Source organism: Hemiscyllium ocellatum, chromosome 31, assembly GCF_020745735.1.
Source record: "Hemiscyllium ocellatum isolate sHemOce1 chromosome 31, sHemOce1.pat.X.cur, whole genome shotgun sequence".
Taxonomy (NCBI): Eukaryota; Metazoa; Chordata; class Chondrichthyes; order Orectolobiformes; family Hemiscylliidae; genus Hemiscyllium; species Hemiscyllium ocellatum.
This window is the reverse complement of record NC_083431.1, coordinates 4,014,898-4,147,687: the sequence shown is the minus strand read 5'-3', so window position 1 is coordinate 4,147,687 and position 132,790 is coordinate 4,014,898. Positions and strand designations below refer to the sequence as shown.

Below are 132,790 nucleotides of genomic sequence, written 5' to 3'. Positions count from 1 at the left end.
ATCACCGACTAGCCATCACTAACTAGCCATCATTAACTAACCATGACCAACCCAACCATCACTAACTAGCCATTGTTAACTAACCATCACCAACCCAACCATCACCAACTAGCCATCACTAACTAACCATCAGTAACTAGCCATCACCAACCCAACCATCACTAACTAACCATCAGGGGATGTGTGGAGGTTGTTCCCCGATGTGGAAGATTTGTAGCTCAGGTGCTCGTTGTTGTGGTTCTGTTCGCCGAGCTGGGAGTTTTTGTTGCAAATGTTTCGTCCCCTGTCCAGGTGACATCCTCAGTGCTTGGGAGCCTCCTGTGAAGCACTTCTGTGATGTTTCCTCCGGCATTTATACTGGTTTGTCTCTGCCACTTCCGGTTGTCAGTTGCTGTCCGCTGCAGTGGCCGGTATATTGGGTCCAGGTCGATGTGTTTGATAGAATCAATCGATGAGTGCCATGTCTCTAGGAATTTTCTGGCTGTTCTCTGTTTGGCTTGTCCTATAATAGTAGCATTGTCCCAGTCGAATTCATGTTGCTTGTCATCTGCGTGTGTGGCTACTAAGGATAGCTGGTCGTGTTGTTTCGTGGCTAGTTGGTGTTCATGGATGCGGATCGTTAGCTGTCTTCCTTCCTTAGGTCAGTATTCTGGCCGTGCACTGACTACTGCCTTACAGTACTGCCACGACATGCCTGAGACAGTGCCTTCAGAAAGAGCTCGAAAAACATAGACACTGTTAACCTCAACGTTCCCTAGAATTCCATTACATTTACATCTGACTCACCCTTAATATTACAAAGTAATCCATGTTTTTTAGAACAATTTCACATCAACAATTTTAATATTACCACCACACTTTTAATTTCTGTACTTTCACATCTCGTGACAAAGCCCTTGTGAGTGTAACAGCACCACGACCCTCATCAGGGTTAACAATTTACAAATTAAAATATCAGTGTCCACACACTCGGCCTGGGCATCGAATCCAAACACAGTACAATTCTAAACAGCTTCAGCATGATCACTTTGAGATGATGACAAATTTAGTCATTGAGCACAGAAACACACCCATATTCCCAAACTAAACTAGTCCCACCTGACCCTGCTCCTGGTCCATATCTCTCCAATCCTTTCCTCTCCGTGTACTTATACATTTAAAATGTATATTTAAATGTTATTACTGTACTCACATCCACTACTTCCCCAAGACATTCCTCTCCCACACAAACTGCTCTCTGTGAAAAACAAATTGCCTTCCCCATGTCTTTTGTGAATCTTTCTAATCAATGGCAAAATTGCAGAAAAATTATGAAATCAAATGTTTAAATTTGCTCCAAATTAAATGAATAAACAAAAATGTAACAAGATCTTATGGAAGAAACCTACATTTGGAATGGGAAATCCTTCAAACATAGATACGACCAAAAACCAAAGCTGCGTGGGGGAACACTGGGGTTTTGGACAATTTCAGCAAAGCCTCCTGACTCTTCAACTTCATCTGACAGTTTTATTTGGTGATTGGATTATTGGCGGACAATTGGACTGAATGTTTCCTGTGAGTTTGGACTTTTTAAAGAATTATTTAACAAATGGATGGAAAAAACTGAAACAAAACTCAGTTTTCTCATTTTACCCTGAAAGGTTTTCTGCTGACATTCGAGATCAAACTCCAATCGCTTGGGAACTCCAGGGTGATCCTTAAAGTTGAGGATCCAACGGATCACAATTCCTGGGATAATGGGAAATTATAATCCAGGGATCAACAGGAAGGAATTCCTGGAGTGGATATCTGCACAGAATCTGAATCTACTCCCTGTGGGAGTCAGTCTCATAATCACCCCCACTCGCTGTGGGAGTGAGACCCACAGTCCCTTCACCCACTCCCCCCCATTCCCTGCGGAAGATGTTTTTCCCGAATTCCGGAGTGGTTTTATTCGGGAGTGTTTCTCCCGCTGAGATCCTGATAACTCAGTCACTCAATTAACTCAGAAAAAGCAAAACACTGCAGCTGCTGGAACTCTGCAACAAACAGAGAGGGTGCTGGAGAATCTCAGCAGGTCAGGCAGCACCGTGCAGAGAGAGAGAGACAGAGAGAGAGAGAGAGACAGACAGACAGAGGCAGAGAGACAGACAGACAGAGAGAGAGAGAGAGAGAGAGAAACAGTCAGACACAGAGAGACAGACAGACAGACAGAGAGAGAGACAGAGAGACAGACAGACAGAACAGAGAGACAGACAGACAGAGACACAGAGAGAGAGAGACAGACAGACAGAGAGAGAGAGAGAGAGAGAGACAGACAGACAGACAGAGAGAAACAGACAGACAGACAGAGAGATAATGTTTTGATTCTGGTAGGACTTTTCTTCCAGGAGTGATGATGACCCGATGGGAAACCCTTCGAGATTGCATGGTTAATAACTTGTTGTCCTGTTTTTAATACATTGCTGCAAACATCAACATCATTGAGGTGTCAGTGTTTAATGGGAGCACCACAGGCCCAGTGTAAACCTCCAGTCATCAGCACCCGACCTCTGGGCAACTTGACCCAATCTGGACAGTAAGTGTGAGAGGTCATGGTTCCAGACTCGGCAGGGAGGGGGGATTTGCCAACAGCTGCTCTGTTTATTCCTTCACTGACCAGTATCCCATGGCTTTCCCTGTCACACAGACTCCACCCAGACATTTTTGGAGAATCCTGATGGTGTGGAAGCAGGCCATTCAGCCCATACTGACCCTCTGAAGAGCATCCCACCCAGACCCAACTCCCTCTCCCAACCATATCATTGTAACGTTGCAATCCCCATGGCCAATCCACCCTAACCTGCACATCCTTGGACTGTGGGAGGGAACCGGAGCAAACCCACGCAGACACGGAGAGAATGTGCAAATTCCACACAGACATCGACCTGAGGCTGGAATTGAACCTGGGTCCCTGGTGCTGGGAGGCAGCAGTGCTAACCACTGAGCCACCGTGCCATCCTGTGTAGCATCTAGAGGATGGTGAGTGTTGGCAGAGAAATCAGCTCATTGTGGGCATTGGGTGCCTCCTGGTCACCAGGCTCCCACACCCACTGCATTAAACTTTCCCCACGTACACCCATTCATGCTGCGCCCCCCCCCCCCCACACCAACCCCCTCATTACAGACCAATATGGCGGTCTCTGTCACTAACATACCCCCATTCCCCAGATGCTGTCTGGCCCACAAACTCATCCACCAGGAGCTCCCCCCTACCCACACTGTCACCACCTCCCCTACCCCACCCAGCTCTGCTGATGCCTCCCGTTTCCCACTCCAGCCTTGATGTTCCTCCATCCCCCCACCCCCTGCCCAGCACTGACTGTGCTGGGGGCACTAGGACACATCCAGTTTCTAACAGGACCACTTGGTTGAATTGGTAGTGCAGTGTGGTTTGCTGGTGCTAACTGTGGGTGTGGGATTGAGGTCTCAGTGGGTGGTGTCTCTGTGAATCCCTGACAGACCCGTCCTGTCCTGCAGCCTGTCTCTGTGTTTATACTAACAAGCCCCTCAATACCATTCAAAGTTTGGGAGAAGATTTGTAGCTCGGAGTGCTCGTTGTTGTGGTTCTGTTCGCCGAGCTGGGAGTTTGTGTTGCAGACGTTTCGTCTCCTCTCTAGGTGACATGCTCAGTGCTTGGGAGCCTCCTGTGAAGCCCTTCTGTGATCTTTCCTCTGGCATTTATAGTGGTTTGAATCTGCCGCTTCCGGTTGTCAGTTCCAGCTGTCCGCTGCAGTGGTCGGTATATTGGGTCCAGGTCGATGTGCTTATTGATTGAATCTGTGGATGAGTGCCATGCCTCTAGGAATTCCCTGGCTGTTTTCTGTTTGGCTTGCCCTATAATAGTAGTGTTGTCCCAATCGAACTCATGTTGCTTGTCATCTGCGTGTGTGGCTACTAAGGATAGCTGGTCGTGTCGTTTCGTGGCTAGTTGGTGTTCATGGATGCGGATCATTAGCTGACTTCCTGTTTGTCCTATGTAGTGTTTTGTGCAGTCCTTGCATGGGATTTTGTACACTACATTGGTTTTGTTCATGCTGGGTAAATGGTCCTTCGTTCAGGTGAGTTGTTGTCTGAGTGGCTGTTGGTTTGTGTGCTGTTATGAGTCCTGCGACCCTATATACCAGCCACTGCAGCGGACAGCTGGAACTGACAACCGGAACCGGCAGAGACAAACCACTATAAATGCCGGAGGAAACATCACAGAAGCGCTTCACAGGAGGCTCCCAAGCACTGAGGATGTCACCTAGACAGGGGACAAAACGTTTGCAACACAAATTCCCAGCTCGGCGAACAGAACCACAACAACCCTCAATACCATCCTGACAGCTGTTAGCTTGGTGCACTAGAAAGTGCCAACAGGAATGGCCTGGCAGACAGAGCAAGGCCCAGACACTGTGAGTGTGCAGGGAGGTGCTGAGTGAGTGATTGCTCAGAGAGAGAGAGAGAGAGAGAGCAGCCTTCAGACTTAGCCTGCTCCAGGCTGTCTGTTCCTGCACAGAGTGCCCGCGCTGTAGCCTCTCAATGCTCAGGGAACCCCGCAATGCAGACCCATGACTTCCTGAGTGTCCCACACGTGCACACAAGAGGTGCCAGCACAATCCTGAAGGGTTGGCAATTATCAGATACCCCTGTCTATGGGCGTCATGGGGATTGTTCCCACAGAGTGGAGTGCTCAGTATAGTTCTCTTGTTATTTTCACAGACATCTCACCAACCCCCACAGAGCTCAGACCCTGATTGGATTTCACACGATCTCTCCTACACTGGGAATAAAATGGAGTGAGCTAATCTGTCTCCAATTTCTTGAGATATTAGAGGAAGGATACAGATATAGAAGGGTAGTGTAGACAGACAGAGAGAGTGAGAATGTGAGACCAGGAATGGGAGGAAAATGGAATGGTGAAGGAGGAAATCAACATGTTTCACTCTCTCAGCGGAACATGACCGACCCCTCAGTGAGGATCATTGTGTGTGGGACTGTACCCCAGTGAGGGTCACTGTGTGTGGGACTGTACCCCAGTGAGGATCATTGTGTGTGGGACTGTACCCTAGTGAGGGTCATTGTGTGTGGGACTGTACCCCAGTGAGGATCATTGTGTGTGGGACTGTACCCCAGTGAGGGTCAGTGTGTGTGGGACTATAACCCAGTGAGGGTCAGTGTGTGTGGGACTGTACCCCAGTGAGGGTCAGTGTGTGTGGGACTGTACCCCAGTGAGGGTCAGTATTTTCAGAGTGAATGCACCAGGCAATTGTGATGATTAATTACAGAGACGCTTTGCTGGAGAGAGTTATTTTATTGTGAGCATCACAGGAGAACATTCTGAGACACAGTTTCCCTCACTCCGTTTCAGAGGGATGACACAGCTCCTGAACCGAGTCATCATCCTTCCCCGTTCGATGGCTCTCTCCCCAGGTAGCGAGCCCTCCCTGAGTGTTGTTGTAAACGAGCTGCTGTGGATTCCATCCGGGAGACCCCTCCCCTCAGAGCCTCAGAGAGGGGCCCTGAACTCCGGCTGGAGTAGGTAAGCCCACTCCTCGTTGTATGGGTGAACGAGTTTGGTTGGCTGCTCCTTGCTGTCCACCATGGGCTTCCTCTCATTGGCCCATTTGGCCAGCCCCCCCTCCAGGTTATAAACCTTGGGTGAGCCACGTCCCTCCTGCTCACGACCTTGTGTTAAAGAATGCTGCAGTTTCTCAGCCATTTCCGACCCATGGTATCCCGCTGTGCAATAACACACCACTGTCTTATCCATCGAACCTGGAAGAAAGACTACGGTCAGAGCCTGAAACCAGGAGAACGACGAGATGCAGAGCATTACACAAGGTCTTGGGGATGAGGAAGGTGCCAGTGCAATGGAGTTAGGAGTAGTTGGTTAACTGTGATGGGCTGGGGTGATGGAGTTCTCTCGAACATCTTCCCTTATTTCCATCTTCCGTGATATTGAGAGGGAGATGAGCAATCCCTCTGGGGCCCTGGGTTTGAGTGTTGGTACCAGGAGTGAAAGGCAGGGGCATGTTTACTGACCCCTGGTTAGACCACAGCCAGAGGGTTGTGTCCAGTTGCTGATAACCACAGATTAACTCACCAGCCCTGCCTGACTGGGCCAGATTCTCCAGGAATAGGAATTTAACATCCAGGGTCCAGCTGTGACAACACCCAGAGAGTAATCCCAGCAACATTGAAGAATATATCATTCCATTTGAAAATGGGGAGTTCGAGGCCATTTGGCCCACAGTCCAAATGGGTAATGAGTGTGTTGGCTTTCTGATTGGTGTAGAAAGGCAGGGGATCATAAGCAGGTTTCTGATTGGTATAGGAAGGCAGGGGATCATAAGCAGGTTTCTGATTGGTGTAGAAAGGCAGGGGATCGTAAGCAGGGACACGGTCCATATTGTGTGATAGGGACTCTGGGAATAGATTGGATCTCATTGGTGACCCTTGGGGAGGGATGTGAGGGTCTTTGAGGAGACTGACCAGAATAGGGTCAAGGGAGGAGGGAGGGTACAAGGTGAGAGGTCAGGCTGGAGGATGAAGGAGATTGAAAGGGGATCGGATCAAGACGAACAAGATTATGATGCATCTAGACAATATAGAGCATGAAAACAACTTCCCAATGGATAGTTGTACAAGGATTTGGATGACAGGTTTAAGATTTTGAGTTAAGAAGTTGAGGAAGAGGCTCTCTTTACTGCAGACACTGTGTGTACTCTAACCATCTCCCAGGCTGGAGGCCTGTCCACACAGCCGAGAACCTGAGGGGTGAGGAGCCCAGGGATGGGAGTTAGACTGCCCCCTACCTGCCAGGCCCAGCTCCTTGGTCAGATGATCCATGTCATTGGTGTCTGGGTCAATGCGAATGGCTCCCTGTAAGTGGCTGACCTCATATTCAGCCGTACTCCGGACATCCTGAAACAACACGGAGACCGGGATCTGTCTGTTTCTCCACAGGGAATACAGCAGCTCCCCCACCTTCCCCCACCTCTGCCTCCCCTCACCGTGCCTCCGGCCCAGGTCCCTTAGCCCAGTGAGCTTCATCGGGAATTCTGCAGCATCATACAAGAGTCAGTGAAGGCCCCAGGGAGTATTGCTGAATGAGGATCACAGCAGCAAGAGGCCACTCAGCCCCTTGAGCCTGGCCCACCATTCAATTAGATCATCAATCTCCTCCCTTTCCCTCAAATTCTCCCCATTCCGAATCTCCTGCCCCCAACAAAACTCTTCGAGGAGAAAGTGAGGACTGCAGATGCTGGAGATCAGGGCTGAAAATGTGTTGCTGGAAAAGCGCAGCAGGTCAGGCAGCATCCAAGGAGAAGGGCTTATGCCCGAAACGTCGATTCTCCTGCTCCTTGGATGCTGCCTGACCTGCTGCGCTTTTCCAGCAACACATTTTCAGCCCCAACAAAACTCTGTCCATCTGCAGACCTTGGGAGCTCCGTCAGCCACATCTGGGAAGAGGATTCCACATTCCCATTCCCCTGGGTTTGAGGAGCTGTGAACAAGCCAGCTTGGATTGTACATATTCCCCTGACCTCCCACTGTTCAGCTCTCCTGCTGCTGCTTCTGAAAGGGTTAATGTTGGAGATGGAGCTGGATCTGCCCAATATGATGATGCCCTGCAGTCTTGGTTCAGACAGAGGGCACGAGTGTGACATCCCAGTGCTGGTCAGGTGTGTCATCCCTGGCTCCTGCTAGGAATGAAGTTTTCCTTTAACTCATTCCTGGGATCTGGGCATCCCTGCTCACTTATTCCCCTTTTCTAATTGTCCCTGGAGAAGTTAGTGGTCAGTACCTTCCTGAACTGCTGCTGTCATTTTGAAGAATGTATAGCTGGGCACTGAGCACACGTTTTTCCAAGCGACACACAGTGAGATCCCATTGAAACCTAGTCTTCATGTTATTCTGAAAATCTTCATTTAACCCTGAGAATCTAAAACTCAAAACTAGCCAATGGGCCTGGTACCTATTGATATAATTGCAATAAACTAGGTACACCCAGCTGTTAAGTATAAAGGTACAAACAAGGGCTGCAGATGCTGGAAACCAGAATCTGGATTAGAGTGGTGCTGGAAGAGCACAGCAGGTCAGGCAGCATCCGAGGAGCAGGAAAATTGACGTTTCGGGCAAAAGCTTCTAGTCTACACCCTGTTGTTAACACAAGTGCGTGTTGTTCAGTCATACCAGAGCCACACCTTCTCTCACCATAAACTGAGCAGGCCCTTCGGCCCCGTACAGAGTAGAGGAAAGTGATAGCCCTCTCCCCAGGTATTACCCGCCAAGGGTTAGTTCCACACACGTACAACAGACATTTTCGGCCTGTCCAGCTGAAACGGGTTCTCTCGGTCGATCTATCAAACCCCTGTATGATGAAGAGACAGTAGGAGGCCCACTTGTCACTAGGGGTCAGAGAGAAACGACTCCCAGGAGTTATTCCACTCTTTGACCTGGGGATTGTGTGCCTATCCACATTAATTCCATGAGCCTGGGAGAAACCTGAGGGAACACACGCTATGATTCTGTCAATCATTTCTCTCCTTGTCCTAAGTTGGCTGGGGACTGGATTGTAATGGACAGTGATACCAAAAGCAGGGACTCAATACCTGTACTGTCTGAGGCGACCACAAAGAATTCTCTTTCTCAACCTCTGCCCTCACCTGAGGCATGGTGACCCTCAGGTTAAACCACCATCAGTCATCTCTCTCTCTCTCTTTCTCTCTCTCTCTCACACTCACACACATACTCTCTCTCCCCAATGAGAAATTAGCCTGAGAGTCCACTATAGGGTGACTTGACCTTTGCCTTTGACCACCCACCATGACCCTCGGAGAAGGTGTCCAATGACGGTGACAGGTCTAACCCATCGATGAGTGACTCCAGGAAGCGTGAATGAAAGTATAACAAAGTGAGGAAGTGTAGATGCTGGAAATCTGAAACAAAACCAGAAATTACTGAAGAGACTGAACAGGATTGGCAAATTCCTGCTTCGTATCCTGTGTTCTGACAAAGGGTCACACTGGACTCAAAATATTTTGCGGTACGGTGACTCAGTGGTTAACATTGCTGCCTCACTGCACCAGGGTTCCAGGTTCGATTCCAGCCTCGGCGATTGTCTGTGTGGAGTCTGCACATTCTCCCTGGGTCTGCATGGGTTTCCTCCGGGTGCTCTGGTTTCCTCCCACAGTCCAAAGATGTGCAGATTGGCCATGCTAAACTGCCTGTAGTGTTAGGTTCATTAGTCAGAATGAAATGGGCCAGGATGGGTTACTCTTTGGAGGGTTGGTGTGGGCTTGTTAGCTGAAGGGCCTGTTTCCACAATGTAGGGAATCTAATCTAATTAACTTCTGTCTCTCTGCATGGATGCCGCCAGACAGACCTGCCAAGTTTCTCCAGCAATTTTTGTTTTTGAATTAAAGTAGGCCGGAAGCAGGGGCCTTTCCTGAATCAGCTGGCCAGGGGAATGGCTCACAGTGTGGGGGGAAGCAGTGAGCGTTCAACTAAGGCAGTGAGGGGAAATGGGGAACTGAGGGAGTGGAAGATGGGAATCCTTTAACCCTCCTGCCCTGGCCTGGAATTTCCTGCAGGAATTCAGACAGCTCCAACCTAATCTTGTTCAAACTATGACCTGAAGGGAAAGCTGATAGATCCACAGTGCGTTTATTCCTGCCTGACCAACAGCCCGTTCAAAGTTCCTGTGGTCAGAATTACATTCCAGAACGTTCTCTAGGATTGACGTTCCTCCTCTCCACCTTCTAGCTGCCCTTTACAAAGCCCTCCCTCAGGACAGTCCCTCCCAGTATTCCCGGGGTACTCCATTCCTTCCCCACTCTCCTCATGTCAAACACCCAGAACAGAGACCCTCACACAGGGGGCAACAGGAGGTTCACACCACCGTCCACCCCATCTCCGCTGCCCTCTGTGATTCCTCCCGTAGTTGAATAGTTGCCCAGAGTGGCACACTCAGCCAGGCCTCACTCACCAGCAGCAGCACCCCCTGCTGGTTCTCCTTCGCCAGCTGCTCCAGCTGACCGGGACGGACATTCCCCACCGTGGGGAACCGGTGTCGGATCCACTCAGTCACTGGCTCCATCTCCCAGGCACCGGTTCGATACCCACCACCCTCTCACCCCGGGGACAGACTGGGAAACTCTGGGACAGGAGGGCAAACCACCCCCCACAGCCTGCTACAGCCTGAGAGTCAGCACAGCCAATCCCTGCTGCCTGGTTAACCAGTAACTGCCTGGTTAACCAGTAACGGCCTGGTTAGTCATTAACTCTGAGCTCAATCCCTGTGGAGTCTCCCTACACCCATGGGGCCCTGGTCTGACCTGCTCACACTGACTGGGACTCGCTCAGTTCCTGGGAAATGGGAGACACTGGCTGGGGGAGGGGGGTCTCTGAGGGGGGTGTCCCACCACCAACCCCCTCCCTCCAGCTGAGGGTCCAGGGGACACTGTGCACCAGGACAGGGCTCAGGTCAATAGGAGGCTCATCAGCCCCGAGAGTCTGAAAGGGCTGGGAGTCCATGATGGGGAGGCGCTGAAATGCAGGTGATGCTGCAGAGAATCGGGGCACAGCAAGATCCCACCAATGGGTGAGGCACTGACAGTCTTGGACCCAATGAGACACAGCGTAGCACTGACGGAGTACTGCAATGGTGGAGAGTCAGTGCTGAGGGAGTACCGCACTGTCAGAGGGTCAGTGCTGAGGGAGCGCTGTACTGTCGGATGGTCAGTGCTGAGGGAGTGGGCACTGTCGGATGGTCAGTGCTGAGGGAGTGCGGCACTGTCGGAGGGTCAGTGCTGAGGGAGTGCGGCACTGTCGGAGGGTCAGTGCTGAGGGAGTGCGGCACTGTCGGAGGGTCAGTGCTGAGGGAGCACTGCACTGTCAGAGGGTCAGTGCTGAGGGAGTGCCGCACTGTCGGAGGGTCAATGCTGAGGGAGTGCCGCACTGTCGGAGGGTCAGTGCTGAGGGAGTGCGGCACTGTCCGTGGGTCAGTGCTGAGGGAGTGCTGCAATGCCGTGGGGTCAATGCAGAAGGAGTGGGCACTGTTTGGAGGGTCAGTGCTGAGGTAGTGCTGTACTGTCGGGGGGTCAGTGCTAAGGGAGAGTGCACTGTCGGAGAGTTAGTGCTGAGGGAGTGCCGCACTGTCAGAGGGTCAGTGCTGAGGGAGTGCCGCACTGTCAGAGGGTCAGTGCTGAGGGAGTGCCGCACTGTCAGAGGATCAGTGCTGAGGGAGTGCCGCACTGTCGGACGGTCAGTGCTGAGGAAGCCCCACACTGTCAGAGGGTCAGTGCTGAGGAAGTGCCGCACTGTCAGAGGGTCAGTGCTGAGGGAGAGCCGCACTGTTGGAGGGTCAGTGCTGAGGTAAATATAGAAGATTCCATGACCGTTAGGTGATGCAGAGCTCAGCTTGCTCGCCTTGCTGCGCTGGGACAATATTAATCTCCCACCAAAATCACAAAAACCGGGTATTCTGTCATCATCACATCGCTTTTCTGGGATGTTGCTCTGTGAAAGTCCAGTTTCAAAATGATCAGATCGCAGGCAGTGTGGGCTGTTTGGCGGATGTGACCATTGTTTACTGATTGTGGTATGATTTCATTTTTGAACTATCATTATCTGATTTTTACACACTACATTTTGACTAAAATAGTTTTTAAAAAGTTAAGAATGCTACCTTAAGATGACCGCAGATATTGCTGAAGTGTGGAAAGTGAAGGAATTCATTTTAGAATAAATTTAATAACTCAGTCAGGCATCAATAAACATTCATCTCATGTTTTAAATTCTCCTTACACCAGAAGGGAAAATATTGAATATGAACATGCTGCCTTGAACTATCCAGCTTGTAATGACAGTACAGCCAGACTTCAATAACACAACTGAACCATATTTCAGTTGCAGTTTGGCAGAACAGAAGTAGAGAGAAAGAATGAGAATCATCGAATCCTTCAAGTGTGGGAACGTGCCATTTGGCACAACATGTGTACACTGACGTACTGAACAACATTCCACTCACACCTCCTACCCAATCCACCCGAACCTGCACATCTTCGGAGGAAACCCATGGTGTAGGGGGGTGCGGAGTGGGGTGTGCAGGGTGGGAGGTGGGTGGGGGAGGCAGGGTGGGGGAGGCAGAGTGGGGGGTGCGGGGTGGGTGGAGTAGGGTGGGGAGTGTGGGGTAGGGGGTGCGAGGTGGGGGATGCAGGGTGGGGGAGGCAGGGTGGGGGTGTGGGTTGGGGGTCACAGTGGGGGTTGTGGGGTGTGGTGTGCAGGGTGGGGGTTGCGGGGTCGGGGGTGCAGGGTGGGAGGGTGTGGCGTGGGTGGTGCAGGGTGGGGGAGGCAGGGTGGGGTGTGTGGGGTGGGGGTGCAAGTTGGGGGTGCATGAGGGAAGGGTGGGGGAGGTGCATCCTTTTCCTTGGTGACGTTGCCCTCGATCTCTCCACCACGCCCACTCCAGTGACAGGCTCCACCCACAATCCCAGCTCCAGCCCCATACTGGGTCCTTGCTCCCACCCCTGCCGAGTTGTCACCATCCCCCCAGACCTCCCCCTCACTGAGGACGAACGGTCAGTCCTCAGCAAAGGCCTCACCTTCATTCCCTTGAGCTCCTGGATCAACAAATTCATCTCGTGTTGCATCATCAAACATTTCTTCTGCCACCTCCATCAAGACCCCCACCCAGCCTCCGAGGACCCTCCTCCTGCCATTAGTGGATGGGATTACTCAACACCCCATCCATCTGGACACCCTGTGCTGGTCTGTTACCCAACCTTGATCTCTTCATTTCCAACTGCTGCTGTGAATAGACCGCCTAAACCTGTCGATCTGCCTTACCCACTCCAACCTCTCACCCTTGCAATGCGCAGCCCTTCAGTCTCTCCGCTCCAACCCTAACATCATCATCAAACCAACAGACAAGGGGGCGCAGTGGTAGTTTGGTGCACCGACCTCTACACTGATGAAGCCAGGTGCCAACTCGCAGACCCCTCCTCCCACTGCCCCCTTACTCCGACCTCATCTCTCATCACTGAACCATCATCTCCCAGACCATCCATAGCCTCATCACCTCTGGGAATCTCCAACCTCATAGTCCGAGAACTCTGTACTGCCTGATTCTACCTCCCACCTAAGATTCACAAACCTGACTGCCCTGGTTGACCCATTGTCTGAGCCTGCTCCTACCCCACCGATCTCATCTCTGCAACCATTTACACCGTTCTGTCCCTTTAGTCCAGGAACTCCCCACCTACGTTCTGGACACCACCCACGCTCTTCACCACCTCCAAGACTTCCGTTTCCCTGGCCCCCAACGCCTTATCTCCACCACGGACATCCAGTCCCTGTACACATCTATCAGCCAGAAGAAGGCCTCCAAGCCCTCTGTTTTGTCCTCTCATGCCGACTCAACCAATACCCTTCCACTGAAACTATCATTCGCCTGCTGAACTGGTCCTCCCCCTCAATAACGTCTCCTTCCAACCTCCCTATTCCTCCAAACCAAAAGGGTAACCATGGGTATCTGCATGGGCCTCAGTTATGCCTGTTTCTTCATTGGGTACATGGAACAGTCCATCATCCACAGCCACACTGGCACCATTCTCCAGCTTTTCCTCCATTACGTCGGTGACTATATCAGCACTACATTGTACTCCCACGAGGAAGTTGAACAGTCAACATTACCATCACCTTCCACTCCGACCTTAAGTCCAGCTGGACCATATCGGACACCTTCCTTCCCTCCTGGACCTCTCCATCTCCATTTCTGGCAACTGACTCAACACTGGCATTGTTTACAAACCCACCGACTCCCACAGCTACTTGGATTACACCTCCTCCCACCCATCTCCCGCAAAAATGCTATCCCATATTCCCAAATCCTCCACCCCCGCCATATCTGCTCCCAGGAGGATCAGTTCCACCACAGAACACACCAGATGGCCTCCTTCTTTAGAGACCGCAATTTCCCTTCCCACGTGGTCAACGACGCCATCCAGCTCATCTCCTCCACTTCCCGCACATCAGCCTTGAACCCTACCCCTCCAATCGCAACAAGGACAGATCCCCAGCACCCCCCCTCCCCGGCCCTCACCTTCCACCCTGCCAACCTCTGTACACAGCCCTCCCCACCGCTTTCAGAATCCTGCAGAGACCACTCCCTCCATGACTCCCCACTCACCCCCTCCCCAAATATCCACCCTCCACTCCCAGCACCTTCCCTTGCCACCGCAAGAGGTGTAAAACCTGCCCCCACATCTCTGTCCAAGGGCCCAAAGGATCCTTCCACATCTGACAGATTTATCTGCACTTCCACACGCCTCATCTACTGTGTGCATTGCTCTCTGTGTGGTCTCCTCTACATTGGGGAGACAGGACGCCAACTTGTGGAACGTTTCAGAGAACGTCTCCGGGACACATGCACAAAGAAACCCCACCGTCCTGTGGCCAAACACTTCAACCCCCTCCTCCCACTCCACGAAGGACATCTGGGCCTCTCCATCACCGCTCCCTAACCACCCAACGCCTGAAGGAACATAAAACATAGAACATAGAACAGTACAGCGCAGAACAGGCCCTTCGGTCCTCAGTGTTACACCGAGCTGTGAACTAATCTAAGCTCATCCCCCTACACTATCCCATCATCATCCGTGTGTTTAAATCTCCCTAATGTGGCTGAGTTAACTACATTGGCAGGTAGGGTATTCCACACCCATACCACTCTGAGTAAAGAACCTGCCTCTGACATCTGTCTTAAATCTATCACCCCTCAATTTGTAGCTATGTCCCCTTGTACACACTGACATCATCATCCTAGGAAAATGACTCTCTCTATCTACCCCATCTAATCCTCTGATCATCTTGTATGTCTATCAAATCTCCTCCTAGCCTTCTTTACTCCAATGAGAACAGACCCAAGTCTCTCAGCCTTTCCTCATAAGATCTTCCCTCTAGACCAGGCAACATCCTGGTAAATCTTCTCTGCACCTTTTCCAAAGTTTCCACATCATTCCTGTAATGGGGCGACCAGAACTGTATACAATATTCCAAGTGAGGCCGCACTAGCATTTTGTATAGTTGCAGCATGACATCACAGCTCCGGAACTCAATCCCTCTACCAATAAAACCTAACACATTGTATGCCTTCTTAACAGCACTATCAACCTGGGTGGCAACTTTCAGGGAGTTATGTACATGGACATCAAGATCCCTCTGCACATCCACACTACCAAGAATCTTTCCAGTGACCCAGTACTCTGCCTTCCTGTTATTCTTTCCAAAATGAATTACCTCACATTTAGCTGCATTGAACTCCATTTGCCACCTCTCAGCCCAATTCTGCAGTTTATCTAAGTCCTCCTGCAACCTGTAACATTCTTCCAAACTGTCCACCACTCCACCAACTTTAGTGTCATCTGCAAACTTACTAATCCATCCACCTATGCCTGACTCCAAGTCATTTACAAAAATGACAAACAGCAATGGCCCCAAAACAGATCCTTGTGGCACACCACTAGTGACCGGACTCCAGGCTGAATATTTTCCATTAACCATCACTCGCTGCCTTCTTACAGAAAGCCAGTTTCTAATCCAAACTGCTAAAACTCCCTCAATCCCATGTCTCTGCATTTTCTCCAATAGCCTACCACGTGGAACCTTATCAAAGGCTTTACTGAAGTCCATGTACACGTCAACTGCCCTCCCCCAATCCTGATGAAGGGTTTATGCTCGAAACATCGGTTCACCTGCTCCTTGGATGCTGCCTGACCTGCTGTGCTTTTCCAGCACCACACTCTCAACTCTGATCTCCAGCATCTGCAGTCCTCACTTTCTCCTAAAGTTGTATGTAGCTGCAACATAACTTGCCAACTTTTATCCTCAGTGCCCTGACCAATTGAAGCAAGCCTATCATATGTCTTCCTTCCTCCTTTACCCACTTGGGTTCCCACTGTCAGGGAGCAATGGATTTGAGCTTCAGGATCCCCCGGACTATCAATGCAGGGTCCTGCCATTTACTGGATACTTTGCTCTTGCGTTTGATCTCCCAAAATACCTCCCCCTCACACTTGGCCAGTTTAGACTCCCTTTCTCATTTTTCCACCCAGATTTCCACCTGGTTTATATCCTGCTGTATCCTTTGACAATCTTACTCACTATCCACAACTGCACCCATTTTTGTGCCATCTGCAGACTTACTAACAGAACATTTATGTTTTCATCCAAATCATTTATGTATTTGACAAACAGCAGAGGTCCCAGCATTGATTCTTGTGGAGCACCACTGGACACAGACCTCCAGACAGGCACCATCACCCCCCCCCCCCCCCCCCCCCCCCCCCCCCCCCACCTCCACAACTACCCTCTGGTTTCTATGGCCAAACCAACTTGTATTCAACTTCCCAGCTCACAGTGGATCCCATGTGACTTAATCTTTTGGACCGACCTATTATGAGGGACCTTGTCAAACGCTTTAATAATGTCAATCCACTACCGTCAGCAATCATCTTCATCACTGCCTCAAAAACCTCAATCACATCTGTGAGACGAGATGTCCCCTGCACAAAGCCGTGCTGACTGTCCCTAATGCAAGTAAATCCTGTCCCTAAGGATCTTCTCCAATAATTGCCTTACTACTGACATGTGCCTGTCCATCCTTTCATTTCCTGGATTATTCCTGTTGTCCTATGTTATGGACCAGGCCTGAACCCCCTCAAAACATTTCAACAAAGTAGTCTGGACCCTAACTTTGTGAGTTGTTTTAAGCAGGTGTAACACTGACATTCAAGGAGAGATTCATCTGATCAAACCACTTAGTTTTAAACAAAATAATTTATTTCCAAGATTACCCAATGATACACCAAACAGAACAGATTATAGAATAACCTAACCTATCTGAAAACGCAACAGATTATTCCAACTTAATGATGATGTTACAAATACTTGTAACAATCCCCATAAACACCCTTTGGCACAAAAGATAAATTCCAACCCAGGGTCTTACAGCAGCGAAGTTAGAGTGAGGGAGAATCAGCCTGGGACCTGCTTCCTTTGGGACAGCAGCTGTTTCCCCACTACTGCTAAACCCCAACCAAACCAGAGAAAAACTGGGCTCCCTCTCCTTTCATTGTGTAAGTATTCTATTTAAACCTGAATGCCTTCTGCCTGAGGCAGTATCTGTTAGATATAATCAAATTGACCCTAAAAAACTTACACCCTAGACTTTTTGGAGTCTGTGTTATTTACAACATCTCTGAAAATAAAACCCAAGGGCAGCATAACTTTGTTAAAGGAGCAGCATTGTTACACTTCCTGCCTTAAAAAAAACATCAATATTCAAAGTTGGCTTCATTTAAAAAAAACCATAATCCTAAATTGTTAATACACTACAGCACCCATATACATTACAGTGACAATAATCATGTAAACATGCACCACTATGTTCTGTTTCAGTCTGTTGTACTCCTGTCCCTGATCGCTAATGTTTCTCATTCGTATCTCAACAATGTGTCAGTAATCACGTTTTCTCACCCTGCCACATGCACAATGTTCAAACTGAATGGCTGTAACACCAAGCTCCATCTAAACAGGCTGGAAATATATCCTTAAATTTCTCTACAAACCTCAATGGGTGATGATCGGTGTATATGATAAACACTGAAATGTTGCAACACCAAGCTCAAAGTCGCCTTCTCAACCATTGAGTATTTCAGCTGATGAATGTTCAGCTTCCTGGAGCAATGCCCAATAGGTCTTTTTATCTTCTCGTTGTCTTCCTGCAAGAACACTGCACCGACACCCACATCACTGGCATCGATAGATACCTTGAATAGTTTTGTGTAATTAGGCCTGGCAAATACTGGGGCAGTGGGTAACACAGCTTTCAGGCTGTCAACTGCCTCTGACAATCTGCTGTTCAACTTCTTGCTTTTCTTTAGCAACTCAGTGAGTGGAGCCGCACTGCTAACATTTGGTATGAATTCTCAATAAAATCCACTCAATCCCAGGAACTGTAGTACTGCTCTCATTGTCGATGGTGTGAGAAACTCCCCAATTACCTTTTATTTGTTACATCCTGTGGGATCATTAGTCTGTGTCCGATAACATGGTCCAGGAAGGTGATTTGGGCTTTGGCAAATCCACTTTTAGCCAGGTTTATCACCAAACCTGCCTTCCAAAGTCAACCAAACAAGTCTGACAAATGTTGCAAATATTCCCTCCATGTGTGACTAAAAATCACCAGGTTATCGATATAAACTACACAATTGGGTAATCCGGCAATGATCTTACTGGTTACTCTCTGAAATGGGGTTGGTGCATTCTTCATACCAAATGGCATGACTTTAAACCGATAGAGTCCATTCGGCGTTATGAAAGCCAGAACTGCTTTTGCTCTTTCTGACAAAGGTAGCTGCCAGTAGCCTCTGAGCAAGTCCAAGTTAGAAATATAAGTTACTTGTCCCAGCTTGTTAACACAGTCTTCCAAGTGCAGAATTGGATATGTATCAGTTTTTGTAACTGCACTGACTTTGCGATAGTCCACACATAACTGTTGGGTACCATGTGGCTTTGGCACCATGACTATGGGTGAGCTCCAGTCACTGTAACTTACTTCAGTTATGTCATCTTGGAGCATGCATTCAATCTCCTTTTGAACCCGTGCACCTTTAGAGGGTTATGTCTATAAGGATGATGCTTAATTGGAACAGCATCTCCTATATCTACATCATGCATAATTAGGTTAGTACTGCCCAGCTTATTTCCACATACCTCCCCATGTGACAGTAATAACTCTTTCAGGGCATTTCAATTTTCCTCCAGAAGGTAACTCAATAATTCATCCAAACTTTTGACAACTTCCTCATTGTCCAATTTAATTTGAGGAACGTCCAATTGAGAATCTGAACGTGGTTCTTCACTCTGTGCTATAATCAATAACACAATCCCCTTTGGCTTCCCTTCCCTGTCAAAATACCTTTTGAGCATTTTCACATGACACACACTGCAGGATTTCTTTCTGTCTAGAGTTCCTATCAAATAGTTCACCTCACTCAATTTCCGTTTGACTTGATAAGGTCCACTAAACCTTGTTGTGGTTCTGTTGCCAAGCTGGGAATTTGTGTTGCAGACGTTTCGTCCCCTGTCTAAGTGACATCCTCAGTGCTTGGGAGCCTCCTGTGAAGCGCTTCTGTGATGTTTCCTCCGGCATTTATACTGGTTTGAATCTGCCGCTTCCGGTTGTCAGTTCCAGCTGTCCGCTGCAGTGGCCGGTATATTGGGTCCAGGTCGATGTGCTTATTGATTGAATCTGTGGATGAGTGCCATGCCTCTAGGAATTCCCTGGCTGTTCTCTGTTTGGCTTGTCCTATAATAGTAGCGTTGTCCCAGTCGAATTCATGTTGCTTGTCATCTGTGTGTGTGGCTACTAAGGATAGCTGGTCGTGTCGTTTTGTGGCTAGTTGGTGGTCATGGATGCGGATCGTTAGCTGTCTTCCTGTTTGTTCTATGTAGTGTTTTGTGCAGTCCTTGCATGGGATTTTGTACACAACTATTATAGGACAAGCCAAACAGAGAACAGCCAGGGAATTCCTAGAGACATGGCACTTATCCACAGATTCTATCAACAAACACATCGACCTGGACCCAATATACCAGCCACTGCAGCGGACAGCTGGAACTGACAACCGGAAGCGGCAGAGACAAACCACTATAAATGCTGGAGGAAACATCACAGAAGTGCTTCACAGGAGGGTCCCAAGCACTGAGGATGTCACCTAGACAGGGGACGAAACGTCTGCAACACAAACTCCCAGCTCGGCGAACAGAACCACAACAACGAGCACCCGAGCTACAAATCTTCTCCCAAACTTTGTCCACTAAACCTTGCTTTTAAAGGTTCACCTGTCACTGGAAGTAACAATAACACCTTATCCCCAATTGCAAAATTGTGAATTTTTGACTTCTTGTCTGCTTCCTGTTTCATTGTTTGCTGTGATACTTTTAAATGCTGTCCTGCCAACCTGCCCGCTCTACTCAATCATTCCCAAAAATTGACACATAGTCCAAATATGTTACCTTGGAATTCTGACTTTCCAATTTCTCCTTAATCAATTTTACTGGTCCTCTCACTTCATGTCCAAAAACAAATTCGAATGGACTGTATTTGGTATTTGGAATGTGTTCCTGGAAAAGCTCAGCAGGTCAGGCAGCATCCGAGGAGCAGGAAATATCAACGTTTCGGGCTTAAGCCCTTCATCAGGGATTAAGCTTGCGAGCCGGGGCTGAGAGGTAAATGGGAGGGGGGAGGGGGTGGGGGAAGGTAACTGGGAATGCAATCAGTAGATGAAGGTGGGGGAGAAGGGGATAGTCCTGATGAAGGGCTTATTTCCGAAACGGTGATTCTCCTGCTCCTATAAACCCTCAACATGGTCTTTAATGTCTGATGCCACCTTTCTAGCCCCCGTTGTGATTCTGGATGGTATGCAGAAGGTTTGAATTGCTTTATTCCTAAACTGTCCATAACTTCCTTGAATAATTTTGATGTGAAGTTTGACCCTTGATCTGACTGTATATCTGTCAGTAGTCGATATTAGTGAAAAGTTTGAGTAATTCCTCTGTATTCCTTTTAGCTGTGCTATTGTGTAGTGGAACGGCCTCTGGAAATCTAGTTGACACAACCATTATTGTTAACAAATACTGATTCCTACTTTTTGTTTTAGATAGGATCCTACACAATCAATTAAGACTCTTGTAAAAGGTTCCTCAAATGCAGGAAAGGCATTAAAAGTGCAGGTTTTATCACTGCCTGTGGTTTGCCAATTACCTGACACATCTGGCAAAATTCAGCTCCATCTTTGTGCAGTCCAGGCCAGTACAAATATTTTTGTATTTTAGCCTGAGTTTTCCTAACCCCTAAACGACCCCTAGTGGTAACTCATGTGCTACCCGTAACACTTCCATTCTATAACCCACTGGCAATATGACTTAGAATTGAACATTGAACATAGAACAGTAGAGGCCCTTCGGCCATCGATGTTGTGCTGGCCTTTTATCCTACTCTAAGATCAGACTAACCCACATACCCTACATTGTACTGTCACCCATGTGCTTATCCAAGAGTCACTTAAATATCCCCAATGTCTCTGACTCTACTCCCACTGCTGGCAGTGCATTCCACACACCCCCCACTCTCTGTGTAAAGAACCTACCGCTGACATCTCCCCTAAACCTTCCTTCAATCACCTTAAAATTATACCCCCTGTGATAGCCACTTCCACCATGGGGAAAAGTCTTTGTCTATCCACACTCTCTCTGCCTCTCACCATCTTGAACACCTCTATCAAGTCACCTCTCATCCTTCCTCACTCCAATGAGTAAAGCCCTAGCTCCCTCGACCTTTCTTCCTAAGACATGCCCTCCAGTCCAGGCAGCTCCTGGTAAACCTCCTCTGCACCCTCTCTAAAGCTTCCACATTTTTCCTATGATGAGGTGACCAGAACAGGACACAATATTCCAAGATTGGTCTAATCAGGGCTCTATAGAGCTGCAGCATAACCTCGCGGCTCTTAAACTCAATCCCCCTGCTAATTAAAGCCCACACACCATACGCTTTCTTAACAGTCCTATCAACTTGGGTGGCAACTTTGAGGGATCTATGGACATGATCCCCAAGATTCCTTGTTCCTCCACACTGCCAAGAATCCTGCCTTTAACCCTGTATTCCGCATTCAAAGTGAATCACTTCACACTTTTCCAGGTTGAACTCCACCTGCCACTTCTCAGCCCAGCTCTGCATCCTGTCAATTTGTCATTGCAACCTACAACAGCCCTCCACACTATCCACCACTCCACCAACCTTCCTGTCATCAGCAAACTTACTAACCCACCCTTCCACTTCCTCATCCAAGTCATTTATACAAATCACAAGGAGCAGACGTCCCAGAACCAATCCCTGCGGAACACCCACTGGTCACTGAGCTCCAGGCTGAATACTTTCCATCTACTACCACCCTCTGTCTTCTATGGGCCAGCCAATTCTATATCCAGACAGACAGGCTTCCCTGTATCCCATGCTTCCTTACTTTCTGAATGAGCCTACTGTGGGGAACCTTATCAAATGCCTTGCTGAAATCCATGGACACTATATCCACTGCTCTACCTCCATCAATGGGTTTTGTCACATTCTCAAAGAATTCAATAAAGTCTGTGAGGCATAGCCTGCCCCTGACAAATCCATGTCGACTATCTCTAATCAAATTATGGATTTCCAAGTAATCATGAATCCTGTCTCTCAGAATCCTCTCCAATACTGTGCTCAAAACTGATGAAAGACTGACTGGTCAGTAATTCCAAGGATTATTCCTATTCCTTTTTTTGAACAAGGGAACATTTGCCACCCTCTAATCATCTGACTTGATGAATTTCTGCCCATTTCTCATCTTTCTGAATATGTGATGGTCTCCATTTCCTCATTAAGACACCATTTTTAAGGTAATAATATTCAGGGATACATTTGGATTTTTTTTGTGTATGCCTTTTGATACACTTGCTTTAAGTTTCCATCTTGTGAGGCAGCACAGTGGCTCAGTGGTTAGCACTGCTGACTCACAGCACCAGGGACACAGGTTCGATTCCAGCCTCAGGCTACTGTCTGTGTGGAGTTTGCACGTTCTCCCCGTGTCTGCGTGGGTTTCCTCCGGGTGCTCCGGTTTCCTCCCACAGTCCAAAGATGTGAAGGTCAGGGTGAATTGGCCATGCTAAATTGCTCGTAGTGTTAGGTGCATTAGTCAGAGGGAAATGGGTCTGGATGGTTTACTCTTCGGAGGGTCAGTGTGGACTTGTTGGGCTGAAGGGCCGTTTCCATACTGTAGGGAATCTAATCTTTCTGCTGTAACCCGGTTAATTTATCTGAGCTAAAGATGTCTGCTGTGTCATCTATCTGCTCCTACTTTATCTCAACTATCTGATCAAACAGGGTCTCTGCCAATTCCACTCCAACATTCTTATCTATACTGTTTGAGCTCCCCTGTTTCAGCTGGTGACTTTGTAACCTCATTACCACACAGTCAGGAAAAGATTCCAGGATATGTTTCCTGTAATAGTTCAGTTGCCTGAGTGGCCATTGGCTTTTCAACCACAGCAGGCAGCACTCCAACCTGTGAACCAGCCACATCATTAACAAGGACACGTTGTATTCCTGGAGCTGAGAGATTGTCTAGTACTCCTCCCATGACTTCTCTACTCTTCACTGGACACTCTAACCTCACACTACATCATTGAGCAATCCTTGTCTCATTGTAAATTCCCATTTCTAGTCCCTTTTCTGGCAATAGTCCTTCAGAGGTACATATCTCCTCATCTTTTAACATCAAAGTTTGAGAGGATCCTGTGTCTCTTAATATCCAAACCTCTCTATCTGCTGCTCCCGGCTTATGTGAGTAAACTTTACCTTTGCAGGTTATTGGTTTAAGAAGATCTGGCACTTCCTCCTTGACCGACCTCTGACCAGTGTGTACATTCTGGTGCAGCTTTCTAACCTCCACTGTTGCTTTTCACTCCAACAAACTTCACTGGCTTATCCTGTTTTCCTACATCTGGCTTCTCCTAACCCAACAACACTGTGATTTCATGTGGCCTACTTTATTGCAGTGAAAAACATTGGAGCTTTTTAACTTCTCTATCCCCTTCAAGGGTTCCCTTTTTGCCCTGTGGTAGGTTCTCCTCCCGAGCTACACTGAGATTCACCTTTCTCTCTCCACGTGAGGATTTCTCTATTCCCCAGTTTCTATCCCTCACAGATTGAAATTGATTTTGGAAGCCAAACTGTGTTTATGGATCAACTCGTAACCATCAGCCATTTCAGCTGCTTATCCCTGCCATTTTAACTCTCTGCTCTTCCACATAAATTCTCACTACTTCAGAAGTTATTTTTTGAACTCCTCCAAAATAATTGTCTCTCTAAGAGCATCATAGGTTTGTTATATTTTTAAAGCTCTTATCCACCAATCAAAATTACTTTGATCCTTTCAAACTCAGTGCAGGTTTGACCAGGGTCCTTCCTTAGATTCCTGGCATGTTGCCTGTAGGTATCTGGCACATGCTGATACGCCCTTAAGATGGCTTCCTTCACACCCCTCACACGCCCAGATACCGCCCCCTGATAGTGATGTGAATATCTCACTAACTCCACCTACAAGTTTTGTATGGATTAACAAAACCCACATGGTCACTGTCCACTGCATTTGTTTAGCCACTTTTTCAAATGAGATGAAACAGGCTTCCACTTTCTTCTCATCTCTCCTGGAAGACCCTGGGTTGGATTGTACCTTTTGTGCCGAGGGATGTTTATGGGGATTGTTGCAAGTATTTGGAACAGCATCATTAAAGGATGGTCTGTTGGGTTTTTGGTAGGCAATGCTCCCTTTTGATGACCATGGGTTTGCTCATCCTCACTGCCTCGCTCACTCAGCTTACCTTCGGCCTTCAGCTCCAGCCTTTTAAGTTGACCTTCCTGTCGAAGGAACAATTACCAAAGTTCAAACTCTCTTTTTCTCTCTTTACTGGTTTTAATTGTAACTCAAGGTTTGTGCGAAGATTTGTAGCTCGGGTGCTCGTTGTTGTGGTTCTGCTCGCCGAGCTGGAAGTTTTTGTTGCAAACGTTTCGTCCCCTGGCTAGGAGACATCATCAGTGCTCTGGAGCCTCCTGCAAAGCGCTTCTTTGATGTTTCTCCTTTAATTGTAACTCCTGGTCTTTTGCCTCTAACTCAAGCTGCTTCATTTGCAATTGAACTTTATTCATCTCGAAAGACACTGATGGCATTTCCAGCAAATGTAAATGCTGAGTTATTGCTGTCATTATCTCTCCTATCCTTACGGAAGGAGGCAGCTCCAACCCCATCTTATCTGCTAATTCCTGCAGCTTGGTCTTAACCACCTTTTGTAAAATCCCCAAGGTCACCCCCAGAAAACTCTTGATGACTGAAAGAGTCATTGCTATCCCAAGCACCATTCAAATCAACCGAATTCAACACCTGGAATAAAAGACACTAACACCTACCAGTTGCTGCCTTAGAGTTCAACAACTTAGATTACTTACAGTGTGGAAAAAGGCCCTTCGGCCCAACAAGTCCACGCTGACCCGCCGAAGCGCAACCCACCCATACCCCTACATTTACCCATTACCTAACACTATGGGCAATTTCCCATGGCCAATTCACCTGCACATCTTTAGACTGTGGGAGGAGACCAGAGCACCTGGAGGAAACCCACACAGACACGGGGAGAACGTGCAAACTCCACACAGTCAGTCACCTGAGGCGGGAATTGAACCTGGGTCTCTGGCGCTGTGAGGCAGCAGTGCTAACCACTGTGCCACCGTGCCACCCACAAACTCTAAACCCCAATTTGGAACTGCAGAACACATCCTGCAAAGATCCCCCTGTCTGGTATGGACCAGGCTAGACCCCTCAAAACATCTCAGGGAAGTAGCCTGGACTCTAACTTTGCTCAGTGTTTTCAGCAGGTGTGAAGTGGATATTCCAGGAGGGATGCAGCTGGTCAAACCACTTAGTTTTAAACAAAACAGAATTTGTTTACAAGATTACCGAATGAAACACAAACACAAGAGAACAGAATATAGAACAACTTAACCTCTCCGAAAACCCAACAGACCATCCTTTAATGATGCTGTTCCAAATACTTGCAACAATCCCCATAAACATCCCTCGGCACAAAAGGTACAATCCAACCCAGGGTCTTCCAGGAGAGATGTCAGAGAGGGGGAGGATCAGCATGGAGCTGCTTCTCTGGGTCCAGCAGCTTCACAACTGACCGGTGGCTAAACCCAAACCAAACCCAAACCAGAGAAAAGCTGATCTGGGAGAACTGGTCATTCCCCTTTCATTGGACCAGTGTTGTTTTCTATTGGAAAGCCTTCTACCCAAGGCAGTATCTGTCAGCTATTATCAAACTGGCCCTAAAACCCTTCAAACCTACACTGCTTGGAATTGCTGCTATTACAACTTCTCTGAAAGAAAGGCAAGGACAACATAACCTTGTTATAGGAGCAGCATCGTCACACCTTCTTACACAAAAAAACCAATATTGGCTATTCTGGAGTCTTCTGGGATCTCTCCCGTGGCTAAAGAGGATACAAAGCTCTCTCTCAATGCCAAGAAATCTCCTCCCTTCCACCACAGTATCCTGGAATCGATCCCTGAACAGTTCACTATAATAGATTCCTGGGATAATGCCATCAAGCCCACCTTGTTGGTGATGGTCACAGCCTGGCATTTGTGTGGCGTGAATGTTACTTTGTCACTTGCCAGCCCAAGGCTGGATATTGTGCAGATCTTGTTGCATTTGAACATGGACTGTTTCAGTATCTGAGGAGTTAGGAACAGTGCTGATCATTGTGTGATCATCAGCAAACATCCCCACTTCTGACCTTCTGATGGAGGGAAGGCCATTGATTCAGTTGGCAGACTCTCCCAGTATCTCATATGTCTGTAAATATAATGCTGAAAACATCAAATGCTGAAGATCACAGCAGGTCAGGTAACATCCATGGAGAGACAGCAAGCTAACGTTTCCAGTCTAGATGATGCCTCATCACATCCTGTGTCAATATAACCGTGTATAAGGAAGAAATGTTCTCCCGTTCAGACCAACCTTCATCGGTGACTATGTATGTACTTAAAGATCTCTTATAATTTAAATGTATTTTTGAAATTTAAAAGTGCAGGAAAATAGACGACCTGTTTGAGACAGAAACATCCATCTGCCTATTGTCCATTGGCCGACAGACCTCAGATGATGATCTTTCCCCCCTGAGCAATGGCAGCAGCTGTCTCAGGCTTCAGTGCGACCCTCAGCACGTACTCAAGGACCTTGGAAGGTGACAGGCTGCAACTCTCAGTCATGGTTAACTCTTTACTCTGGAAAAAAAACAGGTTTCAGGCAAACTAAAGAGGGTCTCTCACAGAGTGGATGGTCCTCCAGGTTCAGGCTCCGAGTATGTACTGGGGAAGAGGCCGTAGAGAGTGGAGTCCTGTGTCACTCAGCAGCGTGGGATAAGCCTCATCACAAACCTTGGCATCATACTCCAGGCTTCCCACATAACGGCACATTCCAGACGGAGGGGGTGTGTGTGTGAGGGAGGTGTGTGTGTGTGTGTGAGATGTGTGTGTGTGAGGGAGTTGTATATGTGTGAGGGGTGTGTATGTGTGTGTGAGGGAGGTGTATGTGTGTGAGGGAGGTGTATGTGTATGTGAGGAGGTGTGTGTGAGGGAGGTGTGTGTGTGTGTGTGAGGGGTGTATGTGTGTGTGAGGGAGGTGTGTGTGTGTGTGTGAGGGAGGTGTGTGTGTGAGGGAGGTGTATGTGTGTGAGGGAGGTGTCCTGTGTGTGAGGGAGGTGTGTATGTGTGAAGGGGTTGTCCTGTGTGTGAGGGAGGCGTGTGTGAGGGAGGTGTGTATGTGTGAAGGGGGTGTCCTGTGTGTGAGGGAGGCGTGTGTGAGGGAGGTGTGTGTGTATGTGAGGAGGTGTGTGTGTTTGAGGGAGGTGTCCTGTGTGTGAGGGAGGTGTGTATGTGTGAAGGGGGTGTCCTGTGTTTGAAGGAGGTGTCCTGTGTGTGAGGGAGGTGTCCTGTATCTGAGGAAGGTGTCCCATGTGTGAGGAAGGTGTCCCGTGTGTGAATGGGGTGTCCCGTGTTGGAAGGCAGTGTCGTGTGTGTGAAGGAGGTGTCCTGTGTGTGAGGGAGTTGCCATCATGTGATGTTCTTTTTTTATTATGTGACTATCTGACTGGTAGAATAATCCCGTGGGGTTTATACCTGGAAGTGTGAGTGAGTGAGAGGTGGGGGAGCAGGTGTTTATGTACAGATGATGTGTAGAGAGATCTCTGTGTATTGCAGCGTATTCAGACTATTCCACTATTCCAACGAGCCACCACACACTGCAGCACAGGCGAACTTCGGAAAACAGAGGAGAACCACCTATACAACATATTCAAGAAGAACGGATACTCAAAAAACACAGTCCGCAGATTCCTCAAGAACAAACCACGACAAGCAGACCAAACACTGCCAGAAGCCCTAACCACCTTTCCATACATCAAAGAAGTTTCAGAAATGACAGCCAGACTACCACGATCCCTCGGAATCCTAGTAGCACACAAACCCAACAACACTCTCAAACAAAAACTAACAAACTTAAAAGACTCAGTACAACCCATGGACAAAACCAACATCGTCTACAAAATTCCATGCAAGGACTGCCACAAACACTGCATAGGACAAACAGGAAGAAAGTTAGCCACCAGGATACATGAACACCAGCTAGCCACAAAAAGACACGACCCTCTCTCCCTTGTAGCCCTACACACGAATGAATAAAACCACCATTTCGACTGGGACAACACATCTATCCTGGGACAGGCTAAGCAAAGGCATGCCAGAGAATTCCTAGAGGCCTGACACTCCAACCACAACGCCATAAACAAACACATAGATCTAGATACCATCTATCAACCCCTCAGAAAACAAACAGGAAATGACATCACCACAAACCCCAGGAACCCCAGCCAGGTGAAAGATATAAATAGAAAGCAGGAGATAACAGCTTCGCTTCACTTGGAGGTCACCACTGATGATGTTACCTAGCCAGGTAATGAAATGTCTGGATATCAAACCTACAGCTCAGCGAGCAAACCTACACCTGAAGTATTCAGACTGACTCGCAAGTTTCCTTTTATTCATTCACGGGATGTGGGATTCTCTGGCTGGGCCTGTATTTATACACATCCCTAATTACCCAGAGGGCAGTTAAGAGTCAACCACATAGCTGTGGCTCTGAGTGACATGTCGGCCAGACCAGGTAAGGATGACAGATTCCTTCCCTAAAGGACATTAGTGAGCCAGATGAATTTTTCTCGACAATCAGTTATGGATTCATGGTTGACATAATTAGGTTGTTAACTCCAGGTTTTTTGTCAGAATTCCAATCCCACCATCTGTGGAATTTGAACCCAGGTCCTGAGGTTACCAGCCTGGGATTCTGGGTTACTAGTTCCGGGAGACGATATTACTGCCACCCAGGTAGTGGACCACAGATTTACTGAGACCTGTCCCCTTAAAGATACATGACCACATACAGTCATTGGGAACCAGGGGGATTTTAATTGAAAAGATTCAGCCAAAGAGGCAGGGAGGAGGTGGGGATTGAGATGAGTTGTTGTTATCTGGGTAGTGCCGGTACCTCAGTCTGCCTGTCTCTCAGTGTCTGCCCCACACCATGCCTGTCTCTCAGTGTGCCTGTACCTCAGCCTGCCTGTCACTCAGTGTCTGCCCCACACCATGCTTGTCTCACAGTGTGCCTGTACCCCAGTCTGCCTGTCTCTCAGTGTGAAGACAGTTTCAAAACAGAGTTCGAGAAATCTGTATCATAGAAACGGAGCCGGAAGGGGAGAGGGAGAATAGTGAGGTCGCTCTTTCAAAGAGCTAGGAGATGAGTGATGGGCTGAATGGGGTCATCCAGTACTATCTGATTCGCCGATACTAATGTGGACAATCTCACCAATCTCATCACCTTTGTTTCCCATTTTATAATGCAGCTTTTTGCCCTGTTACTGACACTAATAGCTAGTCTTCCCTGTCCCAGGATTTTGTTTCTCCTCAGCTGTTGGCTCTTGAATACAAGGAACTCGTCAAAACCCACCCCTCGTTTCCGCAGGAAGGAATACATTTCCCTCTGAGGAAGCTGCAGACTGAGCTCAGGGTGTGGGTAACCCAGAGAGTGCTGTGCTGATCAGTAACCTGACTGAGAGATTCCACAAGTGAGCCCAGAGAGTGGTCCAGATCCCCAGGACTGAACAGCAACCCCCCCTGGGAATGGCTACGGGACCCCTACTCACCCTGGTTAGTCTTTACGCTCTGGTCTGGACCTCTCACGGTCAGCAACTTCATCCGAATGGAACTAACGTTTGTTCATCAGCAAGGTAATCACTTCACCTCTGTTTGTGTTATTCGACTTCTTGCCATAACTGCACTCTCTTCTCTCAACATACCGTGATTCCCAGAAACTCTTCACTCTATTTGCTTTATGCATTTTGATTTACCTTTGGTATCTCTGCTTTTATCTCTTTATCATGAATGGACTTGATCTGTTTGTCTCTTTGTCCCGCTGTGCCTCTCTTTGTCTGTCTCTCTGTGTCTCTGCTTCTCTTATTCAGTCTCTCTTTGTGTCTGTCCCACACCATGCCTGTCTCTCAGTGTGCCTGTACCCCAGTCTGTCTGTCTCTTTGTGTCTGTCCCACACCATGCCTGTCTCTCAGTGTGCCTGTACCCCAGTCTGCCTGTCTCTCAGTGTCTGTCCCACACCGTGCCTGTCTCTCCATGTGCCTGTACCCCAGTCTGCCTGTCTCCCAGTGTCTGTCCCATACCGTGCCTGTCTCTCAGTCTGCCTGTACCCCAGTTTGCCTGTCTCTCAGTATTTGTCCCACACCATGCCTGTCCTTTCGCTTTCCTGTTTCTTACTGTGCCTTTCCATCAGCCCATCCCTCAGGGAGAGAGCTTGGCTCTCTCTGCCATTTCTCCAGCTGTAGGCAGTGAGCAGCCTTTGTCGAGTTGTCTGGGGTGGTTTGTTGTCCTCAGTTCCTGAGGGAGTTGTGTTTGTGACTCACACAGAACAGGAGTGTTTTGTGTTGAAGGTGTAATCTAAAGGCAGACATGTTCTCTCTCTCTCTCTCTCTCCCTCTGTTAAAACTGATGGCCAGCTGGGCCAAACTGAGCCCCTGAGACAGCAGGAGTGGGAGAGGTGAATTATGAAAAAACTTTAAAAATTGCTATCACGATAAGACCATTGATCCAGAAACCTAGGTCATTTTCTGGAGAGCTGGGCTCAAATCCCACAATGGCAGATGGTGGAATTGGAATTTAATAAACATTTGGAATGAAGAGTCTCATGGCGACCATGAATCCATTGTTGATTGTCAGAAAACCCCATCTGGCTCATTATTGTCCTTTTGGGAAGGAATCTGCCATCCTTACCTGGTCTGGCCTACATGTGACTCCAGACCCACAGCAATGTGGTTGACTCTTAACTGACCTCCTGGGCAATTAGGGATGGGCAATAAATGCTGGGCCCAGCCAGTGATGCCCACGTAGAATCATACAGCACGGAAACAGATCCTTTGGAACAACTCGTGCCAAATGCCGCCTTCACTATCCCATTTACCTGCGACTCTACTTTCAAGGAGCTATGAACCTGCACTCCAAGATCTTTTGCTCACTGCACTCCCCAGGATTCTACCATTAAGTGTATAAATCCTGCTAAGATTTACAGCATCTCATATTTATTTAAACTAAACTCCATCTGTCACTCCTCAGCCCATTGGCTCATCTGATCAAGATCCCGTTGTAATCTGAGGTAACCTTCTTCGCTGTTCACTACACCTCCAATTTTTGTATCATCCAAAACATTTTTTTTTCCATTCAGTCACAGGAGGTGAGCAGCACTGGCTCAGCCCAGAGGTCAACCCCATTGCTGTGGGTCTGGAGTCACGTGTAGGCCAGATCAGATTAGGATGGCAGACTCCTTCACCAAAGGGCATTAGAGACCCAGGTGGATTTTTCCAACGATTGACAACAGATTTGTGGTCATCATTAGACTCTTAATTCCATATATTTATTGAACTCAAACTTCACATCTGCTGTGGTGGGATTTGAACCCAGGCCCCCAGAACATTATCTGGGTCTCTGGAATAATAGTCCAGTGATAATGCCACTAGGCCATCACCTCTCAATGATAATAACGACAAAAGGTAGAGGACCCAGCACCGATCCTTGTGGTATTCCACTGGTCACAGGCCTCCAGTCTGAAAAACAATCCTCCACCACCACCCTCTGTCTTCTACCTTTGAGCCAGTTCTGTATCCAAATGGCTAGTTCTCCCTGTATTTCATGAGATCTAACCTTACTAATCAGTCTCCCATGGGGAACCTTGTCGAATGCCTTACTGAAGTCCATATAGATCACATCTACCGCTCTGCCCTCATCAATCTTCTTTGTGACTTCTTCAAAAAACTCAATCAAGTTTGTGAGACATGATTTCCCACACACAAAGCCATGGTGACTATCCCTAATCAGTCCTTGCCTTTCCAACAATGTACATCCTGTCCCTCAGGATTCCCTCCAGCAACTTGCCCAACACCGAGGTCAGGCTCACCGGTCTATAGTTCCCTGGCTTGTCCTTACCACCCTTCTTAAACAGTGGCACCACGTTAGCCAACTTCCAGTCTTCCGGCACCTCACCTGTGACTATCGATGATATGAATACTTCAGCAAGAGGCCCAGCAATTACACCAAACTCATCCTATAGGTGCCCAGCAATGGCTTTTAGGAATGGTATTTGTTAGGTCTGGAGGGTGTGGTGAGCAGACAGGGATAGTGGGTGAGCAGAGAGGGACATGGGGTGGAGAGGGACAGGGTTTGAGGTGGAGGCTAGAGAGGGAGAAGGGAAAATGGGGGGGGGGGGGGTAGGAAGGGCGATGGACAGGGAATGGGAAGGGAGGTGGAAGGGGATATGAAAGGAGATGGAGTGGGATGGGGAACAGGTAAGGATGGAGTGGGAGGTGGAGGGGGATGGAGAGGGGCGAAGGGGTTTGGGAAGGGGAATGGAGAGATACAGGAAGATGAGGAGTGGCAGGGGATGGGTGATGAAGGGGGACAGGGAGATGGAGAGAAATGGGAATAGAGAGATGGAGGAAGGTGGGGTGGAGAATGGGAGAGGGATGGGTGGTGGAGGGGGAGATGGAGGGGGGAAGGAGATATGGAGGGGTTGAGGATGGAGAGAGATGGGAATGGGGAGATGGAGGAAGATGGGGAGGGGGATGGGGATGTTCAGGGAGATGGGATGAAGAGGTTGGGGAGGGCATGTGCCCTGGAGTTAGGTATGGACCAAATGGTCTATTTCTGAAACTTGATTGGTTAAACATGTGAGTTTAATGTAACACCCAGTGTGATCCTGAGGCCAACACAGAGAGTGAGGAGCAGCCTGCTGCTCCCCCTGTAGGCCATTGGAACATGAACTCATCTTCCATCCAGTGTTAGAATGGGATATGGTTATCATGTGGACCACATGGACAAGGGGATTGGATAGCTATATTAGATCTAGCCCAATACCATCAGGGACACCATTGATTTAGGTGGGGCCAACTGGTGGCCAAAATGAGTATTGCAAGAGCCAGGTCCTGAGAAACTGATGATAAAACATGGGACAAAGAATTGGCCATTCAGCCCATCCAGTCAGCTCCAGCACGCAATGAGATCACGGCTATTCTGGTCATTCTCAACTCCACTTTACTGCCTTTTCCCTGTTATCCTGGATACCCTTTCTGATTAAAAATACAGCCTCTCCTACCGTCTAACCTACTGCGAATCCTCTTACAAGGATGCCTTCCTTGAAGAAGCTCTCTTCCTCCCTCTACAAGGATTTCAGTGAGTCCCTCTCTCACTGCACCCCCCAGGTCATCTCCTCTGCACAGAAGCCTGCTTGGCTCTCTCTCTCTTATTCCTGATGAAGGGCTTATGCTCGAAACGTCGAATTCTCTATTCCTGAGATGCTGCCTGGCCTGCTGTGCTTTGACCAGCAACACATTTGCAACCGTCTGCAGTAAACAATTTCAGATTCACTCCTGCCTGAGAGGAGATGTATCTCCTCAGTGCTGTCATCTCTGCTAGCACAGTTTCATTACACAAACATCCCGATCACATGGGCTTTTCTTTATTGGGGTCTGTCCATCATTTGAGCAACAACTATCTCCTCGAATTCCAGGCCACGGAACTGAATGCAGTGTATATGGAATCCAGTATGTTTGAATTACAACATAACTGGAATATAGTGTATATGGAATGCAGTGTATATGACTTGCGATGTATACGGAATCCAGCATATAGATCATTCTGGTATATCACGGGTTTCGTCAACACCATTTGGCTATAATGTGATTGGCAAATTGGGGACATTGTTGGGACAATATGAACTTTCCACTGAACGAGTATAGCAACTTTCTGTCGGGAAATTCTACAGCGCAATTGTCTACAGGGTGAGGTTATAGAGGAACACAGCTGTCACAATATAGCAGAACAACTTGTATATGAAAGGCAGTCTATCTGAAATGCAATGTATATTGGATACAGTGTGTATGGGGGTGCAGTGTGTATGGGGGTGCAGTGTGTATGGGGGTGCAGTGTATATGGAATGCGACAGACATGGGATACAGTGTATATGGGATGCAGTGCATATGGAATGCAGTGTATATACAATGCAGTGTATGTAGGATGCAATGTATACGGGACGCAGTGTATTTGGGATGCATATCAATGTAGTGTATATGAGATGTAGTGTATGTGGAATGTAGTTTATATGGTATGCAGTGTATATGGAATGTAGTGTATATGGGATGCAGTGTATATAGAATGCAGTGTATGTGGAGTGCAGAGTTCATGGAATGCAGTGTGTTTAGAATGCAATGTATATGGAATGCAGTGGATATAGTATAGAGTGTATATGGGATGCAGGGTTTATGGGGAGCAGTGTATATGGGGTGCACTGTAAATGGGATGCAGTGAATTTGGAATGCAGTGTTTATGGAATGCAGTGTACAGTATTTGGAATGCAGTCTATAAAGGATATAGTATATCTGGAGTGCAGTGTGTACGGGGTGCAGTGTGTACGGGGTGCAGTGTGTACGGGGTGCAGTGTATATGGGCTGCAGTATACTCCCCACCTTTGTTCTGGACATCATCCACGCCCTTCATCTCCTCCAAGAATGTCGTTTCCCTGGTCCCCAATGCCTCACCTTCAGCCTGGACATCCAGTCCCTGTACACATCCATCTACCACAATGAAGGCCTCCAAGCCCTCTGTTTCTTTCCCCCCTGGCATCGCCACCTATACCCTTCCACTGACATCGCCATCCACCTGGTGGAACAGGTCCTACCCCTCAACAACATCTTGTTCCACTCCTCCCTATTCCTCCAAACCAAAGGGGTAGCCATGGGCATCCGCATGGGCCTCAGTTATGCCTGTCTTTTCATTGGGTACATGGAACAGTCCATCATCCACAGCCACACTGGCACCATTCTCCAGCTTTTCCTCTGCTATGTTGATGACGGTATTGACAACCACCTCGTGCTCCCAAGAGGAGGTTGAACAGTTTATCAACTTCACCAACACCTTCCACCCCAATCTTAAGTTCACCTGGACAATCTTGGACACCTCCCTTCCCTTCCTGGACCTCTCCATCTCCATCTCCATCTCCAGTGATCGACTAACCACAGACATCAACTACAAATGCACGGACTCCCATTGCTACCTACCCCATCACCAGGGATATATTTCCCTCCTCGCCCCTATCTGTGTTCCAGAGACCATTCCCTGCATGACTCCCTGGTCCGATCCACACCCCTACCCCCGCCCCTACCCCCGCAACCAACCCACTCTTCCCTCCTGGCACCTTCCCCTGCCACCACAGGAATTGCAAAATCTGCACCCACACCTCCTCCCTCAGATTAGATTAGACTTACAGTGTGGAAACAGGCCCTTTGGCCCAACAAGTCCACACCGACCTCCATCCAAGGCCCCCAAGGAGCCTTCCACATCAGACAGAGATTTTCCTGCACCTCCAAACGTCTCAACTACTGTGTCTGTTACATGTGACGCGATCTCCTCTACATTGGGGAGACAGGATGCCAACTCGCAGAGCGTTTCAGAGAGCATCTCTGGGACACCCGCACCCATCAACCCCACTGCCCTGTGGCCGAACACTTCAACTCCCCCTCCTACTCCCCCAAGGACATAAAGGTCCTGGGCCTCCTCCATCTCCAAACCATAACCACCGGATGCCTCCTCTTCCACCTTGGGACCCTGCAACCACACAGGATCAATGTACATTTCACCAGTTCCCTCATTTCCCCTCTTCTCTACCTTATCCCAGATTAGATTCCCTACAGTGTGGAAACAGGACCTTCAGCCCAACAAGTCCACACTGACCCTCTGACTAGTAACCCACTCAGATCTATTTCCCTCTGACTGATGCACCTAACACTATATGGGTAATTTATCATGGCCAATTCACCTGGCCTGCAAATCTTTGGACTGTGGGAGGAAACCGGAGCACCCGGAGGAAACCCACGCAGACCCAGGGACAATGTGCAAACTCCACACAGAGAGTCACCCAAGGCTGGATTCGAACCTGGGACCCTGGTGCTGTGAGGCAGCAGTGCTAACCACTGAACTACTGTGCCACCTGTTCCAACCTTCCAACTCAGCACCGCCCTCTTGACCTGTCCATCGTCTTTCCCACCTATCCACTCCACCCTCCTCTCCGACCTATCACCATTACCCCCACCTCTGTCTACCTATTGCACTCTCAGCTACATTCATTGCAGTCCACCCCCTCCCACACCCTCAACTCACAGCCTCATTCTTTAAGAAGCGCTTATGCCTGAAACATCGATTCTCCTGCTCCTCGGATGCTGCCTGACCTGCTGCGCTTTTCTAGCACCACACTCTCAACTCTGATCTCCAGCATCTGCACTCCTCACTCTCTCCTCTTGTACGTGGGATGCAGTGTATATGGAATGCAGTATATTTGGGACACAGTGCATATGGGTTGCAGTGTATTTGGAATGCAGTATAAATGGACTGCAGTGTATATAGGATTTAGCATATATGGAATGCTGTGTATATGGGGTACAATGTGTATGAGATGCAGGGTGTATGGGATGCAGTGTATTTGGGATGCAGTGTATTTGGGATGCAGTATATATGGAATGCAGTGAATATTGGATGCAGCATATATGGGGTGCAGTGTATATGGGGTGCAGTGTATATGGGGTGCAGTGTATATGGGGTGCAGTGTATGTGGAGTGCAGTGTATGTGGAGTGCAGTGTATGTGGAGTGCAGTGTATGTGGGATACAGTATATATGGAATGCAGTGAACAGTATGATGAGTCAATGTATATGGGATACAGTATATGTCAGATACAGTGTATATAGAATGCAATGTACAGTATACGGGATGCAGTATATATGGAGTAGAGAGTATATGGAATGCAGTGTATATGGGATGTAGTATATTTGGAATGCAGTGTATATGGGATTCAGTGAATACAGGATGCAGTGCATTTGAGATGCAGTGTATTTGGAATGCAGTGTAATTGGGTTTCAGTGTATATGGGATACAGTGTATATGGAGTGCAGTGTATATGGGGTCCAAAGTGTATATGGTATGCAATGTACATTGGGTGCAGTCTCTATGGGGTGCAGTCTCTATGGGGTACAGTCTCTATGGGGTGCAGTGTGTATGGGGTGCAGTGTGTATTGGATACAGTCTCTATGGGGTGCAGTGTACATAGGGTGCAGTGTATATGGTGTGCAGTGTACATGAGGTGCAGTGTACATGAGGTGCAGTGTGTACGGGGTGCAGTGTACATGAGGTGCAGTGCGTACGGGGGTGCAGTGCGTACGGGGGTGCAGTGCGTACGGTGTGCAGTGTACATGAGGTGCAGTGTGTACGGGGGTGCAGTGTGTACGGGGGTGCAGTGTGTATGGGATGAGCCTGATTCTGGGAGATGTCCTAAAGCTGCACAGGATGCTCCAACATTAACAGCAGTTTCCCTGATACTCTCCTTGTGTTATAGAGATCCTCCATCACTGAGCTGCTGTCCAGGCTGGAGGCAGCAGGGCAATGAGTGCTCCATCGGTAAGTGTCTTTTACAACTCACGGCAAATGTTGAAATGTTAAAGTAAAGCAGTGTCTTGTCTCGAGGCTGGAACTGATGATCATATTCACTCTCTGAGCTGTGACCTCTCTGCTGTCAGGGACTGACATGACACTGTTATCTGATGTTGGAAAGAGTCCAGTAATGTGATTGGTTGGGTAAGAATTTTGTTTAGAATGGTGTGACCTGATTGGTTGAGCCAGGAGTATGGAAGGGGTTTTATTGGTCAGCTAGCTGACTGGGTATGATTGGTGGGAGTTGGGATAACACTGCATGGGTTAGTGGTTACATCTAACCAAGTTACTGATTATTCATCTCAACTAATGGTGGTCAAAATTTATGCCACCAGGGCACGTAGCTCAGGTTTCCAATAGAATGACAATTATTACCAACAACTACACTTGGTCTATAACCTGGTGTTATGTGGTTTTTAACTTTGTAACTCCCCTCCTCGTTTGGGATTTGATTCACTCACGGGAGCTGGTGTCACGGGCTGCACCAACATTTCTTGCCCACTCCTAATACCCCTGGGGAGGGTAAGGGTGAGCTAGTTCCTGAAACTGCTGTGGTCCCTGGGCGGGATGGGTCACACAGCCGTGGGGGGGGGGGGTTGGGGTGGTGTGTGATATAAATTCAGGATGTGCTGGAGAAGCTGTATCTGTCTCTGTGAGCAGGCAGGAACAGAGGGAACGTTTTGGATCCAGTATGACTGTTCATGAAGTTAATGGAGCTTGTACTCCTGAACACGCGAGAGTATGGGAAGATGTTTCTTGCTTAAAGTCATAGAGTCACACAGCGCGGAAACAGACCCTTCGGTTCAACTTGTCCACGCCGACCAAGTTTCCCAAACTAAACTGACTGCATTTGGATCATATCCCTCTAAACCTTTCCTGTCTGTGTACCCATCCAAAATGCTTTCCAATGTTGCAATTGTACCAGCCTCCACCACTTCCTCTGGCAGCTCATTCCATACACATACCACCCTCTGTGTGAAAAAGTTGTCTCTCAGGTCCCTTTTATATCTTTCCCCTCACCTTAAACGTATGTCCTCTAGTTTTGAACTCCCCCACCCTTTACTACAGCCCTCATGATTTATAAACCTCTATTAGGTCACTCTTCAACCCCTCCTCCACTCCAGTGAACCAAGTCCCACCCTATCCAGCCCCTCCCTATAACTCACACCCTCCAGGCCTGGCAACATTCTGGTCCATCCTTTCTGACCCCCCCCAGTTTAATCATATCCTCCCTATAGCAGAGTGACCAGAACTGCTCACTGTACAACAGAAGTGGTCTCACCAATGTCCTGTACAACCTCAACATGACACCCCAACTCCTACACTCAACGGTCTGAGCAATGAGGTCATGTTTTCCAAATGCCTTCTTTCTCACCCTGTCTACCTGAAAGGCAATTTTTGATGATTAGATTAGATTCCCTACAGTGTGGAACCAGGCCCTTCAGCCCAACAAGTCCCTCCGAAGAGAAACCCTACATTTCTCTCTGACTAATGCACCTAACACTACAGGCAATTTACCACAGCCAATTCACCTGACCTGCACATCTTTGGACTGTGGGAGGAAACCGGAGCACCCGGAGGAAACCCACACAGACTCGGGGAGGATGTACAAACTCCACACAGACAATTGCTCAAGGCTGGTGTCAAACCCAGGACCCTGGTGTCGTGAGGCAGTAGTGCTAACCACTGAGCCACTGTGCTGTTAGGTCTTGCTGTTGTACAACACTCCCCAGGGGCTCACCATTGACTGTGTCAGTCCTGCCCTGGTTTGTCTTACCAAAATGCAACATCTCACTTCTATCCAAATTAAACTCCATCTGCCACTCCTCAGCTCATTGGCCCAATTGATCAAAATTCCTCTATAAGCTTCCTCACCCTCGAAAGGAGATGAAAAATGACTTGGAACTGGAAGATCAGGACAGCTTTGGGAGAGGGTTCAGTGTATGCTTGTGGTGGGCCATAGCACTGAGTGTGGATTTCAAAATGTAGAGGTGGTTGCTAACTGAGGAGCATTGGCTGTCTCGGAGATTCCTGTAATCTTGAGAGGATCCAACGATTATCGAAGAATCATACTGGACTCAAAATGTTCACTCTGTTTCTCTCTCCACAGGCACTGCTGAGTTTCTCCAGCACACTTTCCTGTTTGATTACTCAGGTAGCTATTGGTTGGTGATGAGTTTGGACAGTCTGCTGGGGTTCAATCGTTTACATCTCACACTCTCTGGAATCCACCGGATCACTGTGCGGAGGCACTAGATTCCCACCTGCAAACAGGGAATGAGATTACTCCTCAGGGAACATTATCCCATCCTCAGTGCTCATTTATTTACAAATGAACAGCCATTTCTGATAGTCACAGAGTCACAGAGATGTACAGCATGGAACAGACCCTTCGGTCCAACTCGTCCATGTCGACCAGATATCCCAACCCAACCCAGTCCCACCTGCCAGCACTCGGCCCATATCCCTCCAAACCCTTCCTATTCATATACCCATCCTAATGCCTCTTAAATGCTGCAATTGTACCAGCCTCCACCACATCCTCTGGCAGCTCATTCCATACACGTACCACCCTCTGTGTGAAAAAGTTACCCCTTATGTCTCTTTTAAATCTTTCCCCTCTCACCCTAAACCTATGCCCTCTAGTTCTGCACTCCCTGATCCCAGGGAAAAGACTTTGTCTATTTACCCTATCCATGCCCCTCATAATTTTGTAAACCTCTATAAGGTCACCCCTCAGCCTCCGACGCTCCAGGGAAAACAGCCCCAGCCTGTTCAGCCTCTCCCTGTAGCTCAGATCCTCCAACCCTGGCAACATCCTTGTAAATCTTTTCTAAATCCTTCCAAGATAGTGCTGCCTCTCACTGAGCCAGGCATTATGGGGCAGATCTGAAAGATGCTATGGATTCAGGATTTTTAGAGAGGGGTGTGGGGTGGGTCACATATTTACCCCCACCGCCATCACCACTAAGACAGGTTGCCCTCACCCCCTCTCCCTCTACCCCTACCATCGTCATGGTGTTGTTCATGGGATCTTGCTGTGTACTGTTGTGGGTTGTTGCGTTTCCAGCGATGACTGTACTATTGGCTGTGAGGTGGGGTGGGGGGGGCGGGGTTTTGAGGTGTTCAGTGAGCTCTCACCTTTCTCTGTCTGCAGCGATCTGCGACGGGCCACATTCCTGCAGCCCGCAAGAGATCTGCATCCGGCCTGGAGTCTGCCGCTGTCCCCACGGATTCTTCGGAGCCAAGTGCGTGACCAGTGAGTACACACTGTGACCCCCAGCCCATTAAAGCTGTGCTGTCTGTCCCCACACTCTGCGGCCTGGGGGTGACTGGTGTCAGCAGTGCTCCCTCCCTCCCTGACTGCCTCCATCCTCTCAGCCCTCCCTAGCTCTGTAACCTCCTCTAACACACCCTTCAGAGCTCTCTCAGCCCCCATCCCCAGACCATTCCCCATCTTTACACCAGCCTGTGCCTTCAGCTCCGACCTCTGGGAATTCTCCCCCTCTCCCCCTCTCTTCCTTTAATCTTTCACCAGGGTCTAGTCTGCTCTCATCCCTCCTGGAGTGGGATCAGGTTCAGGCTTTGTTTGAAACATCCTTGAGCAGCTGCCGCAGAGTGTGAAGCTCCACGTTGTTGTTGTAGAGTAGCACCTACCCCGTCACCATCCTCTGGCCATTCTGCTCTCAGTCTAGAATGGGCCACAGCCCCAGCTTCAGTTGGGGAGAGGGTGGGGGTTGGAATCCGACAGATACACATTACAAATATCGATCATATCCAAGCATTACCATCCTCAGATACACAAATGTCAGGGTTAATACTGAAACAATGAGGGTACAGCAGAGAACCATGTTTCTGGAGGGTGAAATGATTCTACTGATCCCAGGGAACATGGAATCTAAACATGCTTAGGTCTCATGATCTGATGAGATCAAGAGCATGTCTCGAATGTTACATGGACATACTGATCATGTGATAATATTCTAGATTCAATAAGGTCATAGATCATTTCCCCCTCACCCACAGCACAATTGGAAGGAATCACACTCCAACAGCCACACTCCCTTTCACTCGGGGTCTCTCTCTCTCTCTCTCTCTCACACACACACCCAGTTTAAACTCCCCTCTCTGGCTATTGAGCTCTCTTACACTTTCTCTGTCAGTCCCTGTTTCTGTCTCACATTGAGACCCGCACTGTCGGAGGGTCAGTGCTGAGGGAGTGCCGCACTGCCGGAGGGTCAGTGCTGAGGGAGCGCCGCACTGTCGGAGGGTCAGTGCTGAGGGAGCGCCGCACTGTCGGAGGGTCAGTGCTGAGGGAGTGCCGCACTGTCGGAGGGTCAGTGCTGAGGGAGTGCCGCACTGTCGGAGGGTCAGTGCTGAGGGAGTGCTGCACTGTCGGAGGGTCAGTGCTGAGGGAGTGCCGCACTGTCAGAGGGTCAGTGCTGAGGGAGTGAGCACTGTTGGAGGATCAGTGCTGAGGGAGCGCCGTACTGTCAGAGGGTCAGTGCTGAGGGAGTGCTGCACTGTCGGAGGGTCAGTGCTGAGGGAATGCTGCACTGTCGGAGGGTCAGTGCTGAGGGAATGCTGCACTGTCAGAGGGTCAGTGCTGAGGGAGTGCCGCACTGTCGGAGGGTCAGTGCTGAGGGAGTGCTACACTATCAGAGGGTCAGTGCTGAGGGAGTGCCACACTGTCGGAGGGTCAGTGCTGAGGGAGTGCTGCACTGTCGGAGGGTCAGTGCTGAGGGAGTGCTGCACTGTCGGAGGGTCAGTGCTGAGGGAGTGCTGCACTGTCAGAGGGTCAGTGCTGAGGGAGTGCCGCCATGTCAGAGGGTCAGTGCTGAGGGAATGCTGCACTGTCAGAGGGTCAGTGCTGAGGGAGTGCCGCACTGTCGGAGGGTCAGTGCTGAGGGAGTGCCGCACTGTCGGAGGGTCAGTGCTGAGGGAGTGCCGCACTGTCGGAGGGTCAGTGCTGAGGGAGTGCCGCACTGTCGGAGGGTCAGTGCTGAGGGAGTGGGCACTGTCAGAGGGTCAGTGCTGAGGGAGTGCCGCACTGTCAGAGGGTCAGTGCTGAGGGAGTGGTCACTGTCAGAGGGTCAGTGCTGAGGGAGTGGGCACTGTCGGAGGGTCAGTGCTGAGGGAATGCTGCACAGCCCTGAGTGTAAAGGGCCCCTTGGCCAATATTTTGCGATGAGAAAGGGGTGTGTGGGTATGACTGTGGGTAAGGGTGGTCCATCCTCCAGCATCATTGAGGCAGGACGTACTCTCTCCCTGGATCACTCAGAGACTGCTTCCTTGCTCTATTTCTCATGAGTGTGTGTGGGATCTTGCTGGGTATGGGTTGGGCCTGCTCTTTCGCTGCATTTAATTGGCTGTCAAGCATTGCCGAAGATGCGGGCGGCGCCAGCTGAATGCACGTGTTGATGTGGTTTTGTTTCTGTCTCCCTGCAGGGTGTCCGGATCAGTTTTGGGGTCCGGACTGTCGGAATGAGTGTCCGTGCCACCCGAACGGGAGGTGTGAAGCGAGGACAGGGAGGTGCCTGTGTTACCGCGGTTACTGGGGCCCACGGTGCAGCAGGAAGTGTGACTGTCTCCATGGCCAGTGTGATAGCAGTACCGGGAGCTGCCAGTGTGAGGCAGGCTGGTGGGGACATGACTGCAGCAGACTGTGTCGCTGTGAGACAGGGAAGTCAGTGTGTGACCCACAGACAGGGAGGTGTCTCTGCTCCCCTGGGTACTGGGGCACACGGTGTAACCTGCTGTGTTACTGTCACCGCTCGCCATGTGGCCAGCTAACCGGGGTGTGTGAGTGTACCGCCGGCTGGTGGGGGCCTCTGTGTGAACGCCGCTGTGCCTGTCTACATGGATTCTGTAACTCCACCAATGGGCACTGCGTGTGCCAGCCCGGCTATCACGGCACAACCTGCAACCAGCCCTGCCAGACTGGCCTCTACGGAGAGAACTGCCGCAAGAGGTAGGAGCAAACACCCCCTCCCCGCCCCCACCCTCACCGGCCCAAACCCCACCCCCTCCCCCACCCCCACCCTGCCCAAACCCCACCCCACACCCCCCACCCTCACCCTGCCCAAACCCCACCCCCTCCCCCACCCCGCACCAACCCCCACCCTGCCCAAACCCCACCCCCACCCCGCACCAACCCCCACCCTGCCTAAACCCCACCCCCTCCCCCACCCCCACCCCACACCCCCCACCCTCACCCTGCCCAAACCCCACCCCCTCCCCCACCCTGCCCAAACCCCACCCCTACCCCCACCCCGCACCAAACCCCATCCTGCCCAAACCCCACCCCCACCCCGCACCAACCCCCACCCTGCCTAAACCCCACCCCCACCCCCACCCTCACCCTCACCCTCACCCTGCCCAAACCCCATCCCACACCCCCACCCCACCCCACACCTCACATCCCGCACCAGTCCCCACTCCCCACCCCACACCCCCCACCCCTCACCCTGCACCAACCCCACCCCGCATCCTTGCCCTGCCCAAACCCCGCCTCCACCCCTCACCCTGCCCAAACCTCACCCCACACTCCCCACTCCTCACCCCACACCATGCACCAACCCCACCCCGCACCAACCCCACCCCGCACCACCCCCCACCCACTGCCCTCCCCAGGGTTTGCACAGGGACTGGGGAGCAATCCAGGTATTTACGTACCCACTCACACTCAAACACCCCCCCGCCCACACACGCAGCCGCTCACACTCACACCCACCTGCTCACACTCTCATGCACCTTCTCTCTCACACACACACCCCCTCGCTCTCTCTCTCACACACACACACACCCTCACGTGCACAAACACACACCTACTTTTACACCCCCCCTCCACTCACAAAACACACACACACACACACACACACACACACACACACACACACACACACACACACACACACACACACACACACACACACACACACACACACACACATCCTCACGAGGAATGAGGAAAGTGTGTCCAGCAGGCTAAGATAAAAGGTAGGGTGGAGGGACTTGGGGGAGGGGCGTTGGAGATGTGATAGGTGGAAGGAGGTCAAGGGGAGGGTGATAGGCCGGAGTGGGGTGGGGGGCGGAGAGGTCAGGAAGAAGATTGCAGGTTAGGAGGGCGGTGCTGAGTTCGAGGGATTTGACTGAGATAAGGTGTGGGGAGGGGAAATGAGGACCTCACCCTCACCTTAACCTCCTTCTACCTATCGCATTTCCAACGCCCCTCCCCCAAGTCCCTCCTCCCTACCTTTTATCTTAGCCTGCTGGACACACTTTCCTCATTCCTGAAGAAGGGCTTATGCCCGAAACGTCGATTCTCCTGCTCCTTGGATGCCTTGGTAAATTATCCCATAGGGTTAGGTGCATTAGTCAGAGGGAAATTGGTCTGTGTGGGTTACTCTTCGGAGGGTCAGTGTGGACTTGTTGGGCCGAAGGGCCTGTTTCCCCACTGTAGGGAATCTAATCTAAACTCCCGTTCATTCATGCACACCCTCTCTCTCTCACACACACCCACGCTCACACTCACACACGCACTCTGTGGGATCGTTTTCAAATAAAGACCAAAATTGGGGAGTGGGAACAATATCCTTTTGTTCAGCGATCACAGCACAAGCTCAAGGCCAGAATAGAATCCTGAAATACAGACCTTACAGCAACCCCCTTTAAACACAGTTGTTGCATATATTAAAGTCTCGTCACTATAGAGTTATAGTTTTATCTGTAGTACACAAAGGTTTGAAGGGTCTCTGGCCTGGGAGACAGGGGATGGTCTAAATAAGTTAGAAATCAAAATAAAAGAATAAAGAATATGAAACTGATTACTGCAGCTGGGTGGTGAGATTTATTTCCCATTTGCCGGTTTGAGTTTCATTTATTCATACAGTTTCATCCAAGTGCTATAGTTTCTTAAAGGGACAATGACCCAGTTAGAAGGTGTTTAACAGGTATCAATCTACCCAGGTCCCAGCGATGGTTGGGAAGGGCTGATTAATGTTATACTGTTTCGTGGTGACTTGATGGGGATGGTATTAATCAGTATGCTGAGGTAAACACTCCTAGTAATGTGGTGATGGGTTTGAAAGGGTTTGTTTAAATTTGGATTCTACGGAGTAAATAGGAAGCTGGTATCAATGAGGAAAGCAAGCTGGTGAGAGTTAATAAAGATACCCGATAATGCAATATCTCATTACACAATATCTCACAACTCACACATCCCCTCACACTCACACATCCTCTCACACTCACACATCCTCTCACACTCACGCATCCTCTCACACTCACGCATCCCCTCACACTCACGCATCCCCTCACACTCACGCATCCCCTCACACTCACGCATCCCCTCACACTCACGCATCCTCTCACACTCACGCATCCTCTCACACTCACGCATCCCCTCACACTCACGCATCCCCTCACACTCATACACCCTCTCACATTCATACTCCCTCTCACACTCACATATACACAGGCACATCCTCAGACACACACACTCTCTCTCTCTCACACACACACTCTCTCACACTCACACATTTCACTCTTGCATTCAGATATATATATATTTACTCCATCTCACAAACATACTTTCACACACACATTCACTCAGTCTCACACACACTTTCACTAACACTCACTTGCACACACACATTCAGACTCACATAGACACACATGCAGATTCACTCATACACACCCACACACACTTCAAGGAGAGGGTCAAAATAGACTTCTCTCTGTTCTATTTTAAAAAGAAAACACTTTCTAGACAAGGTTGGATGTTCCTGAAAGCCAACAGCTGAAGGTGTGGGATGTTCCAGAGCCTGTCGGTCTGGCGCTCGGTCACTACTCCAATGTCGCTGTCTCTGTGCAGGCACAGCTTGGTCAGGGAATAGCAGCTGCAGAGATTCTTCCATCTCTCTCTTCAGAAGGAGAATCAGGTTTCACACTGACAGTGCAGGGAGATAGGCACCAGCTGATAGAACTACTATTAACACGATGGGCCAAATGGCCTCATTCAGCACCAAAATAGTGCTGAGATTCTGTGAAGGGTTTTCTTTTCAAACTGCTATATAAGTGCGCTGCCTTGTCATTGCAGTAAGAAGGTGGCTCAGTGGTTAGCACTGCTGCCTCCCAGCGCCAGGGACCCGGGTTCGATTCCAGCCTCGGGTGACTGTCTGTGTGGAGTTTGTACATTCTCCCCGTGTCTGCATGGGTTTCCTCCCACAGTCCAAAGATGTGCAGGTTGGGGTGGATGGGCCGTGAGAAATTGCCCACAGTGTCACAGTCTGTGCAGGGTTAGCCACAGGAAATGTGGGATGAGAGGATTGGTATGGAATCGATGGGCTGAATGGTCTGTTCCCACATTGCAGGGATTCTGTGTTGTGATGGTTTGTGCCAGAGGTTGACAGTGTTGATGACCCTCTGTTCCTGTAGGTGCGGTCACTGTAAGGATGCAGAGCAGTGCTCCCCCAGCGATGGTTCCTGCCCAGCCTGTTTGCAGGGATGGACCGGGAGTCAGTGTGAGCGGCCGTGCCCCCCAGGAGCACACGGGGAAAACTGTACAGAGCACTGTCCCCACTGCAGGCATGGGGAACCCTGCAACGCCATCACTGGTCACTGCCGAAGCTGCAACCCTGGCTGGATTGGCCCCAGGTACAGTCACCCAGCCGACAGCTCCTCAAAGGCAGAAGCACTTACATTGCTGTAGCGCCGCACACAGCCTCCACTGCACAATTATCATTTCGGTTGGCCTTTGTTGAAAAACACAGGAGGTAGTTTACCTACAGCTCACTCCTCGAAAACAATCAGGGATGGATTAGGGCCCAGGGAACGTCCCGCTTCCTCAATTAGAGCCCGGTTTTCCAGGACAGACAGCTATAGGGACACTCAGAACTCGATTTAACATCACAGTATTCCCTCAGCACTGACCCTTCAACAGCTCGGCACTCCCTCAGCACTGACACTCTGACAGTGCCCACTCCCTCAGCACTGACCCTCCGACAGTGCCCACTCCCTCAGCACTGACCCTCCAACAGTGCCCACTCCCTCAGCACTGACCCTCCAACAGCTCGGCACTCCCTCAGCACTGACCCTCCGACAGTGCGGCGCTCCCTCAGCACTGACCCTCCGACAGTGCCCACTCCCTCAGCACTGACCCTCTGACAGTGCGGCAGTCCCTCAGCACTGACCCCATGACAGTGCAGCACTCCCTCAGCACTGACCCTCTGACAGTGCCCACTCCCTCAGCATTGACCCTCCGACAGTACGGTATTCCCTCGGCACTGACCCTCCGACAGTGCGGCACTCCCTCAGCACTGACCCTCCAACAGTGCCCACTCCCTCAGCATTGATCCTCCGACAGTACGGTATTCCCTCGGCACTGACCCACCGAATGTGCGGCGCTCCCTCAGCACTGACCCTCTGACAGTGCAGCACTCCCTCGGCACTGACCCTCCGACAGTGCCCACTCCCTCAGCACTGACCCTCCGACAGTGCCCACTCCCTCAGCACTGACCCTCCGACAGTGCGGTATTCCCTCAGCACTGACCCTCCAACAGTGCCCACTCCCTCGGCACTGACCCTCCGACAGTGCGGCACTCCCTCAGCACTGACCCTCCGACAGTGCGGCACTCCCTCAGCACTGACCCTCCGACAGTGCCACACTCCCTCAGCACTGACCCTCCGACAGTGCCCACTCCCTCAGCACTGACCCTCCGACAGTGCGGCACTCCCTCAGCACTGACCCTCCGACAGTGCGGCGCTCCCTCAGCACTGACCCTCCGACAGTGCGGCGCTCCCTCAGCACTGACCCTCCGACAGTGCGGCGCTCCCTCAGCACTGACCCACCGACAGTGCGGCGCTCCCTCAGCACTGGCCCTCCGACAGTGCGGCGCTCCCTCAGCACTGACACTCTGTCTGTGCCGCGTTCCCTCAACACTGACCCTCTGACAGTGCGGCACTCCCTCAGCACTGACCCTCTGACTGTGCCGCGTTCCCTCAACACTGACCCTCCGACAGTGCGGCACACTGAGGTTCCTACAGCCCTGCTTGACCCCCCCAGGTGTAAACAGGTCTGATCCAGACTGTGCCAGGGTAAGTGTTGAATGTTTGATGTTGGGGTGATTCGGAGTGCCTCTCAGTTCTGGAATGTTTAGTTTTGTCTTGGTTTCAGGTGTGACACCCGCTGTGTGTCTGGGACGTTTGGTCTTGGTTGTCAATCCATCTGTCCTGACTGTAACCATGGAAACTGTCACCATATCGCAGGGGAGTGTGTGTGCCATGAGGGATATACAGGAGCCAGGTAAGGAGACCCAACAAAAAATACACACCCATGAGTCCAACACAAATCCCTAACATCAACACACAGTCCGAATGAAAGACACTCGACAGGTTTGGAGACACAAGTGTTGGACTGGGGTGGACAATGTTAAAAATCTCTCAACATCGGGTTAGAGTCCAACAGGCTTATTTGGAAGCACCAATACACTACATCCACCTGATGAAGGAGCAGCACTCTGAAAGTTCGTGCTTCCAAATAACCCTGTTGGACTGTAACCTGAGGATGGGTGATTTTTATACGCTAGAGTCAATGTTTAATCAAGGTAAGGGTCACTCACTGTGTAACTGTACAGAGTCAGTGTTTATTCTGTGTAAGGGTCACTCAGTGTGTAACCATACAAAGGCAGTGTTTATTCAGGCTAAGGGTCACTCACTGTGTAACTGTACAGAGTCAGTGCTTATTCAGGGTAAGGGTCACTCTGTGTGTAACTGTACAGAGTCAGTGTTTATTCAGCAGTGTAAGGGTCACTCACTGTGTAACTGTACAGAGTCAGTGTTTATTCAGGCTAAGGGTCACTCACTGTGTAACCATACAAAGGCAGTGTTTATTCAGGGTAAGGGTCACTCACTGTGAAACCGGACAGAGTCAGTGTTTATTCAGGGTTAGGGTCACTCACTGTGTAACCGTACAGAGTCAGTGTTTATTCAGGGTAAGGGTCACTTGCTATGTAACCGTACAGAGTCAGTGTTTATTCAGGGTTAGGGTCACTCACTGTGTAACTGTACAGAGTCAGTGTTTATTCAGGCTAAGGGTCACTCACTGTGTAACCATACAAAGGCAGTGTTTATTCAGGCTTAGGGTCAATCACTGTGTAACTGTACAGAGTCAGTGCTTATTCAGGGTAAGGGTCACTCTGTGTGTAACTGTACAGAGTCAGTGTTTATTCAGCAGTGTAAGGGTCACTCACTGTGTAACTGTACAGAGTCAGTGTTTATTCAGCAGGGTAAGGGTCACTCACTGTGTAACCGTACAGAGTCAGTGTTTATTCAGCAGGGTAAGGGTCACTCACTGTGTAACCGTACAGAGTCAGTGTTTATTCAGGGTAAGGGTCACTCTGTGTGTAACTGTACAGAGTCAGTGTTTATTCAGCAGTGTAAGGGTCACTCACTGTGTAACTGTACAGAGTCAGTGTTTATTCAGCAGGGTAAGGGTCACTCACTGTGTAACCGTACAGAGTCAGTGTTTATTCAGCAGGGTAAGGGTCACTCACTGTGTAACCGTACAGAGTCAGTGTTTATACAGGGTAAGGGTCACTTGCTATGTAACCGTACAGAGTCAGTGTTTATTCAGGCTAAGGGTCACTCACTGTGTAACCATACAAAGGCAGTGTTTATTCAGGCTTAGGGTCAATCACTGTGTAACTGTACAGAGTCAGTGTTTATTCAGCAGGGTAAGGGTCACTCACTGTGTAACCGTACAGAGTCAGTGTTTATTCAGGGTAAGGGTCACACGCTGTGTAACTGTACAGAGTCAGTGTTTATTCAGCAGTGTAAGGGTCACTCACTGTGTAACTGTACAGAGTCAGTGTTTATTCAGGGTAAGGGTCACTCACTGTGAAACCGGACAGAGTCAGTGTTTATTCAGGGTTAGGGTCACTCACTGTGTAACCGTACAGAGTCAGTGTTTATTCAGGGTAAGGGTCACTTGCTATGTAACCGTACAGAGTCAGTGTTTATTCAGGGTTAGGGTCACTCACTGTGTAACTGTACAGAGTCAGTGTTTATTCAGGCTAAGGGTCACTCACTGTGTAACCATACAAAGGCAGTGTTTATTCAGGCTTAGGGTCAATCACTGTGTAACTGTACAGAGTCAGTGCTTATTCAGGGTAAGGGTCACTCTGTGTGTAACTGTACAGAGTCAGTGTTTATTCAGCAGTGTAAGGGTCACTCACTGTGTAACTGTACAGAGTCAGTGTTTATTCAGCAGGGTAAGGGTCACTCACTGTGTAACCGTACAGAGTCAGTGTTTATTCAGCAGGGTAAGGGTCACTCACTGTGTAACCGTACAGAGTCAGTGTTTATACAGGGTAAGGGTCACTTGCTATGTAACCGTACAGAGTCAGTGTTTATTCAGGGTTAGGGTCACTCACTGTGTAACTGTACAGAGTCAGTGTTTATTCAGGGTTAGGGTCACTCACTGTGTAGCCGTACAGAGTCAGTGTTTAATCAGGGTTAGGGTCACTCAGTGTGTAACCGTACAGAGTCAGTGTTTATTCAGGGTAAGGGTCACTCACCGTGTAACTGTACAGAGTCAGTGTTTATTCAGGGTAAGGGTCCCTTGCTATGTAACCGTACAGAGTCAGTGTTTATTCAGGGTTAGGGTCACTCACTGTGTAACCGTACAGAGTCAGTGTTTATTCAGGGTAAGGGTCACTCACCGTGTAACTGTACAGAGTCAGTGTTTATTCAGGGTAAGGGTCCCTTGCTATGTAACCGTACAGAGTCAGTGTTTATTCAGGGTTAGGGTCACTCACTGTGTAACTGTACAGAGTCAGTGTTTATTCAGGGTCAGGGTCACTCACTGTGTAACCGTGCAGAGTCAGTGTTTATTCAGGGTTAGGGTCACTCACTGTGTAACTGTACAGAATCAGTGTTTATTCAGGGTTAGGGTCACTCACTGTGTAACCATACAGAGTCAGTGTTTATTCAGGGTCAGAGTCACTCACTGTGTAACCGTACAGAGTCAGTGTTTATTCAGCAGGGTAAGGGTCACTCACTGTGTAACCGTACAGAGTCAGTGTTTATTCAGGGTTAGGGTCACTCACTGTGTAACCGTACAGAGTCAGTGTTTAATCAGCAGGGTCAGGGTCACTCACTGTGTAACCGTACAGAGTCAGTGTTTATTCAGGGTAAGGGTCACTCACTGTGTAACTGTACAGAGTCAGTGTTTATTCAGCAGGGTAAGGATCACTCACTGTGTAACTGTACAGAGTCAGTGTTTATTCAGCAGGTGAATGAGCTGAAAAATGTGTTGCGGGAAAAGCGCAGCAGGTCCTGCAGCATCCAAGGAGTACGAGAATCGATGTTTCGGGCAGAAGCCCTCCTGAAGAAGGGCTTATATCCGAAACGTCGATTCTCCTGCACTTTGGATGCTGCCTGACCTGCTGCGCTTTTCCAGCAACACATTTTTCACCTCTGATCTCCAGCATCTACAGTCCTCACTTTCTCCTAGTTTATTCAGCAGGGTAAGGGTCACTCACTGTGTAATCGTACAGAGTCAGTGTTTGTTCAGGGTAAGGGTCACTCACTGTGTAATCGTACAGAGGCAGTGTTTGTTCAGGGTAAGGGTCATTCACTCTGTTACATCTATAGAAAGATTTTGTGATTTGCAATCTAAGAGTTAGATGATTTGTCGTGTCTATTTACTATCAGGCTACAGTATAATTTCCCTTTTTGACAGTTTTTATCTTTTCGTATGTGTTTTGTTTCGGTCGTTTCCTCTAGATGTAACCTCACGTGTCTGAGTGGATTTTATGGTCTGAATTGTTCGACTTCCTGTCACTGTCTTGGAGCGGCCTGTGACCCTGTGACTGGAGACTGTCCTTTCAGTGAGTCTCTCGTTCTCTCACTCTCACTCCCGCCAACCGCATGCTTTCTCTCAGATTGGCTGACCTCATTCTCCTTCCAACACTCGGCCATGTTTCTAGCAGCCCCTTCATCTGTCCTGTTCCCCCCCGTGCGCATGCCCAGGATGTTTGGATCAGCACACTGAGTGGGACACTCCTTTCTGAGTGAGCTCGATGGGGTCTCTGAATGCCAGAGGAGTCTCCTCCTCTTTGAAGCTGGGTTTGGTTTGGATAAACAGGGCAAGTGCTGAGCTGGTTTGTGACTGCGCTGTGTGGCCTGTCTCTGTGTGAAGGGTTTATACCTGCTCTGGGTTGCCTGTGCATAGCCACAGGATGTAGCTGCATTTTTCAGGTAGCTGCTGTCCAGCGTGGTGACTCTCTCTCTGTTTCTCCAGGTCAGGGCGGCGTTGTGATCGCTGTTGTTGTGGTGTCGCTACTCATCCTGCTCTGCATCTTGTGCTGCTGTTGTTGTGGAAACGACAAGAACGATCCCAAGGACAGGTAGGGGGGGGTGTGACCGGGGACCCCCCCTCGCTTTCTCCAGCTGGTCTGGTCTCAGGCAGGGCAAGATCCCACAGCCTTTCACCAAGGAGCAGCTGGGAAGCATTCCCAAATCTTTCCGTTCCATCGCGGGATACAAGTGTCAGGGTCACCCTCAGTGTTTGACTCCCAGGCCTAATTGTCCTTGAACTGAGAACATGCTGGGAGAGTCCAGAGGGCAGTTGAGAGATAACCAGATTGCTGTGGGTCTGGAGTCAAGTGTAGGTCAGCCTGGGTGAGGATGGTAGATCTTCCTCCCAAAAAGATCTCCATGACCTAGCTGGGATTTTCCTGGCACTTACCACCATCGGGCCGGCATTTAATTCCAGATTTGTTGTTGAATTCATTTGCCTTGGTCAGATTTGAACCCACATCCCTAGAACATTACCCTGGGCCATGGAGAAGACCAGACCAACGACAATACCACTGCACCACATGCCCACAACAGAGCGAGGGACGGCTGGGTTAATATCTCACCATGTGACAACTCTGATAAGACAGACAAGGGGTTTTGTATGGACTGGGAAGAAGTCTCACACAGCACATTGTGAGACCATTCAGCCCTTTCCTGCTGGTGATAGCTCTCTGAAAAGCTGTACAATCAGTTCCATGTCCCTGCTCTTCCCCCCCTGTTCTGTGAATTCTCAGTAATTACCCAATGCTCTTGTGAGAGTCCATGTGGGAAGTGCTTGTCCTGCCCTCGCTGCATTATCCCCCAATCCTCATCTCCTTCCCATCAGGTTCCGTTCCTGATTATCCTCATGTTTCTCTGAGCACTGATCCTCCTCTTCCCCGGTGACCCTTACCAAAGCCCAACTCGATGTAATGTCCACTTGAGTGTCTTGGTCTGGGAGAGAATAGTCCCAGTGCCCGCAGTCTCTCATTCCATTCTCTAAGTCTCCTTTCTGTGCTGCTCCTTACACAGTCTCACAGTAACCTGTATATCCAACCTCACAGTGACCAGTATACCCAGCCTCACAGTTACCAGTATACCCAGCCTCAGAGTAACCAGTATACCCAGGTTCACAGTTACCAGTATACCCAGCCTCACAGTTACCAGTATACCCAGCCTCAGAGTAACCAGTATACCCAGGTTCACAGTTACCAGTATACCCAGCCTCACAGTTACCAGTATACCCAGCCTCACAGTTACCAGTATACCCAGGTTCACAGTTACCAGTATACCCAGCCTCACAGTAACCAGTATACCCAGGTTCACAGTTACCAGTATTCCTAGCCAGAGGTTGGAGTCAATTCTGGGTCCCTGGTGCTGAGAGGCAGCAGTGCCAACCACTGAGCCACCACGCTGTTCCAACAAGCATTTGGAATGGGGCACAGGAGTAGCAGGAGGCCATTTGGCCCCTCAGGCCTGCTGCACCATTCACTAAGATGAAGATCTGATCTTGGCCTGAACTGCACCTCCTTCCCTCCCCATGGACGGCCTCGGAGTGTCTGTAGCAAAGGGAGGGGTCTGTGGGCAGGACAGTCTGAGGGTCTGTTCCCTCCCATGGGTGGGATGTGCCAGGGACAGGGCTGGCAGTGTGTTCCTGACCTTACTCACTCTCTCCTGGATGTCGGTACAGGACACTGGAGGAGGAACATGGTCCGATTACACGGATGAAACACCACGTCCGGGGAGTTCTGCTCAATCTTGGCTCCGGAATACTGTGCTTCTCGTTCGGAAATCAGAAACTGCCCAAAGTGACCGGTGAGTGGAAAGGTGACCCCAGGAATCAATTTTGATCAGAAGCTCTGTCTGTACCTCCACACACACACACACACACACACACACACACACAAACTGACATACACACACACAGCAGACTGACCGACACACAAACACAGACACACACACAAACACACACAAACTGACATACACACACAGGCAGACAGACACACAGAGACAGACACACACACACACAGACAGACACAGACACACACACACAGACAAACACACACACAGACACACAGACACACACACACAGAACCACACACACACACACAGAGACTCAGACACACACACACAGACACACACATAGACAGACACACAGACACACACACACAGACCCACACAGACACACACACACACAGCAGACAGACACACAGACCCACAGACACACACAAACTGACATATACACACACACACACACACACACACACACACACACACACACACACACACACACACACACACCCAGTTTCTCTCTTCACACCTGCTGTCCCAGGATTCTGTCTGATGGACCTTTACTACACTCCGTCCATCGCCAGAACATCTTTCCCCAGATAAAGGAAACCCAACCCTGCTGTCTGTACCCCAGGGGTGCTCTCACTGTACATTGCAGTAACACATCCCTGTTCCTGCTCTCGCTATGAAAGCCAACAAACCATTTACCCTCTTCACCGCCTGCAATGTTTATTTTCAGCAGCTGACACCCAGGTGATGTATTTTTTAATTGCAAATACTTACTTTATTCATAACTTTTTTTTATATACATACACAGTTGCTGAAGCATTTCTGTACAGCCTTTGCAAATGACTAACAACAGATATTGAAAATGTGGCATGCCCTGCAGTTGTAAATAAACCCAAGGCATTTTGTACACACAAGGACAATACTTGTGTACCTGTGAGATACCTGGAGGCAGCCAGTAAATGAATGGGCCCCAAGTGGATCACCTCACATTGATCCACATTAGACTGCACTCACTCACTGACTCACTCACACTCACTCAGTATTTCCCAATCACACTCCAACATCCCTGCATCCACCTCACAGCTCACCCTCTCACCCAGCTTCGTGTCGTCTGCAGACTTGGAGAGATTACATTGTGTTTCTTGTCTAAATCATGGCTGTATTTTGTGAATAATCAGATATTGAAATGTTGGCTCTCTTGCCAATGGCCAACAGTGAGCAATGGAAGGTGAGGATTGACATGTTGCTCGGCCAATAACAGGGATGAAGTCGGTGATCCTTCCAGGATTGATGTGTTGGGGCACCAATGGCAGACATGAATATGTCCAATCAGAGTTAGTGACCCTAACCCCTCTCACCCTAAACCTATGCCCTCTAGCTCTGTACTCCCCAAACCCAGGGAAAAGACTTTGTCTATTTATCCTAACCATGGCCCTCATAATTTTGTAAACCTCTATAAGGTCACCCCTCAGCCTCTGACGCTCCAGGGAAAACAGCCCCAGCCTGTTCAGCCTCTCCCTGTAGCTCAGATCCTCCAACCCTGGCAACATCCTTGTAAATCTTTTCTGAACCCTTTCAAGTTTCACAACATCTTTCCGATAGGAAGGAGAACAGAATTGCACGCAATATTCCAACAGTGGCCTAACCAATGTCCTGTACAGCCGTAACATGACCTCCCAACTCCTGTAGGAAGAGAAAGTGAGGACTGCAGATGCTGGAGATTGAGCTGAAAATGTGTTGCTGGAAAAGCGCAGCAGGTCAGGCAGCATCCAAGGAGCAGGAGAATCGACGTTTCCGGCATGAGCCCTTCTTCAGGAGGGCTATCCTATCCTATCTACCTGCGACTCCATTTTCAAGGAGCTATGAACCTGCACTTTCCTCATTCCTGAAGAAGGGCTCATGCCCGAAACCTCGATTCTCCTGCTCTTTGGATGCTGCCTGATCTGCGCTTTTCCAGCAACACATTTTCAGCTCCCTACTTCTGTACTCAATACTCTGACCAATAAAGGAAAGCATACCAAACGCCTCCTTCACTTCCTTTCTACCTGTGACTCCACTTTCAAGGAGCTATGAACCTGCACTCCAAGGTCTCCTTGTTCAGCAACACTCCCTAGGACCTTACCATTAAGTGTAGAAGTCCTGCTAAGATTTGCTTTCCCAAAATGCAGCATCTCGCATTTATCTGAATTAAACTCCATCTGCCACTTCTCAGCCCATTGGCCCGTCTGGTCCAGATCCTGTTGTAATCTGAGGTAACCCTCTTCGCTGTCCATTACACCTCCAATTTTGGTGCATCTGCAAACTTACTAACTGTACCTCTTATGCTCGCATCCAAATTATTTATGTAAATGACAAAAAGTAGATGACCCAACACCGATCCTTGTGGCACTCCACTGGTCACAGGCCTCCAGTCTAAAAAACAGCCCTCCCCCACCACCCTCTGTTTTCTACCTTTGAGCCAGTTCTGTATCCAAATGGCTAGTTCTCCCTGTATTCCATGAGATCTAACCTTGCTAATCAGTCTCCCATGGGGAACCTTGGCGAACGCCTTACTGAAGTCCATACAGATCACATCTACCGCTCTGCCCTCATCAATCTTCTTTGTTACTTCTTTAAAAAACTCAGTCAAGTTTGTGAGACATGATTTCCCACGCACAAAGCCATGTTGACTATCCCTAATCAGTCCTTGCCTTTCCAAATACATGTACATCCTGTCCCTCAGGATTCCCTCCAACAACTTGCCCACCACCAAGGTCAGGCTCACTGGTCTATAGTTCCCTGGCTTGTCCTTACCGCCCTTCTTAAACAGTGGCACCACGTTTGCCAACCTCCAGTCTTCCGGCACCTCACCTGTGACTATCGATGATACAAATATTTCAGCAAGAGGCCCAGCAATCACTTCTCTTCAAAGTTTGTGCGAAGATTTGTAGCTCGGGTGCTTGTTGTAGTGGTTCTGTTCGCCGAGCTGGAAGTTTTTGTTGCAAACATTTCGTCCCCTGGCTAGGAGACATCATCAGTGCTCTGGAGCCTCCTGCGAAGCGCTTCTTTGATGTTTCTTCCGGTATTTATAGTGGTCTGTCCTTGCCGCTTCCGGGTGTCAGTTTCAGCTGTCTGCTGTAGTGATTGGTATATTGGGTCCAGGTCGATGTGTTTGTTGATGGAATTTGTGGATGAATGCCATGCCTCTAGGAAATTCCATCAACAAACACATCGACCTGGACCCAATATACCAACCACTACAGCGGACAGCTGAAACTGACACCCGGAAGCGGCAAGGACAGACCACTATAAATACCGGAAGAAACATCAAAGAAGCGCTTCGCAGGAGGCTCCACAGCACTGATGATGTCGCCTAGCCAGGGGACGAAACGTTTGTAACAAAAACTTCCAGCTCGGCGAACAGAACCACTACAATCACTTCTCTATCTTCCCACAGAGTTCTTGGGTACACCTGATCAGGTCCTGTGGATTTATCCACCTTTAACTGTTTCAAGACATCCAGCACTTCCTCCTCTGTAATCTGGACATTTTGCAAGATGTCACCATCTATTTCCCTACAGTCTATATCTTCCATATCCTTTTCACAGTAAATACTGATGCAAAATAATCATTTAGTATCTCCCCCACTTTCTGTGGCTCCACACAAAGGCAGCCTTGCTGATCTTTTTTTTTTGTAGATATTTTTATTGAAATTTAACATTTTTGCAAATTTACAAAAATAAACAAAACTCTCAAATACAAACATTGATGTACAATTAAATCATATATACAATAGTCATAATTTAACAAAGATAAGAGAAAGAAAGAAAACAAAAAAAAAAGAAACGAAAAAAGAAAGAAAAAAAAACCTCAACTTTCTACTAATCTAACCTATAACTAACCAGAGTGTATACCTAAGTCTCTTACATGCTCGGAATATATAAACATCGAATATAATAAAACCCGTATTCGTGCAGGATTCCTCTCCCAAGGGGCCTCGGAGCAGCCCGGTCTGAAATCTTCACTAAATAAAAGCCCTTGTTAGGATAGCCGAAATATCTGCATTTATATAATTCAAAAAGGGCTGCCATATTTTATAAAATAATTCAGTTTTTCGGTGCACCATATTTGTGAGGAAGTTAAGGGGGATATATTCCATAATTAATCTGTGCCAATTTGAAAGTCCAGGGGGGCCCTCAGCCACCCAGTTCACCAAAATATTTTTCCTTGCACAGAAAGAGAGAATAGAAAATAGTCTCTTCCCATGCATATCCAGAGATGAGAGGTTCGAAAAGCCCAAAAGGAGAGATACAGGGTCCACCCTAATTTCCGTCCCTAAAATTTCTGTCAGGGTATTTGCCACTTTAGACCAGTATCTGCGGATTTTCTGACAAGTCCACAGACAATGTACAAGAGTACCCACCTCTATTTTGCATTTAGGACACATTGGAGATGCTCCTGCCTTAAATTTTGCCAGTCGAGCCGGAGCTATATGGGCCCTATGAAGTATCTTTAGTTGGATAGCCTGAGTTCTGTTACAGATAGCAATTCTTCTAGCATTTTCCCAAATGTCATTCCACATATCCTCAGAGATTTCTAGCCCCAAGTCCTGCTCCCATGTTTTAAGCAGGTCATCCATGTCTCCTGAGACTCCATCATGTAGCAAATGGTATATAGTACTAACGGAGGATGCCCCCGCTGGTCGTAAGACATTACGTTCTCTGTCTGATTTATAAAGACTATCTATTAATGTAGTCTTCCTCTGTATATAATCTCGAACTTGGAAGTATCGAAAGAGATCCCCATTAGGTATTCCGAATTTCAGACGCAGCTGCTCAAAGGACATCAGGATCCCATCTTTAAATAGGTCCCCTAAGCATGAGATGCCCCTGGATCTCCAGAGTTTAAAGGTGGCATCTGTAATCCCCGGTTGGAATCCCCATGCGCCTACTATTGGTGCATGGGGGGATGTTTTATGTGAGTTACCCTCATTTTGCCGCATTATATTCCAGGCCTTAATTGTGTTTAATATTATGGGATTTTTACAGTGGTCTGTAATGATTTTCCTCTTATCTGAAAATAAAAGGTTAATAAGTGGGTATTTTACTTGGGAGGCTTCGATATCCAGCCAAATTGATTGTGGATCAGATGAAACCCAATCAGCTATGTAACTTAGTAGGGAGCTTAACTGATATTTCCTAAAGTCTGGGAAGTCCAGTCCTCCCCTTGCCTGTGGAAGCTGTAGCTTCTTCAGCTTAATAAGGGGCCGTCTATGGTTCCAAATAAAGGAGCCCAACCAGCCATATAATTTACGTAGGGCTAGCCTTGGCAGCATCAGCGGGAGCATTCTCATAGGATATAAGAGACGGGGCAGAACATTCATTTTAATTAATGCTATTCTCCCTAGCCAGGAAATCGGAAGGTCTCTCCATCGCTGGAGGTCTTGCCTTATCCTTTCCATTAATTGTACAAAATTAGCCCTATACAGCTGATCAAATACTGGCGTGATAAAAATACCTAAATATAAGAAGCCCTCCAGGGACCAACGGAAGGGAAAAGGGGATCCGTCCATTAAGTGGGGTATCATAGCCAGACCACCCATTGGCATGGCTTCCGATTTTGAAAAATTAATTTTATAGCCTGAGAATGCACTAAATGTATTAATAACTTGAATTAGACGAGGCACTGACATTAAAGGATTACTGAGGAATAAGAGAACGTCATCTGCATAGAGGGTAATTTTGTGTTTACCTGTACCAATCCTCGGGGCCGTTATATTAGGATCAGTCCGGATGGCTTCTGCTAATGGTTCGATTATCAGTGTAAACAACAATGGTGAGAGAGGACATCCTTGACGGCAGCCCCTACCCACACTGAAGCCATCCGATCTTAACCCATTAGTAATAACAGCTGCTTTGGGGTCATTATACAATGTTGAAACCCATTTGGTAAACACCTGTCCAACGCCAAACCTTTCCAATGTGTAAAATAAATATGACCATTCAACCCTATCAAATGCCTTTTCCGCATCCAATGAAATTACTACTCCTGGTATCTTTCCCTGATGACAGGCTTGGATCATATTCAAGACCCTTCTGATATTATTGGATGATCTGCGGCCCTTAATAAATCCCGTCTGGTCCTCCTTTATAATATATGGCAGTACCCTTTCTAGTCTTAGTGCTAACATTTTTGAGAGAATTTTAAAGTCTACATTTAGTAAGGATATTGGTCTGTAAGATGCACAATCTTCTGGGTCTTTTCCTTTTTTGAGGATAAGAGAAATATTTGCTTCTTTCAGCGTGGGCGGGAGACAGACCTGACTATGCGCAAAATTATACATATCCATAAGTGGGTCAGCCAATATTCCTGTAAATTCTTTATAGAATTCAGCTTGAAAACCTTCCGGGCCCGGTGCTTTTCCGCTCTGAAGTTGCCTAATTGCCTCAAGTATTTCTTGGACTGTTAAAGGGGTATTTAGGGCCGACACCTGTTCCGGAGTCAGGCCCAGGAAGGTCAAATTTTTAAAAAATGACTGCATCCTCCTAATCCTATCTTCACAATCCTGCGATCTATATAGTTCAGAATAAAATTCTTTAAAGGTCGCATTGATCTTTTTATGATCATGAGTCAGGGTACCTGTACTTTCCTTGATGGTTGGAATAGTTTGAGGGGCTTTCTTTTTCTTTGCAAGAAATGCTAAGTATCTACCCGGTTTGTCGCCATATTCATATAATCTTTGTTTCGCAAATAATATTTCCCTTTTAGCCGTTTGAGTAAGCGCGGTGTTTAAAGCTGTCCTAAGTGCTGTAATCCTCTGCAATTTTGTGATAGAAGGTCTATCAGCGTATGCTGTTTTGGCTGCTTTTAGGCGAGCTTCGAGCAGACGCTGTTGCTCTCCCTTCATTTTCCTCTGGGTCGCTGAATAGGAGATGATCAAACCTCGTGCATAAGCTTTGATGGTCTCCCACATCATTGACGGATTGCTAGCCGTACCAGTATTAATTTCTAAAAAAGTTTTAAGTTCTTGGGAGAAGTACTTTGAAAATTTGCTATCTTTTATCAGGAAGGGGTCCATACGCCAATGCCGAGCGGATGTCCCATTGTTCTTTACCTTAGTTTCCATGTATACAGCGGCATGGTCAGAGATTGCTATAGTACCTATTTTACAGGTTGCTATAGAGTTTAGAAAAATCGATGGGGCAAAAAACATATCAATTCTTGTGTGACATTTATGTGGATTAGAGTAGAAAGAAAAATCTCTACCCTGTGGATGGAGACATCTCCATACATCTACCAATCCTAATTCTTTATTCAGGTCCGCCAGTTGTCTAGATCTGGGAGATACTCCAGCGGCACTCTTGGGAATCCTGTCTATTTCCGGATCCATAATACAATTAAAGTCTCCCCCTATAATTGTATGACGGGCACCAAAGGCCATCAGTTTTGAAAAAGCTTCCGTTATGAATTTAAAGGGGTGTGCCGGGGGGCAGTACACATTTAAGATCCCATATTCCTCTCCATTTATGAGGGCTTTAATCAAAATATATCGTCCAGATTCGTCTTTTATCTGATTTAGAATTTTCAAAGGGAAGTTCTTCCGGACAAGGATAACGACTCCCCTGCTTTTTGAATTAAAAGAGGAAAAAAAGGCCTGATCAAATCCGCCCTGTCGTAATTTTAAGTGTTCTTTATCCGACAGGTGTGTCTCCTGTAGGAGAGCTATATCAACTCTCTCCTTCTTAAGATTTGATAATATTTTCTTCCTTTTAACTGGCGAATTACTCCCCCTGACATTCCAGGTGCACCACTTAACCGACTGTTCAGCCATAATCATCTGGACAGATCCGAGACCCCTCGGGAGGGGAAACCCTATCTAGAACATCCCGAGCATGGAGCTTACAAGATTTACAAAAGTAAAGACTCTCTGATACACTCAAAACAATATAACAAAAAACTCTTTCTAAGTATAAAAAATATAAAACATTCCGAATTGGAGATTTTCTCCCTTGTTCCCAGGGAGCGTCACTTCCTCTCCCACAGTCCATCTTACCCTCTTCCAATCAGTGCCCCACCCTTGACCCAGGTGTTCCCCAATAAAATGAGGAGAATTCAAATATAATATAAAGCTAGAGTTAACAGTGAACACCCCACCCCCACCCACACCCACATCTAAATATATTTGGGAATATTAATACCATATATAACTATAAGATTACAATCTCAACATGTAATACTTAAATATAATACCACAAAATAACAGGGGAAAGAAAAACAACCCCGCTCCTAAAAACAGAAGTAAAATAGAATAAAGTAACCACCTCTCCCCATCAACATTAACCAAACGCCCCAACATATATATATACATACACACATAGGGGGAAAGATAAGTAAAGATGAAGGGATGTAAACCAAAATAATGGGAAAGGCAGACCAGCGTCCACAATCTCTTACAGTTTATTTAAGAGTGTCCAAGAATTCCTTAGCCTTCTCCGGTGATCCGAAGTTATATATGGATCCTTCGTGGCTAAGGCGTAGCGTCGCTGGATATCGTAAGGAGTACTGGATATTTAAGTCCCTTAAACGCTTCTTCGCCTCATCGAATGCCTTCCTCTTTCGGACCAAAGCTGGGGAGAAGTCCTGGAACAGCATGATCCTGGATCCTTTGTGGGTCATAGCTTGGGGATCTTTTCCCAGATTTCTTGAGGCTTCCAGGAGCATCTGCCTCTCCCTATAGCTCTGCAGCTGGAACAGGACCGGGCGTGGGCGCTGGGTTGAGCCGGGCCCACGTACTGTGACCCGGTAGGCCCATTCCACCCTTACCTGGCCTGATCCATTATGCAGATTTAAAAGTTGTGGCAGCCAATGCTCTAAGAATGCTGTCAGCTGGCCTCCCTCTTCCTGCTCGGGAAGGCCCAACAACCGAATATTTTTTCTACGACATCGATTTTCGAGGTCATCAATGTGGTTTTCTAGGTTCTGGACTCGATTCTCGAGAAAACGGATGTGGTCGGCTGTTGATTTTATCGCAGTCTCTGAGGCTGCGGCCTTCGACTCCACCTCTCTGACTCGGCACTCCAATTCCTGAATGTCTCTGCCCTGCTTCTGCAGCTCGGCTGATAGTGCTTCTCTGCTCTGCCGAGACTCATCGATAAAAGCATCAATCTTCGCCTCCCACCTGGCAAACATCTCCTCAAAGCTCATCTTCATTGGTAAATCTCCTGAAGTAGCTGAAGACATCTTTGTTGCAGCTGAAGAGGGAGAGGGTGGGGGAGGGGTCTCTGCTTTCTTAGAGCCGCCTGTTCCCTTCCCTTTACTCATTTTCCAGCTAGTATTAGACTATTTAAATGTACTAATAGGTAACTATTTAAGGTTAACAACTATTATAAATGGTTTAGTGAGTGTGGTGGGGGTGGATAGCCCACTTTTCCCAAGTTTTGGGTAGAGCACTGTGGACTCAGTCTTGCTGGGTCGCCGCCATCTTGGATCCCCCCTTGCTGATCTTTGAGGGGCCCTATTCTCTCCCTAGTTACCCTTTTGTCCTTAATATATTTGTAAAAACCCTTTGGATTTTCCTTAAATCTATTTGCCAATGCTATCTCATGTCCCCGTTTTGCCCTCCTGATTTCCCTCTTAAGTATACTCCTACTTCCTTTGTACTCTTCTAAGGATTCACTCGATCTATCCGTCTATACCTGACATATGCTTCCTTCTTTTTCTTAATCAAACCCTCAATTTCTTTTGTCATCCAGCATTCCCTATACCTACCAGCCTTCCCTTTCACCCTGACAGGAATATACTTTCTCTGGATTCTTGTTATCTCATTTCTGAAGGCTTCGCATTTTCCAGACATCCCTTTACCTGCGAACATCTGCCCCAATCAGCTTTTGAAAGTTCTTGCCTAATACCGTCAAAATTGGCCTTTCTCCAATTTAAAACTTCAATTTTTAGATCTGGTCTATCCTTTTCCATCACTATTTTAAATCTAATAGAATTATGGTCGCTGGCCCCAAAGTGCTCCCTCACTGACACCTCGGTCACCTGCCCTGCCTTATTTCTCAAGAGGCGGTCAAGTTTTGCACCTTCTCTAGTAGGTACATCCACATTGAATCAGAAAATTGTCTTGTACACGCTTAAGAAATTCCTCTCCATCTAAACCTTTAACACTATGGCAGTCCCAGTCGATGTTTGGAAAGTTAAAATCCTCTACCATAACCACTCTATTATTCTTACAGATAGCTGAGATCTCCTTACAAGTTTGTTTCTCAATTTCCCTCTGACTATTGGGGTGTCTATAATACAATCTCTAAGGTGATCATCCCTTTCTTATTTCTCAGCTCCACCCAAATAACTTCCCTGGATGTATTTCCGGGAATATGCTCCCTCAGCACAGCTATAATGCTATCCCTTATCAAAAATGCCACTCCCCCTCCTCTCTTGCCTCCCTTTCTATCCTTCATGTAGCATTTGTATCCTGGAACATTCAGCTGCCAGTCCTGCCCATCCCTGAGCCATGTTTCCGTAATTGCTATGATATCCCAGTCCCATGTTCCTAACCATGCCCTGAGTTCATCTGCCTTCCCTGTTAGGCCCCTTGCATTGAAATAAATGCAGTTTAATTTATTAGTCCTACCTTGTCCCTGCCTGCCCTGACTGTTTGACTCACTTCTGTTCTCAGCTGTACCCATCTCAGATCGATCTCTTTCCTCACTATCTCCCTGGGTCCCACCCCCCCACCTTACTAGTTTAAATCTTCCCAAGCAGTTCTAGCAAATTTCCCTGCCAGTATATTAGTCCCCTTCCAATTTAGGTGCAATCCGTCCTTCTTGTACAGGTCACTTCTACCCCAAAAGAAATTCCAATGATCCAAAAATGTGAATCCTTCTCCCATACACCAGCTCCTCAGCCATGCATTCATCTGCTCTATCCTCCTATTCCTGCCCTCACTACCTCGTAGCACTGGGAGTACTCCAGATATTACTACCCTTGAGGACCTCCTTTTTAAATTTCTGCCTAACTCTCTGTAATCTCCCTTCAGAGTCTCAACCTTTTCCCTTCCAATGTCATTGGTTCCAATGTGGACAATGACCTCCTGCTGGCCCCTCTCCCCCGTGAGAACATTCTGCACCCTCTCTGAGACACCCTTGATCCTGGCACCAGGGAAACAACACACCATTCTGCTTTTTCTCTGCTGGCCACAGAAACGCCTGTCTCTACCTTGGACTAGAGAGTCCCCTCACACAATCGATTTCTTGAAACCCGACATACCCGTCGTTGCGTTAGGAGTGATGTGTAACTCTTTGTCCTTTCTTGCAGTTTCCCACCATGACGCTGATGTCAGTTTCAACTGCAGTTTCATTGACTCTCCCTCAGCTGGATGGGAGTCTGTCTCATTCTCCTCCTTCGGCACTGATGAGGGGGAACCTGTCTACTGTGTCCCTCCTCAGGAAGGTGAGGACCAATCTCGTGTTCAGTCCATGTGGGTACAGAGACAGGGACAGGCACAGGATACAAAGACACCCCCACCTTGCCCCACTCTGCCCCAACACCTGGAGTCCCCTCATACGTAGGGACATGGTCAGTCACTCTCCATGGGTCCATGGGAAAAGCAAAGACTATCCAGGAATTATTTATTGTGATAGCAGATGACTCAGGAAGCTGCCTTTTGGTGCTTTACACTGGAGCATCCTGGATGTGAGATGATTATTGCCTTTAGCAAAGACAATAAACCAAAGAATAGATGCAGAGGTAATAGTGACGACCTCTAACATCAAAGCACAATCAGTCACAAGGTTAGAGTGGGACGATCACCAATGATCACACAACGTTCAGCACCGTTCCTAACTCCTCAGGGACTGAAACAGTCCACGTTCAAATGCAACAAGATCTGCACAATATTCAGCCTTGGGCTGACAAGTGGCAAGTAATATTCACGCCACACAACTGCCAGGCTGTGACCATCACCAACAAGAGACAATCTAACCACCATCCCTTGACATTCAATGGTGTTACTATTGTGGGGTAATAACCCCCACGATCAACATCCAGGGTGGGGGGGATTACCACTCCCCACATAAACACAGTGGCTCCAAGAGCAGGTCAGAGACTAGGAGTACTACAGCGAGTAACTCCCCTCCTGACTCCCCAAAGCCTGTCCCACCATCTACAAGGCACAAGTCAGGAGGGTGATGGGATACTCCCCACTTGCCCTGGATGGGGGCAGCTCCAACAACACTCAGGAAGCTCGACACCATCCAGGACAAAGCAGCCACTTGACTGGCCCCACATCCACAAACATCCCCTCCCTCCCCCACTGACGCTCAGTAACAGCAGTGTGTACCAGCTACAAGATGTGCTGCAGAAATTCACCAAAGATCCTCAGGCAGCACCTTCCAAACCCACATCCACTTCCATCGAGAAGGACAAGGGCAGCAGATACATGGGAACACCACCCCCTGCAAGTTCCGCTCCGAGCCCCTCCCCATCCTGACTTGGAAATATATCGCTGTTCCTTCACTGTCACTGGGACAGAATCCTGGAATTCCCTCCCTAAGGACATTGTGGTCAACCCACAGCACATGGACTGCAGCAGTTCAAGAGGACAGCTCACCCCCACCTTCTCAAGGGGTTCCTAGGGACGGGCAATAAATACTGGGGCCCAGCCAGTGACACCCACATCCCATGAATGAATTAAAGGAAAAACATCAAAGACATAGCAATCGCAATGAAGAAACTGTATCCCAGTGAGAGACAGCCCCTTCAGGAACTGTATCCCAGTGAGAGTCAGCCCCTTCAGGAACTGTATCCCAGTGAGAGACAGTCCCTTCAGGAACTGTATCCCAGTGAGAGACAGTCCCTTCAGGAACTGTATCCCAGTGAGAGACAGCCCCTTCAGGAACTGTATCCCAGTGAGAGTCAGACCCTTCAGGAACTGTACCCCAGTGAGAGACAGCCCCTTCAGGAACTGTATCCCAGTGAGAGTCAGACCCTTCAGGAACTGTACCCCAGTGAGAGACAGCCCCTTCAGGAACTGTATCCCAGTGAGAGTCAGCACCTTCAGGAATTGTATCCCAGTGAGAGGCAGCCCCTTCAGGAACTGTATCCCAGTGAGAGGCAGCCCCTTCAGGAACTGTATCCCAGTGAGAGACAGTCCCTACAGGAACTGTATCCCAGTGAGAGACAGCCCCTTCAGGGTTGGGAGTTACAAACAAAGGTGATTTGGGATGAGGTGATGATTTGAACATTTTTTCCTGTTTTTTCCAGGAAGCTTGTTGCTGACTCCTGAAGCCGGTTTTCAGGAATTGAGTTCCCGCTGTAACTATTTCCCGGTGGAGCAGTCGGAGCCGAACAGTGAGGACACTGTGCAGCCGCTGAACATTCCTCGGACCTCCAGCATTGTGAAAGCTCACCGGCCCTCTGTCTCGTTTGCTGAGGGCACCAAATTCGGGCCTGAGTGGAGGCGGGGCTCGATGCCCGAGAGCAGGGTCATCCCTGCGGCCAATGCCCAGCGGAAAAGGAAGCTGTCCTGGACTCTCAGTAAGTTATCGCCCATTGAGTCGGTACCAGGGCAGTCTGAATGCCAGCCTTACCAGTGTATCGATGTGCCCGGTGTCTACCCTGACGGCAGAGCTCCATCCCACCACAGTCTGACCTCTCCCGGGGCACGTGCTGGGGAGCACACAGCTCCCTCCCCCATGGCCCCCAGAGACCCCCAGGGTCTGGAGCCGAGGGGCTCCCCGGTCACACCGGCAGGGACCAGGATTGGTGGCAGTAGCCAGAAGGCGCCGACACGGGAACCTCAGCGCTCCTCCAGGATCTGGGCCAGCACCGCAGATGGAATCGGAGTCGGCACGGTCCAGGCAATGCTGAGGAGGTTCGGAAGTTTCCAGAAGCAACGGTCAGCTCCCCAGGAGGAGCTGGGTCCTCGCGCCCGGGGACAGAACGTCTCCAAACTGCAGCGCACGCTGGAGAAGAAGCTGAGGTCGTGTGCGTCAGCGGGTGAGGCTGCCTCTCCCAGTGTGCACTGTTCCCCAGGGTCCCAGCAGAGCCCAGCAGGCAGTACCAGCACCCTGCCCAGGAAGGCCCTGATCCCAACCACACCCATCCTCCACAAACTGGTGGCCAATGTCACAGAGGGCACACAGGGGCGGCTGGACATGCTGCACCCCTCCAGCCAATCCGAACCCTCTCCCGGGCTGGAGCCCGAGATCCCGGGCGGGCAGCAGGAACCCCGGCAGAATGCTCTGTGAAGGAAACCCGGAGATAGAGAGAGAGGTTCACACTGACCCAGAGGGTGGGGGCAGACAGCGACCACTCTCTGCCCCCCCCACCCCCCAGGGTGGTAGCGGGGGAGAGGGGAGGGTGGTCAATGCTGAGCCTGACTTGGTCAAACATATAAAACACCCCACCCTGGCAGACACCCTGGGGAGGGTGGGGGGACGGGAGAATGGAGGGATCAGGTCAGTGGGGGATCGGGTCAACAGTCAGGGATAGTGATGGGCTGCTAGATCCTAGTTTTACATTATTGTGAAAATCCCCCGCTCCATCTCATTGGCTGGGCAACAATGAAGTGGTGACCAATGGGAATGACCGAGGGGAGTGACCAAGGGAGGTGACTGATGGGGCTGTTTGAGAGAGATGACCGAGGGGACTGACCGAACAAATCAAACAGGAGTATGGCAAGGTGTTGGGGGAGGGGTCAGTGGTGAGATGGGGAAGGGTCAGTGGTGAGATGGGGTGGGGTCAGTGGTGAGATTGGGTGGGGAGGGTCAGTGGTGGGGTGGGGAGGGTCAGTGGTGAGATAGGACGGGGTCAGTGGTAAGATGGGGGTGGGGAGGGTCAGTGGTGAGATCGGGGCGGGGTCTGGTGAAATCAGGGTGGGGTCATGGTGAGATGGGGAAGGGTCAGTGGTGAGATGGGGGTGGGGAGGGTCAGTGGTGAGATCGCGTTGGGCTTAGTGGTGAGATGGGGTGGGGTCAGTGGTGAGATGGGGAGGGGTCAGTGGTGAGATGGGGAGGGGTCAGGGGTGCGATGGGGGTGGGGTCAGTGCTATGATGGGGGGTTGGTGTGGGGGATCGGTTGTAATATCAGGATGAGGGGGGAGGGAGGCATGTTTTCCCAGTGTGATATTGCCGAGGGGGTCAGTATGCAGTCCGAGAGCAGCACTGACAATATTTCTGTGTATATGTGAAATATTATTTTCTATATAAAGTAAATATAAACTTTGTACGAGAGTTTGTTTCAAATGATTGGCGAGAGTTGGAATACACACAGCATTTGTGTGTGATTCAGGTGAAATCCCACTCAGTTTCTCACATTCGGAGCGGACCAGGTGATGTTGTGAGATTGGGGCACTTTTCATTTCATGTTCACTTTCCCACGTCTGCAACATCATTCCTTCACAGCTGATAAATGCCCATTAAGGGGCAAGTGTAATCTGGGAAACCAGGGATAATACACACTCTTTCCCATCCAGTTCCCCTCTCATGTTCAGCAAAAAGCAATCAGCTCAGTGTAACACCTCATCCGATAGGCTACACCTACGACAGTGCGGCGCTCCCTCAGTACTGACCCTCCGACAGTGCCCACTCCCTCAGCACTGACTCTCAGACAGTGCAGCACTCCCTCAGCACGGACCCTCCAACAGTGTGGCGCTCCCTCAGCACTGACCCTCCGACAGTGTGGCGCTCCCTCAGCACTGACCCTCCGACAGTGCGGCACTCCCTCAGCACTGACCCTCCGACAGTGCGGCACTCCCTCAGCACTGACCCTCTGACAGTGCGGCACTCCCTCAGCACAGACCCTCCGACAGTGCGGGCACTCCGTCAGCTCTGACCCTCCGACAGCGCCCGCTCCCTCAGCACTGACCCTCCGACAGTGCGGCACTCCGTCAGCTCTGACCCTCCGACAGTGCCCGCTCCCTCAGCACTGACCCTCCGACAGTGCGGCACTCCCTCAGCACTGACCCTCCGACTGTGCCCGCTCCCTCAGCACTGACCCTCCGACAGTGCGGCACTCCGTCAGCTCTGACCCTCCGACAGTGCCCGCTCCCTCAGCACTGACCCTCCGACAGTGCGGCACTCCGTCAGCTCTGACCCTCCGACAGTGCCCGCTCCCTCAGCACTGACCCTCCGACAGTGCGGCACTCCCTCAGCACAGACCCTCCGACAGTGCAGCACTCCCTCAGTACTGACCCTCCGACAGTGCAGCACTCCCTCAGTACTGACCCTCCGACAGTGCAGCACTCCCTCAGTACTGACCCTCCGACAGTGCAGTCTAATCTCTGGCCTTCAGTTTGCAGTTGTAAATGTTTCTGACTGAGCCCTATCCTAAAGTCCTCTGAGAGAGGAAATGAACATTTTTCCCAGCGCTAAAAATAACAATGCTGCCAGACCATCCTCCTGAGCCATCAAACAAAGTTCTGTTGTTCAGCGGCAAGCGATTCCTGAAGTGTTTACTGGAGTGTCCACGGTAAAGAATCCAAAAGTGACCAACAGCATCCGCACTCTCATTGTCTTCTGTGACCTTCCTGTATGAAGCAAAGGCTAATCTCTTCCTCTCTTTTTAAGGCTGGTTAACCCAAAACCTGAAGTAACTTCCTCAACCTGGGTTTTTGTTGTAATAATTTTGATTAATCAGGGGATTCTGTTGTTAGTGCAACATCACCTTCGGGAGGTCACTTCAAGATGGGCGATAATGTCAGCCTTACCAGTGACACCCATATCCGGGAATGATTTTAGAAAAACAATTTCTGTCAAAGTCTCATTTCTCAGCACACTCTGAAAGACCATTTACACTCTCCTGTCTCACTGACACATCAGAGAAACACTCTCCCCACAATAACGTCTCAAAATATCTGGCAAATTAAAGAGATGTTTTTGGATAAAAATCATTGACATACCAATTAACCCTGAACCTTGAGGGAGTGCCTGAATATCCCTGGCTAGAATTAGGCTCCTCAGCCCATCCAGTCTACACCAACCCTCCAGATGGCACCCCACCCAGACACAGCTTCTATCCTGTAATCCTGTGTTTCCCATTGCAAACCCACACAATCCCTGGGAATTGTGCACATTGCCCACCCTAACTTGCACATCTTGTGACTGTGGGAGGGAACCCATGCAGACACGGAGAGAATGTACATACTCCACACAGACAGTCGCCTGAGGCTGGAATCGAACCTGGGTCCCTGGTGCCGTGAGGCAGCTGTGCTAACCACTGAGACACATTGTATTCCAGCTGCCATGTCCGTGCCCAGTCCCTAACCAAGCCTGTCCAAGTCCACTTAATGTTTTAGATCTTCCTTGCAACACATATTTCTTACTTTGCTTTCGATCATCTACAGCGTTGGGAATATGATCTACAGCTTTCCCATTCCCCCCGCTACTCCCTGCCATCCAGATCATTGGCAAACGCTGTGAGTTGGAGCCCAAGTACTGGTCCTTGTGGTACCCCACTAGACGCACAAGAATGTCTCATTTATTCCTTTTGTTTTCTGTCTCTTTGTCACTCCTCAGTCCATGTACATTACCTCCAACACTGTGTGTGTTAATGTTACTAATTAATTCAAAGTTTGTGAGAAGATTTGTAGCTCGGGTGCTCATTGTTGTGGTTTTGTTCACCGAGCTGGGAGTTTGTGTTGCAGACGTTTCGTCCTCTGTCTAGGTGACATCCTCAGTACTTGGGAACCTCCTGTGATTACTAATTAATCTCCTGTGGGGAAACTTATCAAAGCACTCTGAAAGTCCAAACAGACTACATCCATCTAATCCCCTTTACCATGTTTGTTTGTAACATCCTCAAAACAGTTTAAACTTTCTCAAATATAATTCTCCATTGCCAAGCCCGTGCTGTTTGCACCTAATCATGTCATTTTTACCTAAGTCTCCACTGATCATATCCTTAATAGATTGGATTCCCTACAGTATGGAAACAGGCCCTTCAGCCCAACAAGTCCCCACTGGCCCTCTGAAGAGCAACCCACCCAGACCCCTACATTTATTGCTGACTAATGAACCCAACACTACAGGTACTTTAGCACAGCCAATCCATCCTAACCTGCACATTTTTGGATTATGGGAGGAATCTGGAGCAAACCCACGCAGACATGGGGAGAATGTGCAAATTCCACACAAACAGTCCCCAAGGCTGGAATTGAACCCAGGTCCCTGGTGCTAAAAGACAGCAGTGCTAACCACTGACCCACTGTGCTGCCCACAGCGATCAGTTGCAGTATTTTCCCTATTCCTGTTTGAAAAGGCTGTGTTTGCTGTTCCTTATTCTTCTTCCTGCTCCTTTCTTAAATAGTGAGGCGACATTTATAAACCTGCCAATCACAGCATTAAACAGCATCTGCTCTGTGATTTCTGTTTATTAAGCTCCACATTTTACATCTCAATGGCATCGTTGTGAAACAGAAACAACTGTATTAAATGTAAAAAAGTCTATTTATTTATTTATTCAGTGCATAACATTTTCTGAAAGTTTTAATTCGATCATTTTCGAACACCACAGCCTTGTCATTCCCGATATTTAGTCTTTAAGAGAGTGAAGTCTCGGATCACTTTGTTCAGATAGGTTTCCAGGTCCCGGAAGATGATGTAGCCTTGTAGCTTGCTGTGCCAATCGTGGCCTGGGTTCAGGACGTTGTTGGGGAGAGTCAGGTCCAGGGGTTCAGGGGACGTACTGTTCAGAGCTGAGATCTGGAAAGACACGAAGCATATAGAATCTGAACGGGGTGGGGGGGAGAGGAGTCAGGCAATGTGGCTCTACACATTCACAAAGCATTATCGATAACAACACATCAGTAATGCTTGAACCCTAAAGCTCACTCCCCAGCCTGTATTACAGTGTCTGAGAGCCAGTGGGGTTACTGATGGGACTCTCTGTCAGAACAGTGGAAATGTCAGAGAGAGAGAGAGAGTTAAATGCAGAGATAGAAAATGGATTGTTTTGCTGAAATTCCTAAAATGAAGCGTTAGGAAGGAAGCAGGTGATAAATCGACAGGCAGCAATGGGAAGACCATCAGCTGCACTCCCCAGGGACTTGCTCCCAACAAGGGATGTGGAAGGGAGTTCAATAAGTGAAATTGAGCATGTGTTTGAGAGAACTCAATCCACAGGGGCCATGGAGCTGGCTGGATTGTTCCACAGAGGGTCAGTACTAGCTGAATGGGCTGAGTGGCCTCCACGTGTATTGTAAAGCAGCGAGAGTCTCCTGGCACCAGCTCCTTGCCCATTGGGTAATGGAGGAGATGGCTGTGTGATACCCCACCCCACACCCAGCCCTTCCTGTACCTGGGAGTTCAGCTGGGAGATCAAATCCCGGAGATCCAGAGAAACCACCTCCATGGACTTGCTCATTGCTGATTCCTGGCAATCTGCCAGTTCATCGATCCTCTTGAAATCCACGTGGATCCAGAAGGTGTAGAGATCCTTGGTATTGAGCAGCAAGCGATCCACATCCTGGAGGTGACAGCAAAGGCCAGGTGAGTCCAGGAGGGACAGCACGGGGTGGACAGAGAGAGGGCGGGGGGGAGCGGTGCTGGGGGTGGTGGTGAAGGGGATGAGGGCGGGGGTGGGGGATGGTAAAGAAAGGGGACGAGTGGGGGAATGGTAATGAAGGGGTGGGGTGGGGGTGGGAGGATGGTGATGAAGGGGGTGGGGTGGGTGTAGAGGGTAGTAATGAAGAGGGTCGGGGTAGAGGTAGGGGTAGGGGATTGTAGTGAAGGGGTGGGGTGGGGATGGGAGATGGTTATGAAGGGGGTTGGGGTGGGGGTGGGGGATGGTAATGAAGGCATGGGGTGGGGCTGGGGTAGTGGTGATGGGGTGGGGGTGGTGGTTATGGAGGTGGTGTGGAGGTGGTGGTGATGGGGGTGGGGTGGGGGTGGATGGGGTGCGGGTAGCGGTGATGGGGATCGGGTGGGAGGTGGCGGTGATGGGGATCGGGTGGGGGTGGCGTTGATGGGGTGGGGGTGGGGTGGGGGTGGATGGGGTGCGGGTAGCGGTGATGGGGATCGGGTGGGAGGTGGCGGTGATGGGGATCGGGTGGGGGTGGCGTTGATGGGGTGGGGGTGGGGGTGGCGGTGACGGGGGTGAGGTGGGGGCGGCGGTGATGGGGGGGGGGTGGGGGCGGCGGTGATGGGGATGAGGTGGGGGGTGGCGGTGATGGGGATCGGGTGGGGGTGATGGGGATGGGGATGGGGTTGGGGTGGGGGTGATGGGGATGAGGTGGGGGTGGCGGTGATGGGGGTGGGGTGGGGGTGGCGGTGATGGGGATGGGGGTTGTGGCTGGAGGAGAGACCGCGGTGCGAGCTGCCGTTACTGCCTGTGTACCTGCATTTCCAGCCAGTCCATGTATTCGATGGCGGTGGTGGGTAAAGTGTACAACATCATGTTGTAATCCTCAAAGGTTGGACTGCCCAGCTTCTCATGTTTCTAAAATCAGTCAAAAACACAGAGTGAGAACAGCACTCAGTATCTCTCCCAGAACACCGAGACAAGGGACATTGCCCGTGTGTGCTGGACCCACGTTAGAAACACGGGGACCCCGAACGTAGGAAGAGGTTGAGGCCATTCAGCCATTTGAGCCTGCTCCACATGTCAACATGATCATGGCTGATCCTCTATCTCAATGAGTTTTGAGAAGATTTATAGCTCAGATTGAGGTTTTGGAAACTCAAACGTATAAATAGACAGCAGTAATTTTCAGCATTGCTTTGCCTGAGACCCACTGAGGCACGTGGGAATTCCTTGGGTTCACACTCTTTGAGTGAAGAAATCTTTCCTCATCTCAGTCCTAAATGGTCGATCATACTCTTGAGGCACGGTCCCCTGGTTCTAGATTCCCCTCCCATGAAAATATTCCCTCTGCATCTAGTCTGTCCAACCCTGTTAGAATTTGATATGTTTTAATCAGATCCCCTCCCTTATAAACACAGGTCCAGTTGAACCAGTCTGGGACAGTCCTATCATCCCAGGAGCCTCCACTACACTCCCTCTATGGCAAGGATATCCTTTCTGATGCAGGAAGATGAAAACTCCACACTTTACTCCAGCTGTGGTCTAACTGCAGTAAGATATCATTAGTTCTGAACGCAAACCCTCTTGCAATGAAGGTCAGTCTGCCATTGGAGTTCCTAATTGCTTGCTCCACTTGCCTGATAGTTGCGTTGACTGGTGTACAAGAACACCCACATCCCTTTGTACATCCATACTTCCCAATATGTCACCATTTAAATCATATTTTCCTTCCTGTTCTTTCACACAAGTGCATGTGTTGACCAGACCAGGGCAGGAGTAAGGAACCTAGATGAACCTGAAGAACTGCTACAATAATGCAGGATTTTCAAGGTCACTTTTTCTGTTTTGGATCCCCCTCCCGCCCAAAAAAAATTCACCCATTGGACTTGGAAGAAAGGTAAATGGTCTAGTAACAACCATTCAATGATCAGGACTGCGTTCCTGGGAGCTCCTGATCATCAACCACCTGGAAGTGAACAGCGAGAGGATTGTGGTTCTTACGTATTTAATGAGTAAATCTCGAACTTCCTGCAGGATTTTCCTGGCCAGGTTCAGGCTACGTTGGAAGGTGATGTTGAGGGTGCTGGAATCAGTTAATGATGAGACAGTGAAGAGTGAAACCGAGAGAATCAGCAGCCAAGTGTTCGCCATTGATCCGACCTGGAAAGACCACAGGATGGTGAGGACACACCATTACCATCAGACTGTCACCTTCAGTTCAGTTAGGGCCTTGGCCAACTACTCAGCATTGTAGTCCCTCTCCGCACACTGCATCTCACATTCACCAACACCTGGTCAACATCCATGTTTGGACTGACACCTGACAATCCACATTCACACATCACAGAACTGACAGGTAATGGCCATCTCCAACAAAGCAGAAACCAACCATCTCCCCTTGCCAGTCAAAGGTATTATTATCATTGGCCATTCCGCAATCCACATCCTGGGGATATCATTGACAATGCTCAAGACCCTTGACTCCATCCAGGACATAGCAGCCCCTGCTTGATTGGTATCACATCCACTCCCTGCACCACCAACACTCAGTAGTGCTGCATTGTCGGAGGGTCAGTGCTGTGGGAGTGCTGCATTGTCGGAGGGTCAGTGCTGAGGGAGTGCTGCACTGTTGGTGGGTCAGTGCTGAGGGAGTGCCACACTGTCGGAGGCTCGGTACTGAGGGAGTGCTGCACTGTCAGAGGGTCAGTACTGAGGGTGCGCCGCACTGTCGGAGGGTCAGTGCTGAGGGAGTGCCGCACTGTCGGAGGGTCAGTGCTGAGGGAGCGCCGCACTATCGGAGGGTCAGTGCAGAGGGAGTGCCGCACTGTCGGAGGGTCAGTGCTGAGGGAGTGCCGCACTGTCGGAGGGTCAGTGCAGAGGGAGTGCCGCACTGTCAGAGGGTCAGTACTGAGGGAGCGCCGCACTGTCGGAGGGTCAGTGCTGAGGGAGCGCCGCACTGTCGGAGGGTCAGTGCTGAGGGAGTGCTGCACTGTCGGAGGGTCAGTGCTGAGGGAGCACCACACTGTCAGAACGTCAGTGCTGAGGGAGTGCCGCACTGTCAGAGGATTAGAACTGAGGGAAAGCCACACTGTCAGAGGGTCAGTGCTGAGGGAGTGCCGCACTGTCGCAGGGTCAGTGCTGAGGGAGTGCCGCACTGTCGGAGGGTCAGTGCTGAGGGAGTGCCGCACTGTCGCAGGGTCAGTGCTGAGGGAGTGCCGCACTGTCGCAGGGTCAGTGCTGAGGGAGTGCCGCACTGTCGGAGGGTCAGTACTGAGGGAGCGCCGCACTGTCGGAGGGTCAGTGCTGAGGGAGCGCCACACTGTCAGAGGGTCAGTGCTGAGGGGGTGCCGCACTGTCGGAGGGTCAGTGCTGAGGGAGTGCCTCACTATCGGAGGGCCAGCGCTGAGGGAGTGCCGCACTGTCGGAGGCTCAGTACTGAGGGAGTGCTGCACTGTCAGACGGTCAGTACTGAGGGTGCGCCGCACTGTCGGAGGGTCAGTGCTGAGGGAGTGCTGCACTGTCGGAGAGTCAGTGCTGAGGGAGCGCCGCACTGTCGGAGGGTTAGTGCTGAGGGATTGGGCACTGTCGGAGGGTCAGTGCTGAGGGAGTGCTGCACTGTCGGAGAGTCAGTGCTGAGGGAGCGCCACACTGTCGGAGAGTCAGTGCTGAGGGGTGCCGCACTGATCGAGCTGTGATCTTCACTGGTCTGCTGGTCTGATCCCCTTGTTAGGTATGAGACTGTCCCCTCTGTGTTTTGAGGCCAGTATTTATACTGCAGTTGGTAAAAACAATGACTGCAGATGCTGGAAACCAGATTCTGGATTAGTGGTGCTGGAAGAGCACAGCAGTTCAGGCAATATCTGAGGAGCAGCGAAATCGACATTTCGGGCAAAAGCCCTTCATCAGGAATATTTCGCTGCACTTTGGATGCTGCCCTCATATACTGCAGTCGACATCTCCAAAAGAGATTTTCTCTGTATTATTGCAATGCTACTCATGGGATCTTGCTGTGCGCGTGTTAGCTGCTCTGCGTCTCAAACCCCAACTACAGTTATAACCTGCAAGACCCTCAGCCTGGAGATTGTCAAAGGGCCATCACAACGCCAGCCTCAGGGCTCTGATTACAGCCAGAATTGGTCATACAGAGAGTTGGATACTCACCACAGCAGGTCTTGTTGATTGTAGCTCAGCACTCTGATGGAGTGAGTGGGTCTGAAGGAGATTGCAGGCTACTGACCCTGCCTACCAAATTTATAGATCTCAGCTGACCCTCCCGTCCCACTCTGAGTAAAGTGAATGTATAACGTGGTTTTCCAAACATGAGGGAATTTTGCGTAGTCAGACTTCACCGTGGTTCCTTTGCCCTTACCACCACAAACTGACCACAAACGAAAGCCCAAGTGAAAGATGCATTCTCGGGTAAGTAACACCACAGCAACAGTTTAACAACTGTCTCGCAAAGCAAGCAGACAATGTCTTGTAAAGGTGGAATTTTCATATATCCAGGTGGTTCGATTTGATCTGATTATTGCTTGGTAATGAGAATGTGATGTCAGTCAAATCAACGCATTGTAGAATGATGATGCCAGAGAAGTGTAATGTATCAGTGCTAGACCTGAACAAAGAACAAGGAGTGCTCCGGCCCAGGAACAGACCCCCTTGGCCACCAAGACAATGCCAACACAAGATGCCTTTTCTAAACTAAAACCCTTAATCCTCTATACGGTCTGTATCCCCTCTACAGTCTGTATTCCTCTATACGGTCTCTATCCCCCTATATGGTCTGTATTCCTCTATATGGTCTATATCCCCCTACACGGTCTGTATCCCTCTGTATGGTTCGTATCCCCCTATACAGTCTGTATTCTTCTATATGATCTGTATTGCCCATTCAGTCTGTATCTCTCATATGGTCCATATCCCCCTTTCCAGTCTGTATCCTTCTATATGGTCCATACCCCCTATATGGTCCATATCCCTCTATACGGTCCATATCCCTCTATAATGTCCATATCCCTCTATATGGTCCATAGCGCCAATACAGTCTGTGTTTCTCTATACAGTCCATATCCCTCTATATGGTCCATATCCTTCTCTACAGTCTGTATCCCTCTATATAGTCCTTATCTTTCTATATGGTCTGTATCCTTCTATACGGTCTGTATCCCTCTATACAGTCCATATCCCCCAATACAGTCCGTATCCCAATATATGGCCCATGTCCCTCCTTGCGGTCTGTATCCCTCTATATGGTCCCTATCCCTCTATAAGGTCCGTATCCCTCTATTCAGTCCATATCCCTCTATATGGTCCCTATCCCTGTATTTGCTGCCTGGTCACATACCTGTCAAGATGCCTCTGAAACATTGTTATCGGATTTCCCTCCACCCTCTCCTCTGGCAGCACATTCCAGGCACTCACCATTCTCTGAGTTAAAAAACCTGCCTCTCACATCTCCTTTAAACTTCCCTGCCTTCTACCTTCTACTTATGTTTCCTTGTAATTGACATTTCTATCCTGGGAAAAACACTCTATCCATTGTATTCATGCCTCTCATCATTTTGCAAACTTCTTTCAGGCCACCCCCCAACCTTCGATGTTCCAGTGAAAACAAACAAAGTTTGTCTGATCTCTCCTCCTGGCTAATCCCCTCCACACCAGACAACAGCTGTTTCTGTACCCTCTGGAAATCCTTCACATCCTTCTGATCGAGTGACAAACAGAACTGTACACAATACTCCAAACGTAACCTAACCAGTCCTGAGAAAGGGTCACTCAACTCAAAACGTTAACCCTGATTTCCCTCCACAGATGCTGCCAGACCTGCTGAGCTTTTCCAGCAATTTCTGTTTTTTGTGGCTTAACTAATGTTCTGTCAAGCTGCAACATGACTTGCCAGAATTAATGCTCTATGCTAAACGCCTTCTTGACCACATTATCCACTTGTGTTGCCACTGTCAGTGAACAGTGGACCTGTATGCCCAGATCCTGAGACATGTTGATGCTATGAAGGATTCTGCTGTTTACTGTATATTCCTCCTGCATTCGATCTTCCAAAATGCATCACCTCACATTTGTCCAGATTAAATTCCGACTGCCATTTTTCCACCCAAAAAAAAACTGTCAATATCCTGGTGTATCCTCAATTTCTCTTGTCATCCAAGGTTCCCATATCTTGCCATCCTTATCCTTCATTTCCACAGAAGTATGCGGGCCCTGAACTCTAATCAACTGGCCTTGAAAAGACTCCCCCATGCCAGATGTAGATTTACCTCAAATTGCTGCCCCCAATCTATATTCGCATGCTCCTGCCTGATATTGTGGTCGTTAACATCCCTACAGTCTCATACTTACACCAAAGGACCACTCTTATTCTTATCCCTAATTAACTTAAAACTTACAGAATGATGGTCACTGTTTCTGAAATGCTCCCCCACTGAAACTTTGATTCCCTGGCCGCGCTCATTCCCCAATCCCAGGTCAATATGGACCCTTCCCTAGTTGGACTGTTCAAATATTGTTTCAAAAACCCTCCTGGGCGCACCTAAGTTCACCCCCATCCAACCTCCTGGCACTGACCGGGTCAATAGAAGCTAAAATCACTCACCACAACAATCCTGTTGTTGTAAATTTTTCCATAATCTATCCACACATCTGTTCCTCTCCCACCCGCTGGCTGCTGGGAGGCCTGCGGTACAACCCCAAAATAATTGCACCTTCCTTTCCTGAGCTCTAACCATAATGCCTTGCTGGATGTGACCAGGGTGTCCTCCCTCAGTACAGCTGCAAGATTCTCGCTTTTCAGTGACGCAACTCTGTCACCTCTTGTACATCTCTCTATCTCACCTGAAACATCTAAATCCCCAACATTAAGTGGCCGGTCTTTGTCCCCCTTTCAACCAAGTCTCTGTAATAGCCACAACATCTATAGCATAGATAACATCTATAGCATGGACTATAGCATAGTTATAAGCTCAAAACTCATCTTCCCTACCCATCATAATCCTTGCGTTAAAACAAATACACCTCAACCCTCTGCAAGAACAATTCAGTCTGCCCCTGTTCTTGTTCTTTACCCATAACCCTGTCAATCTTCTCCCTTCAGATCATTGTCCAATTGACTTTCAATAACCTGGATCACATCCTCAGGCAGAACGTTCTCGACTCTAACCAGCTGCCGTGTGGGAGAGATGTTCCTCATGTCTCTGTTACGTATGAACATGCAAAATTGGAGCAGCAGGAAACCATTCGGCCCCTCAAGCCAGCTCTGCCTTTCAATACAATGGATATGTTGGTCCTTCATACCCCACATTCCCAACTGTTCCCAGAAACCCTCAATTACCTTTCCATCTGTCTATCGCTCCTTAAAAATGTTCACTGGAGCAGAGAATCCTTACCTTTATATTCAATTCCACGTGTAATAAATAATAGTGAACAATTTATCTTCCTAAGTATTTGCTGTATCTGCATATTCACCCTTAATGATTCATCTCCCAGAATGCCGGGATCCCTCTGCTCTGCGGAACTGCTTTGTAAATATCGAGAAATTATCGTTTATGATCTAAATATTGATTTATTGTATTAAATTTGATAAAAAATATATATTTGTGTTTTTTATATATTTATTTGATATATATTGACATGAAGCTGGAGACATTGGTCTCTGATGGGATTTCCTGAGTTTTGTTAAACATTTTCAAGAAAAGGGAAATAGTTAGCCTTGTTTCTCTAGACTTTGAGAACGTGTTTTGTGGCTTTTTCTGTGTTCCGTCAGGGAGGCAACTGGGGAAGCCCTCATGGAGGAGATTCCTTCCGAGAGAAGACAGTGATGAATCAGATTGTGAAAAGATAGAGTCTCACCCAGTTGATACTCCTGTCTTTAACTTCATTTGAAGTTTTTATTTTAAACTGTGTCTCTTCTGAGAAAAAGCTCCTTTCTTGTGGTTAATTTGGGACTTTTCTGTGGGCGGAGAATTGTAAATAGTTTCCGACTCAGTGAGGCTGTTGGAGAATAAAGAGTAAAAGGCAAATTCAGAGAATACTGGTTGCTGAGAGTCAGGGTTTTGAATGAGCTGTTTGATCAATGCAGCTACAGACACTGTCGCACTCTGCAGATGTGTCAGAACCTGCTACCTTTAGAGCAATGTTATCATTTTGCAGTGAAGTCTCAAATCTTTTGAGGAATACAGGATCACTTTTGGAAATAGTGACAGTGGTGGGGGTCAGGTGACATATCCACCTGGTCAACACCCCTCCGAATCTTATAGGATTCAATCAGGTTACTCTTCACTCTATAATCTCCAGCAGAAACAAGCCCAGTTTGTCCAACCTGGCCTCACAGAACAACCCCTTCATTCCAGGGATTAGTCTGGGATAAGACTTCTCTGAATTACCTCCAATTCCATTTACAATCCCTCCTTAAACACTGTGCTCAGTCCTGTACACAGATGTGGTCTCACCAACGCCCTGTATCACTAAAGGGTAACCTCCCTGCTCTAACATTCGATTCCCCTCACAATAAAGCCCTCACATTCTATTAGCTTTCCTGATGACCTGCTGTACCTACACACTAACTTTCTGTGGTTCATGCACCATATCCCTCTGCCTCTCAGAAGTGAGCACCCAGTATTTCGATAAGCTTTTTTTGCTCTTCCTGTTAGTTGGGCCTAAGTTACATTTTTAAACATTTACTCTATGGACCACACATTTACTGGCTCCTCTGCCCTCTTCATCTCCCACCCTATCTCTGCATCCTCGGCAGGGTTTGGTACATGCCTCAGTTCTTTCATAAAGTCATAGAGATGTACAGCATGGAAACAGACCCTTTGGTCTAACCCGTCCATGCTGACCAGATATCCCAACCCAATCTAGTTCCACCTGCCAGCACCCGGCCCATGTCCCTCCAAACCCTTCCTATTCATATACCCATCCAAATGCCTTTTAAATGTTGTAATTGTACCAGCCTCCACCACATCCTCTGGCAGCTCATTCCATACACGCACCACCCTCTGTGTGAAAAAGTTGCCCCTTAGGTCCCTTTTATATCTTTCCCCTCTCACCCTAAACCTATGCCCTCTAGTTCTGGACTCCCCAACCCCAGGGAAAACTCTTTGTCTATCTACCTTATCCATGCCCATCATCATTTTGTAAACCTCTATAAGGTCACCTCTCAGCCTCAGACGCTCCAGGGAAAACAGCCCTAGCCTGTTCAGCCTCTCCCTATAGCTCAAACCCTCCAACCCTGGCAACATCCTTGTAAATCTTTTCTGAATCCTTTCAAGTTTCACAACATCTTTCCAATAGGAAGGAGACCAGAATTCCATGCAATATTCCAACAGTGGCCTAATCAATGTCCTGTGCAGCTGCAACATGACCTCCCAACGCCTGTACTCAATACTCTGACCAATAAATTCATTTAAACTGTGAAAGGGTGAGGACCCACACTGTGCCCTGTGACACATCACTCACTACATCCTGCAAACTTGAGCATTTTAAAAATATTGTACATGGATATGGATGTCCAACCTATAGGAACTTTCCCTGAAGGTTAGAAACTGTTCTGTTTGGTTTTGGAGAATGGGTCCCTGAATAAGTGCCCTTCTGGAAATGTGTAAATGAGACACATTACGAACTTGACTAATCATCTTCAATTAATTGTTAAACTAGCTATTAACACCACTGGGAATATTTAGGAAGTGCTGTCCATTTGTAGATTTATAGCGAACAGCTGATGTTTAAAAAATTTTGTCAACATGAGACCAGTTGGATACAGCCTGTACTCTTACCCGTGACAGAGAATGGAGACAGCATGGTGTTTGATTCAGTCAGAGTGACGCACAGCCCCAAGACCTGGGCTTGCACCTGGAGTGGTCTGAAATGGGCATTGTCTTACCTTCCCTGTACACTGATACCAACACAGCAGGTCTGCAAGCAGACATATCAGTGGAAGGCACAGTGTTCTTGGGCAGATACAAATGATAGGGTGGGAGCAGCATGGACTGTGGCATGATGTGTGGCAGAACCAGGTGGTAAGTGAACTGGGGCCTTGCCCCACCTGAAAGGTTTTTCACAGGGTGGTGCTCACCCTGGCAGAACACAGAGAGAAACCATCCGACTTCCTCCAGGCACCTGCGACTGCACTGACCCAGAGGTTCAGGGGCTGGGGGTGAGTGGGAGGGGGATTGAGTGCCAACATTGGAGCAGATTGGCCATGGTCTAGGGTTTTTGGGGGAGGAGGAAGTCCCACCTCAGCCCCGCCCTCATCCCGGCCAGTTGCACCTCCAGGTCCCTGCCCAGAAAGTGGGGCGCATGGTCCCCTGACTGCCATTGACCCAGACCCTGCCCAAATTACCCAGGGAGGGTTCAGCTGGAGGTGTCCCAGTCCCAGGGGTATCCCAGCCCAGGGGTATCTCAGTCTGGGGTATCCCAGCCTCGGGATATCCCAGTCCCAGGGGTATCTCAGTCTGAGGTATCTCAGTGCAGGGGGTATCCCAGCCCCGGGGTATCCCAGTCCCGGGGTATCCCAGCCCCGGGGTATCCCAAGCCCAGGGGTATCTCAGTCTGAGGTATCTCAGTCAGGGGGTATCCCAGCCCCGGGGTATCCCAGCCCCGGGGTATCCCAGCCCCGGGGGCTATCCCAGCCCAGGGATATCTCTGACTGCCCTGTGAGATTCCTCTTGACGATGGGGTAATCTATTTGCCTGGGGATGAGAGAATGGTCTCAGAAACCTCAGGGTGACCACAGGAGAAATTGAATCCTCGAGGCTACAGGAAGAGAGTTCTTGTCACTGCTCTCCAGTGACATTACAGAATGGACTCAATGGGCTGAAGGGCCACTTTCTGTGCCAGAACAACTCTCTGAGCTAATGGTTCCCCGTGTGGATTCACAAGCATGATGAGTGGAGATGGACCTACTTTTGGATGTCGGGATGAGTTGGGAGCATCACTACGCGGTAGGTTCTCCCACCTCCGAACATGCATTGTTGCACCAACACATCCTGTCCCACATTCCCAGAGGGTCAGAGACTGGGGGAGAGGGAGCACACAAAGGGCAGGAGAGGTCGTGTGAGGTTAATGAGGCGCAATGTGAAACTCCAAATCTCCGGGTGACGGGCTGAGACGGAGAGATTTTTAAACAGGGAGGCAATCAAGGATTATGGGGGAAAGACAGGAAAATGGATTTTGGGATTATCAGATCATCTGTGATCAGACTGAATGACAGGGAGGCTCGATGGACTGAATGGCCTGTTTCTGCCCTCATGTGTACTAGCCTCAGGGACAGAGTCAGTAATGAGTTGAACCACACCCCGGCACTGGGCAGCTTTGTACTTGGGATACATTGACACACTCTCGAAACTCCGCGAAGTGAAGCTGAATTAATACAATCCAACCCCTGGCCTAAAACCCAGGAGGATCTCACAGCACTCAGTTTATTATTGTTTAAATCAGCTTTGTGGAGTTGTGAGTATACGCAGGGATAAATAGACAAGGTCTTTTCCCTGGGGTGGGGGAGTCCAGAACTAGAGGCCATAGGTTTAGGGTGAGAGGGGAAAGATACAAAAGAGACCTAAGGGGCAACTCTTTCACACAGAGGGTGGTGTGTGTATGGAATGAGCTGCCAGAGGAAGTGGTGGAGGCTGGTACAATGACAACATTTAAAAGGCATCTGGATGGATATATGAATAGGAAGGGTTTGGAGGGATATGGGTCAAATGATGGCAGGTGGGAGTAGATTGGGTTAGGATATCTGGGTTGGCATGGACGGGTTGGGGCGAAGGGTCTGTTTCCGTGTTGTTTATCTCGATGACTCTGTATGACTGGTTTTTCCTTGTTTAACTCCACAGCTGGGAAGGGAAGGGGAGAGCGGGAATGGGTCAGATGTGAGGGAGAAAGGATCTTCGATCAGAGGCCAAGATGAGGAATCCATTTGGGTGGAGCAAAGATCATTGAGGGCACCAACTCTTGGCGTGCCACGCAGGAGTGGGAACACATGGTGCAGTATCACTCAGAAATGTGGGTAAACCTACTGCATCTGCTGGAGACAATATCCTGGAAAAAAATAAACCAGGAACACATAATTAGCACAAATGCTGCTTCTGGAATGAATAGGAGATGGTGTTCTAGAAGAGGCTACTGAGGAAATGACCAGAGAATAAATTATTTGCAATATCACATTGTGCAGTGAGAAAGGACTAATTCACAGTGTTGTCATAAGGGAAGATTGCCCATAAAATGAGAGCAATTTTCATTAGTTATGCAAGTAATTTAGTTAATCTAAGACTTGGGTCTTAAATCCAAGTATGAAGGGCTGTGGGAGATTGGTAATCTACTGTGGACTGACATTTGAATAATTAATCCCCAATTTACAACAAACCAACATAAAAAGCCAGCAGGAAAATTATCCAACCACGGCTAATGGTTAACAGGGGTTAAAAATAATACAGGATGAAAGGAAGATTCTCCAAAGCTGCTAAAAATATAATGAACCCGAGGATTTGGAATATTTTAGAACTCAGCAAAGGAAGATCAAGAATCTGATGAAGAAAGCAAAAGTTGAATTTGGAGATTTATTAGTGAGAAACATGAAAATAGACAGTAAAAGCTTCTCTAGGTATGTCCAAAGGTAAAGTTTAACAGGAACAAACGTAGCCACCTTAAAGGCAGAGACATGAATTCATGGGAGGAAATAAGGTAGTGGGATGGAAACTAAATCAATCATTAGTGTCAGACTTTGCAGAGGAAGATATTCGAAAACCAAGAGATTAGCGAGAATGAGGAACTGAAAGAAATTTATGTAAAAAAAGTACTGGCGAAATGAATGGAACTGACAGACGCTAAATCCCCTGGACTTGAGGATTAATAGCCCAGAGTGTCAAAATATGTGGCTGCAGAGATAGTAAATGCATTGGCATTGGTGGTCACATTCCCAGGATCTGGAATATTCACTCTTCCTGTAATTGACGGAAAGGGTCGCCCCACTGTTCATGAAAGAAAGAGGAACTGGGAACTCCAGATTTATTTCATAGAAAAGAATCATAGAACCCTTCCAGTGTGGAAGCAGGCCATTCGGTCCATTGAGTCCACACTAACCCTCCGAAGAGCATCCTCCCCATGCCCATCCTATCCCTGAAACCTTGCCTGACATCGGTAAGGAAAATGCGAGAATCTATTGCTGAGAATGTGACGACCAAACACTTGGAATATTGTGTCAGGATTGAGCAGTGAACATGGAAGTATGGAAGGAAAATGATCTCTGAGGAATCTGTTGGATGTTTTTGAAAATGTAACCAGCAGATTGGATGAGGGTGAACCAGTGGATGTGAGATATTTGGATTTTCAAAAAGCTCTCAATACAAGGCGCTAGTGATCAAAATTAAAACACACAGAGCTGTGGGAATATACTGATCTGGGGTGAGAATGGCTCTAGCTGATTGTCTGGTTGGCAGGCTGTGACTGGAGGAGTCCCTTAAAGATCAGTGTTTGGTATCCCAGTTATTTGCAATCTATCTCTCAATGATTTGGGTGTGGGGACCATGCCTTAGTTTTCCAGGTTTGCTGATGAGACTAAACCAGGTGAGAATGAGATTTATGAGGAAGATGCAAAGAGGCTTCAAGCAGATGTAAACAATGGGAGAGGGGATGGCAGGTGGAACAGAACGGAATGCTAAATGAGGTTGTTCCATTTCTGTGGGGGAAGCAGAAATGAGGAGTATTTCTGAAATGATCAAATTGATGCCTGGAGGAATTTGGTCAGACATGTTCATGAGTCACTCAGTTAGCAACAGTGGCTTGCTGATCTTTGTCTCCGGGTAATTGGAGGACAGGAATAAGGAAAGGAAGGGGTCTCCTCACAACAATAATGAGCCTTGGGTGAGACTGTCTCTGCAAAATTGTGTACAGTTTTGTTCTTTTCATCTGAGGAAGGATGTACCGAGATGGAATGCAGTGGTGTTTCAGCTAATCCCCGGGACTGTCCCCTAAGGAGACTGGACTCTTATTCTCTCAATTTTTAAAGAATCTCATAAAACAGTGAAAAGTTTGACAAGGTCAATGCAGGAAGGGTGTTTCCCCAGGCTGGGCCTTGGATCCAGGGGATAATCTCAGGAGAAGGAGTCAACCGTTCCACACTGAGATGAGAAGGCCCTGGTTCTCTCAGGAGATGGTGAAGTTTTGGATTTCCCTGTCCCAGAGGCTGACTGATGGATGTCATCATGTGAGATCTACAGTTCAGGTAAGCAGTATATTGCTGTTACTCTCCAGTGGAGGTCTTCACCTTTGAGTACATTCAAGACAGAGGATGAGGCTTTTCAGATACAGTAGACCCCCCCCTGTACATACAGACGATACATTCCATCACCTACCAGGCAGGACTGAAACCACAGATATGAGCGAACCCATTCATTTCAATGGCAAACGTACCTTCCCAGCAGCCCCCTGGTCCCTGGTTCTGGAAGGTTCCCTACAATATGTTTGGCCTGTGGTAAACTGCAGGTAACTGAAACCGGGGAAAATGATTCCACGGATTCAGGGGTTGCCATTTATTGAAGGTGTGGTAGGGATGCTGCAGGAAAATAGGATTGGAAAGTGGGATTAGTCTAGCCAAGATAGGTTAGCACAGAGACCATGGGCCGAATGGCCTTTTCTGCACCATGTGAGCCTCTGTCTGTCTGTGAGGCGGCACTGTTGATGCTGAAGATCATGGACTTTGTTAAAGGGTGGAGCAGGCTTGAGGGGCTGAATGGCCTACTCCTATCCTAAGATGGATAGGGTAAATAGACAAGGTTTTTTCTTTAGGGTGGGGGGAGTCCAGAACTAGAGGGGCATAGGTTTAGGGTGAGAGGGGAAAGACATAAAAGAGACCTAAGGGGCAACTTTTTCACACAGAGGGTGGTACATGTATGGAATGAGCTGCCAGAGGATGTGGTGGAGGCTGGTACAATTGCAACATTTAAGAGGCATTTGGATGGGTATATGAATAGGAAGGGTTTGGAGGGATATGGGCCGGGTGCTGGCAGGTGGGACTAGATTGGGTTGGGATATCTGGTCAGCATGGACGGGTTGGACCGAAGGGTCTGTTTCCATGCTGTACCTCTCTGTGACTCTCTGACTGTGACATGACTGGAGGCTGAGGACAGACAGGAGTGAGAGAGTTGGTCAAGGTTGAGGGGGTTTTGTGGGGTTGATTTGGGAGGTGGAGGTGTGAAATAGGAAGGACTGGGATCCTGAGGGCTGCTGGAGCCAATGGGGAGAGTGGTGCAGGCTGGGAAATGGGAGGCCGGAGGACCTGAAAAACTGACAGTAATCCCCAGAAATGTTGTTTCACACACGCTCACACATTGCAACATTCACACTCATACTCACACACTCACACATTCACACTCATACTCACACACTCACACTCACGCATTCACACATTCACACTCACACTCACGCATTCACACTCATACTTACACACACACACTCACATTCACACTAATATTCACACACTCACACATTCACACACACACACTCACACACTCACACATTGCACACATTCACACTCATACTCACACACACACACACTCACACACTCACACATTCACACTCATACTCTCACACACACATTCACATACTCGCACTCATACTCTCACACACTCACATTCACACTCAAACTCACACACTCACACATTCACATATTCACACACTTACACTCATACTCACACACACACATTCTCTCACACTCACTCACACACACTCACTCATACACATATACATACACACTCACGCACTTACACACAAGTGTACGTGAGAATGCAACATGAATTTCAACATTGGATAAAGAGTGTCCCTCCACTGTCCTGGAAATGCCCCAACTCCACTTTCACCAGCATCACCATGGGGAAAGCTGATCCGTTTATCACACTGAGTGAGCTATCCTCAGCAAATATTGGGAACATACTATGACAGATGGGGAAACCTGAGATCAATACAAAACTGAAATAAAAATCTTTCTGAAATTCGAGCACTGTCATCAAATTCCCATTGGGTTCATGAATGTCCATTAGGGACAGAAATCTGCTGTCTTCACCTGGTCTGGCCTATGAGGGCGGCACGGTGGCACAGTGGTTAGCACTGCTGCCTCACAGCGCCAGGGACCTGGGTTCGATTCCCACCTCGGGCGACTGACTGTGTGGAGTTTGCACGTTCTCCCCGTGTCTGCGTGGGTTTCCTCCGGGTGCTCCGGTTTCCTCCCACAGTCCAAAGATGTGCGGGTCAGGTGAATTGGCCATGCTAAATTGCCCGCAGTGTTAGGTAAGGGGTATATGTAGGGGTATGGGTGGGTTGCGCTTCGGCGGGTCGGTGTGGACTTGTTGGGCCGAAGGGCCTGTTTCCACACTGTAAGTAATCTAATATGTGACTCTAGACTCATAATCATGGGGTGAATTGTAAACTGTCCTTTGGGTAATTAGAGATGGACAATAAATACTGGCCTAGCCCGTGTGCTCTCGCCCTGGGCTTGGAGAAAAATCCCATGGGTGAAGAGAACTTGACCTCCCAGTGAAGTGATTGCTGCCCTGCTTGGTGTTCCCATATAGCGTGTGAATGCCGATGGAGTAAGGCAGGCTGATGTGACTCTCACAGAGTCTGACCAGGAGACTCTGGAATGGGCTGACCACAGACACAGCACATCAGCTGATCCTAACACCAATGGACACTTCCAACTCTTCATGATAACACGCAGCCAGGACGCAGACGTGAAGGTTAACTCCACGTGAAAGTTTGCAATGGCCATAGCTCACGAGATGCTAGCTACAGGAACTAGCAAACAGCCATGTGATTCTGGTTTGGGGGATTGGACAGACAGCTCAGGGGTCTCAAGCTGATGGGTCACCAGCCGTGAAGCAACTTCCAGAACAACCACAGAGTCAACAAGGTTGGACACCGTCAGGCCATGCACACCATCAGCTTACTGCAGGACTGATCCCTCTTGTACTCTCTGTTTCTTTCTCTCAGTCTCCCTCTCTCTCTCACTCGGCTCCAAATCCACACAGTAACTTCAAGTACCAACTCCAGAGGATTCGAAAGGAAGGTTCAAGGCTCCAGGAATACAGGGAGGGTGCTGCACTGTCAGAGGGTCAGCGCTGAGGGAGTGCCGCACTGTCGGAGGGTCAGTGCTGAGGGAGTGCCGCACTGTCGGAGGGTCAGCGCTGAAGGAGTGCCGCACTGTCAGAGGGTCAGCGCTGAGGGAGTGCCGCACTGTCAGAGGGTCAGTGCTGAGGGAGCGCCGCACTGTCGGAGGGTCAGTACTGAGGGAGTGCCGCACTGTCGGAGGATCAGAGCTGAGGTAGTGCCGCACTGTCGGAGGGTCAGTGCTGAGGGAGTACCGCACTGTCGGAGGGTCAGTGCTGAGGGAGTGCATCACTGTGGGAGGATCAGTGCTGAGGGAGTGCTGCACTGTCGGAGGGTCAGTGCTGAGGGAGTGCCGCACTGTCGGAGGATCAGTGTTGAGGGAGTGCTGAACTGTCGGAGGGTCAGAGCTGAGGGAGTGCTGCACTGTCGGAGGGTCAGTGCTGAGGGAGTGCCGCATTGTCGGAGGGTCAGTGCTGAGGGAGTGCATCACTGTGGGAGGGTCAGTGCTGAGGGAGTGCCGCACTGTCGGAGAGTCAGTACTGAGGGAGCGCCACACTGTCGGAGGGTCAGTGCTGAGGGAGCGCCGCACTATCGGAGGGTCAGTGCTGAGGGAGCGCTGCACTGTCAGAGGGTCAGTACTGAGGGAGTGCTGCACTGTAAGAGGGTCGGTGCTGAGGGAGTGCCGCACTATCGGAGGGTCAGTGCTGAGGGAGTGCCGCACTGTCGGAGGGTCAGTACTGAGGGAGTGCCGCACTTTCGTATGGTATGTGCTGAGGGAGTGCTGCAGTGGAGGAGGGTCAGTACTGAAGAGCGCCGCACTGTCGAAGGGTCAGTGCTGAGGGAGCGCCGCACTGTCGAAGGGTCAGTGCTGAGGGAGTGCCGCACTGTCGGAGGGTCAGAGCTGAGGGAGTGGGCCCTCTCGGAGGGTCTGTGCTGAGGGAGCGCCGCACTGTCGGAGAGTCAGTGCTGAGGGAGCGCCGCACTGTCAGAGGGTCAGTACTGAGGGAGTGCTGCACTGTCGGAGGATCAGTACTGAGGGAGTGCCGCAGGGTTGGAAGGTTAGTACAGAGGGAGTGCTGCACTGTCTGAGGGTCAGTACTGAGGGAGCGCCGCACTGTCGGAGGATCAGTGCTGAGGGAGCGCCGCACTGTCGGAGGATCAGTGCTGAGGGAGCGCCGCACTGTCGGAGGGTCAGTGCTGAGGGATCGCCACACTGTCGGAGGGTCAGTGCTGAGGAAGCGCCGCACTGTCGGAGGGTCAGTGCTGAGGGAGTGGGCCCTCTCGGAGAGTCAGTGCTGAGGGATCGCCGCACTGTCGGTGGGTCTGTGCTGAGGGAGTGCCGCACTGTCGGAGGGTCAGTGCTGAGGGAGTGCCGCACTGTTGGAGGGCCAGTGCTGAGGGAGTGGGCCCTGTCGGAGAGTCAGTGCTGAGGGAGTGGGCACTGTCGGAGGATCAGTACTGAGGGAGTGCCGCAGGGTTGGAAGGTTAGTACAGAGGGAGTGCTGCACTGTCTGAGGGTCAGTGCTGAGGGAGTACCGCAATGTCAGAGGGTCAGTGCTGAGGGAGTGCCGCACTGTCGGAGGGTCAGTGCTGAGGGAGCGCCGCACTGTCGGAGGGTCAGTGCTGAGGGAGTGCCGCACTGTCGGAGGATCAGAGCTGAGGTAGTGCCGCACTGTCGGAGGGTCAGTGCTGAGGGAGTACCGCACTGTCGGAGGGTCAGTGCTGAGGGAGTGCATCACTGTGGGAGGATCAGTGCTGAGGGAGTGCTGCACTGTCGGAGGGTCAGTGCTGAGGGAGTGCCGCACTGTCGGAGGATCAGTGTTGAGGGAGTGCTGAACTGTCGGAGGGTCAGAGCTGAGGGAGTGCTGCACTGTCGGAGGGTCAGTGCTGAGGGAGTGCCGCATTGTCGGAGGGTCAGTGCTGAGGGAGTGCATCACTGTGGGAGGGTCAGTGCTGAGGGAGTGCCGCACTGTCGGAGAGTCAGTACTGAGGGAGCGCCACACTGTCGGAGGGTCAGTGCTGAGGGAGCGCCGCACTATCGGAGGGTCAGTGCTGAGGGAGCGCTGCACTGTCAGAGGGTCAGTACTGAGGGAGTGCTGCACTGTAAGAGGGTCGGTGCTGAGGGAGTGCCGCACTATCGGAGGGTCAGTGCTGAGGGAGTGCCGCACTGTCGGAGGGTCAGTACTGAGGGAGTGCCGCACTTTCGTATGGTATGTGCTGAGGGAGTGCTGCAGTGTAGGAGGGTCAGTACTGAAGAGCGCCGCACTGTCGAAGGGTCAGTGCTGAGGGAGCGCCGCACTGTCGAAGGGTCAGTGCTGAGGGAATGCCGCACTGTCGGAGGGTCAGAGCTGAGGGAGTGGGCCCTCTCGGAGGGTCTGTGCTGAGGGAGCGCCGCACTGTCGGAGAGTCAGTGCTGAGGGAGCGCCGCACTGTCGGAGGGTTAGTACTGAGGGAGTGCTGCACTGTCGGAGGATCAGTACTGAGGGAGTGCCGCAGGGTTGGAAGGTTAGTACAGAGGGAGTGCTGCACTGTCTGAGGGTCAGTACTGAGGGAGCGCCGCACTGTCGGAGGATCAGTGCTGAGGGAGCGCCGCACTGTCGGAAGATCAGTGCTGAGGGAGCGCCGCACTGTCGGAGGGTCAGTGCTGAGGGATCGCCACACTGTCGGAGGGTCAGTGCTGAGGAAGCGCCGCACTGTCGAAGGGTCAGTGCTGAGGGAGTGCCGCACTGTCGGAGGGTCAGAGCTGAGGGAGTGGGCCCTCTCGGAGGGTCTGTGCTGAGGGAGCGCCGCACTGTCGGAGAGTCAGTGCTGAGGGAGCGCCGCACTGTCAGAGGATCAGTACTGAGGGAGTGCTGCACTGTCGGAGGATCAGTACTGAGGGAGTGCCGCAGGGTTGGAAGGTTAGTGCAGAGGGAGTGCTGCACTGTCTGAGGGTCAGTACTGAGGGAGCGCCGCACTGTCGGAGGATCAGTGCTGAGGGAGCGCCGCACTGTCGGAGGATCAGTGCTGAGGGAGCGCCGCACTGTCGGAGGGTCAGTGCTGAGGGATCGCCACACTGTCGGAGGGTCAGTGCTGAGGAAGCGCCGCACTGTCGGAGGGTCAGTGCTGAGGGAGTGGGCCCTCTCGGAGAGTCAGTGCTGTGGGATCGCCACACTGTCGGAGGGTCAGTGCTGAGGAAGCGCCGCACTGTCGGAGGGTCAGTGCTGAGGGAGTGGGCCCTCTCGGAGAGTCAGTGCTGAGGGATCGCCGCACTGTCGGAGGGTCAGTGCTGAGGGAGTGCCGCACTGTTGGAGGGCCAGTGCTGAGGGAGTGGGCCCTGTCGGAGGGTCAGTGCTGAGGGAGTGGGCACTGTCGGAGGATCAGTACTGAGGGAGTGCCGCAGGGTTGGAAGGTTAGTACAGAGGGAGTGCTGCACTGTCTGAGGGTCAGTGCTGAGGGAGTACCGCAATGTCAGAGGGTCAGTGCTGAGGGAGTGCCGCACTGTCGGAGGGTCAGTGCTGAGGGAGCGCCGCACTGTCGGAGGGTCAGTACTGAGGGAGCGCTGCACTGTCGGAGGATCAGAGCTGAGGTAGTGCCGCACTGTCGGAGGGTCAGTGCTGAGGGAGTACCGCACTGTCGGAGGGTCAGTGCTGAGGGAGTGCATCACTGTGGGAGGATCAGTGCTGAGGGAGTGCTGCACTGTCGGAGGGTCAGTGCTGAGGGAGTGCCGCACTGTCGGAGGATCAGTGTTGAGGGAGTGCTGAACTGTCGGAGGGTCAGAGCTGAGGGAGTGCTGCACTGTCGGAGGGTCAGTGCTGAGGGAGTGCCGCATTGTCGGAGGGTCAGTGCTGAGGGAGTGCATCACTGTGGGAGGGTCAGTGCTGAGGGAGTGCCGCACTGTCGGAGAGTCAGTACTGAGGGAGCGCCACACTGTCGGAGGGTCAGTGCTGAGGGAGCGCCGCACTATCGGAGGGTCAGTGCTGAGGGAGCGCTGCACTGTCAGAGGGTCAGTACTGAGGGAGTGCTGCACTGTAAGAGGGTCGGTGCTGAGGGAGTGCCGCACTATCGGAGGGTCAGTGCTGAGGGAGTGCCGCACTGTCGGAGGGTCAGTACTGAGGGAGTGCCGCACTTTCGTATGGTATGTGCTGAGGGAGTGCTGCAGTGGAGGAGGGTCAGTACTGAAGAGCGCCGCACTGTCGAAGGGTCAGTGCTGAGGGAGCGCCGCACTGTCGAAGGGTCAGTGCTGAGGGAGTGCCGCACTGTCGGAGGGTCAGAGCTGAGGGAGTGGGCCCTCTCGAAGGGTCTGTGCTGAGGGAGCGCCGCACTGTCGGAGAGTCAGTGCTGAGGGAGCGCCGCACTGTCAGAGGGTCAGTACTGAGGGAGTGCTGCACTGTCGGAGGATCAGTACTGAGGGAGTGCCGCAGGGTTGGAAGGTTAGTACAGAGGGAGTGCTGCACTGTCTGAGGGTCAGTACTGAGGGAGCGCCGCACTGTCGGAGGATCAGTGCTGAGGGAGCGCCGCACTGTCGGAGGATCAGTGCTGAGGGAGCGCCGCACTGTCGGAGGGTCAGTGCTGAGGAATCGCCACACTGTCGGAGGGTCAGTGCTGAGGAAGCGCCGCACTGTCGAAGGGTCAGTGCTGAGGGAGTGCCGCACTGTCGGAGGGTCAGAGCTGAGGGAGTGGGCCCTCTCGGAGGGTCTGTGCTGAGGGAGCGCCGCACTGTCGGAGAGTCAGTGCTGAGGGAGCGCCGCACTGTCAGAGGGTCAGTACTGAGGGAGTGCTGCACTGTCGGAGGATCAGTACTGAGGGAGTGCCGCAGGGTTGGAAGGTTAGTGCAGAGGGAGTGCTGCACTGTCTGAGGGTCAGTACTGAGGGAGCGCCGCACTGTCGGAGGATCAGTGCTGAGGGAGCGCCGCACTGTCGGAGGATCAGTGCTGAGGGAGCGCCGCACTGTCGGAGGGTCAGTGCTGAGGGATCGCCACACTGTCGGAGGGTCAGTGCTGAGGAAGCGCCGCACTGTCGGAGGGTCAGTGCTGAGGGAGTGGGCCCTCTCGGAGAGTCAGTGCTGTGGGATCGCCACACTGTCGGAGGGTCAGTGCTGAGGAAGCGCCGCACTGTCGGAGGGTCAGTGCTGAGGGAGTGGGCCCTCTCGGAGAGTCAGTGCTGAGGGATCGCCGCACTGTCGGAGGGTCAGTGCTGAGGGAGTGCCGCACTGTTGGAGGGCCAGTGCTGAGGGAGTGGGCCCTGTCGGAGGGTCAGTGCTGAGGGAGTGGGCACTGTCGGAGGATCAGTACTGAGGGAGTGCCGCAGGGTTGGAAGGTTAGTACAGAGGGAGTGCTGCACTGTCTGAGGGTCAGTGCTGAGGGAGTACCGCAATGTCAGAGGGTCAGTGCTGAGGGAGTGCCGCACTGTCGGAGGGTCAGTGCTGAGGGAGCGCCGCACTGTCGGAGGGTCAGTACTGAGGGAGCGCTGCACTGTCGGAGGATCAGAGCTGAGGTAGTGCCGCACTGTCGGAGGGTCAGTGCTGAGGGAGTACCGCACTGTCGGAGGGTCAGTGCTGAGGGAGTGCATCACTGTGGGAGGATCAGTGCTGAGGGAGTGCTGCACTGTCGGAGGGTCAGTGCTGAGGGAGTGCCGCACTGTCGGAGGATCAGTGTTGAGGGAGTGCTGAACTGTCGGAGGGTCAGAGCTGAGGGAGTGCTGCACTGTCGGAGGGTCAGTGCTGAGGGAGTGCCGCATTGTCGGAGGGTCAGTGCTGAGGGAGTGCATCACTGTGGGAGGGTCAGTGCTGAGGGAGTGCCGCACTGTCGGAGAGTCAGTACTGAGGGAGCGCCACACTGTCGGAGGGTCAGTGCTGAGGGAGCGCCGCACTATCGGAGGGTCAGTGCTGAGGGAGCGCTGCACTGTCAGAGGGTCAGTACTGAGGGAGTGCTGCACTGTAAGAGGGTCGGTGCTGAGGGAGTGCCGCACTATCGGAGGGTCAGTGCTGAGGGAGTGCCGCACTGTCGGAGGGTCAGTACTGAGGGAGTGCCGCACTTTCGTATGGTATGTGCTGAGGGAGTGCTGCAGTGTAGGAGGGTCAGTACTGAAGAGCGCCGCACTGTCGAAGGGTCAGTGCTGAGGGAGCGCCGCACTGTCGAAGGGTCAGTGCTGAGGGAGTGGGCCCTCTCGGAGGGTCTGTGCTGAGGGAGCGCCGCACTGTCGGAGAGTCAGTGCTGAGGGAGCGCCGCACTGTCGTAGGGTCAGTACTGAGGGAGTGCTGCACTGTCGGAGGATCAGTACTGAGGGAGTGCCGCAGGGTTGGAAGGTTAGTACAGAGGGAGTGCTGCACTGTCTGAGGGTCAGTACTGAGGGAGCGCCGCACTGTCGGAGGATCAGTGCTGAGGGAGCGCCGCACTGTCGGAAGATCAGTGCTGAGGGAGCGCCGCACTGTCGGAGGGTCAGTGCTGAGGGATCGCCACACTGTCGGAGGGTCAGTGCTGAGGAAGCGCCGCACTGTCGGAGGGTCAGTGCTGAGGGAGTGGGCCCTCTCGGAGAGTCAGTGCTGAGGGATCGCCGCACTGTCGGTGGGTCTGTGCTGAGGGAGTGCCGCACTGTCGGAGGGTCAGTGCTGAGGGAGTGCCGCACTGTTGGAGGGCCAGTGCTGAGGGAGTGGGCCCTGTCGGAGGGTCAGTGCTGAGGGAGTGGGCACTGTCGGAGGATCAGTACTGAGGGAGTGCCGCAGGGTTGGAAGGTTAGTACAGAGGGAGTGCTGCACTGTCTGAGGGTCAGTGCTGAGGGAGTACCGCACTGTCAGAGGGTCAGTGCTGAGGGAGTGCCGCACTGTCGGAGGGTCAGTGCTGAGGGAGTACCGCACTGTCAGAGGGTCAGTGCTGAGGGAGTACCGCACTGTCGGAGGGTCAGTGCTGAGGGAGTGCCGCACGGTCAGAGGGTCAGTGCTGAGGGAGTGCCGCACTGTTGGAGGGCCAGTGCTGAGGGAGTGGGCCCTGTCGGAGGGTCAGTGCTGAGGGAGTGGGCACTGTCGGAGGATCAGTACTGAGGGAGTGCCGCAGGGTTGGAAGGTTAGTACAGAGGGAGTGCTGCACTGTCTGAGGGTCAGTGCTGAGGGAGTACCGCACTGTCACAGGGTCAGTGCTGAGGGAGTGCCGCACTGTCGGAGGGTCAGTGCTGAGGGAGTGCCGCACTATCAGAGGGTCAGTGCTGAGGGAGTACCGCACTGTCGGAGGGTCAGTGCTGAGGGAGTGCCGCACTGTCAGAGGGTCAGTGCTGAGGGAGTGCCGCACTGTCGGAGGTCAGTGCTGAGGGAGTGCCGCACTGTCGGAGGGTCAGTGCTGAGGGAGTGCCGCATTGTCGGAGGGTCAGTGCTGAGGGAGTGCATCACTGTCGGAGGGTCAGTGCTGAGGGAGTGCCGCACTGTCGGAGTGTCTGTGCTGAGGGAGCGCCGCACTGTCGGAGGGTCAGTGCTGAGGGAGTGCTGCACTGTCAGAGGGTCAGTGCTGAGGGAGCGCCGCACTGTCAGAGGGTCAGTGCTGAGGGAGTGCCGCACTGTCAGAGGGTCAGTGCTGAGGGAGCGCTGCACTGTCAGAGGGTCAGTGCTGAGGGAGTGCTGCACTGTAAGAGGGTCAGTGCTGAGGGAGTGCCGCACTGTCAGAGGGTCAGTGCTGAGGGAGTACCGCACTGTCAGAGGGTCAGTGCTGAGGGAGTGGGCACTGTCAGAGGGTCAGTGCTGAGGGAGTACCGCACTGTCAGAGGGTCAGTGCTGAGGGAGTGCCGCACTGTCGGAGGGTCAGTGCTGAAGGAGTGCCGCACTGTCGGAGCGTCAGTGCTGAGGGAGTGCCGCACTGTCGGAGGGTCAGTGCTGAGGGAGTGCCGCACTGTCGGAGGGTCAGTGCTGAGGGAGTGCCGCACTGGCGGAGGGTCAGTGCTGAGGGAGTGCCGCATTGTCGGAGGATCAGTGCTGAGGGAGCGCCGCACTGTCGGAGGGTCAGTGCTGAGGGATCGCCACACTGTCGGAGGGTCAGTGCTGAGGAAGCGCCGCACTGTCGGAGGGTCAGTGCTGAGGGAGTGGGCCCTCTCGGAGAGTCAGTGCTGAGGGATCGCCACACTGTCGGAGGGTCAGTGCTGAGGAAGCGCCGCACTGTCGGAGGGTCAGTGCTGAGGGAGTGGGCCCTCTCGGAGAGTCAGTGCTGAGGGATCGCCGCACTGTCGGTGGGTCTGTGCTGAGGGAGTGCCGCACTGTCGGAGGGTCAGTGCTGAGGGAGTGCCGCACTGTTGGAGGGCCAGTGCTGAGGGAGTGGGCCCTGTCGGAGGGTCAGTGCTGAGGGAGTGGGCACTGTCGGAGGATCAGTACTGAGGGAGTGCCGCAGGGTTGGAAGGTTAGTACAGAGGGAGTGCTGCACTGTCTGAGGGTCAGTGCTGAGGGAGTACCGCAATGTCAGAGGGTCAGTGCTGAGGGAGTGCCGCACTGTCGGAGGGTCAGTGCTGAGGGAGCGCCGCACTGTCGGAGGGTCAGTACTGAGGGAGTGCCGCACTGTCGGAGGATCAGAGCTGAGGTAGTGCCGCACTGTCGGAGGGTCAGTGCTGAGGGAGTACCGCACTGTCGGAGGGTCAGTGCTGAGGGAGTGCATCACTGTGGGAGGATCAGTGCTGAGGGAGTGCTGCACTGTCGGAGGGTCAGTGCTGAGGGAGTGCCGCACTGTCGGAGGATCAGTGTTGAGGGAGTGCTGAACTGTCGGAGGGTCAGAGCTGAGGGAGTGCTGCATTGTCGGAGGTCAGTGCTGAGGGAGTGCCGCATTGTCGGAGGGTCAGTGCTAAGGGAGTGCATCACTGTGGGAGGGTCAGTGCTGAGGGAGTGCCGCACTGTCGGAGAGTCAGTACTGAGGGAGCGCCACACTGTCGGAGGGTCAGTGCTGAGGGACCGCCGCACTATCGGAGGGTCAGTGCTGAGGGAGCGCTGCACTGTCAGAGGGTCAGTACTGAGGGAGTGCTGCACTGTAAGAGGGTCGGTGCTGAGGGAGTGCCGCACTATCGGAGGGTCAGTGCTGAGGGAGTGCCGCACTGTCGGAGGGTCAGTACTGAGGGAGTGCCGCACTTTCGTATGGTATGTGCTGAGGGAGTGCTGCAGTGTAGGAGGGTCAGTACTGAAGAGCGCCGCACTGTCGAAGGGTCAGTGCTGAGGGAGCGCCGCACTGTCGAAGGGTCAGTGCTGAGGGAGTGCCGCACTGTCGGAGGGTCAGAGCTGAGGGAGTGGGCCCTCTCGGAGGGTCTGTGCTGAGGGAGCGCCGCACTGTCGGAGAGTCAGTGCTGAGGGAGCGCCGCACTGTCGGAGGGTCAGTACTGAGGGAGTGCTGCACTGTCGGAGGATCAGTCCTGAGGGAGTGCCGCAGGGTTGGAAGGTTAGTACAGAGGGAGTGCTGCACTGTCTGAGGGTCAGTACTGAGGGAGCGCCGCACTGTCGGAGGATCAGTGCTGAGGGAGCGCCGCACTGTCGGAAGATCAGTGCTGAGGGAGCGCCGCACTGTCGGAGGGTCAGTGCTGAGGGATCGCCACACTGTCGGAGGGTCAGTGCTGAGGAAGCGCCGCACTGTCGGAGGGTCAGTGCTGAGGGAGTGGGCCCTCTCGGAGAGTCAGTGCTGAGGGATCGCCGCACTGTCGGTGGGTCTGTGCTGAGGGAGTGCCGCACTGTCGGAGGGTCAGTGCTGAGGGAGTGCCGCACTGTTGGAGGGCCAGTGCTGAGGGAGTGGGCCCTGTCGGAGGGTCAGTGCTGAGGGAGTGGGCACTGTCGGAGGATCAGTACTGAGGGAGTGCCGCAGGGTTGGAAGGTTAGTACAGAGGGAGTGCTGCACTGTCTGAGGGTCAGTGCTGAGGGAGTACCGCACTGTCAGAGGGTCAGTGCTGAGGGAGTGCCGCACTGTCGGAGGGTCAGTGCTGAGGGAGTGCTGCACTGTCAGAGGGTCAGTGCTGAGGGAGTGCCGCACTGTCGGAGGGTCAGTGCTGAGGAATCGCCACACTGTCGGAGGGTCAGTGCTGAGGAAGCGCCGCACTGTCGAAGGGTCAGTGCTGAGGGAGTGCCGCACTGTCGGAGGGTCAGAGCTGAGGGAGTGGGCCCTCTCGGAGGGTCTGTGCTGAGGGAGCGCCGCACTGTCGGAGAGTCAGTGCTGAGGGAGCGCCGCACTGTCAGAGGGTCAGTACTGAGGGAGTGCTGCACTGTCGGAGGATCAGTACTGAGGGAGTGCCGCAGGGTTGGAAGGTTAGTGCAGAGGGAGTGCTGCACTGTCTGAGGGTCAGTACTGAGGGAGCGCCGCACTGTCGGAGGATCAGTGCTGAGGGAGCGCCGCACTGTCGGAGGATCAGTGCTGAGGGAGCGCCGCACTGTCGGAGGGTCAGTGCTGAGGGATCGCCACACTGTCGGAGGGTCAGTGCTGAGGAAGCGCCGCACTGTCGGAGGGTCAGTGCTGAGGGAGTGGGCCCTCTCGGAGAGTCAGTGCTGTGGGATCGCCACACTGTCGGAGGGTCAGTGCTGAGGAAGCGCCGCACTGTCGGAGGGTCAGTGCTGAGGGAGTGGGCCCTCTCGGAGAGTCAGTGCTGAGGGATCGCCGCACTGTCGGAGGGTCAGTGCTGAGGGAGTGCCGCACTGTTGGAGGGCCAGTGCTGAGGGAGTGGGCCCTGTCGGAGGGTCAGTGCTGAGGGAGTGGGCACTGTCGGAGGATCAGTACTGAGGGAGTGCCGCAGGGTTGGAAGGTTAGTACAGAGGGAGTGCTGCACTGTCTGAGGGTCAGTGCTGAGGGAGTACCGCAATGTCAGAGGGTCAGTGCTGAGGGAGTGCCGCACTGTCGGAGGGTCAGTGCTGAGGGAGCGCCGCACTGTCGGAGGGTCAGTACTGAGGGAGCGCTGCACTGTCGGAGGATCAGAGCTGAGGTAGTGCCGCACTGTCGGAGGGTCAGTGCTGAGGGAGTACCGCACTGTCGGAGGGTCAGTGCTGAGGGAGTGCATCACTGTGGGAGGATCAGTGCTGAGGGAGTGCTGCACTGTCGGAGGGTCAGTGCTGAGGGAGTGCCGCACTGTCGGAGGATCAGTGTTGAGGGAGTGCTGAACTGTCGGAGGGTCAGAGCTGAGGGAGTGCTGCACTGTCGGAGGGTCAGTGCTGAGGGAGTGCCGCATTGTCGGAGGGTCAGTGCTGAGGGAGTGCATCACTGTGGGAGGGTCAGTGCTGAGGGAGTGCCGCACTGTCGGAGAGTCAGTACTGAGGGAGCGCCACACTGTCGGAGGGTCAGTGCTGAGGGAGCGCCGCACTATCGGAGGGTCAGTGCTGAGGGAGCGCTGCACTGTCAGAGGGTCAGTACTGAGGGAGTGCTGCACTGTAAGAGGGTCGGTGCTGAGGGAGTGCCGCACTATCGGAGGGTCAGTGCTGAGGGAGTGCCGCACTGTCGGAGGGTCAGTACTGAGGGAGTGCCGCACTTTCGTATGGTATGTGCTGAGGGAGTGCTGCAGTGTAGGAGGGTCAGTACTGAAGAGCGCCGCACTGTCGAAGGGTCAGTGCTGAGGGAGCGCCGCACTGTCGAAGGGTCAGTGCTGAGGGAGTGGGCCCTCTCGGAGGGTCTGTGCTGAGGGAGCGCCGCACTGTCGGAGAGTCAGTGCTGAGGGAGCGCCGCACTGTCGTAGGGTCAGTACTGAGGGAGTGCTGCACTGTCGGAGGATCAGTACTGAGGGAGTGCCGCAGGGTTGGAAGGTTAGTACAGAGGGAGTGCTGCACTGTCTGAGGGTCAGTACTGAGGGAGCGCCGCACTGTCGGAGGATCAGTGCTGAGGGAGCGCCGCACTGTCGGAAGATCAGTGCTGAGGGAGCGCCGCACTGTCGGAGGGTCAGTGCTGAGGGATCGCCACACTGTCGGAGGGTCAGTGCTGAGGAAGCGCCGCACTGTCGGAGGGTCAGTGCTGAGGGAGTGGGCCCTCTCGGAGAGTCAGTGCTGAGGGATCGCCGCACTGTCGGTGGGTCTGTGCTGAGGGAGTGCCGCACTGTCGGAGGGTCAGTGCTGAGGGAGTGCCGCACTGTTGGAGGGCCAGTGCTGAGGGAGTGGGCCCTGTCGGAGGGTCAGTGCTGAGGGAGTGGGCACTGTCGGAGGATCAGTACTGAGGGAGTGCCGCAGGGTTGGAAGGTTAGTACAGAGGGAGTGCTGCACTGTCTGAGGGTCAGTGCTGAGGGAGTACCGCACTGTCAGAGGGTCAGTGCTGAGGGAGTGCCGCACTGTCGGAGGGTCAGTGCTGAGGGAGTACCGCACTGTCAGAGGGTCAGTGCTGAGGGAGTACCGCACTGTCGGAGGGTCAGTGCTGAGGGAGTGCCGCACGGTCAGAGGGTCAGTGCTGAGGGAGTGCCGCACTGTTGGAGGGCCAGTGCTGAGGGAGTGGGCCCTGTCGGAGGGTCAGTGCTGAGGGAGTGGGCACTGTCGGAGGATCAGTACTGAGGGAGTGCCGCAGGGTTGGAAGGTTAGTACAGAGGGAGTGCTGCACTGTCTGAGGGTCAGTGCTGAGGGAGTACCGCACTGTCACAGGGTCAGTGCTGAGGGAGTGCCGCACTGTCGGAGGGTCAGTGCTGAGGGAGTGCCGCACTATCAGAGGGTCAGTGCTGAGGGAGTACCGCACTGTCGGAGGGTCAGTGCTGAGGGAGTGCCGCACTGTCAGAGGGTCAGTGCTGAGGGAGTGCCGCACTGTCGGAGGTCAGTGCTGAGGGAGTGCCGCACTGTCGGAGGGTCAGTGCTGAGGGAGTGCCGCATTGTCGGAGGGTCAGTGCTGAGGGAGTGCATCACTGTCGGAGGGTCAGTGCTGAGGGAGTGCCGCACTGTCGGAGTGTCTGTGCTGAGGGAGCGCCGCACTGTCGGAGGGTCAGTGCTGAGGGAGTGCTGCACTGTCAGAGGGTCAGTGCTGAGGGAGCGCCGCACTGTCAGAGGGTCAGTGCTGAGGGAGTGCCGCACTGTCAGAGGGTCAGTGCTGAGGGAGCGCTGCACTGTCAGAGGGTCAGTGCTGAGGGAGTGCTGCACTGTAAGAGGGTCAGTGCTGAGGGAGTGCCGCACTGTCGGAGGGTCAGTGCTGAGGGAGTACCGCACTGTCAGAGGGTCAGTGCTGAGGGAGTGGGCACTGTCAGAGGGTCAGTGCTGAGGGAGTACCGCACTGTCAGAGGGTCAGTGCTGAGGGAGTGCCGCACTGTCGGAGGGTCAGTGCTGAAGGAGTGCCGCACTGTCGGAGCGTCAGTGCTGAGGGAGTGCCGCACTGTCGGAGGGTCAGTGCTGAGGGAGTGCCGCACTGTCGGAGGGTCAGTGCTGAGGGAGTGCCGCACTGGCGGAGGGTCAGTGCTGAGGGAGTGCCGCATTGTCGGAGGATCAGTGCTGAGGGAGCGCCGCACTGTCGGAGGGTCAGTGCTGAGGGATCGCCACACTGTCGGAGGGTCAGTGCTGAGGAAGCGCCGCACTGTCGGAGGGTCAGTGCTGAGGGAGTGGGCCCTCTCGGAGAGTCAGTGCTGAGGGATCGCCACACTGTCGGAGGGTCAGTGCTGAGGAAGCGCCGCACTGTCGGAGGGTCAGTGCTGAGGGAGTGGGCCCTCTCGGAGAGTCAGTGCTGAGGGATCGCCGCACTGTCGGTGGGTCTGTGCTGAGGGAGTGCCGCACTGTCGGAGGGTCAGTGCTGAGGGAGTGCCGCACTGTTGGAGGGCCAGTGCTGAGGGAGTGGGCCCGGTCGGAGGGTCAGTGCTGAGGGAGTGGGCACTGTCGGAGGATCAGTACTGAGGGAGTGCCGCAGGGTTGGAAGGTTAGTACAGAGGGAGTGCTGCACTGTCTGAGGGTCAGTGCTGAGGGAGTACCGCAATGTCAGAGGGTCAGTGCTGAGGGAGTGCCGCACTGTCGGAGGGTCAGTGCTGAGGGAGCGCCGCACTGTCGGAGGGTCAGTACTGAGGGAGTGCCGCACTGTCGGAGGATCAGAGCTGAGGTAGTGCCGCACTGTCGGAGGGTCAGTGCTGAGGGAGTACCGCACTGTCGGAGGGTCAGTGCTGAGGGAGTGCATCACTGTGGGAGGATCAGTGCTGAGGGAGTGCTGCACTGTCGGAGGGTCAGTGCTGAGGGAGTGCCGCACTGTCGGAGGATCAGTGTTGAGGGAGTGCTGAACTGTCGGAGGGTCAGAGCTGAGGGAGTGCTGCATTGTCGGAGGGTCAGTGCTGAGGGAGTGCCGCATTGTCGGAGGGTCAGTGCTAAGGGAGTGCATCACTGTGGGAGGGTCAGTGCTGAGGGAGTGCCGCACTGTCGGAGAGTCAGTACTGAGGGAGCGCCACACTGTCGGAGGGTCAGTGCTGAGGGACCGCCGCACTATCGGAGGGTCAGTGCTGAGGGAGCGCTGCACTGTCAGAGGGTCAGTACTGAGGGAGTGCTGCACTGTAAGAGGGTCGGTGCTGAGGGAGTGCCGCACTATCGGAGGGTCAGTGCTGAGGGAGTGCCGCACTGTCGGAGGGTCAGTACTGAGGGAGTGCCGCACTTTCGTATGGTATGTGCTGAGGGAGTGCTGCAGTGTAGGAGGGTCAGTACTGAAGAGCGCCGCACTGTCGAAGGGTCAGTGCTGAGGGAGCGCCGCACTGTCGAAGGGTCAGTGCTGAGGGAGTGCCGCACTGTCGGAGGGTCAGAGCTGAGGGAGTGGGCCCTCTCGGAGGGTCTGTGCTGAGGGAGCGCCGCACTGTCGGAGAGTCAGTGCTGAGGGAGCGCCGCACTGTCGGAGGGTCAGTACTGAGGGAGTGCTGCACTGTCGGAGGATCAGTCCTGAGGGAGTGCCGCAGGGTTGGAAGGTTAGTACAGAGGGAGTGCTGCACTGTCTGAGGGTCAGTACTGAGGGAGCGCCGCACTGTCGGAGGATCAGTGCTGAGGGAGCGCCGCACTGTCGGAAGATCAGTGCTGAGGGAGCGCCGCACTGTCGGAGGGTCAGTGCTGAGGGATCGCCACACTGTCGGAGGGTCAGTGCTGAGGAAGCGCCGCACTGTCGGAGGGTCAGTGCTGAGGGAGTGGGCCCTCTCGGAGAGTCAGTGCTGAGGGATCGCCGCACTGTCGGTGGGTCTGTGCTGAGGGAGTGCCGCACTGTCGGAGGGTCAGTGCTGAGGGAGTGCCGCACTGTTGGAGGGCCAGTGCTGAGGGAGTGGGCCCTGTCGGAGGGTCAGTGCTGAGGGAGTGGGCACTGTCGGAGGATCAGTACTGAGGGAGTGCCGCAGGGTTGGAAGGTTAGTACAGAGGGAGTGCTGCACTGTCTGAGGGTCAGTGCTGAGGGAGTACCGCACTGTCAGAGGGTCAGTGCTGAGGGAGTGCCGCACTGTCGGAGGGTCAGTGCTGAGGGAGTGCTGCACTGTCAGAGGGTCAGTGCTGAGGGAGTACCGCACTGTCGGAGGGTCAGTGCTGAGGGAGTGCCGCACTGTCAGAGGGTCAGTGCTGAGGGAGTACCGCACTGTCGGAGGGTCAGTGCTGAGGGAGTGCCGCACTGTCAGAGGGTCAGTGCTGAGGGAGTGCCGCACTGTCGGAGGATCAGTGCTGAGGGAGCGCCGCACTGTCAGAGGGTCAGTGCTGAGGGAGTGCCGCACTGTCGGAGGATCAGTGCTGAGGGAGCGCCGCACTGTTGGAGGGTCAGTGCTGAGGGATCGCCACACTGTTGGAGGGTCAGTGCTGAGGAAGCGCCGCACTGTCGGAGGGTCAGTGCTGAGGGAGTGGGCCCTCTCGGAGAGTCAGTGCTGAGGGATCGCCGCACTGTCGGTGGGTCTGTGCTGAGGGAGCGCTGCACTGTCGGAGGGTCACTGCTGAGGGAGTGCCGCACTGTCGGAGGGTCAGTGCTGAGGGAGTGCCGCACTGTTGGAGGGCCAGTGCTGAGGGAGTGGGCCCTGTCGGAGGGTCAGTGCTGAGGGAGTGGGCACTGTCGGAGGATCAGTACTGAGGGAGTGCCGCAGGGTTGGAAGGTTAGTACAGAGGGAGTGCTGCACTGTCTGAGGGTCAGTGCTGAGGGAGTACCGCACTGTCAGAGGGTCAGTGCTGAGGGAGTGCCGCACTGTCAGAGGGTCAGTGCTGAGGGAGTGCCGCACTATCAGAGGGTCAGTGCTGAGGGAGTACCGCACTGTCGGAGGGTCAGTGCTGAGGGAGTGCCGCACTGTCAGAGGGTCAGTGCTGAGGGAGTGCCGCACTGTCGGAGGTCAGTGCTGAGGGAGTGCCGCACTGTCGGAGGGTCAGTGCTGAGGGAGTGCCGCATTGTCGGAGGGTCAGTGCTGAGGGAGTGCATCACTGTCGGAGGGTCAGTGCTGAGGGAGTGCCGCACTGTCGGAGTGTCTGTGCTGAGGGAGCGCCGCACTGTCGGAGGGTCAGTGCTGAGGGAGTGCTGCACTGTCAGAGGGTCAGTGCTGAGGGAGCGCCGCACTGTCAGAGGGTCAGTGCTGAGGGAGTGCCGCACTGTCAGAGGGTCAGTGCTGAGGGAGCGCTGCACTGTCAGAGGGTCAGTGCTGAGGGAGTGCTGCACTGTAAGAGGGTCAGTGCTGAGGGAGTGCCGCACTGTCAGAGGGTCAGTGCTGAGGGAGTACCGCACTGTCAGAGGGTCAGTGCTGAGGGAGTGGGCACTGTCAGAGGGTCAGTGCTGAGGGAGTACCGCACTGTCAGAGGGTCAGTGCTGAGGGAGTGCCGCACTGTCGGAGGGTCAGTGCTGAAGGAGTGCCACACTGTCGGAGGGTCAGTGCTGAGGGAGTGCCGCACTGTCGGAGGGTCAGTGCTGAGGGAGTGCCGCACTGGCGGAGGGTCAGTGCTGAGGGAGTGCCGCATTGTCGGAGGGTCAGTGCTGAGGGAGTGCCGCACTGTCAGAGGGTCAGTGCTGAGGGAGCGCCACACTGTCAGAGGGTCAGTGCTGAGGGAGTACCGCACTGTCGGAGGGTCAGTGCTGAGGGAGTGCCGCACTGTCGGAGGGTCAGTGCTGAGGGAGTGCCGCACTGTCGGAGGATCAGTGCTGAGGGAGCGCCGCACTGTCTGAGGGTCAGTGCTGAGGGATCACCACACTGTCGGAGGGTCAGTGCTGAGGAATCGCCGCACTGTCGGAGGGTCAGTGCTGAGGGAGTGGGCCCTCTCGGAGAGTCAGTGCTGAGGGATCGCCGCACTGTCGGTGGGTCTGTGCTGAGGGAGCGCCGCACTGTCGGAGGGTCAGTGCTGAGGGAGTGCCGCACTGTCGGAGGGTCAGTGCTGAGGGAGTGCCGCACTGTTGGAGGGCCAGTGCTGAGGGAGTGGGCCCTGTCGAAGGGTCAGTGCTGAGGGAGTGGGCCCTGTCGGAGGATCAGTACTGAGGGAGTGCCGCAGGGTTGGAAGTTTAGTACAGAGGGAGTGCTGCACTGTCTGAGGGTCAGTGCTGAGGGAGTACCGCACTGTCAGAGGGTCAGTGCTGAGGAAGTGCTGCACTGTAAGAGGGTCAGTGCTGAGGGAGTGCCGCACTGTCGGAGGGTCAGTGCTGAGGGAGTACCGCACTGTCAGAGGGTCAGTGCTGAGGGAGTGGGCAATGTCAGAGGGTCAGTGCTGAGGGAGTACCGCACTGTCAGAGGGTCAGTGCTGAGGGAGTGCCGCACTGTCGGAGGGTCAGTGCTGAAGGAGTGCCGCACTGTCGGAGGGTCAGTGCTGAAGGAGTGCCGCACTGTCGGAGGGTCAGTGCTGAGGGAGTGCCGCACTGTCAGAGGGTCAGTGCTGAGGGAGTGCCGCACTGGCGGAGGGTCAGTGCTGAGGGAGTGCCGCATTGTCGGAGGGTCAGTGCTGAGGGAGTGCATCACTGTGGGAGGGTCAGTGCTGAGATAGTGCTGCACTGTCGGAGGGTCAGTGCTGAGGGAGCGCCGCACTGTCAGAGGGTCAGTGCTGAGGGAGTACCGCACTGTCGGAGGGTCAGTGCTGAGGGAGTGCCGCACTGTCGGAGGATCAGTGCTGAGGGAGCGCCGCACTGTCGGAGGGTCAGTGCTGAGGAAGCGCCGCACTGTCGGAGGGTCAGTGCTGAGGGAGTGGGCCCTCTCGGAGAGTCAGTGCTGAGGGATCGCCGCACTGTCGGTGGGTCTGTGCTGAGGGAGCGCCGCACTGTCGGAGGGTCAGTGCTGAGGGAGTGCCGCACTGTCGGAGGGTCAGAGCTGAGGGAGTGCCGCACTGTTGGAGGGCCAGTGCTGAGGGAGTGGGCCCTCTCGGAGAGTCAGTGCTGAGGGATCGCCGCACTGTCGGTGGGTCTGTGCTGAGGGAGTGCCGCACTGTCGGAGGGTCAGTGCTGAGGGAGTGCCACACTGTTGGAGGGCCAGTGCTGAGGGAGTGGGCCCTGTCGGAGGGTCAGTGCTGAGGGAGTGGGCACTGTCGAAGGATCAGTACTGAGGGAGTGCCGCAGGGTTGGAAGGTTAGTACAGAGTGAGTGCTGCACTGTCTGAGGGTCAGTGCTGAGGGAGTACCGCACTGTCAGAGGGTCAGTGCTGAGGGAGTGCCGCACTGTCGGAGGGTCAGTGCTGAGGGAGTGCCGCACTGTCAGAGGGTCAGTGCTGAGGGAGTGCCGCACTGTCGGAGGGTCAGTGCTGAGGGAGTGCCGCACTGTCAGAGGGTCAGTGCTGAGGGAGTACCGCACTGTCGGAGGGTCAGTGCTGAGGGAGCGCCGCACTGTCAGAGGGTCAGTGCTGAGGGAGTGCCGCACTGTCGGAGGATCAGTGCTGAGGGAGCGCCGCACTGTCGGAGGGTCAGTGCTGAGGGATCGCCACACTGTCGGAGGGTCAGTGCTGAGGAAGCGCCGCACTGTCGGAGGGTCAGTGCTGAGGGAGTGGGCCCTCTCGGAGAGTCAGTGCTGAGGGATCGCCGCACTGTCGGTGGGTCTGTGCTGAGGGAGCGCCGCACTGTCGGAGGGTCACTGCTGAGGGAGTGCCGCACTGTCGGAGGGTCAGTGCTGAGGGAGTACCGCACTGTCGGAGGGTCAGTGCTGAGGGAGTGCCGCACTGTCAGAGGGTCAGTGCTGAGGGAGTGCCGCACTGTCGGAGGGTCAGTGCTGAAGGAGTGCCGCACTGTCGGAGGGTCAGTACTGAAGGAGTGCCGCACTGTCGGAGGGTCAGTGCTGAGGGAGTGCCGCACTGTCGGAGGGTCAGTGCTGAGGGAGTGCCGCATTGTCGGAGGGTCAGTGCTGAGGGAGTGCATCACTGTGGGAGGGTCAGTGCTGAGATAGTGCTGCACTGTCGGAGGGTCAGTGCTGAGGGAGCACCGCACTGTCAGAGGGTCAGTGCTGAGGGAGTACCGCACTGTCGGAGGGTCAGTGCTGAGGGAGTGCCGCACTGTCGGAGGATCAGTGCTGAGGGAGCGCCGCACTGTCGGAGGGTCAGTGCTGAGGGAGTGGGCCCTCTCGGAGAGTCAGTGCTGAGGGATCGCCGCACTGTCGGTGGGTCTGTGCTGAGGGAGCGCCGCACTGTCGGAGGATCAGTGCTGAGGGAGTGCCGCACTGTCGGAGGGTCAGTGCTGAGGGAGTGCCGCACTGTTGGAGGGCCAGTGCTGAGAGAGTGGGCCCTCTCGGAGAGTCAGTGCTGAGGGATCGCCGCACTGTCGGTGGGTCTGTGCTGAGGGAGTGCCGCACTGTCGGAGGGTCAGTGCTGAGGGAGTGCCACACTGTTGGAGGGCCAGTGCTGAGGGAGTGGGCCCTGTCGGAGGGTCAGTGCTGAGGGAGTGGGCACTGTCGAAGGATCAGTACTGAGGGAGTGCCGCAGGGTTGGAAGGTTAGTACAGAGTGAGTGCTGCACTGTCTGAGGGTCAGTGCTGAGGGAGTACCGCACTGTCAGAGGGTCAGTGCTGAGGGAGTGCCGCACTGTCGGAGGGTCAGTGCTGAGGGAGTGCCGCACTGTCAGAGGGTCAGTGCTGAGGGAGTACCGCACTGTCGGAGGGTCAGTGCTGAGGGAGTGCCGCACTGTCAGAGGGTCAGTGCTGAGGGAGTACCGCACTGTCGGAGGGTCAGTGCTGAGGGAGTGCCGCACTGTCAGAGGGTCAGTGCTGAGGGAGTGCCGCACTGTCGGAGGATCAGTGCTGAGGGAGCGCCGCACTGTCGGAGGGTCAGTGCTGAGGGATCGCCACACTGTCGGAGGGTCAGTGCTGAGGAAGCGCCGCACTGTCGGAGGGTCAGTGCTGAGGGAGTGGGCCCTCTCGGAGAGTCAGTGCTGAGGGATCGCCGCACTGTCGGTGGGTCTGTGCTGAGGGAGCGCCGCACTGTCGGAGGGTCAGTGCTGAGGGAGTGCCGCACTGTCGGAGGGTCAGTGCTGAGGGAGTGCCGCACTGTCGGAGGGTCAGTGCTGAAGGAGTGCCGCACTGTCGGAGGGTCAGTACTGAAGGAGTGCCGCACTGTCGGAGGGTCAGTGCTGAGGGAGTGCCGCACTGTCAGAGGGTCAGTGCTGAGGGAGTGCCGCACTGGCGGAGGGTCAGTGCTGAGGGAGTGCCGCATTGTCGGAGGGTCAGTGCTGAGGGAGTGCATCACTGTGGGAGGGTCAGTGCTGAGATAGTGCTGCACTGTCGGAGGGTCAGTGCTGAGGGAGCGCCGCACTGTCAGAGGGTCAGTGCTGAGGGAGTACCGCACTGTCGGAGGGTCAGTGCTGAGGGAGTGCCGCACTGTCGGAGGATCAGTGCTGAGGGAGCGCCGCACTTTCGTATGGTATGTGCTGAGGGAGTGCTGCAGTGTAGGAGGGTCAGTACTGAAGAGCGCCGCACTGTCGAAGGGTCAGTGCTGAGGGAGTGCCGCACTGTCGGAGGGTCAGAGCTGAGGGAGTGGGCCCTCTCGGAGGGTCTGTGCTGAGGGAGCGCCGCACTGTCGGAGGATCAGTGCTGAGGGAGCGCCGCACTGTCGGAGGGTCAGTGCTGAGGAAGCGCCGCACTGTCGGAGGGTCAGTGCTGAGGGAGTGGGCCCTCTCGGAGAGTCAGTGCTGAGGGATCGCCGCACTGTCGGTGGGTCTGTGCTGAGGGAGCGCCGCACTGTCGGAGGGTCACTGCTGAGGGAGTGCCGCACTGTCGGAGGGTCAGTGCTGAGGGAGTGCCGCACTGTTTGAGGGCCAGTGCTGAGGGAGTGGGCCCTGTCGGAGGGTCAGTGCTGAGGGAGTGGGCACTGTCGGAGGATCAGTACTGAGGGAGTGCTGCAGGGTTGGACGGTTAGTACAGAGGGAGTGCTGCACTGTCGGAGGTCAGTGCTGAGGGAGTGCCGCACTGTCGGAGGGTCAGTGCTGAGGGAGTGCCGCACTGTCGGAGGTCAGTGCTGAGGGAGTACCGCACTGTCACAGGGTCAGTGCTGAGGGAGTGCCGCACTGTCGGAGGGTCAGTGCTGAGGGAGTGCCGCACTATCAGAGGGTCAGTGCTGAGGGAGTACCGCACTGTCGGAGGGTCAGTGCTAAGGGAGTGCCGCACTGTCAGAGGGTCAGTGCTGAGGGAGTGCCGCACTGTCGGAGGTCAGTGCTGAGGGAGTGCCGCACTGTCGGAGGGTCAGTGCTGAGGGAGCGCCGCATTGTCGGAGGGTCAGTGCTGAGGGAGTGCATCACTGTCGGAGGGTCAGTGCTGAGGGAGTGCTGCACTGTAAGAGGGTCGGTGCTGAGGTAGTGCCGCACTATCGGAGGGTCAGTGCTGAGGGAGTGCCGCACTGTCGGAGGGTCAGTACTGAGGGAGTGCCGCACTTTCGTATGGTATGTGCTGAGGGAGTGCTGCAGTGTAGGAGGGTCAGTACTGAAGAGCGCCGCACTGTCGAAGGGTCAGTACTGAGGGAGTACCGCACTTTCGTATGGTATGTGCTGAGGGAGTGCTGCAGTGTAGGAGGGTCAGTACTGAAGAGCGCCGCACTGTCGAAGGGTCAGTGCTGAGGGAGTGCCGCACTGTCGGAGGGTCAGAGCTGAGGGAGTGGGCCCTCTCGGAGGGTCTGTGCTGAGGGAGCGCCGCACTGTCGGAGGATCAGTGCTGAGGGAGCGCCGCACTGTCGGAGGGTCAGTGCTGAGGAAGCGCCGCACTGTCGGAGGGTCAGTGCTGAGGGAGTGGGCCCTCTCGGAGAGTCAGTGCTGAGGGATCGCCGCACTGTCGGTGGGTCTGTGCTGAGGGAGCGCCGCACTGTCGGAGGGTCAGTGCTGAGGGAGTGCCGCACTGTCGGAGGGTCAGTGCTGAGGGAGTGCCGCACTGTTGGAGGGCCAGTGCTGAGGGAGTGGGCCCTCTCGGAGAGTCAGTGCTGAGGGATCGCCGCACTGTCGGTGGGTCTGTGCTGAGGGAGTGCCGCACTGTCGGAGGGTCAGTGCTGAGGGAGTGCCGCACTGTCGGAGGGCCAGTGCTGAGGGAGTGGGCCCTGTCGGAGGGTCAGTGCTGAGGGAGTGGGCACTGTCGAAGGATCAGTACTGAGGGAGTGCCGCAGGGTTGGAAGGTTAGTACAGAGTGAGTGCTGCACTGTCTGAGGGTCAGTGCTGAGGGAGTACCGCACTGTCAGAGGGTCAGTGCTGAGGGAGTGCCGCACTGTCGGAGGGTCAGTGCTGAGGGAGTGCCGCACTGTCAGAGGGTCAGTGCTGAGGGAGTACCGCACTGTCGGAGGGTCAGTGCTGAGGGAGTGCCGCACTGTCAGAGGGTCAGTGCTGAGGGAGTACCGCACTGTCGGAGGGTCAGTGCTGAGGGAGTGCCGCACTGTCAGAGGGTCAGTGCTGAGGGAGTGCCGCACTGTCGGAGGATCAGTGCTGAGGGAGCGCCGCACTGTCGGAGGGTCAGTGCTGAGGGAGTACCGCACTGTCGGAGGGTCAGTGCTGAGGGAGTGCTGCACTGTCGGAGGATCAGTACTGAGGGAGTGCCGCAGGGTTGGAAGGTTAGTACAGAGGGAGTGCTGCACTGTCTGAGGGTCAGTACTGAGGGAGCGCCGCACTGTCGGAGGATCAGTGCTGAGGGAGCGCCGCACTGTCGGAAGATCAGTGCTGAGGGAGCGCCGCACTGTCGGAGGGTCAGTGCTGAGGGATCGCCACACTGTCGGAGGGTCAGTGCTGAGGAAGCGCCGCACTGTCGGAGGGTCAGTGCTGAGGGAGTGGGCCCTCTCGGAGAGTCAGTGCTGAGGGATCGCCGCACTGTCGGTTGGTCTGTGCTGAGGGAGTGCCGCACTGTCGGAGGGTCAGTGCTGAGGGAGTGCCGCACTGTTGGAGGGCCAGTGCTGAGGGAGTGGGCCCTGTCGGAGGGTCAGTGCTGAGGGAGTGGGCACTGTCGGAGGATCAGTACTGAGGGAGTGCCGCAGGGTTGGAAGGTTAGTACAGAGGGAGTGCTGCACTGTCTGAGGGTCAGTGCTGAGGGAGTACCGCACTGTCAGAGGGTCAGTGCTGAGGGAGTGCCGCACTGTCGGAGGGTCAGTGCTGAGGGAGTGCCGCACTGTCAGAGGGTCAGTGCTGAGGGAGTACCGCACTGTCGGAGGGTCAGTGCTGAGGGAGTGCCGCACTGTCAGAGGGTCAGTGCTGAGGGAGTACCGCACTGTCGGAGGGTCAGTGCTGAGGGAGTGCCGCACTGTCAGAGGGTCAGTGCTGAGGGAGTGCCGCACTGTTGGAGGGTCAGTGCTGAGGGATCGCCACACTGTCGGTGGGTCTGTGCTGATGGAGCGCCGCACTGTCGGAGGGTCAGTGCTGAGGGAGTGCCGCACTGTCGGAGGGTCAGTGCTGAGGGAGTGCCGCACTGTTGGAGGGCCAGTGCTGAGGGAGTGGGCCCTGTCGGAGGGTCAGTGCTGAGGGAGTGGGCCCTGTCGGAGGATCAGTACTGAGGGAGTGCCGCAGGGTTGGAAGGTTAGTACAGAGGGAGTGCTGCACTGTCTGAGGGTCAGTGCTGAGGGAGTACCGCACTGTCAGAGGGTCAGTGCTGAGGGAGTGCCGCACTGTCGGAGGGTGAGTGCTGAGGGAGTACCGCACTGTCAGAGGGTCAGTGCTGAGGGAGTGGGCAATGTCAGAGGGTCAGTGCTGAGGGAGTACCGCACTGTCAGAGGGTCAGTGCTGAGGGAGTGCCGCACTGTCGGAGGGTCAGTGCTGAAGGAGTGCCGCACTGTCGGAGGGTCAGTGCTGAGGGAGTGCCGCACTGTCGGAGGGTCAGTCCTGAGGGAGTGCCGCACTGTCGGAGGGTCAGTGCTGAGGGAGTGACGCACTGGCGGAGGGTCAGTGCTGAGGGAGTGCCGCATTGTCGGAGGGTCAGTGCTGAGGGAGTGCATAACTGTGGGAGGGTCAGTACTGAGGGAGTGCTGCACTGTCGGAGGGTCAGTGCTGAGGGAGCGCCGCACTGTCAGAGGGTCAGTGCTGAGGGAGTACCGCACTGTCGGAGGGTCAGTGCTGAGGGAGTGCCGCACTGTCGGAGGATCAGTGCTGAGGGAGCGCCGCACTGCCGGAGGGTCAGTGCTGAGGGAGTGCCGCACTGTCGGAGGGTCTGTGCTGAGGGAGTGGGCCCTCTCGGAGAGTCAGTGCTGAGGGATCGCCGCACTGTCGGTGGGTCTGTGCTGAGGGAGCGCCGCACTGTCGGAGGGTCAGTGCTGAGGGAGTGCCGCACTGTCGGAGGGTCAGTGCTGAGGGAGTGCCGCACTGTTGGAGGGCCAGTGCTGAGGGAGTGGGCCCTGTCGGAGGGTCAGTGCTGAGGGAGTGGGCACTGTCGGAGGATCAGTACTGAGGGAGTGCCGCAGGGTTGGAAGGTTAGTACAGAGGGAGTGCTGCACTGTCTGAGGGTCAGTGCTGAGGGAGTACCGCACTGTCAGAGGGTCAGTGCTGAGGGAGTGCCGCACTGTCGGAGGGTCAGTGCTGAGGGAGTGCCGCACTATCAGAGGGTCAGTGCTGAGGGAGTACCGCACTGTCGGAGGGTCAGTGCTGAGGGAGTGCCGCACTGTCAGAGGGTCAGTGCTGAGGGAGTACCGCACTGTCGGAGGGTCAGTGCTGAGGGAGTGCCGCACTGTCGGAGGTCAGTGCTGAGGGAGTGCCGCACTGTCGGAGGGTCAGTGCTGAGGGAGTGCCGCATTGTCGGAGGGTCAGTGCTGAGGGAGTGCAGCACTGTCGGAGGGTCAGTGCTGAGGGAGTGCCGCACTGTCGGAGAGTCAGTGCTGAGGGAGCGCCGCACTGTCGGAGGGTCAGTACTGAGGGAGTGCTGCACTGTCGGAGGGTCAGTGCTGAGGGAGCGCCGCACTGTCAGAGGGTCAGTGCTGAGGGAGTGCCGCACTGTCAGAGGGTCAGTGCTGAGGGAGCGCTGCACTGTCAGAGGGTCAGTGCTGAGGGAGTGCTGCACTGTCAGAGGGTCTGTGCTGAGGGAGTACCGCACTGTCAGAGGGTCAGTGCTGAGGGAGTGGGCACTGTCAGAGGGTAAGTGGTGAGGGAGTACCGCACTGTCAGAGGGTCAGTGCTGAGGGAGTGCCGCACTGTCGGAGGGTCAGTGTTGAAGGAGTGCCGCACTGTCGGAGGGTCAGTGCTGAGGGAGTGCCGCACTGTCGGAGGGTCAGTGCTGAGGGAGTGCCACACTGTCGGAGGGTCAGTGCTGAGGGAGTGCCGCACTGGCGGAGGGTCAGTGCTGAGGGAGTGCCGCATTGTCGGAGGGTCAGTGCTGAGGGAGTGCATCACTGTGGGAGGGTCAGTACTGAGGGAGTGCTGCACTGTCGGAGGGTCAGTGCTGAGGGAGCGCCGCACTGTCAGAGGGTCAGTGCTGAGGGAGTGCCGCACTGTCAGAGGGTCAGTGCTGAGGGAGCGCCACACTGTCGGAGGATCAGTACTGAGGGAGTGCTGCACTGTCGGATGCTCAGTGCTGAGGGAGTGCCGCACTGGCGGAGGGTCAGTGCTGAGGGAGTGCCGCATTGTCGGAGGGTCAGTGCTGAGGGAGTGCATCACTGTGGGAGGGTCAGTACTGAGGGAGTGCTGCACTGTCGGAGGGTCAGTGCTGAGGGAGCGCCGCACTGTCGGAGGGTCAGTGCTGAGGGAGTGCCGCACTGTCGGAGGGTCAGTACTGAGGGAGTGCTGCACTGTCGGAGGGTCAGTGCTGAGGGAGCGCCGCACTGTCAGAGGGTCAGTGCTGAGGGAGTGCCGCACTGTCAGAGGGTCAGTGCTGAGGGAGTGCTGCACTGTCAGAGGGTCAGTGCTGAGGGAGCGCTGCACTGTCGGAGGGTCAGTGCTGAGGGAGTACCGCACTGTCGGAGGGTCAGTGCTGAGGGAGCGCCGCACTGTCAGAGGGTCAGTGCTGAGGGAGTGCTGCACTGTCAGAGGGTCAGTGCTGAGGGAGCGCCACACTGTGGGAGGGTCAGTACTGAGGGAGTGCTGCACTGTCGGAGGGTCAGTGCTGAGGGAGCGCCGCACTGTCGGAGGGTCAGTGCTGAGGGAGTGCCGCACTGTCAGAGGGTCAGTGCTGAGGGAGTGCTGCACTGTCAGAGGGTCAGTGCTGAGGGAGCGCTGCACTGTCGGAGGATCAGTGCTGAGGGAGTACCGCACTGTCAGAGGGTCAGTGCTGAGGGAGTGCCGCACTGGCGGAGGGTCAGTGCTGAGGGAGTGCCGCATTGTCGGAGGGTCAGTGCTGAGGGAGTGCATCACTGTGGGAGGGTCAGTACTGAGGGAGTGCTGCACTGTCGGAGGGTCAGTGCTGAGGGAGTGCCGCACTGTCAGAGGGTCAGTGCTGAGGGAGTGCCGCACTGTCAGAGGGTCAGTGCTGAGGGAGCGCCACACTGTCGGAGGGTCAGTACTGAGAGAGTGCTGCACTGTCGGAGGGTCAGTGCTGAGGGAGTGCCGCACTGGCGGAGGGTCAGTGCTGAGGGAGTGCCGCATTGTCGGAGGGTCAGTGCTGAGGGAGTGCATCACTGTGGGAGGGTCAGTACTGAGGGAGTGCTGCACTGTCGGAGGGTCAGTGCTGAGGGAGCGCCGCACTGTCGGAGGGTCAGTGCTGAGGGAGTGCCGCACTGTCGGAGAGTCAGTGCTGAGGGAGCGCTGCACTGTCGGAGGGTCAGTACTGAGGGAGTGCTGCACTGTCGGAGGGTCAGTGCTGAGAGAGCGCCGCACTGTCAGAGGGTCAGTGCTGAGGGAGTGCCGCACTGTCAGAGGGTCAGTGCTGAGGGAGCGCTGCACTGTCGGAGGGTCAGTGCTGCGGGAATACCGCACTGTCAGAGGGTCAGTGCTGAGGGAGTGGGCACTGTCGGAGGATCAGTACTGAGGGAGTGCCGCAGGGTTGGAAGGTTAGTCCAGAGGGAGTGCTGCACTGTCTGAGGGTCAGTACTAAGGGAGCGCCGCACTGTCGGAGGGTCAGTGCAGAGAGAGCATCACACTGTCGGAGGGTCAGTGCTGAGGGCGCGCTACACTGTCCGAGGGTCATTGCTGAGGGAGTGCTGCACTGCCAGAGGGTCAGTGCAGAGGGAGTGTCGCACTGTCGGAGGGTCAGTGCTGAGGGAGTGGGCCCTCTCGGAGAGTCAGTGCTGAGGGATCGCCACACTGTCGGTGGGTCATTGCTGAGGGACCGCCGCACTGTTGGAGGGCCAGTGCTGAGGGAGTGGGCCCTGTCGGAGGGTCAGTGCTGAGGGAGTGGGCACTGTCGGAGGGTCAGTGCTGAGGGAGTGCCGCACTGTCAGAGGGTCAGTGCTGAGGGAGTGCCGCACTGTCGGAGGATCAGTGCTGAGGGAGCGCCGCACTGTCTGAGGGTAAGTGCTGAGGGATCACCACACTGTCGGAGGGTCAGTGCTGAGGAATCGCCGCACTGTCGGAGGGTCAGTGCTGAGGGAGTGGGCCCTCTCGGAGAGTCAGTGCTGAGGGATCGCCGCACTGTCGGTGGGTCTGTGCTGAGGGAGCGCCGCACTGTCGGAGGGTCAGTGCTGAGGGAGTGCCGCACTGTCGGAGGGTCAGTGCTGAGGGAGTGCCGCACTGTTGGAGGGCCAGTGCTGAGGGAGTGGGCCCTGTCGAAGGGTCAGTGCTGAGGGAGTGGGCCCTGTCGGAGGATCAGTACTGAGGGAGTGCCGCAGGGTTGGAAGGTTAGTACAGAGGGAGTGCTGCACTGTCTGAGGGTCAGTGCTGAGGGAGTACCGCACTGTCAGAGGGTCAGTGCTGAGGGAGTGCTGCACTGTAAGAGGGTCAGTGCTGAGGGAGTGCCGCACTGTCGGAGGGTGAGTGCTGAGGGAGTACCGCACTGTCAGAGGGTCAGTGCTGAGGGAGTGGGCAATGTCAGAGGGTCAGTGCTGAGGGAGTACCGCACTGTCAGAGGGTCAGTGCTGAGGGAGTGCCGCACTGTCGGAGGGTCAGTGCTGAAGGAGTGCCGCACTGTCGGACGGTCAGTGCTGAAGGAGTGCCGCACTGTCGGAGGGTCAGTGCTGAGGGAGTGCCGCACTGTCGGAGGGTCAGTGCTGAGGGAGTGCCGCACTGGCGGAGGGTCAGTGCTGAGGGAGTGCCGCATTGTCGGAGGGTCAGTGCTGAGGGAGTGCATCACTGTGGGAGGGTCAGTACTGAGGGAGTGCTGCACTGTCGGAGGGTCAGTGCTGAGGGAGCGCCGCACTGTCAGAGGGTCAGTGCTGAGGGAGTACCGCACTGTCGGAGGGTCAGTGCTGAGGGAGTGCCGCACTGTCGGAGGATCAGTGCTGAGGGAGCGCCGCACTGTCGGAGGGTCAGTGCTGAGGAAGCGCCGCACTGTCGGAGGGTCAGTGCTGAGGGAGTGGGCCCTCTCGGAGAGTCAGTGCTGAGGGATCGCCGCACTGTCGGTGGGTCTGTGCTGAGGGAGCGCCGCACTGTCGGAGGGTCAGTGCTGAGGGAGTGGGCCCTGTCGGAGGGTCAGTGCTGAGGGAGTGGGCACTGTCGGAGGATCAGTACTGAGGGAGTGCCGCAGGGTTGGAAGGTTAGTACAGAGGGAGTGCTGCACTGTCTGAGGGTCAGTGCTGAGGGAGTACCGCACTGTCGGAGGGTCAGTGCTGAGGGAGTGCCGCACTGTCGGAGGTCAGTGTTGAGGGAATGCCGCACTGTCGGAGGGTCAGTGCTGAGGGAGTGCCGCATTGTCGGAGGGTCAGTGCTGAGGGAGTGCAGCACTGTCGGAGGGTCAGTGCTGAGGGAGTGCCGCACTGTCGGAGAGTCAGTGCTGAGGGAGCGCCGCACTGTCGGAGGGTCAGTACTGAGGGAGTGCTGCACTGTCGGAGGGTCAGTGCTGAGGGAGCGCCGCACTGTCAGAGGGTCAGTGCTGAGGGAGTGCCGCACTGTCAGAGGGTCAGTGCTGAGGGAGCGCTGCACTGTCAGAGGGTCAGTGCTGAGGGAGTGCTGCACTGTCAGAGGGTCTGTGCTGAGGGAGTACCGCACTGTCAGAGGGTCAGTGCTGAGGGAGTGGGCACTGTCAGAGGGTAAGTGGTGAGGGAGTACCGCACTGTCAGAGGGTCAGTGCTGAGGGAGTGCCGCACTGTCGGAGGGTCAGTGTTGAAGGAGTGCCGCACTGTCGGAGGGTCAGTGCTGAGGGAGTGCCGCACTGTTGGAGGGTCAGTGCTGAGGGAGTGCCGCACTGTCGGAGGGTCAGTGCTGAGGGAGTGCCGCACTGGCGGAGGGTCAGTGCTGAGGGAGTGCATCACTGTGGGAGGGTCAGTACTGAGGGAGTGCTGCACTGTCGGAGGGTCAGTGCTGAGGGAGCGCCGCACTGTCAGAGGGTCAGTGCTGAGGGAGTACCGCACTGTCGGAGGGTCAGTGCTGAGGGAGTGCCGCACTGTCGGAGGATCAGTGCTGAGGGAGCGCCGCACTGTCGGAGGGTCAGTGCTGAGGAAGCGCCGCACTGTCGGAGGGTCAGTGCTGAGGGAGTGGGCCCTCTCGGAGAGTCAGTGCTGAGGGATCGCCGCACTGTCGGTGGGTCTGTGCTGAGGGAGCGCCGCACTGTCGGAGGGTCAGTGCTGAGGGAGTGGGCCCTGTCGGAGGGTCAGTGCTGAGGGAGTGGGCACTGTCGGAGGATCAGTACTGAGGGAGTGCCGCAGGGTTGGAAGGTTAGTACAGAGGGAGTGCTGCACTGTCTGAGGGTCAGTGCTGAGGGAGTACCGCACTGTCGGAGGGTCAGTGCTGAGGGAGTGCCGCACTGTCGGAGGTCAGTGTTGAGGGAATGCCGCACTGTCGGAGGGTCAGTGCTGAGGGAGTGCCGCATTGTCGGAGGGTCAGTGCTGAGGGAGTGCAGCGCTGTCGGAGGGTCAGTGCTGAGGGAGTGCCGCACTGTCGGAGAGTCAGTGCTGAGGGAGCGCCGCACTGTCGGAGGGTCAGTACTGAGGGAGTGCTGCACTGTCGGAGGGTCAGTGCTGAGGGAGCGCCGCACTGTCAGAGGGTCAGTGCTGAGGGAGTGCCGCACTGTCAGAGGGTCAGTGCTGAGGGAGCGCTGCACTGTCAGAGGGTCAGTGCTGAGGGAGTGCTGCACTGTCAGAGGGTCTGTGCTGAGGGAGTACCGCACTGTCAGAGGGTCAGTGCTGAGGGAGTGGGCACTGTCAGAGGGTAAGTGGTGAGGGAGTACCGCACTGTCAGAGGGTCAGTGCTGAGGGAGTGCCGCACTGTCGGAGGGTCAGTGTTGAAGGAGTGCCGCACTGTCGGAGGGTCAGTGCTGAGGGAGTGCCGCACTGTCGGAGGGTCAGTGCTGAGGGAGTGCCGCACTGGCGGAGGGTCAGTGCTGAGGGAGTGCCGCATTGTCGGAGGGTCAGTGCTGAGGGAGTGCATCACTGTGGGAGGGTCAGTACTGAGGGAGTGCTGCACTGTCGGAGGGTCAGTGCTGAGGGAGCGCCGCACTGTCAGAGGGTCAGTGCTGAGGGAGCGCCACACTGTCGGAGGGTCAGTACTGAGGGAGTGCTGCACTGTCGGATGGTCAGTGCTGAGGGATTGCCGCACTGGCGGAGGGTCAGTGCTGAGGGAGTGCCGCATTGTCGGAGGGTCAGTGCTGAGGGAGTGCATCACTGTGGGAGGGTCAGTACTGAGGGAGTGCTGCACTGTCGGAGGGTCAGTGCTGAGGGAGCGCCGCACTGTCGGAGGGTCAGTGCTGAGGGAGTGCCGCACTGTCGGAGGGTCAGTACTGAGGGAGTGCTGCACTGTCGGAGGGTCAGTGCTGAGGGAGCGCCGCACTGTCAGAGGGTCAGTGCTGAGGGAGTGCCGCACTGTCAGAGGGTCAGTGCTGAGGGAGTGCTGCACTGTCAGAGGGTCAGTACTGAGGGAGCGCTGCACTGTCGGAGGGTCAGTGCTGAGGGAGTACCGCACTGTCGGAGGGTCAGTGCTGAGGGAGCGCCGCACTGTCAGAGGGTCAGTGCTGAGGGAGTGCTGCACTGTCAGAGGGTCAGTGCTGAGGGAGCGCCACACTGTAGGAGGGTCAGTACTGAGGGAGTGCTGCACTGTCGGAGGGTCAGTGCTGAGGGAGCGCCGCACTGTCAGAGGGTCAGTGCTGTGGGAGTGCCGCACTGTCAGAGGGTCAGTGCTGAGGGAGCGCTGCACTGTCGGAGGGTCAGTGCTGAGGGAGTACCGCACTGTCGGAGGGTCAGTGCTGAGGGAGCGCAGCACTGTCAGAGGGTCAGTGCTGAGGGAGTGCTGCACTGTCAGAGGGTCAGTGCTGAGGGAGCGCCACACTGTCGGAGGGTCAGTACTGAGGGAGTGCTGCACTGTCGGAGGGTCAGTGCTGAGGGAGCGCCGCACTGTCGGAGGGTCAGTGCTGAGGGAGTGCCGCACTGTCAGAGGGTCAGTGCTGAGGGAGTGCTGCACTGTCAGAGGGTCAGTGCTGAGGGAGCGCTGCACTGTCGGAGGGTCAGTGCTGAGGGAGTACCGCACTGTCAGAGGGTCAGTGCTGAGGGAGTGCCGCACTGGCGGAGGGTCAGTGCTGAGGGAGTGCCGCATTGTCGGAGGGTCAGTGCTGAGGGAGTGCATCACTGTGGGAGGGTCAGTACTGAGGGAGTGCTGCACTGTCGGAGGGTCAGTGCTGAGGGAGTGCCGCACTGTCAGAGGGTCAGTGCTGAGGGAGTGCCGCACTGTCAGAGGGTCAGTGCTGAGGGAGCGCCACACTGTCGGAGGGTCAGTACTGAGAGAGTGCTGCACTGTCGGAGGGTCAGTGCTGAGGGAGTGCCGCACTGTCGGAGGGTCAGTGCTGAGGGAGTGCCGCATTGTCGGAGGGTCAGTGCTGAGGGAGTGCATCACTGTGGGAGGGTCAGTACTGAGGGAGTGCTGCACTGTCAGAGGGTCAGTGCTGAGGGAGTACCGCACTGTCGGAGGGTCAGTGCTGAGGGAGTGCCGCACTGTCGGAGGATCAGTGCTGAGGGAGCGCCGCACTGTCGGAGGGTCAGTGCTGAGGAAGCGCCGCACTGTCGGAGGGTCAGTGCTGAGGGAGTGGGCCCTCTCGGAGAGTCAGTGCTGAGGGATCGCCGCACTGTCGGTGGGTCTGTGCTGAGGGAGCGCCGCACTGTCGGAGGGTCAGTGCTGAGGGAGTGGGCCCTGTCGGAGGGTCAGTGCTGAGGGAGTGGGCACTGTCGGAGGATCAGTACTGAGGGAGTGCCGCAGGGTTGGAAGGTTAGTACAGAGGGAGTGCTGCACTGTCTGAGGGTCAGTGCTGAGGGAGTACCGCACTGTCGGAGGGTCAGTGCTGAGGGAGTGCCGCACTGTCGGAGGTCAGTGTTGAGGGAATGCCGCACTGTCGGAGGGTCAGTGCTGAGGGAGTGCCGCATTGTCGGAGGGTCAGTGCTGAGGGAGTGCAGCACTGTCGGAGGGTCAGTGCTGAGGGAGTGCCGCACTGTCGGAGAGTCAGTGCTGAGGGAGCGCCGCACTGTCGGAGGGTCAGTACTGAGGGAGTGCTGCACTGTCGGAGGGTCAGTGCTGAGGGAGCGCCGCACTGTCAGAGGGTCAGTGCTGAAGGAGTGCCGCACTGTCAGAGGGTCAGTGCTGAGGGAGCGCTGCACTGTCAGAGGGTCAGTGCTGAGGGAGTGCTGCACTGTCAGAGGGTCTGTGCTGAGGGAGTACCGCACTGTCAGAGGGTCAGTGCTGAGGGAGTGGGCACTGTCAGAGGGTAAGTGGTGAGGGAGTACCGCACTGTCAGAGGGTCAGTGCTGAGGGAGTGCCGCACTGTCGGAGGGTCAGTGTTGAAGGAGTGCCGCACTGTCGGAGGGTCAGTGCTGAGGGAGTGCCGCACTGTCGGAGGGTCAGTGCTGAGGGAGTGCCGCACTGGCGGAGGGTCAGTGCTGAGGGAGTGCATCACTGTGGGAGGGTCAGTACTGAGGGAGTGCTGCACTGTCGGAGGGTCAGTGCTGAGGGAGCGCCGCACTGTCAGAGGGTCAGTGCTGAGGGAGTACCGCACTGTCGGAGGGTCAGTGCTGAGGGAGCGCCGCACTGTCGGAGGGTCAGTGCTGAGGAAGCGCCGCACTGTCGGAGGGTCAGTGCTGAGGGAGTGGGCCCTCTCGGAGAGTCAGTGCTGAGGGATCGCCGCACTGTCGGTGGGTCTGTGCTGAGGGAGCGCCGCACTGTCGGAGGGTCAGTGCTGAGGGAGTGGGCCCTGTCGGAGGGTCAGTGCTGAGGGAGTGGGCACTGTCGGAGGATCAGTACTGAGGGAGTGCCGCAGGGTTGGAAGGTTAGTACAGAGGGAGTGCTGCACTGTCTGAGGGTCAGTGCTGAGGGAGTACCGCACTGTCGGAGGGTCAGTGCTGAGGGAGTGCCGCACTGTCGGAGGTCAGTGTTGAGGGAATGCCGCACTGTCGGAGGGTCAGTGCTGAGGGAGTGCCGCATTGTCGGAGGGTCAGTGCTGAGGGAGTGCAGCGCTGTCGGAGGGTCAGTGCTGAGGGAGTGCCGCACTGTCGGAGAGTCAGTGCTGAGGGAGCGCCGCACTGTCGGAGGGTCAGTACTGAGGGAGTGCTGCACTGTCGGAGGGTCAGTGCTGAGGGAGCGCCGCACTGTCAGAGGGTCAGTGCTGAGGGAGTGCCGCACTGTCAGAGGGTCAGTGCTGAGGGAGCGCTGCACTGTCAGAGGGTCAGTGCTGAGGGAGTGCTGCACTGTCAGAGGGTCTGTGCTGAGGGAGTACCGCACTGTCAGAGGGTCAGTGCTGAGGGAGTGGGCACTGTCAGAGGGTAAGTGGTGAGGGAGTACCGCACTGTCAGAGGGTCAGTGCTGAGGGAGTGCCGCACTGTCGGAGGGTCAGTGTTGAAGGAGTGCCGCACTGTCGGAGGGTCAGTGCTGAGGGAGTGCCGCACTGTCGGAGGGTCAGTGCTGAGGGAGTGCCGCACTGGCGGAGGGTCAGTGCTGAGGGAGTGCCGCATTGTCGGAGGGTCAGTGCTGAGGGAGTGCATCACTGTGGGAGGGTCAGTACTGAGGGAGTGCTGCACTGTCGGAGGGTCAGTGCTGAGGGAGCGCCGCACTGTCAGAGGGTCAGTGCTGAGGGAGCGCCACACTGTCGGAGGGTCAGTACTGAGGGAGTGCTGCACTGTCGGATGGTCAGTGCTGAGGGATTGCCGCACTGGCGGAGGGTCAGTGCTGAGGGAGTGCCGCATTGTCGGAGGGTCAGTGCTGAGGGAGTGCATCACTGTGGGAGGGTCAGTACTGAGGGAGTGCTGCACTGTCGGAGGGTCAGTGCTGAGGGAGCGCCGCACTGTCGGAGGGTCAGTGCTGAGGGAGTGCCGCACTGTCGGAGGGTCAGTACTGAGGGAGTGCTGCACTGTCGGAGGGTCAGTGCTGAGGGAGCGCCGCACTGTCAGAGGGTCAGTGCTGAGGGAGTGCCGCACTGTCAGAGGGTCAGTGCTGAGGGAGTGCTGCACTGTCAGAGGGTCAGTACTGAGGGAGCGCTGCACTGTCGGAGGGTCAGTGCTGAGGGAGTACCGCACTGTCGGAGGGTCAGTGCTGAGGGAGCGCCGCACTGTCAGAGGGTCAGTGCTGAGGGAGTGCTGCACTGTCAGAGGGTCAGTGCTGAGGGAGCGCCACACTGTAGGAGGGTCAGTACTGAGGGAGTGCTGCACTGTCGGAGGGTCAGTGCTGAGGGAGCGCCGCACTGTCAGAGGGTCAGTGCTGTGGGAGTGCCGCACTGTCAGAGGGTCAGTGCTGAGGGAGCGCTGCACTGTCGGAGGGTCAGTGCTGAGGGAGTACCGCACTGTCGGAGGGTCAGTGCTGAGGGAGCGCCGCACTGTCAGAGGGTCAGTGCTGAGGGAGTGCTGCACTGTCAGAGGGTCAGTGCTGAGGGAGCGCCACACTGTCGGAGGGTCAGTACTGAGGGAGTGCTGCACTGTCGGAGGGTCAGTGCTGAGGGAGCGCCGCACTGTCGGAGGGTCAGTGCTGAGGGAGTGCCGCACTGTCAGAGGGTCAGTGCTGAGGGAGTGCTGCACTGTCAGAGGGTCAGTGCTGAGGGAGCGCTGCACTGTCGGAGGGTCAGTGCTGAGGGAGTACCGCACTGTCAGAGGGTCAGTGCTGAGGGAGTGCCGCACTGGCGGAGGGTCAGTGCTGAGGGAGTGCCGCATTGTCGGAGGGTCAGTGCTGAGGGAGTGCATCACTGTGGGAGGGTCAGTACTGAGGGAGTGCTGCACTGTCGGAGGGTCAGTGCTGAGGGAGTGCCGCACTGTCAGAGGGTCAGTGCTGAGGGAGTGCCGCACTGTCAGAGGGTCAGTGCTGAGGGAGCGCCACACTGTCGGAGGGTCAGTACTGAGAGAGTGCTGCACTGTCGGAGGGTCAGTGCTGAGGGAGTGCCGCACTGGCGGAGGGTCAGTGCTGAGGGAGTGCCGCATTGTCGGAGGGTCAGTGCTGAGGGAGTGCATCACTGTGGGAGGGTCAGTACTGAGGGAGTGCTGCACTGTCGGAGGGTCAGTGCTGAGGGAGCGCCGCACTGTCGGAGGGTCAGTGCTGAGGGAGTGCCGCACTGTCGGAGAGTCAGTGCTGAGGGAGCGCTGCACTGTCGGAGGGTCAGTACTGAGGGAGTGCTGCACTGTCGGAGGGTCAGTGCTGAGAGAGCGCCGCACTGTCAGAGGGTCAGTGCTGAGGGAGTGCCGCACTGTCAGAGGGTCAGTGCTGAGGGAGCGCTGCACTGTCGGAGGGTCAGTGCTGAGGGAGTACCGCACTGTCAGAGGGTCAGTGCTGAGGGAGTGGGCACTGTCGGAGGATCAGTACTGAGGGAGTGCCGCAGGGTTGGAAGGTTAGTCCAGAGGGAGTGCTGCACTGTCTGAGGGTCAGTACTAAGGGAGCGCCTCACTGTCGGAGGATCAGTGCTGAGGGAGCGCCGCACTGTCGGAGGGTCAGTGCAGAGAGAGCGTCACACTGTCGGAGGGTCAGTGCTGAGGGTGCGCTACACTGTCCGAGGGTCATTGCTGAGGGAGTGCTGCACTGCCGGAGGGTCAGTGCAGAGGGAGTGTCGCACTGTCGGAGGGTCAGTGCTGAGGGAGTGGGCCCTCTCGGAGAGTCAGTGCTGAGGGATCGCCGCACTGTCGGTGGGTCTGTGCTGAGGGAGCGCCGCACTGTTGGAGGGCCAGTGCTGAGGGAGTGGGCCCTGTCGCAGGGTCAGTGCTGAGGGAGTGGGCACTGTCGGAGGGTCAGTGCTGAGGGAGTGCTGCACTGTCAGAGTGTCAGTGCTGAGGGAGTGTAAATACAGATTGTCGGTTACTAATTGAAAGCTGGGGAATGAGAAGTTCTGAGTGATGTTGTGCAGGTCAATATTTCTTCCTGAAAGACAGCAACATCATCATCAAAGCAGATTAGCAGCTCAGTTGCTCACTGTTGCGTTCTGGGATCTTGTTTTGCAGATGTCCTTCCCCTGTTTCCTACTTATGACAGTGTCTAGCCTCCATGGTGTTTTAGTGGCTGCAAACTGTTTTGGGAAGTGTTCCGAAACAATCTGGAATATTCCAGGGTTATCTGTTGTTCCACTCAGTGGAGATTCTGCCCAGTCACAGAAACAATCAGACCCCGGGATAGTATTACATCTTTGCACTGTGAGTGAGGGGCAGAGTGGCCTGAGAAAGCCCTTGTCATCTCTCCCTGCCTGGAGGGGCTGGGCAAGTTATGTGGGGGTGGGGATGTAGGGGTGGTGGGGGTGGTGAATATAAGGATCCAGTGACACAAATCTGCAGAGTAGGGGGCTGTCCACCTTGGCTAAGATTACTTCCTGATCTAACCCCATCTAAAGTGATCTCCTGATCACTCTCGCCTGGCTGCCTGTGGGATCTTGCTCTGTAGCCACTGTCAACAAACGCTGCTAATTTCCTGACTGTTTCCAGGGATGGCAGGGCTAAGGTATGTAGAGAGAGACTGGATTGGTTCGGATGATATTGACTGGAGATTGGAGGAATGAGAAGGGGATCTCCAAGGGACCTGTCGAATTCTAACTGGACTAGGCATGGGAGGTGCAGGAATGATGTTCCCAATGGCCAGGGAGTCCGGGGACTGGAGAAATCTCTCAGAGTTGGGGGGAACTGGGGAAGCCTGTGACATTCTCTGCCACAGGAAAAGCTGTCAAAGTTGAAATATTGAGTACTTTCAGAGAGGGAGAATGGATCGAAGGTTATGTGGAGATAGCAGTAACAGCAGGTGACCGTATTGAACCACAATCATACTGAATGGGGGAGCAGGCTTGATAGGCCGAATGGCCTACTTCTTCTCCTGTCTTTAAATGTATTCCACTTCCTCTTCAATCCCACAGAGTTAAGGCTATTTAGTGTCTGGCAAACCCTTCATGATGTCCTGAGGATGTGAAAGGTGCTATGGGAATGCAAGTCCATTGTTTCAAATCTGGTCGTTCTCTCAAAGTGTTGTGGAAAACACACTGGAGAAACAGCCAAAGGAAGGGGATTCTGGTGGAAGCCAGGCAGTGTGTTTATGGGAGGGACGGATCCCAGAGGGAGGGACAGATCTCAGAGGGAGAGACAGATCCCAGAGGGAGGGACAGATTCCAGTGGGAGAGACAGATCCCAGAGGGAGGGACAGATTCCAGGGTGAGGGACAGATCCCAGAGGGAGAGACAGATTCCAGAGGGAGAGACAGATCCGAGTGGGAGAGATAGATCCCAGAGTGAGAGACAGGTCCCAGGGTGAGGGAACAGATCCCTGAGGGAGGGACAGATCCCAGAGGGGGGGACAGATCCCAGAGGGAGAGACAGATCCCAGAGTGAGAGACAGGTCCCAGGGTGAGGGACAGATCCCAGAGGGAGGGACAGATCCCCAGGTGAGGGACAGACCCCAGAGGGGCAGAAAGATCCCAGATGGAGGGAATGATCCCAGAGGGACAGACAATCCCAGAGGAGCAGACAGATCCCAGAGGGAGGGACAGATTCCAGAGGGAGGGACTGATCCCAGAGGTACAGACAGTTTCCAGAGGGAGAGACAGATCCCAGAGGGAGGGACAGATCCCTAAGGGACAGACAATCCCAGAGGAGCAGACAGGTCCCAGAGGGAGGGACAGCGAGGTTCGGGAGAGGGTTGGGAAGGTGGGCAGTGCTTGCAGGGATTATACTGATATGTCTCTAGTGAAGAGTCAGACCAGACCCGAGACATTAACTCCTGTCACTCTCTGTAGATGCAGCCAGACCTGCTGAGTTTCTTTAGCACATTTGGTTTTCGTTTCAGATCTGCAATGTTGTTTTCTGCAGATTAACCCATTGGAGATGTATTGGATGGGACTGAGTTGTGATTTTAATAATCATAGCAAGATAGGGTGGAAAGTTAATTGAAATTTGCAGTTCCTGTACATCATCGCCAATTCTATCAAGTCAGCATTTGTTGAATACAGATTGTGAAAATATCCAACACAATATTTAAATGAAACCTTGATGTTCTCTTGTGGTTTGGGAAATTTTAAGAAACTTCATCTTCTTTTGTGGGAGGATCTCTAAAGCAAGCAGACTACATAAGGCAGCAAGTGCTACACCGTCAGTTCAAACTTGCTAGACCATCACACCGGGGTCCGTGCTCAACTGTCCATGTTCACAACCAAGCCAACAGGTAGGAGATTCGAGTGACCATGAGTGATCCACTGTGGGCAGAGAGGGCTCTGACTAACCTATTCTGGGAACAGGTTCAGTGATCTACTGTGGGGTGGTGTCTGCAATATCTACTATGGAGGGGAGTCAACAATAGATTGGAGGGTTGCTGCATTAACTGTTGGAGGATCGAATCATCCACTGCAGGGAGGGAATTGAGTGATCCAGTGAGGGAAAGGGGTCTAAGTGATCTACGTCAGAGAGAAAGCGAGCTCATGAGTGATCCATTGTGGGAGGAGGTTGACTGGTCTATCCCTGGAGAGAGAATTATATGATCTACAGGTTAAGAAGATTGAGTGATCCACGGCAGACTTGGGTCCAAGTCATCCAGAGTTTGGGAGGATTGAGTGATCCAGTGTGGAGATGGGTCTGGGTATTGCAGTGTTTCGAGGATCTGTGTGATCCACTGTGGAAAGGGGATTGAGAGTGAGAATGGGCGCAGTGGGTGGATCTCTAGTATCTCATTACTCCTCTCTCGGAGCTCTGCCCTCCTTCAATCCTTCACCATCCCTGAGCTCCCTGAGCCCTGGCACCCCAAAACCTCTTCCCTCTCCCTCGCCCGCCTCCCCCACCATCACCCCGCTCTCCCTCTCCCCTTCCTCTCGCTCTCTCTCTCCTGCTCCCCCCTTCCTCTCTGTCCATCTCCCTCTTTCCTGCCCCTTCCCTCTCCCCTTCCTCTCTCTCTCCATTTCCCACCCACCATCTCCTCTCCCGCTCTCCCTCCTCCTCTTCTCCCTTCCTCTCTCTCCCTCCTCTCTCCCTGGCCCCATCCTTCTCCTGTCTCTCCCTCTCTCTGTTCCTCTCCACCCCTGATCCCCCACCCCACCTCCTATAAACTCCAGCTCTCTGACCAGTCGTCTGTTCTTAGTGTAAAATGGTGCTGTAAATGGATATTGTTTTTGATGCTGACGAGTAAGGAGCTGACAGTGTCTCAGAATGAAGGCTTTCTCTCGGTGTGGTGACCACATTGACAATGTCCTTCTTCCTGACAGGTCCCACCATGATTGCTGCGGTCAGCTCCCTGGTTCTCTCCATCCTGGCCATTTCATTGGCTGCTCCAACAGGTCACCCCAGCCTCAGCAATGCCTTTGACCAGAGCATCTCCCTGACCAAGGCCACCCTGCAAAACGTCCGCACCTTCATCACAAATTACGTAAGCCTTGGGGGGTGGGGTCATGACTCCCCTCTGACCCTCTCACATTAAATCCACTGGGGATCATGAGTGATCTCCAACATAATTTACCTGAGTGAGGGTTCCAAATGTGGAGGGAGTTAGATATTGTTCTGAGGGTCAAAGGGATCAAAGGGTCTGGAAAGAAAGCAGGAACTGGGGCTGAGTTGGGGGGGGGAGTGGAAATCAGCCATGGGCGTAATCAATGATGGAACAGGCTCAAAGGGCCGAATGGCCTGCTCCTAGCTCCTGTGTTTCTGTGACAGGGTGGATGGATTCTTGTGGGGCTGACTAGGATTCTCAGTCAGTGATATAGACTCTCCGTAATAAATCCATTCAAGAATACAGGAGAAACACCTTCTCCAGGGAATGGTGGGGTGGGGGAGGGGAAGCTCACCTCCATGGGGAGTGGAGGGGGGGGGAGGGGGGCGGGAATCATTGGAGAAGTTGCTGGATGAACAGCCAGTGGACAAAGGAATAGACGGAGATGCTGAAGGGGGTAGGGGGAGGAGAACCAAAACACCAGCATGCAGTAGATGAACTGAATGGCCTGTGAAAGGATAGGGGCTAATGGATAACTTTCTGTCACCCTTCCACTGATCAAGTCCACATTCGTCAAAGTCAAGGTTAACATCAGCTGCTTCAATGTCGTCAAACACTGTGTTTTCTTTCTAACTTCAGAAAGAAGTGGACCTTGGGAGCCCATCCTTCGAAGACTACAGCCTCATGCTGAGGAGTCTCCCGAACTGCCAAATGTCCTACAGTCAGTGGGTGGAGATGCAGGTACTAAACCCCATCCATTCTCCACTGTTCTTCTCTGTTGCTGGGAAGCAGATTGTTCTCGTTTTCACACCTTGCCTCCTCTCTCCAGGACGAGGAGCGATTACAGCAGAGTTGGAGAGATCTCCAGGTTTTCTGGATCCACGTGGATATGAAACGGATCCATGCGATTGGCCAAGGTGAAGGATCAGCCCTAGCTGACTCCATGGAAGCAATTTCACTGGATCTCAGGGATCTGATCTCCCAGCTCAATAGAGAGGTAAGGAGGCAGAAACTGGTGAGAACTGTGTACACACTGCCCAGTTCCCAGAGGGTGGGGAAAGCAGCCTGCTTATTGGGAGATACAATCTTCTCAGACCGTAGATTCCCCCACCCTCCCATCCCAGTTCAAACACAATACCACCAC

General features: G+C 53.0%; 2 protein-coding genes across 3 annotated transcripts in view; both read left to right on the top strand.

The window, feature by feature from the left end:
* The first annotated feature begins 29,775 nt into the window (after positions 1-29,775).
* scarf1 (scavenger receptor class F, member 1) lies at positions 29,776-69,625 on the top strand. Of its 2 annotated transcripts, XM_060848010.1 has the most exons (12): positions 29,776-30,007; positions 37,716-37,777; positions 39,921-39,965; positions 40,968-41,069; positions 43,259-43,781; positions 47,249-47,467; positions 48,987-49,115; positions 52,598-52,701; positions 53,115-53,220; positions 54,843-54,967; positions 66,248-66,382; positions 68,195-69,625. In XM_060848010.1, the coding sequence occupies exons 1-12, from the start codon at positions 29,901-29,903 to the stop codon at positions 69,178-69,180; spliced, it is 2,643 nt and encodes an 880-aa protein (XP_060703993.1). In that variant the 5' UTR covers positions 29,776-29,900; the 3' UTR covers positions 69,181-69,625. The 2 variants fall into 2 exon arrangements, with proteins under 2 accessions (XP_060703993.1, XP_060703994.1); XM_060848011.1 differs by lacking the exon at positions 39,921-39,965.
* Positions 69,626-131,406: 61,781 nt separating this feature from the next.
* LOC132830218 (cardiotrophin-2) overlaps positions 131,407-132,790 on the top strand; it is a 3,849-nt gene continuing 2,465 nt past the window's right edge. The window contains exons 1-3 of the mRNA XM_060847750.1: positions 131,407-131,586; positions 132,286-132,387; positions 132,476-132,643. Coding sequence (XP_060703733.1) covers positions 131,407-131,586; positions 132,286-132,387; positions 132,476-132,643 — 450 coding nt within the window. The remainder of the gene's footprint in view (positions 131,587-132,285; positions 132,388-132,475; positions 132,644-132,790) is intronic.

What these genes read in the sequence shown, in the direction of transcription:
- scarf1 (XM_060848010.1), top strand. Translation starts at nt 29,901, where the DNA reads ATGGCTACGGGACCCCTACTCACCCTGGTTAGTCTTTACGCTCTGGTC. An exon ending in GAGGGATATACAGGAGCCAG is followed by an intron (nt 49,116 to 52,597) that starts GTAAGGAGACCC and finishes CGTTTCCTCTAG; the next exon opens with ATGTAACCTCACGTGTCTGA. An exon ending in GAAACTGCCCAAAGTGACCG is followed by an intron (nt 54,968 to 66,247) that starts GTGAGTGGAAAG and finishes CCTTTCTTGCAG; the next exon opens with TTTCCCACCATGACGCTGAT.